General features: G+C 43.5%; 2 protein-coding genes across 2 annotated transcripts; both read right to left on the minus strand.

Moving 5' to 3' along the window:
• Nucleotides 1–6,164: 6,164 nt before the first annotated feature.
• mao (monoamine oxidase) lies at nt 6,165–84,492 on the minus strand. Its single transcript, XM_041868435.1, has 15 exons — nt 84,350–84,492; nt 38,884–38,978; nt 38,382–38,519; nt 23,993–24,097; nt 23,755–23,846; nt 23,368–23,509; nt 20,638–20,787; nt 19,743–19,902; nt 19,440–19,536; nt 19,287–19,340; nt 19,069–19,126; nt 18,254–18,351; nt 17,957–18,068; nt 7,644–7,706; nt 6,165–7,299 (listed from the first exon to the last, which is right to left on the minus strand). The coding sequence occupies exons 1-15, from the start codon at nt 84,399–84,401 to the stop codon at nt 7,144–7,146; spliced, it is 1,572 nt and encodes a 523-aa protein (XP_041724369.1). The 5' UTR covers nt 84,402–84,492; the 3' UTR covers nt 6,165–7,143.
• Nucleotides 84,493–109,115: 24,623 nt separating this feature from the next.
• On the minus strand, nt 109,116–115,276 carry LOC121555166 (norrin cystine knot growth factor NDP). Its single transcript, XM_041868987.2, has 2 exons — nt 115,073–115,276; nt 109,116–109,634 (listed from the first exon to the last, which is right to left on the minus strand). The coding sequence occupies exons 1-2, from the start codon at nt 115,274–115,276 to the stop codon at nt 109,410–109,412; spliced, it is 429 nt and encodes a 142-aa protein (XP_041724921.2). The 3' UTR covers nt 109,116–109,409.
• Between the last annotated feature and the right edge of the window lie 15,299 nt (nt 115,277–130,575).

Raw genomic sequence — 130,575 nt, forward strand, 5'->3', positions numbered from 1 at the left:
AAGAACCTTCCAGAAGGACAACCATCTCTGCAGCTGTCACATTCGTTGAGTAAAGGATCTGACCTTTAAGGTGCAGCGTGGTATGCGTACATGGTCGTTTATTATTATAAACACAGACAAAATAACAAAATCCAACAGAATGTGAAGTTCAAGAGGCTAAACATCCAACAAGCCAAACAGAAACAAGATCCCACACCTAAAGGTAGGCAAAATGGCTGCCTAAGAATGATCCCCAATCAGAGACAACGATCGACAGCTGCCTCTGATTGGGAACCACACCCGGCCAACATAGAAATATATAACATAGATATGTCAACATTTACACCCTGACCAAACTAACTAGAGAATAACAGGGTTCTCAAGGTCAGGGCGTGACAGTACCCCCCCCCCCCAAAAAAAAAACCTGACTTATTAGGGGAGGGTCCGGGTGGGCATCTAGCCTCGGTGGCGGCTCCGGCTTCGGACGCCGTAAACTCCTCTCCTTTCCTGCCTCCCCGTAGCACACCTGGTCTGGTCTGGACCCCGGCGCGATGCTTCCCCTCCCATGATGCACCAAGCCCTGTCTGGACCCTGGTGTGGGAGCCCTCGACCCTGGAGAGGCGTTGACGTCTGGTTCCGGCTCGGCAGTCCTCCCGTGATGCACCATCCTGTCTGGACCCTGGTGTGGGAGGCCCCAATCCTGGAGAAGGGTTGACGTCTGGTTCCGGCTCGGACCCCGGTGGAGCGGACTGCTCTGGCACTGGACTGGAGCCGCTGACCGGAGCTGAACTGGACCCTGGTGGAGCGGACTGCTCTGGCACTGGACTGGAGCAGCTGACCGGAGCTGGACTAGGCACCGGTGGAGCGGACTGCTCTGGCACTGGAGTGGAGCAGCTGACCAGAGCTGGACTGGGCACCGGTGGAGCGGACTGCTCAGGCACTGGAACGGGCCGATCCGGGCTGGGGACACGCACCACTGGTCTGGTGCGAGGAGCAGGCACGGGGCGCACTGGGCTGGGGACACGCACCATTTGTCTGGTGCGAGGAGCAGGCACGGGCCTTACCGGGCTGGGGACACGCACCACCGGTTTGGAGCGAGGAGCAGGTACGGGGCGTACCGGGCTGGCGACACGCACCACTGGTTTGGTGCGAGGAGCAGGTATGGGCCGTTCAGGACTGGAGACACGCACCACTGGTTTGGTGCGAGGAGCAGGTACGGGGCGCACCGGGCTGGCGACACGCACCACTGGTTTAGCGCGAGTGGAGGGAGGGACGGGCCGTACAGGACTGGAGACACGCACCACTGGTTTGGTGCGAGGAGCAGGTACGGGGCGTACCGGGCTGGCGACACGCACCACTGGTTTGGTGCAAGGAGCAGGTACGGGCCGTACAGGACTGGATACACGCACCACTGGTTTGGTGCGAGGAGCAGGCACGGGCCGTACCGGTCTGTGAAGGCGCACTGGCGTAGGGTTAACTCCTCTCTCAGCTCCTCCTGTTGTCTGGCCAGCTCCTCTCTCCGTGCATCCACTGACTCCTTCTCCTTGTGGGCCTCCTGCAGCGCCTCCCTCTGAAGGGAGCTCTCCTGCTCTCTCTTAGCTAACAGCCCCCGTAAGTAGTTATCTCCTCTCTCAGAGTGCTGAGCTGTATGTCTTGGAGGGCCTCTATAATAGCGGCCTCCTCTTCCTCCACAGTCAGCCCTTTCAGGGCCTCCTTCTGCTCCTTGTGCCCCCCCAAACATTTTTATTGGGGCTGCCTCTCATGCTTCCTTCGCGGTCGGCACCGTCTGCGTCGCCGTTGATCCTCTCTTGCCTGGGCTTCTTCCTTCGCCCAGGGTCCTTTACCGGCTAATATCTCCTCCCATGTCCAAAATGTCTTCCCCACCTGTGTCCAGGGTGTCTGCTCCTCCTGGCCATGCTGCTTGGTCCGTTGGTGGTGGGATCTTCTGTCACGTTCGTTGAGTAAAGGATCGGACCAAGGTGCAGCGTGGTATGCATACATAGTCGTTTATTATTATAAACACTGACAAAATAACAAAATCCAACAGAACGTGAAGTTCAAGAGGCTAAACATCCAACAAGCCAAACAGAAACAGAAAAAATATCCCACACCTGAAGGTAGGCAAAATGGCTGCCTAAGTATGATCCCCAATCAGAGACAACGATCGACAGCTGCCTCTGATTGGGAGCCACACCCGGCCAACATAGAAATATATAACATAGATATGTCACCATTCACACCCTGACCAAACTAACTAGAGAATAACAGGGTTCTCAAAGTCAGGGCGTGACTGCAGCACTCCACCAATCAGGCCTTTATGGTAGAGTGGCAAGACTGAAGCCACTCCTCAGTAAAAGGCATATGACAGTCCTCTTGGAGTTTGCCAAAAGGCATCTAAAGGACTCAGACCATGAGAAACAAGATTCTCTGGTCTGATGAAACCAAGCTTGAATGCCAAGCATCACGTCTAGAGGAAACCTGGCGCCATCCCTACGGTGAAGCATGGTGGGGGCAGCATCATGCTGTGGGGATGTTTTTCAGCAGCAGGGACTGGGCGACTACTCAGGATCGAGGGAAAGATGAACGGAGCAAAGTACAGTGAGATCCTTGATGAAAACCTGCTCCAGAGCGCTCAGGACCTCAGACATGGACGAAGCTTCACCTTCCAACAGGACAACGACCCTAAGCACACAGCCAAGATAACGCAGGAGTGGCTTCGGGACAAGTCTCTGAATGTCCTTGAGTGGTCCAGCCAGAGCCCGGACTTGAACCCGATCTAACATCTCTGGAGAGACCTGAAAATAGCTGTGCAGCGACGCTCCCCATCCAACCTGACAGAGCTTGAGAGGATATGCAGAGAAGAATGGGAGAAACTCCCCAAATACAGGTGTGCCATACTTGTAGCGTCATACCCAAGAAGAATCAAGGCTGTAATCGCTGCCAAAGGTGCTTCAACAAAGTACTGATTAAAGGGTCTGAATACTTATGTAAATGTGATATTTCCGTTTTTTATATTTAATACATTTTGAAGAATTTCTAAAACCTGTTTATGCTTTGTCATTATGGGGTATTGTGTGTAGATTGATGAGGGGAAAAAACGATTGAATCAATTTTAGAATAAGGTTGTAATGTAGCAAAATGTGGAAAAAGTCAAGGTGTCTGAATACTTTCCGAATGCACTGTATCTCACTCATTCACTCACTCGCATGCGTTGATCTGGCTAGTTCACAATCCTGCCCTGCAGTCTTACACGCACACAAGAGATAAATAACTCAGAGAGACCAGTAGGAGGTACATTTCACATTTTTTATCACCAGCTTTGTAGAGAAAGACATCAAAGAATGCAATTACACGACTAGAAAGTTGGACAGTTCATACACACAGCCAGTGGGAGAGGGATAGAATAGAATAGAACAATCTCAGGGCTAGAACCAGACACAGAGAGGAATAGATGTGATAAAGAGGTCAATGGAACTCCATGGAAATGTGTGGGGGAAAGATCCTGAATCTCCTCATTGCACCCCAGCAAAATTAGGCTACATTTAGGCTATTGTTTATATGTGTATTTCACACTACTGTATGTTTAGTATAATGCTTATATGGATGTCAACCCCAATACATGTTCATGTCATCGTCACTAACGAACTGCATTGCAGTTAAAAACGAATTTGACTAGCACCACCGATTTCTGTATGCTAGCTATGCTACCAGCTTATACGAACGGGAGTTTGGTTAGCAGTAACTTCTTCTAAACCTGAAAACAACTTCTAAATTTTATGCAGCAAAAACAGCCAAATATATACAAATCTGAGTTTAGTAACCACATGACAGATGACAGATTTGACGAATTTCCATTTTGTTAGATCAGATTGTTGAATGTATGCCAATCCGGCATCCTTCTTCTATCCCCCACGGTCTGCGTTCCGTGGACCTCTTTACTGCATCTATAGGACACTGATGATGTCATACAGGGAATCAGGGGAGCAGCTGGGAGCTGTAGTTCTAAAGGTTCCAGTTGTTCCTGTAGTTCCATTCACTAGTTTTCAGTCAGAACCATTATATACTTTAGCAATAAGGCCAGAGGGGGTGTGGTATATGGCCAATATACCACGGCTAAGGGCTGTTCTTATGCACGACGTGACGTGGAGTGCCTGGATACAGTCCTTAGCCGTGGTATATTGGCCATATACCACAAACCCCCGAAGTGCCTTATTGCTATTATAAACTGGTTACAAATGTAATTAGAACAGTAACATACCCGTGGTATACGGTCTCATATATCAGGGCTTTCAGCCAATCAGCATTCAGGGCTCGAACCACCCATTTTATAATGTAGATTATATACAGACTATACTTCAACTATACTTCTTTGAGAATTTTGAGATCATTATCCAATCCCTCCAAGTTACATTGAGGCGAATCAGGTGCAAAAAGATGAAATGCTTGGGGCCTGGGGGTAGCGGTTAAAGTTTAGTGCCAAGACAGGATGTAAGCTAAGCTAAGACAAGGGATAGATAGCTTATCAGAGGAGTACATCAATAACAACATTACAGAACACCTAAATAGCTTCACTGGAGACGGATGGGCGGATTTACACAGTTCACAGTCAGCCATTTTAAGACTCACACATACACACATGGTGGTAGAAAGCTAACTGTAGCATCATGTAGCATCAAGTTAGCTTGATTGTTAGGAGGGTGACACTCAATCCAAGAATGGCCAATGAGGTTGCAGCTCTAGTTAATGCCAAATTAACTTGCATACAAACAAGACAGGGGGGACAGTGGGAGGAGGAGACGGGAAAAGAGTGTCATAGTCACACAGGCACTTGAGAAATGACAAAACACCACCACGACTTGTAATAAGGCACGACAGACTACACTCACGACGTACGCACACGTCTTCGGGACGACACCACGTTAATCCACCACTCAATGTACGAATGTACAGTACGCTTCAGAACAGATGGGTTTACAGGTTCATACTCTTATCTACTTAGAGTAATAATTTGGTTGATCTACAGATCTATTTCTTTATCTTTTAATTCACTCACATTTTCTGAGGAGCAGTATCTTTGTCTTCCACTGTTGTTTTGTAAAAACGAACTAACTCAATAGAGGGATATATCTTATTGGATAGAAATCTTTTCAATACATATTTTTTGGGGGATGAAAAGCTCTATATCTGCTGAAAATACTGTGAAACTGTATTTATTCAGTATCATGGTCAAATTTGCTATAGCTAGAAGGAAACTCAATGCTCTGGCCTCAGCAGACATACATGGGAGAACCAATACCATAAGGTTAAATATCGGCAGTGTTTATTTAACTGGCTAATGGTTAGCCAGCTCCATACATATTTCTGTGATAAATCTAATACAGCATCTCAACATGTAGCAACGAGAGCATTAAAATAGAATGGTTACAAATAAGGTATTTCCATAATTACACACACAAGAATGCATGCAGGGACAGACACACAAGAAGTGTACTCACGCACAAACACACAGGGTTAGGCTGTGTGAAATAATGGATGGAGCTCTACCCTTTGATATCATTTTATTATTTGTTTTGGCTTTTTACCCCTTTTTCTCCCTAATTGGTAGTTACAGTCTTGTCCCATAGCTGCAACTCCCGTACGGACTCAGTAGAGGCGAAGGTCAAGAGCCATGCGTCTGCCGAAACACAACCCTGCCAAGCCGCACTGCTCGCTTAACCCACCCTACACCATACAATCGCACCATATAACTGCGGACCGTGTCAGTGTGCATGCGCCCGGCCCACCACAGGAGTCGCTAGAGCGCGATGTGACAAGCACATCCCGGCCAACCAAACCCTCCCCTAACCCAGACGACGCTAGGATCGAACCCGGGTCTGTAGTGACGCCTCAAGCACTGCGATGCAGTGCCTTAGACCACTGCGCCACTCGGGAGGCCAGATATCATATTTTTGTAGTACTGTAGTAATATTCTTAGTATTTTGTTTAGTTCGGTATTCTTAAAAATGGTTAAGACCCAGACAATAAAAGGATAGTCTCTAAAATGACTTCAAAGTATAATGGGCATCTTCAACATACAGTTTATGATTATCATCGAGGATCGAGCCTCATTGTAAACTATGGCAAATATAAAATGAAATGCATGATATTTCAAATATACTCATAAGAGATAAGAATGGAAACAACAATGACAGAAATCATGTAATGTGGAGGAAATACATTCAAATACTTCCATTCTCTATACAAGGCATACCATGACTATTAAGAGCAGCTTGGTGGAGACACAACATCTCTAGATGCAGGATTCTGGTTACATTAATAACACAGGTATTCTGACACTATTATGAGGTTACTAAACTGTTATTATAACGTTACTAAATGTCATCTTAGAGCTGGTTACAGCTTCTATGCCATCAGAGATCAGATCAGTCAGCACCTAAAATCAGCAGCGGTAATTAACACACACACACAGAGAAATTAGTTTTGACTATTCTCAAACAGTCAACGCAGATTTATGAATTTATTGGCAATTTCTGGAAAGATAACGGTCATTGGGAAAGCTACTGTTTTCTTTTTCAATAACTCTGATTTAGTTGTCATCCTTCATTGGTTTGAGAGTCTGAATCTCAGACTTATTTTGGTTTATTTTGCTCTATCTCTCTCTCGCTCGCTCTCTCCCCCTCTCTCTTCCTCTCACTCTATCCACTCATATCTTCCATCAATAATTTTTTTTCATACTGGCCCCCCGTGGGAAACGAACCCACAACCCTGGCGTTGCAAGCGCCATGCTCTACCAACTGAGCTACACAGGGCCACAATTCTAAGGTGTCAAAGACACAAATCTTAGCAGAACAGACAACATTAGCGTGAGTTGGTCTTGAGAGATGGTCTGTTGGGAGACTGTTTACACTCGTTTTAGAACAATGGATGGGGGCGATGGTACAGTAGCGAATGACAGAGTTGAACAGTCTTTACCAAGGCCTATGACACACACCCTGTTCCCTATATAGTGCATTACTTTAGACCAGAGCCATATGTGGTCAAAAGTAGTGCACTACTCTAGCTCTGGTCAAAAGAAGTGCACTGTAAAGGGAATAGGGTGCCATTGGAGAATTGCTCTGTAGAGATGCAGGAGAGAAGGATGAGGGAGTTGGGAGGGGTTTAGGTTTAGCTCCGGGTGAGAAGCCCCTTCTTATAGGCCAAAAGTCCTGCTGCCGTGGCAACAGACAGGACAGAGGCTATGCCCAGGAAGTTGATGAACCCACCCACCGACGGAAGGTTCCGCTCCCAGAAGGTGGTAACGAATGGGAGTGCTGGGACTTCCTGTGTGAGAGAGAGACAGAGAGTGAGTGAGTGAGTGAGTGAGTGAGTGAGTGAGTGAGTGAGTGAGTGAGTGAGTGAGTGAGAGAGAGAGAGAGAGAGAGACAGAGAGAGAGAGAGAGAGAGAGAGAGAGAGAGAGAGAGAGAGAGAGAGAGAGCGAGAGAGCGAGAGAGAGAGAGAGAGAGAGAGAGAGAGAGGGTTCATCAGTTAGTTTGAGTTAGAGTTATAGGGGCACTTAGGTAGGTCTACATTCACTAATGTCCTTTAGATACTTTACATTTAGATTTAACTGAGTTTTGTATGTGACATAAAATATCCAATGTTTTGGGTTGCATTCAATCCTTACCACTGACTCAGGCTCTGTTTGCCAGATCTGACTCTGAGGAATCCTGCCCATCACACACATGACCTGGAACAACAATTCATTCCTTTACAATACAAAAACAATACACAAGACCATGTGTACCACAATTTCTTTGTCATTTATTTACATTTTTATTTTTATTTGGGTATATGTAATAATTATTTATTTATTTATTTGGACAGTGATGCTAAACCTTTTAATATCGCTATATACACCAGCATTTGGGATTTGAGATAAAGTAGTAAGATGGCGCCGGCAGACATGGAAGCTCTGCTTCTAGCTCCTAAGCAACTTTGCAGTATATCATTTTTTTGTGTGTTATTTCTTACATTATTAGCCCAGAACGTTTTTTGTGTTATTACATACAGCCGGAAATAACTTTTGGATATCAGAGCGGCAGTAACTCACCAGCATTATGACCAGGAATACGACTTTCCCGAATTGGATCCTTTGTTCGTACCCCCTAGGGCAATTGAACTTATCCCAGAGGCTGCTCCAAGGTATTCGGAGTGGACTTCTAGTCCGACTCAGGAGGCATGCACACCATCCACTGCTTCCGAGTATATTACTCGCTAATGTTCAGTCTCTGGACAATAAAGTAGACGAGCTCAGGGCAAGGATCTCCTGTAACTTACTCTGTTTCATCGAATCATGGCTCTCTCGGGATATACTGTCCCCGTCCATACAGCCAGCTTGGTTCTCAGTACATTGCGCAGACAGGAATAAAGAATTCTCCGGGAAGAAGAAGGGCAGTGGTGTATGTTTCATGATTAACTACTCATGGTGTGATAGTGATAACATACAGAAACTCAAGTCCTTTTGTTCACCCGACCTAGAATACCTCACAATCAAATGCCAACCGTATTACCTCCCAAGATAATTCTTTTCGGTTATAGTGACAGCCGTGTATATTCCCCCTCAAGCCGATACCACGACAGCCCTCAAGGAACTACACTGGACTTTATGCAAACTGGAAACCACATATCCTGAGGCTGCATTTATTGTAGCTGGGGATTTTAACAAAGCAAATTTGAGGAAAACGCTACCAAAGTTCTATCAACACATTGACTATAGTACACGCGCTGGTAAAACACCGACCACTGCTACTCCCCCTTTCGAAATGCCTACAAGGCCCTCTCCCGCCCTCCCTTTGGCAAATCAGATCACGACTCCATTTTGCTCCTCCCTTCCTATAGGCAGAAACTCAATCAGGAAGTACCCGTGCTAAGGTATATTCAATGCTGGTCTGACCAATCGGAATCCATGCTTCAAGATTGTTTTGATCACGCGGACTGGGATATGTTCCGGGTAGCCTCTGAGAATAACATTGACGTATACACGGACACAGTGACAGAGTTAATCAGGAAGTGTATAGGGGATGTTGTTCCCACTGTGACTATTAAAACCTACACAAACCAGAAACCGTGGATAGATGGCAGCATTCGAGCAAAACTGAAAGCGCGAACCACCGCATTTAACCATGGCAAGGTGACTGGGAATATGGTTGAATACAAACAGTGTAGTTATTCCCTCCGTAAGGCAATCAAACAGGCAAAATGTCAGTACAGAGACAAAGTGGAGTCACAATTCAACGGCTCAGACACAAGACGTATGTGGCAGGGTTTACAGACAATCACGGATTACAAAGGGAACACCAGCCACGTCACGGACACCGACGTCTTGCTCCCGGACAAGCTAAACACCTTCTTCGCCCGCTTTGAGGATAACATTTAAGCATGTTAACCCTCGCAAGGCTGCCGGTCCAGACGGCATCCCTAGCCGCGTCCTCGGAGCATGCGCAGACCAGCTGGCTGGAGTGTTTACGGACGTATTCAATCTCTCCCTATCTGTATTCGGCTTGGCCCCTAAGACCCTCACAAACTTTTACAGATGCACAATTGAGAGCATCCTGTCGGGCTGTATCACCGCCTGGTATGGCAACTGCACCGCCCGCAACTGCAGGGCTCTCCAGAGGGTGGTGCGGTCTGCCCAACGCGTCACCGGGGGCACACTGCTTGCCCTCCAGGACACCTACAGCACCCGATGTCACAGGAAGGCCAAAAAGATCATCAAGGACATCAACCACCTGAGCCACGGCCTGTTCACCATGCTATCATCCAGAAGGCGAGGTCAGTACAGGTGCATCAAAGCTGGGACCGAGAGACTGAAAAACAGCTTCTATCTCAAGGCCATCACTGTTAAATAGCTATCACTAGCCGGCTACCACCCGGTTACTCAACCCTGCACCTTAGAGGCTGCTGCCCTATATACAGTGGGGAGAACAAGTATTTGATACACTGCCGATTTTGCAGGTTTTCCTACTTACAAAGCATGTAGAGGTCTGTAATTTTATCATAGGTACACTTCAACTGTGAGAGACGGAATCTAAAACAAAAATCCAGAAAATCACATTGTATGATTTTTAAGTAATTAATTTGCATTTTATTGCATGACATAAGTATTTGATACATCAGAAAAGCAGAACTTAATATTTGGTACAGAAACCTTTGTTTGCAATTACAGAGATCATACGTTTCCTGTAGGTCTTGACCAGGTTTGCACACACTGCAGCAGGGATTTTGACCCACTCCTCCATACAAACCTTCTCCAGATCCTGCAGGATTTTAATCCATGACGGCGTAGTGTGTTACTAATGGTTTTCTTTGAGACTGTGGTCCCAGCTCTCTTCAGGTCATTGACCAGGTCCTGCTGTGTAGTTCTGGCCTGATCCCTCACCTTCCTCATGATCATTGATGCCCCACAAGGTGAGATCTTGCATGGAGCCGCAGACCGAGGGTGATTGACCGTCATCTTGAACTTCTTCCATTTTCTAATAATTGTGCCAACAGTTGTTGCCTTCTCACCAAGCTGCTTGCCTATTGTCCTGTAGCCCATCCCAGCCTTGTGCAGGTCTACAATTGTATCCCTGATGTCCTTACACAGCTCTCTGGTCTTGGCCATTGTGGAGAGGTTGGAGTCTGTTTGATTGAGTGTGTGGACAGGTGTCTTTTATACAGGTAACGAGTTCAAACAGGTGCAGTTAATACAGGTAATGAGTGGAGAACAGGAGGGCTTCTTAAAGAAAAAACGAACAGGTCTGTGAGAGCCAGAATTCTTACTGGTTGGTAGGTGATCAAATACTTATGTCATGCAATAAAATGCAAATTAATTACTTAAAAATCATACAATGTGATTTTCTGGATTTTGTTTTAGATTCCGTCTCTCACAGTTGAAGTGTACCTATGATAAAAATTACAGACCTCTACATGCTTTGTAAGTAGGAAAACCTGCAAAATCGGTAGTGTATCAAATACTTGTTCTCCCCACTGTACAGACATGGAATCACTGGCCACTTTAATAATGGAACACTAGTCACTTTAATAATGTTTACATACTGCTTTACTCATCTCATATGTATATACTGTACTCTATTCTACTGTACTTTAGTCAATGTCACTCCTAATATTTATATACTTCTTAATTCTATTATTTTACATTTAGATTGTGTGTATTGTTGATACTACTGCACTGTTGGAGCTAGGAACACAATCATTTCGCTACAATTGCAATCACATCTGCTAAAAAATGTGTATGTGACCAATACAATTGGATTTGATTTGAAATGTTTTATATGAGGCTAATGTACAGAATGTCACCTTTTATTTGAGGTTAGTATTCAGACCCCTTGACTATTCCCACATTTTGTTACGTTACAGCCTTATTCAAAAATTGATTAAATAAATAAAAAATCTCAGCAATCTACACACAATACCCCATAATGACAAAGCAAAAACTGGTTTTTATAAATGTTTGTAAAAACAGAAATACCTTATTTACATAAGTATTCAGACACTTTGCTATGAGACTCAAAATTGAACTCAGGTGCATCCTGTTTCCATTGATCATCCTTGAAATGTTTCTACAACTTGATTGGAGTCCACCTGTGGTAAATTCAATTGATTGGATATGATTTGGAAAGGCACACATAAGGTCCCACAGTTGACAGTGCATGTCAGAGCAAAACCCAAGCCATGAGGTTGAAGGAATTGTCCGTAGAGCTCCGAGACAGCATTGTGTCGAGGCACAGATCTGGGGAAGGGTACCAAAAAATGTCTGCAGCATTGAAGGTCCCCAAGAACACAGTGGCCTCCATCATTCTTCAATGGAAGAAGTTTGGAACCACCAAGACTCTTCCTAGAGCTGGCCGCCCGGCCAAACTGAGCAATCGGGGGAGAAGGGCCTTGGTCAGGGAGGTGACCAAGAACCAGATGCTCACTGACAGATCTCTAAAGTTCCTCTGCAGCACTCCACCAATCAGGCCTTTATGGTAGAGTGGCCAGACAGAAGCCAGTCCTCAGTAAAAGGCACATGACAGCCCGCTTGGAGTTTGCCAAAATGCACCTAAAGACTCTCAGACCATGAGAAACAAGATTCTCTGGTCTGATGAAACCCAGATTGAACTCTTTGGCCTGAATTCCAAGCGTCACGTCTGGACGCATCATGCTGTGGGGATGTTTTTCAGCAGCAGGGACTGGGAGCCTGGTCAGGATCGAGGGAAAGATGAACGAAGCAAAGTACAGAGAGATCCTTGATGAAAACCTGCTCCAGAGTGCTCAGGACCTCAGACTGGGGCGAAGGTTCACCTTCCAACAGGACAACAACCCTAAGCACACAGCCAAGACAACGCAGGAGTGGCTTCGGGACTTGAACCCGATCGAACATCTCTAGAGAGACCTGAAAATAGCTGTGCAGAAACGCTCCCCATCCAACCTGACAGAGCTTGAGAGGATCTGCATAGAAGAATGGGAGAAACTCCCCAAATACAGGTATTCCAAGCTTATAGTGTCATACCCAAGAAGACGATGCTGTAACCGCTGCCAAAGGTGCTTCAACAAAGTACTGAGTAAAGGGTCTGAATACTTATGTAAATGTTATATTTCAGTTTTGTATTTTTTATAAATCAGCACACACAAAAAAAGTTTTGTCATTATGGAGTATTGTGTGTAGATTCATGAGGGGAAAAAACAATTTGATACATTTTCGAATAAGGCTGTAAGGGGTCTGAATACTTTCCGAAGGCACTGTATCTGTTTTACCATTTAGAAATGAAAGCACTTTATATATCTATGACATTTAGTCAAAAGTTTAGTATTTGGTCCCATATTCCTAGCACGCAATGACTACATCAAGCTTGTGACTCTACAAAGTTGTTGGATGCATTTGCAGTTTGTTTTGGTTGGGTTTCAGATTATTTTGTGCCCAATAGAAATGAATGATGAATAATGTATTGTGCCATTTTGGAGTAAGTTTTATTGTAGATAAGAATATGTTTCGGAACACTTCTACATTAATGTGGATGCTACCATGATTACGTATAATCATGAATGAATCGTGAATAATGATGAGTGAGAACGTTTGATAAAGAAATGTGTGAGTAAGATATGACTAAAATGTCACACCCTCAGTTAAACTAATTATTAATGACTAATTATTACACGCTGAAACTGTGTGAAATTTGTTAGAATGTGTGAGTGTAGGACCAGTAAAGATTATGACATTGTGTTACTATTTAGCAATGCGAGTAGGAGTTAGACCAGACAACAAAGGACAAGGAGAACTGTCTACAGACAACTGAGAAACCAAGATAAAGAGGCCTCCCAATTTAGGGAGGAGAGAAACCGTTAGGCTTGGAAGAGAGTATGAAATATGTTGCAGGATATTGAGAGGACGGCGATAACTAAGGAATGCAGCCTGCCCGAGCAAGGAGTAGACTATGATAAGAACATGTGTGTGTGTGTGTGTGTGTGTGTGTGTTTGTATGTGTGTATGTATGTGTGTGTGTGTGACCTGATGGTCAGGAGAGCAGTTTTCCAGTGGAAAAATACAGCCCACCTAAAGCGGGGTGGGATTTTTGTATGACATGTGTGTATAAAAGATGGACTCTGAAATTGTGATAACAGAATTCTCCAGGCAGAGTTCTCTGAATAAAGACCACCTGGCTATTGCAGACTGGGATCTCTGTCCGTTTCTTGATCTAAAAGCCTTACAACCTTTTGGGAGGCGCACAGAGACACTGAAATAGTTAGTTAATAAATTATCTTAACAACGTTACAGAGGCATCACCTTCAGCGGAGTCGGCCACAACTGGATGCATCTGGTTTTCAGGGGAAATGGAAGAGAGCCTGTGACGGACTTTTGCTTTTGGACGTTTACCAGTATTTCTGCATTAATAAGGCGACACTCCATCTTAACTCCTCCTCCACATTTACTGGATTGGTTGAACAGTGCAGAAGAGAACCTCCCCCGACAGTTTTCTCTTGTCAGGACCAGAATAAAAAAACGCTGCTCAGGCATTTATTTTACGCCTGCTACGTTAGGTTACAGAGGCATAAATATCATACCCCCCCCCCCCCCAAAATTGAAGGGGGAATACACATTTAACTCAATCAGAGAGGTGCAGAGGGCTGCCTTATCATGTCTTCAGCGCCCAGGGAACAGTGGGTTAACTGCCTTGCTCAGGGGCAGGACAACATATTTTTACCTTGGAAGCTCTGGGATTTGATTCAGCAACCTTTCGGTTACCGGCCCAACGCTCCTACCCACCAGCCTACCTACTAACCTCCCCTGTTATTAGTAATGGTGAGAGATTAGCATGTTTTGGGGGCATGATCTTTGTGCGTCTGTAACTTTCTCACTCATCATTATTCACGATTCATTCATGACTATCCGGAATCATGGTAGCATTCACATTAATGCAGAAGTGTTCAGAAACATATTATTTTCTTATTTACAATAAAAGTGACTTCAAAATGACACAATACATTATGTACCATTCATTTCTATTGGGCACAACATAATACAAAAACACAACCAAAACAAACTGCAAATACATCCAACAAGTTTGGGATGCAAAAATCCTAGCAAAATGTATAGCGCATAGAATTAAAAAGGTATTGCCGGATATTATTCATTCTAATCAGACAGGTTTTTTACATGGAAGATACATTGGAGATAATATAAGGCAAGTATTGGAAACATTAGAACACTATGGAAAATATGGGAAACCAGGCCTGCTATTCATAGCAGACTTCGAAAAAGCATTTGATAAAGTTCGACTGGGGTTTATATATAAATGCCTGGAGCATTTCAATTTTGGAGAATCTCTTATAAAATGGGTCAAAATCATGTATAGTAACCCTAGGTGTAAAATAGTAAATAATGGCTATTTCTCAGAAAGTTTTAAACTGTCAAGAGGAGTGAAACAAGGTTGTCCACTATCGGCATATCTATTTATTGTAGCCATCGAGATGTTAGCGATTAAAATCAGATCTAATAATAATATCAGAGGATTAGATATAAAGACCTTAAAAACAAAGGTGGCATTGTACGCTGATGATTCATGTTTTTTTTAAATCCACAACTAGAATCCCTCCACAGCCTCATAGAGGATCTAGATACATTTTCTAACCTCTCTGGATTACAACCAAATTATGACAAATGTACTATATTACGTATTGGATCACTAAAAAATACAATTTTTACATTACCATGTAGTTTACCAATAAAATGGTCTGATGGTGATGTGGATATACTGGAATACATATCCCAAAGGAAATAAATGATCTCACTTCAATAAATTTTAATAGAAAATTAGCAAAAATAGATAAGATCTTACTACCATGGAAAGGAAAATACCTGTCAATTTGTGGAAAAATCACCCTGATTAACTCATTAGTATTATCACAGTTTACCTATTTGCTTATGGTCTTGCCTACGCCTAGCGAACAGTTTTTTAAATTATATGAGAAAAAAATATTCAATTTTATTTGGAACGGCAAGCCAGACAAAATTAAAAGAGCATATTTATATAATGAATATGAATTCGGAGGACAGAAATTATTAAATATTAAAGCATTAGACCTATCACTAAAAGCTTCAGTCTTACAAAAGTTATACTTAAATCCGAACTGGTTCTCAAGCAAATTAGTAAGATTGTCTCACCCAATGTTCAAGAAAGGCCTTTTTCCCTTAATTCAGAAAACAACCTCACACTTTCAGTTATTTGAAAAGGAAATAATCTCCCAAATGTCACTATTTCTAAAACAAGCCATAGAAAGTTGGTTGCAATTTCAATTTAATCCTCCAGAAACGACAGAACAAATAATGCAACAAATATTGTGGTTAAATTCAAATATACTAATTGACAAAAAACCTTTATTTTTTGACAGAATGTTTAAAAAAGGTATAATCTTTGTAAATGATATCATCGGTAGGACTGGTGGAGTTATGACGCACATGCAGCTAACAAAAACATATGGAAATGTCTGCTCTACCCAAAATTACAACCAAATAATGGCAGCATTACCGCAAAAATGGAAGAGGAAAGTGGAAGGGGGAGAAAGTAAGGAACTTGTCTGTCGGCCTTGCATTAAAGAACATAATTGGTTAAGGAAAACTGTGATAAATAAAAAAATATATCAGTTTCACTTAAGGACCAAAGGATTGACAGCCGTCCCATATAGATTGCAAAATAGTTGGGAAGAGATCTTTGATGTACCGATCCCATGGCATAGTGTTTATGAACTGACACGCAAAAACGACACCGGATTCAAAAATTAGAATCTTTCAATTTAAATTACTATATAAAATCCTTGCTACCAATAGAATGTTATTTATATGGGGGATACAATCTTCCCAGCTCTGCAGATTTTGCTGTGAAGAGACGGAATCATTGGACCATTTGTTTTGGTTCTGTCCATTTGTAGCTTGTTTTTGGACACTGGTCCAGGAATGGCTAAAGGATTGCAATATTTACCTGGAACTAACCTTGCAGATAGCATTACTGGGTGATCTGAAAAGTCATAGTCAATCAATCAATAATATAATAATACTTTTAGCAAAGCTGTTTATTTTTAACTCTCAATCTGTAGAAGCAATGAGAATAGAAAGGTTCAGAATTATTGTAAAACATCACAGCACGGTTGAAATATATATGGCAAATAGAAATCCGATATGGATGGTGTTAAGAGATAGATGGGAGGTATTGAATAGAGTTGAAGGATGGGACTAATAACAAATAACAACAAATAATAACAAAGATAGCTAATAATGTAAAGCATACTGTGTCCATAATAAGTATATAGGCTGTATGTTGGGAGCTTTTGGGAAAGAGCACAGTTAGAAAGATATGGCATATAGAAGCAAACCGGATGGACATCATGAAAACGATCGGAGAGGTTGAGAGTAGAAGTAGTTCAGGAGCAAAAAATTAATAAATAATAATAATAATAATAATGATATATATGTATGTATGTATATGTATATATATATGTATATATATAATAGAATTATTGTAAAATTAACTGTGTCCATAAGGTGTAGATAGTAAGTATAGACCGGAAGTAGAGACCTGGGCATTGTTGTTCACTAATTTACTCCAAGTAGGGAAAGGATGGTGGGGTTGAAAAGTAATAAAGGGGAGTATATATATAAAAAAATAAAAAAAATAAAAAAATAAAAAATGGGGGATTGGAAGTGATGCAGACAATTACATTGATAGAAGATACAATCTATCTGCAATATTAAGCTGATCCATTTCCCCAATAAATAAAAAAAAAAAAAAATATATAAAAAAAAAAAAAAAAAAAAAAAAAATACATCCAACAAGTTTGTAGAGTCACAGGCTTGTGTGCTAGAAATGTATAGTCTACTATATTTAGTCAAAAGTTTAGTATTTGGTCCCATATCTTTTTAAATATGGGACCAAATACTAAACTTTTGACTAAATATAGTAGACTATAAGTGAATTTGTCCAAATACTTATGACATCTTAAAATGGGGGGACTAGATACAAATTGCATTCATTTCTAAACGGTAAAACAGATATGTACTGTATGAAAGTACCCTGAAATAAAAGGTGACATTCTATACTGTTACCTCATATAAAACATTTGATCTCAAATCCAAAATGTTAAGTGTATAGAGTCAAATTAAAAGTTGTAGCTTCACTGTCCAAATAAATATGTACACTTAGAAGAAAATGAGCTATCTAGAACCTAAAAGGGTTATTCAGCTGTCCCCATAGAAGAACCCTTTGAAGAACCCTTTTTGGTTCCAGGTAAAACCCGTTTGGGTTCCATGTAGGACCCTTTCCACAGAGGGTTCAACATGGAACCCAAAAGGGTTCTCCCTGGAACCAAAAAGGGTTCTCCTAAGGGGACAGCCGAAGAACCCTTCTGGAACCCTTCTTTCTAAGAGTGTTGGGGAGTGTATTATTGTATTGTGAAGGCTCTCACCTCTCTTGCGGCCCTCTCCCCTGCCTGTACAGCCCCCTCCATGTAGCCACTCCATTCAGTAGCTGTCTCTGTGCCTGCAAAGTACAGTCTGCCTACTGGCTCCCTGAGAACCCTAAAGAGAGAAGGAGGGAGGAGAAGTGGGAGAGGAAGGAGAGAAGGAGGAGGGGAGGTATAAAGGTTATATAAAGGTTAGATAACATCACAGTGTGTGTGTGTGTGTGTGTGTGTGTGTGTGTATGTGTGTGTGTGTGTGTGTGTGTGTCTGTATGCCTGTGTGTGTGCGTGTCTGTTACTTACTTGCCGTACTGGGTGAGTATACCAGGGGGGAAGTAAGCAGTGTAGCAGCCTCCAGAATACTCCTCCTCACACCAGTTCTTCTCCTCATAGTGCACAGGCTGGGAGAGAGAGGATTGGGGGTTAGTACTCATATCAAACTTAAAGCTACAATCCTTAGTTGGTACATCCATTTTTGGACTTATAAATTAATGATGAATACCCATTGATTTTTTAAGAATAAATGTATAAATGCCTCATGAGCTGTGTCACAGTGTGTGTGTGTGCTAATTACCTGTGCTGATTTTAGGTGCTGACTGATCTTATCTCTAATGGCATAGTCATGTTTTAATGTTGTACCCCATCAGAACCCAAAATATGAGCTTTGTTTTACGCCACTGTTTGTAAACAAAGTAAATATAAACAAACACTGTATAGCCTCAAAACATGGTTAAAACTATAATTGATGGTCAGTGCTTGCATCCATAGCTGTCTATAAATTTGAGAGTGGTTATATTTCTCCAGCCCCATCCCTTAGCTTTTTAGCAAAACAGTGGCGGGGTGTTCAATTTGTTATTGTTTCTAGGTTTAATCTGCAGTAATGGATCAAACATGTCTGCTCCCTCAGAGCAGTGAAGGCCAAATTCTAAATTGAGATGGAGCCTTCTCTGAGCCCAGCAGTCTAGAGTAGATCTCACAGGCACATTCCAATTCACAATTCTACTTCTAACTACAGTATGGTGCTATGTTTTCATAGAATAGTAGTACTACTAGCTTGTAGTAGTAGTAGTAGTAGTAGTAGTAGTAGTAGTAGTAGTAGTAGTAATGGTTCCACTCACATGCAGAGCTTCCTCTGAGCCCAGCACTCTGGAGTAGATCTCACAGATCCTCTTCTTCCTACAGGGGACAAAAACAATTTTTAAGGGTTAAGAAAGGGATAGCGTTAAACTCTTAATGCTAGTACACATGAGCATTCCTGCTAGCAAAGTATACACATGAGAAAGTGAAGTAAAACACACTGTAGGTACTGAACATGATAAACAGTCAGACAGTTTACCTCTCCTCTCTGGTCAGTCCACATAGCTTCCTACACTTGCGGGCCAGGATGAAGCTGTTGCAGAGGAACAGGAGAAATACAGTTATTACCACACTTTCTCGTTCTCTATGGGTAATCATATTGGGATGCAGGAAACTAAAGCTCTGTGTTTACCCCATAATGGCGGGCACAGTCCCATCAGGCTTTGTGTCGTCCAGAGTAAGGCTGATGGGGGCCTCTTCCTCCTCGATCACCATAGTGCCACAGTACCCTGTGAGAGGGGGAGGCAAGAGATACAAGAGAGAAGGAGGACAGGAAGAGAGGAGAGAGAAGGGATCAATAGACAGGGATAAGGAGGAAAGGAAGAGAGGAGATCTATCACTTAGTCCTTCATTTATTTCTCCAAGTTATCTCTGTAGTAGACCATACACTTGATGACAGAGCCCATGGACCCTCCCTCCCTCCCTCCCTCCTTACCTTTCTTCCTCCAGAAGTTATCTCTGTAGTAGACCATACACTTGATGACAGAGCCCATGGGGACCCTGTGGATCAGCTGGTTTCTGAGGGGGGGCAGCTCGGGGTTAAAGTGCATCTTCAGGTTCAGACCAGGGGGGGTCGCCACAATCACATACTTGGCCTGGGAGAAACAAAACACACCAGAGAAGAGTTGAGGCCTATGTGGTGTGTAGTGTGTAGTATGTAGTGTGTAGTGTATACCTCCCCGGGTGGCTAAGCAGCTCTAGGGCACTGCTGCTTAATGGGTTTTAACAGGGAAAGAGGATGTGGCCTGGACAGAGCGATGAAGACCAGCTTACTGACAACAATGTCCTCTGGCTTACACACACACAGCACACACACACACACACATGAACTCCCGCCCGCCCGCACACACACAAACGCACACAAACACACGCATGCAGGCATGCACAGCACAAAGGCACGCACGCACACACACACAAACTAAGGGGCCCTGTAAGTACAGAGTTGTATGGATGAATGAAGGATTCCTAGAATGTTCCAGGAATTCACAACATGGGCCTTATGAGGTATCATGTATTATGGACATTCAAGCTCTAGATGGCAGCAGTAGGCTACAACACAGTGGAATGTGCACTTTATAAACCGTAACTTGTTTTTATGCTAACTTACAGCAACTAGTTACCTGTAAGTTACTGAAGAAAAAAAAAGGTTAAACCAATGTTTCTTGGGAATTTACAGTAACATACTGGTACCTTTTTTCTTTACAGGAACTTAAAGGTAACTAACTGGGTGCCAGTAAGTTACCGTAAAAACAAGTTACGTTTTTTTACAGTGTGGGCTGATGACATCATCCATAGGTTGATGGATTGGTGATGGTTGCTCTCTCAGTCACCTTGTATGTTTCCTTGTTGAGAGTCTCGACCTCGACCATGTCCCCTGTCTGGTCGATCCTGTAGATGGGAGACTCCATCTTGACTCGCTCACCCAGCTCCTTGGCCATACACTCACTGATCTGGCTGGAACCGCCCACAAACTTCCTCTCCTGAAATGCAAATACAGTATAATCAGTCATATTAATCAAATACATGCAACGCTAATAAGGCCAAACCTGCTCCAAGAGGGCGCTGCTCTGTAGATGACCCTGTGCTGCTTGCAGCCTCTCATGTGTGTGTTTGTGTAATGTCCAGAGGGTTGGGGAAAAACATAAGACAGGAAAAGACAAATGTAATTTACAGTGCACTATTACTGAAGTGCACTACTTTTGACAAGATTTACAAAGTAAGATTTTGTATTCTCTATAGGCTGAATCCTAACGTCAGAATAAATGCAGAAAGTGTGAAACTTTTTGCACAACTATCCTAATGACATCAGTGCCAGATTTACACCCTATGAGACATGAAACAGCTATTCTGTTCCTTCTTCTGCCTCCCCAAATATACCTAGACCTCATTCTAAGACACTCAGACCCCCTGGGACAGTTGACTGATGTTTCCGTAGTGAACTGTTATACATTTGGGTGGTGGCCCTCTGATCTAGGCTGGCCTTAGAAGACAGTACAACAACATGCATTTAAACTGTAGTGAACTGAAATCAGTCAGGCAGGAGGGTGTATTGGAAAGTGAGAGTGGGTCTTGGCAAGGCCACATTACAATGTACACAACGCTGAGTAACCTTTGACCCTCTCCATATGGTTAGTGTAAACTTCCCTCAGCTTTCTCTGATAGGAAACACATTGTGTGCCTTCCACTGTGACATTGGGCCAGCTATAACTACAGGGTCTCACGGCAGGTCAAAAACTGATGATGGCAGAGGGAAATTCTTGCATGATTGTAAGTGATGTTATACTTTCCCCTGCAGCTAAGAAAAGTTGTTTGTTTCAAAACACATGTGCACATATAGTTGTTTTGAGTTGAACAGATGGAGAAGGATTTGGGACAGTGACCTACAGTATAGTGGATCTTTATCGTGCATCTCCATACCATAGCAGTACTCTACTGAGGACAATTTATCTGCAGAGAATATGCAACTATGCTATGCATGGCATGCATGGCAATTGACCTCAAAAGAGGAGCAAATGCAATTGACCTCAAAAGGAGAGCAAATGCTATATCAACTCATGACAAACTTTAGCATCCACAGGTTTCTCTATTGCTCTACCTGGAAAAGAAACACACTGAATGAAAACATTCAGAGCCAGAGAGCAGGGGGCGGACCAAACAGGAAATGAAAGTGGATGACCTCACAACAACATCCTCTAATTACCCCAAGACGTCCCCTTCAACCGTCACCTAGGCAATGGAGCCACTCAACGTTTCAAAGTAAACCAGGATAATGGGTTCTCCCTGGGCTCTGAGGAACAGCCATTGTTCCTGTAAATTAGGGAGCAGGGAATGAACAAGGCTAATTGGGGGGGTTGAAGGATGGCTCTATAGGGCTAGGGAATGGTAAGATTTAGAATGGCTCATTTTGGCACCAGAGGTTTCATGTTAGTGACAATCTAAGTAGAATCCAAATGAGAACGTTATTGTTGTGGAATGTTTTGTGCCAACATGGAGGATAGTTTGCTGAGCTCAGTTCAAAGGCTCCTGTGTGAGAGAGGCTCAGCTCAGCAAACCTAGAACCCAAGCCAAAAATGTCATAGGGAAAACTTCTCCTCATTCTATGTAGGGTTCTTCATAGAACCCCTGTATATGGTTGTACCTAAAACCCTCTATGAAGGGTTCTGCCTAGAACCCTCTATGAAGGGTTTTACCAATAACCATTTTAACATCTAAATGTTCTTCCTAGAACCCTCTATGAAAGGTTCTACCGAGAACAATTTTATCTTTGGAGGGTTCTGCCTAGAACCGTCTATGGATGGTTCCACCAGCCTTATTAGCCTTTAAAATTAAATCTTTATGACAATAATTACATTTATCATAAGACCTTTCTTTGAAGTTCTACCCTAACTCAGTGGTGTTAGGAAACTCCTGGTTTACAGGCCACATCAGGCCTGCACGTCACATTATATTGGCATTGGCATCCAGCCAGAGTTAGGATATCCAACAAGTGGAGTTTTTAATCACCTGCATTCAGAATGACTGCCAGGGTAGGGGAAGATTGACTACTGAGACTAACTACCTCATCATCTAAACTGGAACAACCATCCCAGTAACGGGTGCAATAAGTCCAACTACTAACAGATTGGATTAGTTTAGAAAACAAACAATTCGTAAAATCACCCTGCAATAGAGCATGCTGGGAAATATAATACATGGTTCTATGTAGAACCCTTCTTGCCTTCCAAAGAACCCTTATTGCCATCTAAATAATCCTTCTTGCCTTCCAAAGAATCATCAAATAACCCTTTCTTCCAAAAATGGTTCTTAGGATGTTAAAGGTTCTAGGTAGAACCCTTTGCCTTACAAAGAACACTTGTCTTCCAAAAAGGGTTATTCAGATCAAAGCGTGTAGGACCCTGTATGGATATGGAAGAGCCAGTCCACAGGGTCAGAGAGACAGACAGACAAACAGACAAGCAGGCAGGAAGGAAGCCAGGCAGCCAGCCATCCAGGCAACCAGCCAGACTGTCAGACCGTCAGACCGCCAGACAGACAGGTAGACAGCCAGGTGTGTAGAGTACCTGTCCTCCGTTGGTGGTGGAGAAAATCCTCATGGTCCCTCCACACTGCTTGACGTACCAGAGGAACCATAGGGCTGACACCTCGTGGGGTTCAGAGGTCACGTTCACGTTCACAAACAGCGTGGCAAACCGCCTCGCAGAACTGTGAGGAGAGGGAGGAGCATGCACATGCGTACACACACAGACACACAGACACACATAGACAGACACGCACGCACACACACACACACACACACACACACACACACACACACACACAACACATAACACACACACACACATAATCACTCAATCACAATGACTATAAAAAGTGTAATATTATTGAATAATGCTGCATTAGGTTGAATGGTCCTGTGTGTATTGTGAAAAAATGGTGTAGTGCAGTACCTGGTCCAGCAGATATTGTCAAAGAGCTGCTTCATGGTCATCTTGTCCCACTCCTCAGCATGGGGAGCCCTCCATGGAGCCTCTCTGGGGATCTAGAACACACAAACACACCATGAGGGTGGGACCATCAAGAAGTATCAATGACTAGAGACTAGGGAGTAGAGGTTGGTTTGGGATTGTTCCTGAGATGTGGAGGGGATGGCTGCTCTAGAAAGAGAAGGATTCTGTGTGTGTTTACCTCGCTGCCCATCTCATCCATCTTCCTCCACAGGTTGTTGTAGTCCATAAGGGCAAACGGGTTCCACATGGGGGGGAAGGAGCCTCTGAATGGGTATGACTTTCCCTGTAGGACACAACATGCGTGGGAGGGTTAGTTATCGTCATCATCGCCATCATCTTCATCATCATCATCATCCTCCTCCTCCCCCTCATCGTAATATTCATCTTCATCATCATCTTAGTCTTCATATTCATCATCATCACCCTCCTCCTCATCATCATCAGCAGTAACAGCATCATATTCATCAGCATCTTCATCAGCATCATCATCATCATCATCACTATAGACTAATAGTGATCTGAAAAAGCAATATTTTGCAAATGTTTCGGTTCTACTGACATTCTGGTCAAGTACCTTTGAACTGAACTACACATGTGTATTTATATTTGTATTTGTATTTATTATGGATCCCCATTAGCTGCTGCTAAGGCAGTAGCTACTCTTCCTGGGGTCCAGCAAAAATTACGGCAGTAATGACATTATATATATAAAAATAAAAAAACATTTTACAACAGATTTCACAACACATTAAGTGTGTGCCCTCAGGCCACTACTCTACTACAACACACAATCCAGGTGTACGTGTGTGTATAGTGTGTATGTTATATGTGTTTGTATGCGTGTGTTTGTACCTGTGTGTGTGACTCTTCACAGTCCTCGCTGTTCCATAAGGTGTATTTTTATCTGTTTTTTAAATCTGATTTTACTGTTTGCATGAGTTACTTGATGTGGAATAGAGTTCGATGTAGCCATGGCTCTATGTAGTACTGTGCGCCTCCCATAGTCTGTTCTGGACTTGGCGGCATGTCTTGTGGGGTATGCATGGGTTTCTGAGCTGTGTGCTAGTAGTTTCAACAGACAGCTCTACGTGTACATTTAAGGGCCAGCCGTGCTACCCTGTTCTGGACCAATTGTAATTTTCCTAAGTCCCTTGTTGTGGCACCTGACCACATGACTGGGCAGTAGTCCAAAACTAGGGCCTGTAGGACTGGCCTTGTTGATATTGTTGTTAAGAAGGCAGAGCAGCACTTTATTATGGATAGACCTCTCCCCATCTTAGCTACTGTTGCATCAATATGTTTTGACCATAACAGTTTACAATCCAGGGTTACTCCAAGCAGTTCAATCTCCTCAACTTCCACATTATTCATTACAAGATTTAGTTGAGGTTTAGGGTTTAGTGAGTTTTTGAAATATTTAGGACTAATTTATTTCTTGCCACCCATTCTGAAACTGACTGCAGCTCTTTGTTAAGTGTTGCAGTGATTTCACTCGCTGTAGTAGCTGACATGAATAGTGGTGAGTCATCCTCATACATAGACACACTGGCTTTACTCAGAGCCAGTGGCAGGTCATTAGCAAAGATTGAAAAAAGTAAGGGGCCTAGACAGCTGCCCTGGGGAATGCCTGATTCTACCTGGATTATGTTGGAGAGGTTACCATTAAAGAACACCCCCTCTGTGTTCTGTTAGACAGGTAACTCTCAATCCACAATATAGCAGGGGGTGTAAAGCCATAAGATATAATGTACGTTTTTCCAGCAGCATACTATGATCATTAAAGTCAAAAGCCGCATTGAAGTCTAACAAAACAGCTCCCACAATCTTTTTATTATCAATTTCTCTCAGCCAATCATCAGTCATTTGTGTAAGTGCTATGCATGTTGAATGCCCTTCCCTATAAGCATTGATCTTCTGCCTTTTCCCTGACAGAGGGAGCTGTTAGGCAATCCCTACCCGCAGCTAGCTCCCATGGAGGCGGATTACGATATGCCAGCTTGCTTCATATTTCACTACAGATCAAAGATAGCAGCTGATTGCACATTCAGCAAGGCAGATAAGATTATCTCAATCTCATGCTCAAATTATTTCTCAACCCATACAGGTTTGTAAATGCAGTCAGGAGTAGTGGAGGGTTCATTTATTTGTGATTTCTAGCCATTTCCAATGGACGTGTGGCTTTAGCAAATAGGCTAGGAAAGCCATATCAGTTCATTCAACTGCAAGTGCTCACAGGGACAGTGTGTGTTTGTGTGTCTCTGTGTGTGTTACTCGTACATAACTGGCATAAAGCACTTAGGTTGACAGTTAAATGGGTCTACCTGAAGGCCCATTAAGCATATACAGTAACTACTAGAGAGAGAGAGAGAGAAAGAGAGAGAAGGAGGGAAGGAGAGACAGTGTCTGAAATACAGTACATAGACAATGGTGATGAAGCTCTGGACCTATAGTCCTTATACTGTACTGTAGTCCTTACACTGTACTATAGTCATATAGTCATTATACTGTCATATAGTCCTTACACTGTACTATAGTCCTATAGTCCTTATACTGTACTATAGTCCTTATACTGTACTATAGTCCTTATACTGTCCTATAGTCCTTATACTGTCCTATAGTCCTTATACTGTCCTGTAGTCCTTATACTGTCCTGTAGTCCTTATACTGTCCTGTAGTCCTTATACTGTCCTATAGTCCTTATACTGTCCTGTAGTCCTTATACTGTCCTGTAGTCCTTATACTGTCCTGTAGTCCTTATACTGTCCTATAGTCCTTATACTGTCCTATAGTCCTTATACTGTCCTGTAGTCCTTATACTGTCCTGTAGTCCTTATACTGTCCTGTACATTTTACATTTTAAATTTTAGTCATTTAGCAGACGCTCTTATCCAGAGCGACTTACAGTTAGTGCATACATTATCATACCCCCTGTGGGAATTGAACCCACAACACTGGCGTTGCAAACGCCATGCTCTATCAACTGAGCTACATACTGTAGTCCTTATACTGTCCTGTAGGTAGTCTTTATACTGTCCTATAGTCCTTATACTGTCCTATAGTCCTTATACTGTCATATAGTCATATACTGCACTATAGTCCTTATTCCTGAAGTGTTTGATTTAGGACCTTAGAAAATATAACTTTCCTTGAAAGAGTAAATTAATGTCTTTAAAATCAAAGACTCTTTCAAAGACTCTCTCAAAGAGTATTTCATGAAACTCAGACTATAATGCATTTAATGTATAATTCATATAATTTTGTAACAGTCAAAAGACTTGACCTTGGCTATTCAAGTTCAAGTTTTATGAAAGACATTCTTTGTACATGCTTTTCTAGAACTGCACTTGTCTTACAAAGTTGTTTCACAGTTCCTCTTGGCACGCTAAACCCAATCTCAGCCTAATTTATTTTAATTACATTTTGTTCACAACATCTACAGTCTACTTATCCAAAGCTTCTTAGGGCCCACACTCAGGACATACAATAATAGGGCCGAAGAACTCAGCATAAGAACATGTATAACAAGCAGAAAAATATATCAAACTTTCTGTAGATTGCTCTTAGTTCTCTGTTGGACTCACAGGCAGCATAATCAAAGGCTATCATCAATGCTGTGTTAGCGCAGGCAATTCTCTGCTGCTTCTGAGCCTGCCTCAATTGTTGTTGGCAGACAGGGTGTTTGTGTCTTCTCTCTCTCTCTCTCTCTCTCTCTCTCTCTCTCTCTCTCTCTCTCTCTCTCTCTCTCTCTCTCTCTCTCTTTCTCTCTTTCTCTCAGGCAAAACTCTTTCCCTATCTCTTTCAAAAATCCAGAAAATCACATTGTATGATTTTTAAGCTATTAATTTGCATTTTATTGCATTCCATAAGTATTTGATACATCAGAAAAGCAGAACTTAATATTTGGTACAGAAACCTTTGTTTGCAATTACAGAGATCATACGTTTCCTGTAGGTCTTGACCAAGTTTGCACACACTGCAGCAGGGATTTTGGCCCACTCCTCCATACAGACCTTCTCCAGATCCTTCAGGTTTCGGGGCTGTCGCTGGGCAATACAGACTTTCAGCTCCCTCCAAAGATGTTCTATTGGGTTCAGGTCTGGAAACTGGCTAGGCCACTCCAGGACCTTGAGATGCTTCTTACGGAGCCACTCCTTAGTTGCCCTGGCTGTGTGTTTCGGGTCGTTGTCATGCTGGAAGACCCAGCCACGACCCATCTTCAATGCTCTTACTGAGGGATTGAGGTTGTTGGCCAAGATCTCGCGATACATGGCCCCATCCATCCTCCCCTCAATACGGTGCAGTCGTCCTGTCCCCTTTGCAGAAAAGCATCCCCAAAGTATGATGTTTCCACCTCCATGCTTCACGGTTGGCATCCTTCTTCTTCCTCCAAACACGGCGAGTGGAGTTTAGACCAAAAAGCTTTATTTTTGTCTCATCAGACCACATGACCTTCTCCCATTCCTCCTCTGGATCATCCAGATGGTCATTGGCAAACTTCAGACGGGCCTGGACATGCGCTGGCTTGAGCAGGGGGACCTTGCGTGCGCTGCAGGATTTTAATCCATGACAGCGTAGTGTGTTACTAATGGTTCTCTTTAGGTCATTGACCAGGTCCTGCCGTGTAGTTCTGGGCTGATCCCTCACCTTCCTCATGATCATTGATGCCCCACGAGGTGAGATCTTGCATGGAGCCCCAGACCGAGGGTGATTGACCGTCATCTTGAACTTCTTCCATTTTCTAATAATTGCGCCAACAGTTGTTGCCTTCTCACCAAGCTGCTTGCCTATTGTCCTGTAGCCCATCCCAGCCTTGTGCAGGTCTACAATTTTATCCCTGATGTCCTTACACAGCTCTCTGGTCTTGGCCATTGTGGAGAGGTTGGAGTCTGTTTGATTGAGTGTGTGGACAGGTGTCTTTTATACAGGTAACGAGTTCAAACAGGTGCAGTTAATACAGGTAATGAGTGGAGAACAGGAGGGCTTCTTAAAGAAAAATGAACAGGTCTGTGAGAGCCGGAATTCTTACTGGTTGGTAGGTGATCAAATACTTATGTCATGCAATAAAATGCAAATTAATTACTTAAAAATCATACAATGTGATTTTCTGGATTTTTGTTATAGATTCCGTCTCTCACAGTTGAAGTGTACCTATGATAAAAAATTACAGACCTCTACATGCTTTGTAAGTAGGAAAACCTGCAAAATCGGCAGTGTATCAAATACTTGTTCTCCCCACTGTATATCTCACCTGAGTTATCCACAAGACATTAGCTAGTACAGTACAGTACTGAGATAATTCACTATCTGGGGGGTGTTGCATTTTCGTGGTGGAAGGGATGGAAATACACACAAACAAACACACACACGCACTCGGTGATACAGGGTGAGTGCCTTTTGATGAGGTGCACTACCATGGCTACCAGCCAAGAAGGTACCAGAGTGAGTGTACATGCAGATCTCAGACAGAGAGATAGTAGCTAAGGAAACACAGTCACACAGGGGTTCCAGTGAGCTGCTGGTAATGTCAGAACTCAGAGTCTAGCTGCATTACAACATCTTAAATGAGGAACAAACATCCTTTCCAGAAAGGAAACCTTTCCATGCAGAAAATCAGCTGAAAACATGTGATTTCACACACACAGACACACACAGACACACTGTATTTAGAGCCCATAAGGCAGTGGAGTCTCTTGCCAAATTGGATGTGTGACCAGCAGCACACATTCGTAACTGCTATCTACGTCATTCCACATGCTTGTGGCATGTCAGGCATGCTGTGGCAGGCTGAAATAGGTCATGTCAATAATACTACAGTGTGACTAGAGTGACTAGACAGAAGGGCTGAACTAACACTCACATTGATTAATGTCTACACTACCATTCAAATGTTTGGGGTCACTTAGAAATGTCCTTGTTTTTGAAAGAAAAGCAATTTTTTTTCTATTAAAATAACATCAAATTGATCTGAAATACAGTGTAGACATTGTTAATGTTGTAAATGGCTATTGTAGCTGGAAACGGCTGATTTTTAATGGAATATCTACATAGGCGTACAGAGGCCCATTATTAGCAACCATCAGTCCTGTGTTCCAATGGCACGTTGTGTTTGCTAATCCAAGTTTATCATTTTAAAAGGCTAATTGATCATTAGAAAACCCTTTTGCAATTATGTTAGCACAGCTGAAAACTGTTGTGCTGATTAAATAAGCAATAAAACTGTCCTTCTTGAGACTTGTTTAGTATCTGGAGCATCAGCAATTGTGGGTTCAATTACAGGCTCAAAATGGCCAGAAACAAATAACTTTCTTCTGAAACTCGTCAGTCTATTCTTGTTCTGAGAAATGAAGGCTATTCCATGCGAGAAATTGCCAAGAAACTGAAGATCTCGAACAACGCTGTGTACTACTCCCTTCACAGAACAGTGAAAACTGGCTCTAACCAGAATAGAAAGAGCAGTCGGAGGCCCCGGTGCACAACTGAGTAAGAGGACAAATACATTAGAGTGTCTAGTTTGAGAAACAGACGCCTCACAGGTCCTCAACTGGCAGCTTTATTAAATAGTACCCGCAAAACACCAGTCTCAACATCAACAGTGAAGAGGCGACTCTGGGATGCTGACATTCTGGGCAGAGTTGCAAAGAAAAAGCCATATCTCAGACTGGACAATAAAAAGAAAAGATTAAGATGGGCAAAAGAACACAGACACTGGACAGAAGAAGACTGGAAAAAAGTGTTATGGACAGACGAATTGAAGTCTAAGGTGTTCGGATCACAAAGAAGAACATTTGTGAGACGCAGACCAAATGAAAAGATGCTGGAGGAGTGCTTGATGCCATCTGTCAAGCATGGTGGAGGCAATGTGATGGTCTGGGGTTGCTTTGGTGGTGGTAAAGTGGGAGATTTGTACAGGGTAAAAGGGATCTTGAAGAAGGAAGGCTATCACTCCATTTTGCAAGGCCATGCCATACCCTGTGGACGGCGCTTGATTGGAGCCAATTTCCTCCTACAACAGGACAATGACCCAAAGCACAGCACCAAACTATGCAATAACTACGTATTTAGGGAAGAAGCAGTCAGCTGTTATTCTGTCTATAATGGAGTGGCCAGCACAGTCACCGGATCTCAACCCTATTGAGCTGTTGTGGGAGCAGCTTGACCGTATGGTACTTAAGAAGTGCCCATCAAGCCAATCCAACTTGTGGGAGGTGCTTCAGGAAGCATGGGGTGAAATCTCTTCAGATTACCTCAACAAATTGACAACTAGAACGCCAAAGGTCTGCAAGGCTGTAATTGCTGCAAATGGCAGGACACAATTATTATTTCTATTAAAAATCATTATTTCTAACCTTGTCAATGACTACATTTCTTATGCATTTTGCTATATTTCCTATTCATACTCATTTCTTGTATGTTTTCATGGAAAACAAGGACATTTCTAAGTTACCCCAAACTTTTGAACGGTAGTGTACTTCCCTGTAGCCAATCAGAGCATTTGGTTACTCTACGAATGAGAGCTCCTCAGAAGCATGTGGACTATAGTGACGCAAAAAGACCACGTCCAGTTCTTAGTGTTCTGTGTCTACAGAAGCTAGACAGGCTAGGGTTAGGGTTGAACCGGGATATGGACATGAAGCTAGGGTTAGGGTTGAATCGGGATATGGACATGAAGCTAGGGTTAGGGTTGAACCGGGATATGGACATGACGCTAGGGTTAGGGTTGAACCGGGATATGGACATGAAGCTAGGGTTAGGGTTGAACCGGGATATGGACATGAAGCTAGGGTTAGGGTTGAACCGGGATATGGACATGAAGCTAGGGTTAGTGTTGTGGTTAAGACTAGGGTTAGGGTTGAACTGGGATGTGGACATGAAGCTAGGGTTAGGGTTGTGGTTAAGGGTTAGGGTTGAACCGGGATATGGACATGAAGCTAGGGTTAGGATTGTGGTTAAGACTAGGGTTAGGGTTGAACTGGGATGTGGACATGAAACTAGGGTTAGGGTTGTGGTTGAGGCTAGGGTTGAATCGGGATATGGACACGAAGCTAGGGTTAGGGTTGTGGTTAAGGGTTAGGGTTAGGGTTGTGGTTAAGGATTGAACCGGGAAGTGGACATGAAGCTAGGATTAGGGTTGTGGTTAAGGGTTAGGGTTGAACCGGGATATGGACATGAAGCTAGGGTTAGGGTTGTGGTTAAGACTAGGGTTAGGGTTGAACTGGGATGTGGACATGAAACTAGGGTTAGGGTTGTGGTTGCGGCTAGGGTTGAACCGGGATGTGGACATTAAGCTAGGGTTAGGGTTGTGGTTGAGGGTTAGGGTTGAACCGGGATGTGGACATGAAGCTAGGGTTAGGGTTGTGGTTAAGGGTTAGGGTTGAACCGGGATATGGACATGAAGCTAGGGTTAGTGTTGTGGTTAAGGTTTAGGGTTGAAACGGGATATGGACATGAAGCTAGGGTTAGGATTGTGGTTAAGACTAGGGTTAGGGTTGAACTGGGATGTGGACATGAAACTAGGGTTAGGGTTGTGGTTGAGGCTAGGGTTGAACCGGGATATGGACATGAAGCTAGGGTTAGGGTTGTGGTTAAGGGTTAGGGTTACGGTTGTGGTTAAGGGTTGAACCGGGATGTGGACATGACGCTAGGGTTAGGGTTGTGGTTAAGGGTTAGGGTTGAACCGGGATGTGGACATGAAGCTAGGGTTAGGGTTGTGGTTGAGGGTTAGGGTTGAACCAGGATATGGACATGAAGCTAGGGTTAGGATTGTGGTTAAGACTAGGGTCAGGGTTGAACTGGGATGTGGACATGAAACTAGGGTTAGGGTTGTGGTTGAGGCTAGGGTTGAACCGGGATATGGACATGAAGCTAGGGTTAGGGTTGTGTTTAAGGGTTGAACCGGGATGTGGACATGAAGCTACGGTTAGGGTTGTGGTTGAGGGTTAGGGTTGAACCGGGATGTGGACATGAAGCTAGGGTTAGGGTTGTGGTTGAGGTTAGGGTTGAACCGGGATATGGACATGAAGCTAGGGTTAGGGTTGTGGTTGAGGGTTGAGCTCTGTGTCTACTGAAGCTAGACAGACTTTTGTTGCTGTTCTTTAACAGCAGTAGATATGCCATAGTCTGGTCCCAGATCTGTGTAGCCACCTCCTATGGTCATTGTGTAATTTCTTTGTTATGCACAAGTAGATCAGGGACCAGGCTACTGTCCCTAAAAACTACCGCAATGTTTGCATACCCGTACTTGTGTTCTAGATAGTAGTCATTTTGGGTATGCGAAAATATCATGTTTTAAAGTAGTGCAGGTAGCTAGTGCCAACGACAAGCAGTATTTCTGTTACAGGTATTTGATATAGGTATTTCAATACTTTTAATACATATTTTGTGCTTTGTATTTCACTGGTCTGAACTACAATTCATGTGGCCTATTTTGTAACAGTTTAATTCAAATTTTTCTAATACAAATATATACTTGCAAGTAGCTCACTTAACTACAACAGAAAGGAGATGAGGAAGGAAGCAACCTTAGACTATTGATATAAAAGCACGGACACACCGGTAGTGTTTGCCGAGAGTACTTAGCACCTCTGAACGGAGTGCCGGCCGTAATTTGCAAACCGAGCGCAAACCAATTCTACATGTACAAATGGCTGACAATGCCGGCAGTCAGACGCCCAGCGGCAGGTGGTCCCTAAAACACACCATGCCAAATGAACGGTGAATGAACAACAGACAAATGGCAGACCGTCACTCGGTGCAATGTTTTCTCCCTATGTTAAGGGGACGTGAAGAGGAAGCCACTTTAGACTATTGAGATGTAGGGAAGGAGATGTGAAGAGGAAGGCACCTTAGACTATTGAGGTGTAGGAAAGGAGATGTAAAAAGTAAGGCATGTTTGACTATTGAGATGTTGGGAAGGAGATGTGAAGAGGAAGGCACCTTAGATTATTCAGATGTAGGGGTGGTTCTGGGCATGCCCAGTAGAGAAGGGTTGAGTGATGTCATGTGCCAGAAGGCTCTTCCGCTATAGGTCAGAGAGCCACTGAACCCTGTGATATCATCCACATGACCACTATGCTGCATTCTAAACATGTCTCATCTCATTCTCTGCTGTGTGTGTGTGTGTGTGTGTGTGGGTGGGTGGGTGGAGGGCTTACCAATGTGTGTGTGTGTGTGTGTTGCATGTGTAAGGGGGAGGGGGGGGGCTTACTATTGTGTGTGTGTGTGTGTGTGTGTGTGTGTGTGTGTGTGTGTGTGTGTGTGTGTGTGTGCGTGTGTGTGCATGTCTGCTCATCTGTGTGAATGACTCCATGTTTCAGCATATGACTCCATTCACAGGAAGGGTATGGAGACAGTGGTGGAAAAAGTACCCCATTTTCATACTTCAGTAAAAGTAAAGATAACTTAACAGAAAGAGACTGAAGTTTAAGTGAAAGTCACCCAGTAAAATACTACTTGAGTAAAAGTCTGAAAATATTTGGTTTTAAATATACTTAAGTATCAAAAGTAAATGTAATTGCTAAAATATACTTAAGTATCAAAAGTAAAAGTATAAGTATAAATAATTTCAAATTCCTTATATTAAGCAAACCAGATGGCACCATTTTCTTGTTTAAAATTTTACAAAAATGGATAGCCAGAGGCACACTCCAACACTCAGACATAATTTACAAACAAAGCATTTGTGTTTAGTGAGTCCGCCAGATCAGAGGCAGTAGGGATGACCAAGGATGTTCTCTTGATAAGTGCGTGAATTGGACCATTTTCCTGTCCTGCTAAACATTCAAAATGTAACAAGTACTTTTGGGTGTCAGGGAAAAGTACAATCATTTCTTTATGAATGTAGTGAAGTAAAAGTAAAAGGTGTCAAAAATAGAAATAGTAAAGTACAGATACCCCAAAATACTACTTAAGTAGAACTTTAAAGTGTTTTTACTTAAATACTTTACACCACTGCATGAAGATGAGGCCCATACAGTAGAAACAGAAAGAGAAGTGCCACCCTAACCAGTTCAGAGAGCCCATTGATTTACAGTGGCGAGAGTAGGTTAGCCTGGGTATATGGCTGGAACCAGAAGGACCAATCTAATTAGGAGGTAGAGCATGCTGTGTGTTAAGGACAGTGGTGTGGCTACTATAATAAGATATGGAGGGATATCTTGGAGAGAGAAAGAGAGAGAGAGGGAAAGAGAAATGGGGTGTGGCTGCAGCTCTCTCTCTCTTTCTCTCTCTCTCTCTCTCTCTCTCTCTCTCTCTCTCTCTCTCTCTCTCTCTCTCTCTCTCTCTCTCTCTCTCTCTCTCTCTCTCTCTCTCTCTCTCTCTCTCTCTCTCTCTCTCTCTCTCTCTCTCTCTCTCTTTCTCCTTCCTCCCTCTCTCCTGGGCCACTCAGAGGAGGAGAAACTATATTAGAAAAGTCCTTCAGGCAGAGATTAGCATCTCCAGTCGCTAGCGCTCACCGCTAATGCTGGACAGAGGCTGGGCGCACTGAGGGTCATGTGGTTGATACACAGGGAGAGAGGGGTAGGTAGTCACTAGATGGCCATGCTGGAAAGGATGATATTGTCATCAGAACTATGTGAAATAGGGGTTAGAGTTAGGGTTGTGGTTGTGGCTTTCTCCTATAGAGCTCCATTTTATGGAATGGTCTGCCTATCCATGTGAAAGACACAGACTCGGTTTCGACCTTTACATCTTTACTGAAGACTCATCTCTTCAGTAGGTCCTATGATTGAGTGTAGTCTGGCCCAGGGGCGAAGGTGAAGGGCAAGGCACTGGATTGACGATCCACCCTTGCTGTCTCTGCCTGGCCGGCTACCCTCTCTCCACTGGGATTCTCTGCTTCTGACCCTACTACGGGGTCTGAGTCACTGGCTTACTAGTGCTCTTCCATGCCGTACATAGGAGGGGTGCGTCACGTATCTATGCTGCAATAGTCTATGTGCCGGGGGGATAGGGTCAGTCTGTCCTATCTGGTGTCCTGTGTGACTTAAGTATGCTCCCTCTAATTCTCCCATCTCTCTCTCTCCCTCTCCACTCCCGGAGGACCTGAACCCTAGGACCATGCCTCAGTACTACCTGGCCTGATGACTCCTGGCTGTCACCGTCCCCAGTCCACCTGGTCGTGCTGCTGATCCAGTTTCTGCTGTTTTTCCTGCGGCTATGGAACCCTGACATGTTCACCAGACGTACTACCTTGTCCCGGACCTGATGTTTTCGACCCTCTCTCTCCCTCTACCTCTCTCGCTCTCCCTGTCCCTCTCTACCGCACCTGCTGTCTCAACCTCTGAATGCTCGGCTATAAAAAAACTACTGACATTTACTCCTGAGGTACTGACCTGTTGCACCCTCTACATCCACTGTGATTATTATTTGACCCTGCTGGTCATCTATGAACGTTTGAACATCTTGAAGAACGATCTGGCCTTAATGGCCATGTACTCTTATAATCTCCACCCGGCACAGCCAGAAGAGGACTGGCCACCCCCTCAGAGCCTGATTCCTCTCTAGGTTTCTTCCTAGGTTCCTGCCTTTCTAGGGAGTTTTTCCTAGCCATCGTGCTTGTACATCTGCATTGCTTGCTGTTTGGGGTTTTAGGCTGGGTTTCTGTATAAGCACTTTGTAACATCTGCTGATGTAAAAAGGGCTTTATAAATACATTTGATTTGATTTTGATTTGATGAAGCTGGGGTTACAAGGAAACCAGACCGGCCACGTTGCGTACGTGAGCATTTAAAAATGTTATTCAATCATTTTATCCACACTGATCACGCACGTAAGCATGCGTCTGCAATGCCAAACGCTAAAATAGAACTTAGTTCTATTTGAGATGCTCGACGCGCTGCAAGTCCCGCATTTCCCATCTCCTTATTGGTTTTCACGAAGATACAACCTCACATGGTTGTTTGAAAGACAACGAGGAGATATTAATCAAAGATAATTAACTAAAAACTAACTAGGTTTACCTTTTTATCTGTGGATTAATCGTCGGAGTAGAGAAACATACCATTTTTGTATGATTGGGGTCAAAATTCTACAACGATCCAGCTAAAAAGGGGACCAATGTTCATCTCCCAGGACAAACTGCTAGCAACAGCTATCTAGCTAAATGTCCATGGATGTTTCATGTTTTTTTATACCTGTCCCCAAATTAATATAGTTGGTTCACAGTTGCGTGTCATGATAGACAAAATGGAGCACGTGGACGCGGATGCGGTGTAGCCATAGTGTTAGGATTAAGGGTAGTGTTGAGGCTAGGGTTAGAGTTGAACTGGGATGTGGATATGAAGCTAGGGTTAGGGTTAGTGTTGTGGTTGAACCAGGATGTGGACATGAAGCTAGGGTTAGGGTTGTGGTTGAGGGTTAGGGTTGAACCGGAATGTGGACATGAGTGCTAGGGTTAGTGTTGTGGTTGAGGGTTAGGGTTAGGGTTGAACCGGAATGTGGACATGAGTGCTAGGTTTAGGGTTAGGGTTAAGGGTTGAGTGATGTCATGTCTTCTCTAGCATGGCCAGATAGTGTTCCATCCTTTCAAGCACGGCCAGATAGTCATGACTGGAAGAGGGACATGCATTTCCTGTGCGTTAGAATGTGAGAAGGCCTGAGCAGGAAGTTATCTGTTATCTAAAGCGGGGTGTACACTACACGATTTTGGCCCCGATTTAGCTGTCCCAGACAAGTTTTTGAGATCAGAGATCAATCCCCATGTCATTGCCTACCTGGGGCGTGCAGCCGTCACCGACGCTCATTTAATATGAGCAGGTCAGAGACACAATCTGAGGGCTATCGATCTCGACTTTGAGCAGTCACAGACGTCCTGATATTTTCAAACATGTTTATCGGCACAAAATCAGCTATGCTCTTGTAGTGTGAGATGTGCAACGACAAGTTTTGAGAACGGTGATCAGCAATAGCCAATAAGAGCTCAGCAGAGAAGAAGCCAGTGAGATGATGACGTTATTTTGCATCACCCATGTGTAGACTCTCGAGCAGCAGCAATGACTACTAGTAGTATGCATTTGTACTTGCCTTTAACCAAAACCAAAGTGTCAAATCGTTACAGCTCTGAAGTTCACAAGCTATGTTATTCAATTAAAAACGTCAACTTTGTATGGCAAGCGTGAATGTCTGACTGAAAAACGTTTATGAGGCTGCTTTGAGCGTTAAATCTAATCACATCATCACATCATTGTTTTTCGCGAGACAGCATGGTATCCAGAATCCTCACGACCAAGTGAATCATCTTGTAGTGTATGACCCTCTGTCTGTGCCATATCATTTAGTGTGCGCACCACTACGTTGGCAAGACAAATAAAACTACAGGAAAGACGGTCTTTTAATGTGAGAGGCTCAGCGATGTTAGGATTTTGAAAGTCGTGTAGTGTACACCCGGCTTATGGAAGTGGTCAATACTGACTGAAGCAAAGCCCTGCGAACAGTGTTTCAGAGAAACCCATGGATTTATCATGGATCTGTCCTTTGTGTGTTCTGTTCAATTACATAAGTAGGACAGGGACAGACGTGGCCTATGTGGTCCCACACTGGGTTTCAGCATGTGAACATAGGCGTGCACACACCTTTACATAATGCACCAGCCTCTCCTCCTCGTTGACTTTGTAGGTCTCGACTCCGTACTCTTTAGCCAATCGGAGGATCCGATTCTGTGTAGGCCCGATGTAGGCCCCACCCAGGTCAACATACTTAGTCTGCTCATTCTGGAGAGAGAAAGAGAGAGAGGGGGAGAGAGGGAGGGATGGCGAGAGAGAGAGAGAGAGAGAGAGAGAGAGAGAGAGAGAGAGAGAGAGAGAGAGAGAGAGAGAGAGAGAGAGAGAGAGAGAGAGAGGGTTCATCAGACAAGCAGTGGGCAATCCTAATCCCAGAGATCAATTTTGTTTAAATCAGTTGCATAAAAATGCTTACGTTATTAAAAAATGTGTAGCTGTTAAACAGCATCTAGAGAGGTACCTGGCTCAAATAAATAGTACTGTCATCAGGTTTTCTGACATAGAGAGAAAACTGGATTCTTATAGGGATTACACTTTGACTGGCACTTTGCCTTTGGTCTGACAGAGGTTTTACCTGTATGGTGAAGGTCCGTCCACCAACCCGATCTCTAGCTTCCAGAACCACAGGACACAGCCCTTTCTCCTTCAACAGCTTAGCTGCAGTCAGCCCTGAAAGAGACAAAGAGTGGACAGAGAGAGAGGGAGAGGTTAGTGTAAACATGCCAGCTGAACATCTAATGTTGATGAAATGAAGAAACACTTTGTGTAAACAATCCAAGTTTGAACGTAAATTATTTTGATATGTCCATCCTCTCCATTTCCCCTCTTTTCATATCTGTCCTCCTCCCCTCTCTCGTCCTCCCCCTGTGTTTTGTCCTGTTGTGTAGAACAGGAGAGAATAGCCCAGTTATATAGCAGGCTGTGATACAGTATGAGTCTGTGAGAAAGCAGAAGGCCAGAGGTGGAATAATCTCCAGAAATCTCTCTAAAAATGTTATGTTTTGGTGCTGCTAGGGCAATTCAAGTGGCTAATTGCTGACCTTTTTACTGAAGAATGTGTTTGTTTTTTATGATTGTGTTTTGTAGGTTTTGTAAGAACATTTTGTATTTTGTGTTTATAAATGTTGTAAATTTGTATTGATTGTGTAAATCAAATCAAATCAAAGTTTATTGATCGCATACACAGTTTAGCAGATGTCATAGCGGGTGCAGTGAAATGCTTATGTTACTAGCTCCTAACAATGCAGTAAAATGTCTAACAAGTACACAAATAATCAACAATTTAAAAATGTTCAGAGAAAGAGACAAACACACTAACTGATCCCCTGCTCATCTCAATATCACGTGAGTGTAGAGAGCAGAAAATAGCGGAAGACTTTCACAATACCAACACACACACACACACACACACACACACACACACACACACACACACACACACACACACACACACACACACACACACACACACACACACACACACACACACACACAGAGGGAAGTCCCCATCTGTAGTCAAGTGACTTACATCTGCAATTGACCTACTAGCCTCTACCCCTAACCACTTCTCCATGCCTCATCAATCTGAGGAAAAATTCATAAATCACACCCTATGAGTGTTACCTCATTACATGGGTTATAGGGTGTAATTTGAGACACAACCTAACACAGTAGTTTATATCAGTCCAAGGTAAACACATTTTGTCTCCACAGATAAGAATGGGCTGTTTTCCCCTACACTCTTAGAAAAAAAGGGTTACAAAATGATTCTACGGCTGTCCCCATAGGATAACCTTTTTTGGTTCCAGGTAGAACCCTCTTTGGTTCCAGGTAGAACCCTTTTGGGTTCAATGTAGAATCCTCTGTGGAAAGGATTCTACATGTAACCAAAAGGGTTATATCTGGAACCAAAAAGGGTTCTTCAAAGGGTTCTACTATGGGGACAGCTGAAAAACCAGTTCAGGTTCTAGATAGTATCTTTTTTTCTAAGAGCGTACCACGCAACAGTCAGCCCACTCCCAGTCCAAACCATAAAGAACAAGCTCATATCAGTCATTTTGGCTTGTTTTGTTTCTTGCTTTTCAATAGTGTTTTCAATAGTGTTTTCAATAGCGTTTTCAATAGGGTTTCAAAAGTGTTTTCAATAGTGTACTAGGGTCAAAAGCATGGGTGTCCACTGTCCAACACTATTCCTGGAGAGCTACCCTCCAGCAGGCTCATTTAGCCAATGGCTGCTTGTTTGCTATTGTAGTGTGACTGAATAATATTTAGCTACAGAGGTAGTATGGGCCTTTCTCATCACCATAGTGACCCCAAGGCCATCTCAGTCTAGAGCTTGATTCACCTTGCCCTATATTCTCAATCATGCACGCACACAAGCACACATACACACTTGAAGGATTAGGCACAATGGAGCCTCTGGCCTTTGTCAGTAGAGCAGGCATTCAGACAGAACACACAGGCAGCAGTGTCCCAGTGCCAATGATCCATTCAGAATGCTTCAGTACACACACATCGGACGGAAAGAAGGATTCCTGGAAAAGTGTGCTTTGCAACAGGTTGTAAAACACAGCACAAACATCCTAATCAGAAACTGTGTGTGTGTGTGTGTGTGTGTGTGTGCACAACGAATCACATCCAAAGGGGGACTTTATAATGCACTTTATAATGCTCTGATACAATGGAGGTTTTAGTTTGTCCAGTGAATCCAGAGTTTATTACATTATCTCCTACTGGGAGAAGTATGGATATTCACCCCAAGACACTGCTCTACATACTGCATGGAAAAGCTAACAAGAGCTTATGCTAACATGAGGTAACTAGAGGAGAGGGAGAGAGAGTGTGAGGGTAAAGGAGAGGGAGGTAAAGAAAGACGTACTATTTTCATCTCCATGGTCCGCGTGTTGCAATCTCTCAACAGGAGCTCCAATCTGTCTAAATGTTTTCATGGCCTCCGTCCCTCTCCATCCCTCCATCCCTCCCTTCGTTTATCCCTTCATCTCTCCAGAGCTCTCTAAGCCTGGAAAGCTACCAGGGTTTATATTGGTTTAAGCATACTTATTTATTACCAAACTTCTCTATTGCCCTTATGCACACATGCACGCACGCATCCCCCCCCCCCACACACACACGCACGTATGCACGCACACACACACAGCTCTCTGGGGAGTACTACTTATTTTAAGTAAATTGATGCTATCAGGTGTTCTCTATCCAAAGGTCAGACAAGCGCAATTGTCCAAAACAAAAACAAGCTCTGACTGTTTAACCTAAATTGTTTATGCTGACAGCACTCTTGAAAAATAAGATAACTTTACCCCTGGGGTTTTGCTCTGATCAAAAACCCATTTGGGGGTATATTATTTTTCTCAGAATAAAATTATGAATATAAAATAACTCCTTCCTAACTTCCAAGGATCCAGTCAGAGGATTTCTTTGTTGCTCAGTTCCATTTGGAGAGAGGTCATTTGTCTGGCTGGGACGAGACAACAATGAGTGTGTGATAAAACACATTAAATGAAATGAGCAGCTGAGCATCTAAGAATATGGACAAATGCAGTTTGCCTGATGCCTTATTTCTAGCTGAAAAGAGAGAATAGAGAGAGAGAGAGAGAGAGAGAAGGCTGAGAGAGGCAGATTCTCTGAAAGATTAAGGGAAGGGTTGAAGAAATAACTTTGTGAGAAATGGTATATAAAAATGTGTATACAGTGAATTGCCCTGTAATATGGCCAATGGGTGTTTCCCTTTTTACTTGGAAGTAGAGACATTGATTCCATACATCAAAAAAACTAAACAATGCAGTGATTAATGCTGGTATAGCTTAATTCCCAGTTCAACTATCGAGAACAGAAAGGTACAAGAGAGACTATTTTGAAGTCCTAAGATAGGATTGGTGTATAGACCTGGTGTTGGAGTAGAATGTGGAGTGGTGCTGGGTTGTTCAGTCTCCAGTCTCCACTGAGAATATAGGGCAAGGTAACCCATGGAGAATGGCCCTAAAGGGATTACCATTGAGGTCAGCAAGTCTTTTGAAGGAAACTAGAAAATCAAAGGACTGCTGTGGGAGAATGAAGGTCTCTGCTTCTGTCTCTCTCTCTCTCTCTCACTCTCTCTGCTCTCTCTCACTCTCTCTGCTTCTCTCTCTCTCAATTCATATGTTTCTCAATTCAATTCAAAGGTGCTTTATTGGCATGTGAAATATATGTTTACATTGCCAAAGCAAGTAAAATAAACAATAAACAAAAGTGAGAAGACACCAAACAATATAAACAAAAAACGATTAGAAATTAACAGTAAACATTGCACTCACAAAAGTTTGAAAACGACATTTCAGGTGTTATATTATCAGCTACAGTGGGGGTAAAAAGTATTTAGTCATCCACCAATTGTGCAAGTTCTCCCACTTAAAAAGATGAGAGAGGCCTGTAATTTTCATCATAGGTACACGTCAACTATGACAGACAAATTGAGAAAAATGTTTCCAGAAAATCACATTGTAGGATTTTTAATGAATTTATTTGCAAATTATGGTGGAAAATAAGTATTTGGTCAATAACAAAAGTTTCTCAATACTTTGTTATATACCCTTTGTTGGCAATGACACAGGTCAAACGTTTTCTGTAAGTCTTCACAAGGTTTTCACACACTGTTGCTGGTATTTTGGCCCATTCCTCCATGCAGAGCATTGGGGGCTGTCGCTGGGCTACACGGACTTTCAACTCCCTCCAAAGATTTTCTATGGGGTTGAGATCTGGAGACTGGCTAGGCCACTCCAGGACCTTGAAATGCTTCTTACGAAGCCACTCCTTCGTTGCCCGGGCGGTGTGTTTGGGATCATTGTCATGCTGAAAGACCCAGCCACGTTTCATCTTCAATGCCCTTGCTGATGGAAGGAGGTTTTCACTCAAAATCTCACGATACATGGCCCCATTCATTCTTTCCTTTACACGGATCAGTCGTCCTGGTCCCTTTGCAGAAAAACAGCCCCAAAGCATGATGTTTCCACCCCCATGCTTCACAGTAGGTATGGTGTTCTTTGGATGCAACTCAGCATTCTTTGTCCTCCAAACACGACGAGTTGAGTTTTTACCAAAAAGTTCTATTTTGGTTTCATCTGACCATATGACATTCTCCCAATCCTCTTCTGGATCATCCAAATGCAAAACACTCTAGCAAACTTCAGACGGGCCTGGACATGTACTGGCTTAAGCTGGGGGACACATCTGTCACTGCAGGATTTGAGTCCCTGGCGGCGTAGTGTGTTACTGATGGTAGGCTTTGTTACTTTGGTCCCAGCTCTCTGCAGGTCATTCACTAGGTCCCCCCGTGTGGTTCTGGGATTTTTGCTCACCGTTCTTGTGATCATTTTGACCCCACGGGGTGAGATCTTGTGTGGAGCCCCAGATCGAGGGAGATTATCAGTGGTCTTGTATGTCTTCCATTTCCTAATAATTGCTCCCACAGTTGATTTCTTCAAACCAAGCTGCTTACCTATTGCAGATTCAGTCTTCCCAGCCTGGTGCAGGTCTACAATTTTGTTTCTGGTGTCCTTTGACAGCTCTTTGGTCTTGGCCATAGTGGAGTTTGGAGTGTGACTGTTTGAGGTTGTGGACAGGTGTCTTTTATACTGATAACAAGTTCAAACAGGTGCCATTAATACAGGTAACGAGTGGAGGACAGAGGAGCCTCTTAAAGAAGTAGTTACAGGTCTGTGAGAGCCAGAAATCTTGCTTGTTTGTAGGTGACCAAATACTTATTTTCCACCATAATTTGCAAAAAAAATCATAAAAAATCCTACAATGTGATTTTTTTGAATATTTTTTCTCAATTTGTCTGTCATAGTTGACGTGTACCTATGATGAAAATTACAGGCCTCTCTCATCTTTTTAAGTGGGAGAACTTGCACAATTGGTGGCTGACTAAATACTTTTTTTCCCCACTGTAATGGGGAATTGATATACACTAACAATCAAACGCAAACAATTCACATAATTAAGTTATGAAACAATGAATGTGCACAAATTGGCGGGAGAGAGCACATTCTGGAGAGAGAAGTGCATTGTGCATCTGGGCGCATGGTCAATCCGACCTCTGCATTGGCCATGCAGCATTTACGGTGATACGGCCTCAGCAGAAGTCAGGGCATTCATATTTCTTGCCCTTTGCGGAGCAGTGCAGAGCCATTGTCAAGGAAGTGAGTTAGTTTTTTCTACAGGATGTACCGCCCCCACCTACCGTCAACTAGGGCTGTGGCGGTCACAAAATTTCGTCAGCCGGTGATTGTCAAGCAAATACAGTACCAGTCAAAAGTTTGGACATACCTACTCATTCAAGGGTTTTTCATAATTTTTACTATTTTCTACACGAGCAATGGACATTAGACTGGTGGAAATCTGTCCTTTGGTCTGATGAGTCCAAATTTGAGATTTTTGGTTTCGACAGCGGTGTCTTTGTGAGACGCAGAGTAGGTGAACGGATGATCTCCACACGTGTGGTTCCCACCGTGAAGCATGGAGGAGGAGGTGTGATGGTGTGGAGGTGCTTTGCTGGTGATACTGTCAGTGATGTATTTAGAATTCAAGGCACACTTAACCAGCATGGCTACCACAGCATTCTGCAGCAATACGCCATCCCATCTGGTTTGCGCTTAGTGGGACTATCATTTGTTTTTCAACAGGACAATGACCCAACACACCTCCAGGCTGTGTAAGGGCTATTTGACCAAGAAGGAGCGTGATGGAGTGCTGCATCAGATGACTTGGCCTCCACAATCACCCGACCTCAAACCAATTGAAATGGTTTGGGATGAGTTGGACCACAGAGTGATGGAAAAGCAGCCAACAAATGCTCAGCATATGTGGGAACTCCTTCAAGACTGTTGGAAAATCATTCGAGGTAAAGCTGGTTGATAGAATGCCAAGAGTGTGCAAAGCTGTCATCAAGGCAAATATATTTTGATTTTAACAAGGCACACCTGTTAATTGAAATGCATTCCAGGTTACCTCATGAAGCTGGTTGAGAGAATGCCAAGAGTGTGCAAAGCTGTCATCAAGGCAAACGGTGGCTATTTTGAAGAATCTCAAATATAAAATATATTTTGATTTGTTTAACACTTTTTTACTACATGATTCCATTTGTGTTATTTCATAGTTTTGATGTCTTAACTATTATTCTACAATGTAGAAAATAGTAAAAATAAAGAAAAACCCTTGAATGAGTAGGTGTGTCCAAACTTTTGACTGGTCCTGTAACTGTTGGTCTCACCATAATTGACCGTTAATTAACATAAACACATTTAGCATCTCCTGGCTTCCACACATAGCCTACAAGCCACTGATGCGGACCTTTGGAACATCTACATTTGAAAAAGTCTAATAAATCCATGTAATATAGCCTACACCTTCACTATAAATCCATTCTTTATTTTAGACAGGTCTAAAGAAGCATGATATGAAGAAAATGTAGTCTATTTCAGAAGAACAGAATAGCATACTCTGAGTTGTCCATATGTTAGGTCCAGATCTGGCTATGCCAAATGGCTGTGGGCTATACTAGTTAATTTAGCAGACAAGATTTGCTTAGAATTCCGTGGCATTATTTTATAGTTTGAAGAATACAATTGAACAAAGCTGAATATAATAGAAAGGACATTTTCTCCAAACGATTTGAAGGAGTGCGCACATGCGGCTATTCTGTGTTGAGCAGTTAACAAAGAAATAGGTATTCCTATATGCTTAATTTAGAGTTATTAATGTAACTTTAGTGGTTCTACAAACATTGGGCAAATGTTTTGATTTTTTATATATTGTAAGGCTGCATGATCCGACTCTAATGATGATTTGAAAAAAGTTGCTTGAAAGGCATCAGCTCTGCTTTGTTTTTTGCGCAGGCTGTACACACTACATCAGTAACTCATTCACAATTTGACAAGCACTTGATAATGCCTAGAATTTCACGGCGGCATTCCCTTTGTGTGGCTGTAATGCACCCTAAAAAAGCCATGCCTTTTGCAGCCAGTGGCTGCGCACTCCATCACGTGATCGGGTCTTTCTCACAGGCTACAAGTGAAGACAGACACATCGGGTACGCAACTGTGCGCGTCCTTATCCAATTCCAAGGTGCATATTGAAGATATTGGAAGAACTGTCCACATTTACTTTTTGTCAGCCAACAAGATGAGTATGCCTAACGAACAGGAAAAGCACTAGCCTATGTCAATCTACTATCCCCCATTGTACAAAGGTCGACCTATTCTATTCTGTGCGAGAAATACATATTCCAAACATAGTCCGGGACAGTTGTGGGATGCGATAGATCACAAATTAATACAACCACTAGCATTAAAAAAGCTTTTTTAGGCAATGTGGCTGACGCAACAGATCAGAACGTTTATCTTAAAACGTCACATTATAAGCGCAGTAATGCGCACATGGAGTAAGCTATAAGCACGAATGTTCCATTAGCGGAAAACACCATTATCAAAAGTGACCGCAAATGCAATTATGCATGTCATGTTTTTATTATAAAGGTGCATTTTTATGGTGAAAATTATCTTCCCCAAACTTAAAACTCACATGCTGCTTATGTATGCCAGTTAGACTCTACACCCCTTGTAAAGCGGATTTAATGTGCTTAATTTTAAGAAGTTATTTGGCCACTTTAGTTGTGATACAAACCTTATTAAAAGATATAGGCCTATGAGCTAGGCTACATGAGGTGTGTGACTATGATTAGAAAAAGTTGCCAAAAAAAGGCATTGTTTCTTATGCTGGGCATCATTCACAAGTGATAATATATAATGATAAAGTGATAGGCTAACATTGTCACCCATCAGACTATTCTTGATTTAATCTTGTCTTTACATATACTAAATAATATATGTGTGAAAGTTGTTTTGATTTAGAATGGACCATTATCATGCACCTGTATCGAAACAGGGTCAGCAGGAAAAAAAAAATGAAAAGTCATCTATGCACTTAAATAGCGAATGGAGGACGCTTTTCCCTGTGGTTTATTTTCATGCCAGCCAGTTAGGCTATACTCCTGTTGTAAATATTAGCAATGTGCTTAATATTAGGAAAATGTAAAAATAAATATAGTAGGCCTAGCCTATAGAAAGCTGATTCTCCTCTTTTTAGTAGAGGCCATCACTCTGTTTTCTTGCGCAATTGCCTAGTCTATTGAAATGTTGCGCAACATGAGATCATGGGCTCTCATGAAGTGTTTGATTTGATTTTCAAACACATTTGCATTGATGTCAGAGTGATTAGAGGGACAATAGAGTGCTGAGTATCAGGCAGTTAGCAAGTTTGGTAGGCTACTAATGACCATCAGCAGCATCAGAGCTTGGAGAAGCCTAATTACCGTGACTAAACGGTCACGTGGAATTTCACTGCCTTCATGACTTGTGACCGCCGGTGTGGCGGTAATACGGTCCCCGCAACAGCCCTACCGTCAACCAATCATGTCAATGTGGAGCTATACAGAGTCCTCCGCATTGTTACAAAATTTGGGAGGCGCATGGCGATGCGGTACAGAGCTCGATTTGGCCTCTGCATGCCTCTGGAGGCTCCGCAATTGCGTCACACCCTCCATATGGAGCCTCCGACCAAATTTCGGAACAAGCATAAATTGGCTTTTAGTCTAGGCATCAGCAATGGATTCCTTCACGGAGATGGGTGCAAATATACAGTACTAGTCAAAAGTTTGGACACACCCACTCATTCAAGGGTTTTTCTTTATTTTTACTATTTTCTACATTGTAGAATAATAGTGAAGACATCAACACTATGAAATAACACATATGGAATCATGTAGTAACCAAAAAAGTGTTAAACAAATCAAAATATATTTTATATTTGAGAATCTTCAAAAAGCCACCCTTTGCCTTGATGACAGCATTGCACCCTCTTGACATTCTCTCAACAAGCTTCACCTGGAATGCTTTTCCAACAGTCTTGAAGGAGTTCCCACATATGCTGAGCACTTATTGGCTGCTTTTCCTTCACCCTGCGTCCGACTCATCCCAAACCATCTCAATTGGGTTGAGGTCGGGGGATTGTGGAGCCCAGTTCATCTGATGCAGCATTCCATCACTCTCCTTCTTTGTAAAATAGCCCTTACACAGCCTGGAGGTGTGTTGGGTCATTGTCCTGCTGAAAAACAAATGATAGTCCCACTAAGCGCAAACCAGATGGGATGGTGTATCGCTGCAGACTGCTGGAGTAGCCATGCTGGTTAAGTGTGCCTTGAATTCTAAATAAATCACAGACAGTGTCACCAGCAAAGCACCCCCACACCATAACACCTCCTCCTCCATGCTTTACGGTGGGAAATACACATGCGGAGATTATCCGTTCACCCACACCACGTCTCACAAAGACACGGCGGTTGGAACCAAAAATCTCCAATTTGGACTCCAGACCAAAGGACACATTTCCACCGGTCTAATGTTCATTGCTCGTTTTTCTTGGACCAAGGAGGTCTCTTCTTCTTATTGGTGTCCTTTAGTAGTGGTTTCTTTGCATCAATTCGACCATGAAGGCCTGATTCACACAGTCCCCTCTGAACAGTTGATGTTGAGATGTGTCTGTTACTTGAACTCTACGAAGCATTTATTTGGGCTGCAATTTCTGAGGCTGGTAACTCTCCTGAACTTATTCTCCGCGGCAGAGGTAACTCCCCCCACCTTGTCACAACACAACTGATTGGCTCAAACGCATTAAGAAGGAAAGAAATTCCACAAATTAACTTTTAAGAAGGCACACCTGTTAATTGAAATGCATTCCAGGTGACTATCTCATGAAGCTGGTTGAGAGAATGCCAAGAGTTTGCAAAGCTGTCATCAAGGCAAAGGGTGGCTATTTGAAGAATCTCAAATGTAAAATATATTTTTGATTTGTTTGACACAATTTTGGTTACTACATGATTCCATATGTGTTATTTCATAGTTTTGATGTCTTCACTATTATTGCACAATGTAAAAAATAGTAAATATAAAGAAAAACCCTTGAATGAGTAGGTGTGTCCAAAGGTTTGACTTGTAGTGTATATATATTTGTTACTGCTCGACTTAAACAATCTCAGTCGACCAACAGCCTAACGACCAAACAATCGACCAGTAGACTAATTGGGGTCAGCCCTACTAAGCACACACCCCTGAGGGTCCCATGTTGAGGATCAGCGTGGCAGAGGTGTTGTTGTCTACCCTCATCACCTGGGGCCGAACCGTCAGGAAGTCCAGGATCCAGTTGCAGAGGGAGGGGTTCAGTCCCAGGGTCCCTAGCTTGGTGATGAGCTTTGAGGGGACTATGGTGTTGAACGCTGAGCTGCAGTCTATGAACAGCATTCTCACATAGTTATTTCCCCTTTTGTCCAGGTGGGAGAGGGCAGTGAAGTACAATTGAGATTGCGTCATCTGTGGATCTGTTGAGGCAGTATGCGAATTGGAGTGGGTTTAGGGTGTCTGGGATGATGGTGTTGATGTGTGCCATGATCAGCCTTTCAAAGCATTTCATAATTACAGATGTGAGTGCTACAGGGCGATAGTCATTTAGGCAGGTTACCTTGGAGCTCTTGGGCACAGGGACAACGGTGGTCAACTCATCCAACCACGTTTCAGTAAGACATTTAATATTGCAGCGTTCCATGTCTCTCTGATAGGAGACTCAAACGAATCTCATCTACAGTATCTTATTCTCGAGTGACTGGACATTTTCCAATAGAACGCAGGGGAGCGCCGTTCAGTTTCTCTTCGCCTCAATTTCACTAGGACTCCACCTCGTCTCCCACGTTTACGCCTGCAGTGTTTTGGTAACCCATGGAACAAAGGAATAGGGTCCGATATGAACAGTGGAACAGCTGAGTTGGAGTTGAAGTCGTATTTAAAGTCGAAATCAAGGTTAGTAACTCGATCTGATGTCCAGAAGTGCTTGGTGGTCATATGTGATAAAGGAAAGATAAACACAATAAAAGTCACTAAATAGCAAAGTTGGGTTGGAACTCGTAAGATGTCGCCCTTCTCCGTCGGCACCATCTTGTCATCTTGTTGTTTGTGCTGCACTGGTTGCCCTTTTCCAGAGGTGTGGACTCGAGTCATGTGACTTGGACTCGAGTCAGACTCGAGTCATGAATTTGATGACTTCAGACTCGACTCGACAAAATGTACAAAGACTTGCAACTCGACTTGGACTTTAACATCAATGACTCGTGACTTGACTTGGACTTGCGTCTTATGACTCGAGAAGACTTGCTATGAGGACTTGTAATGACTTGCAAAGGCTTGCTAAGAGGACTTGAAATGACTCGAAACTAAAATGTAGGACTTTGGACTCGACTTGAGACTTGATGGCTTTGACTTTTGACTCGACTTGGGACTTGCCTCATCTTTGACTCGACTTGACTCGGGACTCGAGGGCAAAGACTTGAGACTTACTTGTGACTTGCATAACAATGACTTTGTCCCACCTCTGCCCTTTTCTCATGGCAATGGGCCACAAATCTTGCTACTGTGATTGCACACTGCGGTATTTTGCCTAGCAGATATGGGAGTTTATCAATGTTTGATTTGTTTACAAATTCTTTGTGGGTCCATATGATCTGTGGGAAATATGTACTGTACATCTAAGGTGGTTTAAACATTTGGCAGGCGGTTAGGAAGTGCAGCTCAGTTTCCACCTCATTTTGGGGGCAGTGTGCACATAGCCTGTCTTCTCTCTCTCCCCATTTCTATCCCTGTTTATTCTCATCTTAATCATTCTCTATCTGTCTTTATCTCTCTCCTTATCTTCTTCCCTGTCTATCCTCATCCAGCCTCTCCTCTCCTCTCTCAGCCCAGCACCTTGAGGCAGTAGCTGACCTAATTGTGTGGTAGTTTCTCTCTAATGTTAGTGAAGGGAGAAATCCAGACAGCTCTTTCTACTCTCACTGTCTGCATCCGCATAGCTACTGTTTGACAGCCTTTTAAAATCCCAGCCTCCACAACTTTCTGCTACCGAGATACAACAACCAATGAGGACTACAGTGGATTACAGAGTTTGTATAATAAATACACACACACACGCAAATACACACCAACACTGACGCACACACATGCACGTGCGCACCTAAGGACACCAACACAGGAGTGCACAGTCCAACACAGAAGTGCATATGACAGATCTTGGGTTACAAAATGTCCACCCCACACACAAACATTTGCTTGTCTCATCTGGCTTCTGCCAGTGTCAATACACAAAGAGCTTTTCACTGGGAAACAAGATTGAGAGGACAGCCTTGTTACTGTGACAACACAGTAAAGGGTAGAGGTGTGTGTGTGTGCGTGTGAGTGCGTGCGTGCGTTGGCAGGGGTAAATGTGTCCATTGTTGTCCGAATGCCTTACCTCTATTCAGAAGCCAAAAATCATCTTACAGCCTGTCCTTAGTCAGGGTGATATAAGCAGCTTATCTTACAACAGAGGAACAATGATATAGGACTAATATACAACACAAAACAAACACAAACTATGAGTCTGGGAGACTATTTGTTCAATCGCTTACTCAGTATCCTTCCAAAGAAGTTATGAAACACCAGCTATGCAAAAGGCTATGCAAAAGACAAATGCAAGCTGTCATGACAGTCCCAAGTTTAATGTTGTTGATTGCAAACACTTTCAGGTACCATGGCCATCTCAGGGGTCAGACAAAGGCCACAGAGCTGGTATTCACAAAGTCTCAGAGTGCTGATATAGGATTAGTTTGGTCTTTCAGATCATAACGAATAAGATTTTATTGACAGGGTAAACTGATCCTAGATCAACAATTTTACTCTGAGATGCTTTATGAATAGGAGTCCAACTATGATTACATAACCCTAATCAAATTTCCACTGTAATAGATGAGACTCTAAACTGTTGTAATCTATATGACACTGTTAATAGCTCTAATCACCATTTTACCCAGGCCCAATCAGACCAGACATGTAATCAGTCAGCTAATATATCCCTCCTTATCCAACTTTGATCCCTCTTTTTGCCCTCCCGTCTCTCTCTTCCACCCCTCTCTTCCCCAATCTCCCTCGTCTTTGCCTAACCCTCCCTCCATCCATCCCTCCCTCTCTCAATTCAATTAAATTCAGTTTACTTTATTAACATGGAAAGTAAACACTTACATTGTCAAAGTAAACATATAGCGACGATGGTCAAATACAAGAATATACTAGACTGCTTGTAATTAAGCAACAATAATGATAGTGACTCATATTAACAGCAATTACAACAAATAATAATAAAGAATAGGCAAATATGAATAATCACACTTCTCACTGTCTCTCACTCTCTCTCTCTCTTTCTCAACCTCCCTCCTTCCCTCTCCCTCACGCTCCCGCCCTCCGTCCCTCTCCCTCCCGCCCTCCTTCCCTCTCCCTCCCGCCCTCCCTCCCTCCCTCCCCGTCCCGCTCTTCTAATGGCAAAATCACATTATCACTTCGCATTATCACCGGCAGCGCTGCAGATGGGAGGTGACATGACATCCACCTTTAACTCAGAGCCTATCCTTTTCACCGCCTCAGGAATCTCTCAGCCTGAGACAGCCAACAGACTAGCCTGGTCCCAGATCTGTAAGTGCTGTATGGCCAACAATCACCATAGCCCTTACGGAAAAAACACATGATTTCACTTGTGGAAAATCACATGTTTTGCACATGTGAAATCATGTGAAACCATATGTTTTTGGAACACTTCATATGTGATGATACAGTATTTCACATGAAGTTTCACATGTGGATTTTCCACATGTGAAATCATGTGAAACCATGTGTTTTTGGAAAACTTTACATGTGATGATATTTCTCATGAAGTTTCACATACCGATTTTGGTAATATAACACTGAGTGTTAAATTGCGTGAATTATCACGTGAAGTGTTCCAACAACATGTTTTCACATGTGAAATGTCACGTGAAGTGTTCCAAAAATCATGTGATTTTCCACATGTGAAATCAAGTAGTTCAACATTTGATAACATGAAACTACACTGTTAGCCATTGCTGTTAATTTTGTGGTAAATTGTACAGTCATTATACAGTACATTTCTACAGTAATAGGATACTGTATTAGTGTTTTGCTATAGACACTACATGACCAAAAGTATGTGGACACCTGCTCGTCGAACATCTCATTCCAAAATCATGGGCATTAATATGGAGTTGGTCCCCCCTTTGCTGCTTCTGGGAAGGCTTTCCACTAGATGTTGGAACATTGCTGCGCGGACTTGCTTCCATTCAGCCACAAGAGCATTAGTGAGGTCAGACACTGATGTTGGGCGATTAGGCCTGGCTCGCAGTCGGCTTTCCAATTCATCCCAATGGTGTTCAACAGGGTTGAGGCCTCGCTTTGTGCACGGGGGCATTGTCATGCTGAAACAGGAAAGGGCCTTCCTCAAACTGTTGCCACAAAGTTGGAAGCACAGAATCGTCTAGAATGTCATTGTATGCTGTAGCGTTAAAATGTCCCTTCACTGGAACTAAGGGGCCTAGCCCGAACCATGAAAAACAGCCCCAAACCATTATTCCTCCTCCAACAAACCACAACAGTTGGCACTATGCATTGGGGCAGGTAGCGTTCTCCTGGCATCCGCCAAACCCAGATTCATCCGTTGGATAGCCAGACGGTGAAGCGTGATTCATCACTCCAGAGAACGTGTTTCCACTGCTCCAGAGTCCAATGGCCGTGAGCTATACACCACTCCAGCCGACGCTTGGCATTGCGCATGGTGATCTTAGGCTTGTCTGCGGATGCTCGGCCATAGAAACCCATTTAATGGAAAGTAAACACTTACATTGTCAAAGTAAACATATAGCGACGATGGTCAAATACAAGAATATACTAGACTGCTTGTAATTAAGCAACAATAATGATAGTGACTCATATTAACAGCAATTACAACAAATAATAATAAAGAATAGGCAAATATGAAAAATCACACTTCTCACTGTCTCTCACTCTCTCTCTCTCTTTCTCAACCTCCCTCCTTCCCTCTCCCTCACGCTCCCGCCCTCCGTCCCTCTCCCTCCCGCCCTCCTTCCCTCTCCCTCCCGCCCTCGACTGTAAGTCGCTTTGGATAAAAGCGTCTGCTAAATGGCATATTATTATTATTATTATAATGAAGCTCCCGACTAACAGTTATTGTGCTGACGTTGCTTCCAGGGGCAGTTTGGAACTCGATAGTGAGTGTTGCAACCGAGGACAGACGATTTTTACGCGCTACTTGCTTCAGCACTCGGAAGTCCCGTTCTGTGAGCTTGTGTGGCCTACCACTTTGCGGCTGAACAGTTGTCACTCCTAGACGTTTCCACTTTACAATAACAGCACTTACAGTTGACCGGGGCAGCTCTAGCAGGGCAGAAATTTGACGAACTGACTTGTTGGAAAGGGGACATCCTATGACGGTGCCACGTTGAAAGTCACTGAGCTCTTCAGTAAGGCCATTCTACTGCCAATGTTTGTCTATGGAGATTGAATGGCTGTGTGCTTGATTTTTTACAACTGTCAACAACGGGCGTGGCTGAAATAGCTGAATCCAGTCATTTGAAGGGGTGTCCACATACTTTTTTATATATAGTGTATTTACTGTCAATTGCAATGCACTTGGGTACTTTTTGGCCCGTCCTGCAAAGTAACTTGGCATGCCTCACTTGCAATTGCATTTAAACCTATAGGATACTTTAGATACGCTTATGGCACAAACTGTAAAAAAAAAAAAATGCTCCTGTAATTTTATAGCAAGTTACCGGCTACTGAGTTGTGGTGAAAATAATGGAAACAACTTTTAATACACTGAACAAAAATATAAACGCAACATGTAAAGTGTTGGTCCCATGTTTCATAAGCTGAAATAAAATATCCCAGAAATGTTCCATACGCACATAATGTTGTGAACAAATTTGTTTACACCCCTGTTAGTGAGAATGTATTCTTTGCCAAGATTATCCATCCACCTGACAGGTGTGGCATATCAAGAAGCTGATAAAACAGCATGATCATTACACAGGTACACCTTGTGCTGGGGACAATAAAAGGTCACTCTAAAATGTGCCATTTTGTCACACAACACAATGCCACAGATGTCTCAAGTTTTGAGAGAGCGTGCAATTGGCATGCTGCCTGCAGGAATGTCCACCAGAGCTGTTAACAGAGAATTAACGTTCATTTCTCTACCATGTGCTGCCTCTAATGTCGTTTTAGAGAATTTGGCAGTATGTCCAACCAGCCTTACAACCGCAGACCACCTGTATGGCATAGTGTGGGCGAGCGGTTTGCTGATGTAAGCGTTGTGAACAGAGTGCCCGATGGTGGCGGTGGGGTTATGGTATGGGCAGGCACAAGCTACGGACAACGATTAGGGCCTAATTAATTTATTTCAATTGAGTGAAATTGTTGCATGTTGCGTTTACATTTGTGTTCAGTATATATACAGTGGGGGAAAAAAGTATTTAGTCAGCCACCAATTGTGCAAGTTCTCCCACTTAAAAAGATGAGAGAGGCCTGTAATTTTCATCATAGGTACACGTCAACTATGACAGACAAAATGAGAGAAAAAAATCCAGAAAATCACATTGTAGGATTTTTAATGAATTTATTTGCAAATTATGGTGGAAAATAAGTATTTGGTCAATAACAAAAGTTTCTCAATACTTTGTTATATACCCTTTGTTGGCAATGACACAGGTCAAACGTTTTCTGTAAGTCTTCACAAGGTTTTCACACACTGTTGCTGGTATTTTGGCCCATTCCTCCATGCAGATCTCCTCTAGAGCAGTGATGTTTTGGGGCTGTCGCTGGGCAACACAGACTTTCAACTCCCTCCAAAGATTTTCAATGGGGTTGAGATCTGGAGACTGGCTAGGCCACTCCAGGACCTTGAAATGCTTCTTACGAAGCCACTCCTTCGTTGCCCGGGCGGTGTGTTTGGGATCATTGTCATGCTGATAGACCCAGCCACGTTTCATCTTCAATGCCCTTGCTGATGGAAGGAGGTTTTCACTCAAAATTTCACGATACATGGCCCCATTCATTCTTTCCTTTACACGGATCAGTCGTCCTGGTCCCTTGGCAGAAAAACAGCCCCAAAGCATGATGTTTCCACCCCCATGCTTCACAGTAGGTATGGTGTTCTTTGGATGCAACTCAGCATTCTTTGTCCTCCAAACACGACGAGTTGAGTTTTTACCAAAAAGTTATATTTTGGTTTCATCTGACCATATGACATTCTCCTAATCCTCTTCTGGATCATCCAAATGCACTCTAGCAAACTTCAGACGGGCCTGGACATGTACTGGCGTTAAGCAGGGGGACACGTCTGGCACTGCAGGATTTGAGTCCCTGGCGGCGTAGTGTGTTACTGATGGTAGGCTTTGTTACTTTGGTCCCAGCTCTCTGCAGGTCATTCACTAGGTCCCCCGTGTGGTTCTGGGATTTTTGCTCACCGTTCTTGTGATCATTTTGACCCCACGGGGTGAGATCTTGCGTGGAGCCCCAGATCGAGGGAGATTATCAGTGGTCTTGTATGTCTTCCATTTCCTAATAATTGCTCCCACAGTTGATTTCTTCAAACCAAGCTGCTTACCTATTGCAGATTCAGTCTTCCCAGCCTGGTGCAGGTCTACAATTTTGTTTCTGGTGTCCTTTGACAGCTCTTTGGTCTTGGCCATAGTGGAGTTTGGAGTGTGACTGTTTGAGGTTGTGGACAGGTGTTTTTTATACTGATAACAAGTTCAAACGGTGCCATTAATACAGGTAACGAGTGGAGGACAGAGGAGCCTCTTAAAGAAGAAGTTACAGGTCTGTGAGAGCCAGAAATCTTGCTTGTTTGTAGGTGACCAAATACTTATTTTCCACCATAATTTGCAAATAAATTCATTAAAAATCCTACAATGTGATTTTCTGGATTTTCTTTTCTCAATTTGTCTGTCATAGTTGACGTGTACCTATGATGAAAATTACAGGCCTCTCTCATCTTTTTAAGTGGGAGAACTTGCACAATTGGTGGCTGACTAAATACTTTTTTTCCCCACTGTATATTTATATATATTCTACAACTGAACAATATTTTGTCACTAAATATACAACAACGAACTGTATTCAGGAAGTACACAGAAATTCCAATTCTAAATAAATTATTTTCAATATTGGAAAACTTGGTTTACTTTCTATTACAATTGCATCGTGACTAGCTATAAATTAAAGCTCTTATGGTTCTTGGTATCACATGCCCTTATGTCAGCCTTTAACAAACCTGCAGAACTGACAGTGTCAAACCATAATGTTTATGAACAGAGCAAATTAACTGGGATGATATACAGTGGCTTGTGAAAGTATTCACCCCCTTGGCATTTTTCCTATTTTGTTGCCTTACAACCTGGAAATAAAATTGATTTTTTGGGGGGGTTAGTATCATTTGATTTACACAACATACCTACCACTTTGAAGATGCAAAATATTTTTTATTGTGAAACAAACAAGAAATAAGACAAAAAAACACAGAACTTGAGCGTGAATAACTATTCAGCTTTTTTCTGGCCTCTCTTCCGTAAAGCCCAGCTCTGTGGAGTGTACGGCTTAAAGTGGTCCTATGGACAGATACTCCAATCTCCGCTGTGGAGCTTTGCAGCTCCTTTAGGGTTATCTTTGGTCTCTTTGTTGCCTCTCTGATTAATGCTCTACTTGCCTGGTCCGTGAGTTTTGGTGGGCGGCCCTCTCTTGGCAGGTTTGTTGTGGTGCCATATTCTTTCCATATTTTAATAATGGATTTAATGGTGCTCCGTGGGATGTTGAAAGTTTCAGATATTTTTTTATAACCCAACCCTGACCTGTACTTCTCCACAACTTTGTCCCTGACCTGTTTGGAGAGCTCCTTGGTCTTCATGGTGCCGCTTGCTTAGTGGTGTTGCAGACTCTGGGGCCTTTCAGAACAGGTGTATATATACTGAGATCATGTGACAGATCATGTGACACTTAGATTGCACACAGGTGGACTTTATTTAACTAATTATGTGACTTCTGAAGGTAATTGGTTGCACCAGATCTTATTTAGGGGCTTCATAGCAAAGAGGGTGAATACAGTGAGGGAAAAAAGTATTTGATCCCCTGCTTATTTTGTACGTTTACCCACTGACAAAGAAATGATCAGTCTATAATTTTAATGGTAGGTTTATTTGAACAGTGAGAGACAGAATAACAACAAAAAAATCTAGAAAAACGCATGTCAAAAATGTTATAAATTGATTTGCATTTTAATGAGGGAAATAAGTATTTGACCCCCTCTCAATCAGAAAGATTTCTGGCTACCAGGTGTCTTTTATACAGGTAACGAGCTGAGATTAGGAGCACACTCTTAAAGGGAGTGCTCCTAATCTCAGTTTGTTACCTGTATAAAAGACACCTGTCCACAGAAGCAATCAATCAATCAGATTCCAAACTCTCCACCATGGCCAAGACCAAAGAGCTCTCCAAGGATGTCAGGGACAAGAATGTAGACCTACACAAGGCTGGAATGGGCTACAAGACCATCGCCAAGCAGCTTGGTGAGAAGGTGACAACAGTTGGTGCGATTATTCGCAAATGGAAGAAACACAAAATAACTGTCAATCTCCCTCGGCCTGGGGCTCCATGCAAGATCTCACCTCGTGGAGTTGCAATGATCATGAGAACGGTGAGGAATCAGCCCAGAACTACCCGGGAGGATCTTGTCAATGATCTCAAGGCAGCTGGGACCATATTCACCAAGAAACAATTGGTAACACACTACACCGTGAAGGACTGAAATCCTGCAGCGCCCGCAAGGTCCCCCTGCTCAAGAAAGCACATATACATGCCCATCTGAAGTTTGCCAATGAACATCTGAATGATTCAGAGGAGAACTGGGTGAAAGTGTTGTGGTCAGATGAGACCAAAATGGAGCTCTTTGGCATCAACTCAACTCGCCGTGTTTGGAGGAGGAGGAATGCTGCCTATGACCCCAAGAACACCATCCCCAACGTCAAACATGGAGGTGGAAACATTATGCTTTGGGGGTGTTTTTCTGCTAAGGGGACAGGACAACTTCACCGCATCAAAGGTCATGTACCGTCAAATCTTGTGTGAGAACCTCCTTCCCTCAGCCAGGGCATTGAAAATGGGTCGTGGATGGGTATTCCAGCATGACAATGACCCAAAACACATGACCAAAGCAACAAAGGATCCTCAAGAAGAAGCACATTAAGGTCCTGGTGTGGCCTAGCCAGTCTCCAGACCTTAATCCCATAGGAAATCTGTGGCGGGAGCTGAAGGTTCGAGTTGCCAAACGTCAGCCTCGAAACCTTAATGACTTGGAGAAGATCTGCAAAGAGGAGTGGGACAAAATCCCTCCTGAGATGTGTGAAAACCTGGTGGCCAACTACAAGAAACGTCTGACCTCTGTGATTGCCAAAAAGGGTTTTGCCACCAAGTACTAAGTCATGTTTTGCAGAGGGGTCAAATACTTATTTCCCTCATTAAAATGCAAATCAATGTATACAATTTTTGACATGCGTTTTTCTGGATTTTTTTGTTGTTATTCTGTCTCTCACTGTTCAAATAAACCTACCATTAAAATTATAGACTGATCATTTCTTTGTCAGTGGGCAAACGTACAAAATCAGCAGGGGATCAAATACTTTTTTCCCTCACTGTACATATGCACACAACACTTTTACGTTATGAAATTTTTTTGAAATTTTTTAAACAAGTTATTTTTTTCATTTCACTTCACCAATTTGGACTATTTTGTGTATGTCCATTACATGAAATCCAAATAAAAATCCATTTAAATTACAGGTTGTAATGCAGCAAAATAGGAAAAACACCAAGGGGGATGAATGCTTTTGCAAGGCACTGTAAGCCAAGCCTGTATGCAGTACGCTGCCAATCAGCAAGTGATGTGCATGTTGTCAACAGAAGAGTCAGTGAAGGCACAGTAGGTTGCTGGTAAGATTGCTAGTGGCAGCAGGGTTGCCATGTTCGCAGTTTTCCCGCACATTGGGCTACTTTGAAAACGATGTTCGCGGGTGAAAATGTATTGGTAACGGGTTGTGGGTTTTTGGGGTACTTCTAAATTGCACTGCGGCCGCCATGGCGTTTTGTCTTAAAAAATAAAAAAGATAATGTGGTGAGACAGGCTGTTACTGAGTGAGTGGTGGGGAGGGCCTGAGGGGTGTGTGTGTGTTGAGAGAGCATTGCAGCTTAGTCCACTATTGGCTGAGTCAAGTGAGTGAGAGGAGACAGAGCAGCACACTCGCACGATGTGACAACTTTTTACCAGTTGTAGGTAGGCTATTTAACTTTATGCACGAGTGGAAATTTGAAATGGAAATTATGGAACTCCCTTGTGTGCTTCTGTTATGGGGAAAAGTACTCAATGAAACTGACATTAAATGTGGAGAATGTACATTTACATTTGTTGGCCATCAAGTAGCCTTTTAATTTATATGCCATTGTAGGTGTCACACCCTGGCTCTGGGACTCATTATGTTGGGCCAGGGTGTGTTCATTCTATGTGTTCTGTTTCTATGTTTGACTGAGTGACTCCCAATCAGAGGCAACGAGTGTCAGCTGTTTGCTGGTTGTCTCTGATTGGGAGCCATATTTAACTGTCTGTGTTTCACTTTGGGTTTGGGGGTTTTTGTTCCGTGTTCGGTCATTGATACCGTGGACGTCACGAGTCGTTTCTTGTTTTGTTTCGTGCTTTAACTAATGAAAGTCATGTTTGTTCATCACGCTGCGCCTTGGTCTACTCCTTACCCTGACGATCGTGACAGAAAAACCCACCATGCAACGACCAAGCAGCGTGTCCAGGGGCAGCCCTTGGGGTGGACATGGGAGGAAGCGCCGGGAAAGGCCCTGGCGAAAGAGGAGCAGCGTGTCCAGGAGCAGGCAGCCTGGACATGGGAGGAGATATTGGACGGTAAAGGGTCCTGGACTTGGGGAAATCCTGGCCGGGATGGATCGCCGGCCATGGAGTGAGACAGTGGAGAGGCGACGGAGAGAGGAGCAACGGCGTGATCAGGGTCGTCGTCGGACGGTCGTGAGGCAACCCCAGAAATTTTTTAGGGGGGGGCACACGGCATGGACGACGGGGCTGACGGAGGAGAAAAGGGGCGGATCCAGAAGGCCACCAGGCCAGGGGTTCACCGCCCTGTACGTCCTGTGCGGATGCCTCACACAGAGTGTGTGAGGGTAGGCATTCAGCCAGGACGGGTGGTGGCCGCTCTTCACTCCAGGCCTCCTATCCGTCTCCACAGCCCGGTTCGGCCTGTCCCTGCTCCACGCACCAAGCCTACGGTGTGCGTCGCCAGCCCAGCCCAGTCCGGCCTGTCCCTGCTCCACGCACCAAGCCTACGGTGTGCGTCGCCAGCCCAGTCCGGCCTGTCCCTGCTCCACGCACCAAGCCTACGGTGTGCGTCGCCAGCCCAGTCCCGGCCTGTCCCTGCTCCACGCACCAAGCCTACGGTGTGCGTCGACAGCCCAGCCCGGCCTGTTCCTGCTCCACGCACCAAGCCTACGGTGTGCGTCGCCAGCCCGGTCCGGCCTGTTCCTGCTCCACGCACCAAGCCTACGGTGTGCGTCGACAGCCCAGCCCGGCCTGTCCCTGTCCACCCGCACCAAGCCTACGGTGTGCGTCGAACAGCCCGGCCTGTCCCTGCTCCACGCACTAAACCTACGGTGCGCGTCGCCAGCCCGGTCCGGCCTGTTCCTGCCACCCGCACCAAGTCTACGGTGCGCGTCGCCAGCCCGGTCCGGCCTGTTCCTGCCACCCGCACCAAGTCTACGGTGCGCGTCGCCAGCCCGACCCGGCCTGTTCCTGCCACCCGCACCAAGTCTACGGTGCGCGTCGCCAGCCCGGCCCGGCCTGTTCCTGCCACTCGCACCAAACCTACGGTGCGCGTCGCCAGCCCGGTCCGGCCTGTTCCTGCCACTCGCACTAAGCCAGGGGTGCGAGAAGTCAGCCTGGTAAGGCCCGTTCCTCCTCCACGCACCAAGCCAGGGGTGCAAGTCGACAGACTGGACCAGGGGCACTATGGGGGGGGTGTATTGGAGGGTGGTGGTCAAGGCCGGAGCCAGAACCGCCGCCGAGGAGGTATGCCCGCCCAGCCCTCCCCTGTTTTGTTTAGTTGAGGCGCGGTCGCAGTCCGCGCCTTTAGGGGGGGGTACTGTCACACCCTGGCTCTGGGACTCATTATGTTGGGCCAGGGTGTGTTCATTCTATGTGTTCTGTTTCTATGTTTGACTGAGTGACTCCCAATCAGAGGCAACGAGTGTCAGCTGTTTGCTGGTTGTCTCTGATTGGGAGCCATATTTAACTGTCTGTGTTTCACTTTGGGTTTGGGGGTTTTTGTTCCGTGTTCGGTCATTGATACCGTGGACGTCACGAGTCGTTTCTTGTTTTGTTTCGTGCTTTAACTAATTAAAGTCATGTTTGTTCATCACGCTGCGCCTTGGTCTACTCCTTACCCTGACGATCGTGACAGTAGGCTACTGTAGACTACCATTTGATACAATAAATATGTTGAAATGACTAAATCACTGGAGTCATTGCAAATCAATTTGTACCACTTGTGTAGCCTACCTGGAGCTGGCAAACTGATTTAAAAAATAGTCTATAACGTCAGTGTATTGTTGTTGTAGCCTTGAGTTATTATGCAATTATTAATGGCCATGTTTATTTAATTAAATTGGAAGTTATCAAAGCTCTATCGCAATTGCCAATCAGTTGTTAGAACGCATTAGACTGATGGTAACAGTCAGTCAGATTAGGCTACAGGTTAAAAAAAACACTAAAAAAAACACTGTCTGTTGTTGACAAGCATACATCAAATCAAATTGTATTTGTCACATGCACCAAATACAACAGGTGTAGACCTTACATTTTACATTTTAGTCATTTAGCAGACGCTCTTATCCAGAGCGACTTAATGTTAGTGCATACATATTTTTTTTTTCTTCATACCTTAGCGTGAAATGCTAACTTACAAGCCCTTAACCACCAATGCAGTTCAAGAAATAGAGTTAAGAAAATATTTACTAAATAAACTAAAGTAAAAAACTAAACAAAAAGTAACACAATAAAATAACAATAACGAGGCTATATACAGGGGGTTCCGGTACCGAGTCAATGTGCGGGGGTACAGGTTAGTCGAGGTAATTTGTACATGTAGGTAGGGGTAAAGTGACTATGCATAGATAATAAACAGTGAGTAGCAGCAGTGTAAAAAAAAAGGGGGGGGTCAATGTAAATAGTCCGGGTGGCCATTTCATTAATTGTTCAGCAGTCTTATGGCTTGGTGGTAGAAGCTGTTAAGGAGCCTTAATGTTCATGTACATATTGTTAATATTTAATTCAGTGATTGAAATTACGACCCCATCCTCAGTAGCCTATTTCAGCAAGCTATTGGGAAACACTTCTTAATCGCCAAACTATTAATGTTTAATAAATTGAACTAAGCAATCTGCTAAATCGTTCAGTTTACATCTTGCCTACATTTTGCCTAGGCTACAGTAGACTATCTGAAATAAGATGTAGGCCTAGCAGGGGCTATAAGCTACCTGCATCTATCTAAGCAAACCATGGCTAAATTGAATTACAATCATAAACCCAGATTTTAGTCTGTAGCCTACGCCTATTGAAATTACAAATCAATCTCGCAAATGTGGCATTTCTAACTGTTTTTAGTCAACATCTGGCACATAATAACAGCACAATTGCCATAAAATAGCCTAACATTGGTTTTTTAAAGTTTTTTAATGTTTCTTCCTCAGAGATTTCGAGATCCTCTGTCCAACTTTCATCACTGAAACTCTTCTGTCGGATTTAACAATAGTTATGCACATGCGCAAACAGGATTTATTTACAATTATAAACAGGGTTCGAGCCCTGAATGCTGATTGGCTGAAAGCCGTGGTATATCAGACCGAATACCATGGGTATGACAAAAAATTAGCAATAAGGCACGCTGGGGGTTTGTGGTATATGGCCAATATACCACGGCTAACGGCTGTATCCAGGCACTCCATGCTTAAGAACAGCCCATAGTGGGGCCTCCCGAGTGGCGCAGCCGTCTAAGGCACTGCATCGCATTGCTTGAGACGTCACTACAGACCCGGGTTCGAACCCAGGCTGTGTTACAACTGGCCGTGATTGGGAGTCCCATAGGGTGTCTCACAAAGACACAGCAGTTGGAACCAAAAATCTAAAATGTTCATCATAGCGCTTGATGGTTTTTGCGACGGCACTTGAAGAAACTTTCAAAGTTCTTGAAATGGTCCGTATTGACTGACCTTCATGTCTTAAAGTAATGATGGACTGTCGTTTCTCTTTGCTTATTTGAGCTGGACTTTGTCTTTTACCAAATAGGGCTATCTTCTGTATACCCCCCCCTACCTTGTCACAACACAACTGATTGACTCAAACACATTTAGAAGGAAAGAAATTCCACAAATTAACTTTTAAGAAGGCACACCTGTTAATTGAAATGAATTCCAGGTGACTACCTAATTAGGCTGGTTGAGAGAATGCCAAGAGTGTGCAAAGCTGTCATCAAGGCAAAGGGTGGCTATATGAAGAATCTCAAATATATTTTGATTTGTTTACTACATGATTCCATATGTGTTATTTCATAGTTTTGATGTCTTCACTTTTATTCTGCAATGTAAAAAATAGTAAAAATAAAGAAAAAGCCTTGAATGAGCAGGTGTGTCCAAACTTTTGACTGGTATTGTATTCAAATTAGTTTATAAAGTCATGTCATAGTTCACAATAATTATTATTTGATGAAAACCTAATTTTGCTTCTAACATACATAGAAGTTACGTTGATATTCCTTCTTAATTGGCTCGATAACATTATGGAAAATGTGTTTATTGTATAAATATGGCAACTCCTCTCTTGCTGTGGGAAAATAAAATAGGGCTCGTTTTCAGGCCTTTTGGCCAGGTTTTGAGTGGTCAATGGGCTGTAAATTTTTGCTATATCTGGCAACCCTGAGTGGCAGCAAGAGTTCTGTAGGTTACTGGAAACATTTTGCCAGTGAGTTACTGTGACTCTTACAATAACTTACTGACAAGAACTTTCCAGTAAAGAAATGACACATTCACAGCAATAACTTGCCATTAAGTTAATGGAAAATGCACAATAACCTATACACAGACCAGCTCATCACTGACACACTCCCTTACAAAGTCTGCAGAACAGCCAGTGTCAAAGGAAGTGCTCTACTTTCATCATCATAACCTGCTTACAGTTTGACATTTGTTTTCTTTTAACCTGGCAGGATTACTAAAGACAGCCAGCTGTGTGTGTTTGCGTGAACATCAAAACATGTCAAAAGAGTGAGATGAGACTATTCTATTTGCCTCTGACAGACAATGTGGAATGTTCTTTCCATGGGCTCTGCCAACACAGAACAGCGACACAAAAAGAGGACATTCTGTCACTGTCCCTAGGCCCTAAAATGCTGTGTATCGATCCAGCAGAGGGGAGACATTTAAAGGACGTACAGCAATCACATTTCCCTTGTCTCATGTTCTCAGGGCTCAGACAGTGATTGCCTTTTCAGATCTACCAAACAAAGCAGCTGTATCGAAAAGCAATTACAAGGAGGAGAGATGTGTGAAGTAGCATGTTAAACAGGTCATTTCTGCAGGGTGGAGAGAGAGCGATTGAGAGAGAAAGAGAGAGAAAGAGAGAGAGAGAGAGCGAGAGAGAGAGAGGAGGAGGAAGATGGGAAGAGACAAGAAAGGGAGGGAGTGTGTGAGAGAAAGCGGGAGGGAGGGGAGAGAAAGGGAGAGTCAGAGAGAGAGACAGATGGAGAGACAGCAAGAGAGAGAGAGAGCGAGAGAGAGAGGGGTATAGAGAGAGAGATGAGCCTCTTTTCCCTACAATCCAAAAGGGTTCTTTGCGGAGGGATAAGGTTCTACCAAGAACCGTATTCATCTGAACAAAGGTTATTCATAAGGCAAAGGGTTCTACTTAGAACCTTTAACATCCTAAGAACCGTTTTTGGGTTCTTCAATTATTATTTGGAAGGAAATAATGATTATTTGGAAGGCAAGAAGTGTTGATTCAGAAGTAAAATCCCCCTGTTACTGAGATGGTTGTTCCAGTTTAGATGATTTAGGTAGTCTAAGTATCAGCCTTCCCTACCCTGGCAGTCATTCTGAATGAAAACGGTTGCGGGTGATTAAGAGTTCCAATTGTTGGATATCCTTACTCTGGCTGGATCCCAATAGGATATACACATCACTTTGCAAGCATAATGTGACTTGCAGGCTTGATGTGGCCAGGAGTTTCCTAACACCACTGTGTTAGAGTTTAACTAGGCCGTCAAAGAATGGCCTTATGATATACAGTTGAAGTCGGAAGTTTACATACACCTTAGCAAAAATACATTTAAACTCAGTTTTTCACAATTCTTGACATTTAATCCTAGTAAAAATTCCCTGTTTTAGGTCAGTTAGGATCACCACTTTATTTTAAGAATGTGAAATGTCAGAATAATAGTAGAGAGAATGATTTATTTCAGCTTTTATTTCTTTCATCACATTCCCAGTGGGTCAGAAGTTGGAAGTTGACATACACTGTCACGAGTGTCAGTGTAATGCGGTGGATCGAAGTCAGGCGCAGGACACAGAACTCGAAGAAACGTACTTTACTGAAAATGAGTAAAGAATACAATACAGAAAATACCTCCACACAGGGAGGAACTAACCCGCTCACCAACGACACACGAAACGAAAAAACAACCACGCACAAAACACATTGGGAGCCACTGGGTTAAATAGGGAAGGTGTGATTACAATAATGGGCAACAGGTGTGTGACAATAGACAACAGGTGCAACATAGAAACATAGAACATAGATCGGCAGCAGCTAGTATTCCGGTGACGACGAACGCCGAAGCCTGCCCGAGCAAGGAGGAGGGGCAGCCTCGGCAGAATCCGTGACAGTACCCCCGACGCGCGGCTCCAGCCGTGCGTCGACACCAGCCTTCGGGGACAGCCAGGAGGACGCGGCACGGGGCGAGTCGGATGACTACGGTGGAAATACCTCAACATGGAGGGATCGAGGATGTCCCTCCTAGGGACCCAGCACCGCTCCTCCGGACCGTACCCCTCCCACTCCACGAGATACTGCAGGCCTCCCACCCGAAGACTCGAATCTAAGATGGAACGGACCGAGTACGCCGGTGCCCCCTCGATGTCCAGTGGGGGCGGAGGAACCTCCCGTATCTCACTCCTGGAGTAGACCAGCTACCACCGGCCTGAGGAGAGACACATGGAACGAGGGGATAAAAACGATACTCAGGAGGAAGCTGTAACCTATAACATACCTCGTTCCGGCAGGGCAGGCGAAGGGGCAGGTTTTGGGTCGAGAGCCAGACCCGGTGCCCCGGTGCATACACCGGAGCCTCACTGCGGTGGCGGTCGGCGCTCGCCTTCTGCCGCCCGATGGCCCGCTGCAGGCGCACATGGGCAGCATTCCAGGTCTCCTGCGAGCGCCAAAACCATTCATCTACCACAGGTGCCTCGATCTGGCTCTGATGCCAAGGTGCCAGAACCGGCTGATAACCTAATACACACTGGAATGGAGTAAGGTTAGTGGAGGAGTGGTGGATTGAGTTTTGGGCCATCTCTGCCCAGGGGAGGAAAACCGACCATTCCCCCCGCCGGTCCTGGCAATACGACCTCAGAAACCTACCCACCTCCTGGTTGACTCTCTCCACCTGCCTCTCTCACCGTGGTTGGAGTCAGCCAATTACGCACGGCCGAACACCCCAGACGCGGACATGTGGTACCCTAGGAAGGAGATGGACTCCTGAAAGAACAGGCATTTCTCCGCCTTGGCATACAGGTCATGCTTCAACAGTCGTCCGAGTACCTTACGCACCAGGGACACATGCTCGGCCCGTGTAGCGGAGTATATGAGAATGTCATCAATATACACCACTACACCCTGGCCGTGCAGATCCCTGAAAATCTCATCGACAAAGGCTTGGAAGACTGATGGAGCATTCATCAACCCGTATGGCGTGACGAGGTACTCATAGTGTCCTGAGGTAGTGCTGAAAGCCGTCTTCCACTCATCTCCCTCCCGAATACGCACCAGATTATACGCGCTCCTGAGATCCAATTTCGTGAAGAAGTGCGCCCTGTGCAGTGATTCCGTCATACATGCTATCAGAGGTAAGGGATAGCTGTACTTGACAGTGATCTGATTTAGCCCACGGTAATCAATGTACGGGCGTAACCCACCATCCTGCTTCTTAACGAAAAAGGAACTTGAGGAAACAGGTGAAGTGGAAGGCTGAATGTATCCCTGTCTCAGAGATTCTGAGACATATGTTTCCATTGCCGCCTTCTCCACCTGTGACAGAGGATACACATGACTCCGGGGAAGTGCAGCGCCTACCTGGAGATTTATCGCACAATCCCCCGGACGATGGGGTGGTAATTCAGTCGCCCTCTTCTTACTGAACGCGAGAGCCAAATCGGCATACTCAAAAGGAATGTGCACTGTGGAGACCTGGTTTGGACTCTCCACCGTAGTAGCCCCCAAGGAAACCCCTACACACCTCCCTGAGCACTGACTGGACCATCCCTTGAGAGCCCTCTGTTGCCATGAAATAGTGGGATCATGAGTGGTTAACCAGGGAAGTCCCAACACCACAGGATACGCAGGAGAATCAATCAGATAGAGACTAATCCTCTCCTCATGACCCCCCTGCGTCCTCATTAAGAGTGGTGCGGTAACCTCCCTGATTAGACCTGACCCTAGCGGGCGACTATCTAATGCGTGGACAGGGAAGGGCACATCAACACGAACAGTAGGAATCCCTAACCTATGAGAATATTAACGATCAATAAAATTCCCAGCTGCGCCTGAATCTACTAGTGCCTTATGCTGGGAATGAGGAGAAAACTCCGGAAACACAACCTCTATACACAACTGACCAACAGGGAGCTCTGGGTGAGTCAGGTGCCTACTCACCTGAGATGGGCGACCAGTGCTCTGCTTACTGCCTCGACTACCTGGGGACCCTCCCCAGCACTGGCCCGCAGTGTGTCCTCTGCGGCCACAGTTGGTCCAGGGGACGGCCCCTCTCCTGGTCTCCCTAAGCGCAGTACCTCCGAGCTCCAGGGGTAGAGTCGGAGGTGCTGGGGGATGGAATGAATGGGCCCCGATCAGAACGTCCGCGGGTCTCCAACAGGTTATCCAGCCTGATGGACATCTCCACCAGTTGGTCCAGGTTGAGATTGGTATCCCTGCAGGCCAGTTCCCGCCGAACGTCCTCCCTTAGGCTGCACCGATAGTGGTCGATCAGGGCCCTCTCATTCCATCCGGCGCTGGCTGCCAACGTCCTGAACTCCAGCGCAAAATCCTGGGCGCTCCTCCTCTCTTTCGTAGGTGGAACAGACGCTCGCCCGCCACTCTCCCCTCCGGTGGATGATCGAATACCGCCCGGAAGCGGCGCGTGAAATCCTCGTAGCGGACCGATGCAGCGTCAATTCCTCCCCACTCGGCGTTGGCCCACTCAAGCGCCTTCCCTGACAGACAGGAGATGAGGGTGGACACGCTCTCGTATCCCGAGGGCGCCGGGTGAATGGTTGCCAGGTAAAGCTCTACCTGGAGAAGGAAATCCTAACACCCGGCTGGTGTACCGTCATATGCCCTCGGGAGCGAGAGCCGAATCCCACTGGGTCCAGGTGGCGAAGGGGTGGACTGTGGTATGGGTGCTAGAGTGGTTGGAGGAGGTGTGGGAAGGCCACCTCTCTCCCAACAGTCCATAGTATTCATCACCCTCTCCATTGCGGTGCTGAGAGCCTGGATAATACTATCCTGTTGTTGAAATCGTTCCTCCATTGATTCGGACTGACTGGCTGTACCTGCTGACTCCATAAATGGTGCGTGGTTCTGTCACGAGTGTCAGTGTAATGCGGTGGATCGAAGTCGGGCGCAGGACACAGAACTCGAAGAAACTTACTTTACTGAAAATGAGTAAAGAATACAATACAGAAAATACCTCCACACAGGGAGGAACTAACCCGCTCACCAACGACACACGAAACGAAAAAACAACCACGCACAAAACACATTGGGAGCCACTGGGTTAAATAGGGAAGGTGTGATTACAATAATGGGTAACAGGTGTGTGACAATAGACAACAGGTGCAACATAGAAACATAGAACATAGATCGGCAGCAGCTAGTATTCCGGTGACGACGAACGCCGAAGCCGGCCCGAGCAAGGAGGAGGGGCAGCCTCGGCAGAATCCGTGACATACACTCAATTAGTATTTGGTAGCATTGCCTTTAAGTTGTTTAACTTGGGTCAAAGGTTTCGGGTAGCCTTCCACAAGCTTCCCACAATAAGTTGGGTGAATTTTGGCCCATTCCTCCTGACAGAGCTGGTGTAACTGAGTCAGGTTTGTAGGCCTCCTTGCTCGCAAACGCTTTTTCAGTTCTGCCCACAAATGTTCTATAGGATTGAGGTCAGGGCTTTGTGATGGCCACTCCAATACCTTGACGTTGTTGTCCTTAAGCCATTTTGCCACAACTTTGGAAGTATGCTTGGGGTCATTGTCCATTTGGAAGACCCATTTGCGACCAAGCTTTAACTCAATATATCCACATAATTTTCCTTCCTCATGATGCCATCTATTTTGTGAAGTGCACCAGTCCCTCCTGCAGCAAAGCACCCCCACAGCATGATGCTGCCACCCCCATGCTTCATGGTTGGGATGGTGTTCTTTGGCTTGCAAGCCACCCCCTTTTTCCTCCAAACATAACGATGGTCATTATGGCCAAACAATTATATTTTTGTTTCATCAGACCAGAGGACATTTCTCCAAAAAGTACGATCTTTGTCCCCATGTGCACTTGCAAACCGTAGTCTGGCTTTTTTATGGTGGTTTTGGAGCAGTGGCTTCTTCCTTGCTGAGCGGCCTTTCAGGTTATGTCAATATAGGACTTGTTTTACTGTGGATATAGATACTTTTGTACCTGTTTCCTCCAGCATCTTCACAAGGTCCTTTGCTGTTGTTCTGGGATTGATTTTCACTTTTCGCACCAAAGTACGTTCATCTCTAGGAGACAGAACGCGTCTCCTTCCTGAGCGGTATGACGGCTGCGTGGACCCATGGTGTTTATACTTGCGTACTATTGTTTGTACAGTTGAACGTGGTACCTTCAGGAGTTTGGAAATTGCTCCCAAGGATGAACCAGACATGTGGAGGTCTACAATTTTTTTTCTGAGGTCTTGGCTAATTTCTTTAGATTTTCCTATTATGTCAAGCAAAGAGGCACAGAGTTTGAAGGTAGGCCTTGAAATACATCCAGAGGTACACCTCCAATTGACTCAAATGATGTCAATTAGCCTATCAGAAGCTTCTAAAGCCATGACATCATTTTCTGGAATTTTCCAAGCTGTTTAAAGGCACAGTCAACTTAGTGTATGTAAACTTCTGACCCACTGGAATTGTGATATAGTGAATTATAAGTGAAATAATCTGTCTGTAAACAATTGTTGGAAAGATTACTTGTGTCATGCACAAAGTAGATGTCCTAACCGACTTGCCAAAACTATAGTTTGTTAACAAGAAATTTGTGGAGTGGTTGAAAAACTAGTTTTAATGACTCCAACCTAAGTGTATGTAAACTTCCGACTTCAACTGTATGTAATGTATACTGTCCTACAAAGGCAAAACGCAGTAACTACACTTTTAGTAAAAATTTGTTAAGACTTAAATCAGGCTTTGTAGTATCTGTTTCATCTTGTGACAAAGTGTACTGGTTCAATTATGTTCAGTTTCAGAGAAAATGGAGTGTGAAATTTGCAGTATCTACAAAATCCAAGTAAAAACCAAGGCAAACAGCAATAACAGCACTTTGGCTTTGTTACATCTTATTTTGACTGCAGTTAACCGCTATGCCATACAAAGGCAAACAGCAGTAACTATGCAAACAGTGAATCTGAGAAAAATGGCTTTAAAGTTTATTTGCTGTCCATCCAAATATGTTGTAGGTAGACACGTGATAATGAAGTAATTTTCTATGCATATCAACCATTACCACTGATTTGACCCTAAGTAAAAATAATGACCATACAAAGTCAAACAGAAAAAACACAAGAAAGTTGGATAAAGACATTTACATTGTAGATACTGCACATATTCAAATATTTGTTTTAAGTATAAACATTCTGCTTGATGAAATAGTCCTTACCTTACGGTCGAAAAAAATGCTTGAGGGTTACTACAATGCAACATTAAAAACATGAAAACATAACTACATAAAACCATTAAATACAGTTGGAAGATAGTTAGAACTCTCACATCAAACAGAAAACCAACAAGAAAGCTGGATAAACACGTTTAGATTGAAGATACTGCACTTTGCCTTTGCAATACCCATATTGTTGTTTAAGGTCATACAAAGGCAGAGTGCCAAATCAGTGGCCATGGTTGATATGCACAAAAATTACTTCATAATAAGATGATACATCAATGCATTATCACTTATCTACCTACAACATATTTGGCTGGTTAGCATTTTGCCTTTGTAGGGCAGTATAGTAATAAACAGTTTAATTTTAAAGGATAATAAGGCTGGTGGAACTGTTCATAGAGAGTTTTAGGAAGAATTCTTCAAAGATAAAAGGGTTCTTAGTAGAACCTTTCATGAATATGTACTGTATATGCTGTATGAATAGTGTGTAAATTGTATTTTTGTTGACTCTTGGTGTCTTACGAAAGTATTCACCCCCCTTGGTATTTTACCTATTTTGTTGCCTTACAACCTGGAATTAAAATGGATTTTTGGGGGGTTTGTATCATTTGATTTACACAACACGCCTACCACTTTGAAGATGCAAAATATTTGTTTATTGTGAAACAAACAAGAAATAAGACAAAAAAACAGAAAACTTGAGCGTGCATAACTATCCCCCCCCCCAAAGTCAATACTTTGTAGAGCCACCTTTTGCAGCAATTACAGCTGCAAGTCTCTTTGGGTATGTATGTATAAGCTTGGCACATCTAGCCACTGGGATTTTTGCCCATTCATCAAGGCAAAACTGCTTCAGCTCCTTCAAGTTGGATGGGTTCCGCTGGTGTACAGCAATCTTTAAGTCATACCACAGATTCTCAATTGGATTGAGGTCTGGGCTTTGACTAGGCCATTCCAAGACATTTAAATGTTTCCCCTTAAACCACTCGAGTGTTGCTTTAGCAGTATGCTTAGGGTCATTGTCCTGCTGGAAGGTGAACCTCTGTCCCAGTCTCAAATCTCTGGAAGACTGAAACAGGTTTCCCTCAAGAATTTCCCTGTATTTAGCGCCATCCATCATTCCTTCAATTCTGACCAGTTTCCCAGTCCCTGCCGTTGAAAAACATCCCCACAGCATGATGCTGCCACCACCATGCTTCACTGTGGGGATGGTGTTCTCGGGGTGATGAGAGGTGTTGGGTTTGCGCTAGACATAACGTTTTCCTTGATGGCCAAAAAGCTAAATTTTAGTCTCATCTGACCAGAGAACCTTCTTCCATATGTTTGGGGAGTCTCCCACATGCCTTTTGGAGAACCCCAAACGTGTTTGCTTATTACGTTTTAGTAATTTAGCAGACACTCTTATCCAGAGCGACTTACAGTTAGTGCATACCTTATTTTTTTATTTTTCATACTGGCCCCCCGTGGGAATTGAACCCACAACCCTGGCATTGCAAATGCCATGCTCTACCAACTGAGCTACATCCCTGCCGGCCATTCCCTCCCCTACCCTGGACGACGCAGGGCCAATTATGCGCTGCCCCATGGGTCTCCCGGTCGCGGCTGGCTACGACAGAGCCTGGATTCGAACCAGGATCTCTAGTGGCACAGCTAGCACTGCGATGCAGTGCCTTAGACCACTGCGCCACTCGGGAGTTATTCTTTTCTTTAAGCAATGGCTTTTTTCTGGCCACTCTTCCGTAAAGCCCAGCTCTGTGAAGTGTACGGCTTAAAGTGGTCCTATGGACAGATACTCCAATCTCTGCTGTGGAGCTTTGCAGCTCCTTCAGGGTTATCTTTGGTCTCTTAGTTGCCTCTCTGATTAATGCCCTCCTTGCCTGGTCCGTGAGTTTTGGTGGGCGGCCCTCTCTTGGCAGGTTTGTTGTGGTGCCATATTCTTTCCATTTTTTAATAATGGATTTAATGGTGCTCTGTGGGATTTTCAAAGTGTCTCATATTTTTTTATAACCTAACCATGATCTGTACTTCTCCACAACTTTGTCCCTGACCTGTTTGGAGAGCTCCTTGGTCTTCATGGTGCCGCTTGCTTGGTGGTGCCCTTGCTTAGTGGTGTTGCAGACTCTGGGGCCTTTCAGAACAGGTGTATATATACTGAGATCATGTGACACTTAGATTGCACTCGTGGACTTTTTTAAACTAATTATGTGACTTCTGAAGGTAATTGGTTGCACCAGATCTTATTTAGGGGCTTCATAGCAAAGGGGGTGAATACATATGCACGCACCACTTTTCCATTATTTATTTTGTTGAATTTATTTGAAACAAGTTATTTTTTTCATTTCACTTCACCAATTTGGACTATTTTGTGTATGTCCATTACATGAAATCCAAATAAAAATCAATTTAAATTACAGGTTCTAATGCAACAAAATAGGAAAAACGCCAAGGGGGATGAATACTTTTGCAAGGCACTGTTTGGGCTGTTGGGCTTCTTGCAGTCAATTTGCAGTCTACAAATTATTTGTAATTATGTTGTCCCGCTGCTGAATCTAGTTGATGATCCCTGCTTTAGACCCTGAAGTCCCTGAACATTTTCTGTAAAATCCTTTTTATAAACAGTACTGCAGCTACAATATTGTAGATAATCCTAACCCACACCCATTTTATCTTATGTTCCACAACACATTGACTCCAGAGCTCTCTGCCTCCACTAACACCAATACAAAAGGCAAGCTGGAGTTGGTTGGCAGAAGGCCTTTAGAAACATCTACTGAGTCTTGACCCAGAATTTCTATTGAGCGTGATGCAATTACATAGCCACTTAACTTTTACACCAACATTCCAGGGAAAAGGTTCAGGAGAAGTGAAATCAAGCTGCTTTCTATAAACATCTGTTCCTCAGTCAACAGCCCAGTCAAACCAAGCCTGAGTCCAAATTGCTAAGCAGTGTACGTCAAAGCAGTGTGCCGATGCCTGTATCACTTTATCAGAAGCATGTGATCAATGACGTCCGAAGCTTCATTTTGTCAAACAACCACCTTTTTGGTTTGGTATTGGTTTCGGTAGAAGACAAAAAGGCTACGCTGTGCACGCGCTACGGCGTGTGGGACATCATCTACAATAATTTTCACCAGCAGGTGCCACTAGTGTACACTGTGTTGATCAAATCCTCGAGTAATGAACCTATTTTTGACACAATTGGCTAGAAAGCCCCAATGCTTCAGAAAGCTCTGTTTCTCCATCACTAGTAAATAATGGACAGAACACACAGGTTATTTTTGACCCAGCCTGTTGGGTCACTTAGTTGGGTTATTGACCTATGATCCACCTGTTTAGATCAGACGACTGGAGGCGTGGTTTAGTAGTGGCTTGGCTTTCAGATAGTTATTTTTGGCCATCCGTGAGAGTAAACGTCGTTCCGGTTAATCTGTTCTGTTGTATTGTCAACACATGTTAAGGTTGAGCACTGACACTTTTGTAGCTTAATGAGGCGTACATAAAGTTGAGTTCCTCAAGTGCCTATGTGTATCCCAATGTTTGGATAGTTACCACTTTGTTATGATATTTAAATAATAATGTTATTAATTGTATATTAAAATATGTAATGTGCCAAAAGATTGAACTGTAAATCAGAAACAATTCTAAAAATCAACCTGCAATTAAGCATGCTGGGATATATGATAATGATAGTTGTAGTTTTGGTTTAACACTGGTTATTAACACCAACACTGGGGTTCTTTTACACCAATTGGTGTTAATTTAACACTTACAGAGTTAATTTAACACCTGAATCAACACTAGAAATGTTACACTGAAAAATCAACACTAGGTAACGCTGGCCAATTTTCTGTTCTCTCTCTCTCTCTCTCTCTCTCTCTCTCTCTCTCTCTCTCTCTCTCTCTCTCTCTCTCTCTCTCTCTCTCTCTCTCTCTCTCTCTCTCTCTCTCTCTCTCTCTCTCTCTCTCTCTCTCTCTCTCTCTCTCTCTCTCTCTCTCTCTCTCTCTCTCTCTCTCTCTCTCTCTCTCAAGGAACCCTGGAGATCCTCAAGGAACCCCTGGAGTTCCTCAGGGAACCATTGCTAGTCAATGGTTCATATTTGCACATTCGATTAGTTGAGGGGTTCTTGGAGGAACCTTTAATGGTTCAATGTAGCAACAGGTTCGTGGAGTGGAGGCGTGGCTTAGTAGGGGCTTTAAGCTCAATCTTTTTTTGGCCACCTGTTAGAGTAAATGTCATTCCTGTTCATCTGTTCTGTTGTATTGTCATCGCACATTGAGGTTGAACACTGACAGTTTTGTAGCTACAATGAGGCTAACAGATGTGTCTGAGCTCTTCAAGAGCCTATGCATATCCCAAAGTTGGAGTAGTTACTACTTTATTACTATTATATACTCAGTAATGTTATTAATGAATGATCAATTATTCCTCTTGCTGCTCTGTAATTATTAGAATAATAAAACAATTTGCAGTGTACGAACTTAACATGATAAACAGGAATTACATTTACGCTAACGTGTGGCCAAAAAGAACTATCTGAAAGCCATGCCTCCAGTCTGATAGGCTGCCCCCTCTACAATATATGATCAAAAAGGTTAAAAAAATGGAATCCCTCAAATCACAAGGCGTTCCTCAAAGGCCATTTTCAGAGGGGTTCCTTGATGAACCCTTTTGAACTGGAAAGATTCTGCCTGTGTGGCAACCCAAAAGGTTTTTCCAGGCGGCAGGTAGCCTAGCGGTTAGAGTATTGGGCCAGAAAACGAAATGTTGCTTGTTCAAATACCTGAGATGACAAGGTGCAAATATGTTGATGTGCCCTTGAGCAAGGCACTAATTTGTTCCAGGTGCGCCGTACTACTATGGCTGACCCTGTAAAACAACACATTTCATTGCACATGTGACAATAAAACAGTTGGGAAAGTGCTGCTGCTAGAGCCCCTGGGGGCCAAGGGGCTGCATGGTGAATGGCAGAGGACAATTTTCAGCCAGAAGAGAACACAGCTCTCCACCTCTCCACTGCTCGGTACATAAGGAGAGAGAGAGAGAGAGAGAGAGCGAGCGCATTTCCCCCTTGCCCTCTCTCACACCCTCCCTCCATCTCTCTTTCTTCCCTTCCTTCCTTCATCCCTCTCTCCTTTGATTAGAGACAGTGATCGTAATAAGTGGGCCTCATTGTCACCTTCTAAAGGGCAACAGCACAGACAAATAGAGAGAGAGAGAGAGAGAGAGAGAGAGAGAGAGAGAGAGAGAGAGAGAGAGAGAGAGAGAGAGAGAGAGAGAGAGAGAGAGAGAGAGAGAGAGAGAGAGAGAGAGAGAGAGAGAGAGAGAGAGAGAGAGAGAGAGAGAGAGAGAGAGAGAGAGAGAGAGAGAGAAAGAAAGAGAGAGAGAAAGAGAGAGGAGCAGAATGTGACACTATGATTCATATGTAAATCTGCAGTGACATGCTTTTATAAATACAAAGGAGTAATTAAGAAATATGTATTTCTCTATTGCAGAAGAATTTTCTCTATTATTCTGTCTATTGTTGAATTTATATTGCAGAAGTGGTGGATATGCTGAAGACGATGCTGAGTGTACCTATAGGGTTCGGCTTTGCATGCAATATCTTAATGCTATGTATGTTTCAACATAAAGTGATGAAAACTCTATTCTACTTCAATTCAACCCTGAGATAACCCTCTCTATGGAACTCTCTATGGATTTCTCATTCATTAATCATAGTCATTCACAGACAGGCCAAAATACATCTCTGAAACAACATTTAACAGCTGTAACTCTACTCCTGAGTGGCGCAGTGGTCTAAGGCACTGCATCGCAGTGCTAACTGTGCCACTAGAGATCCTGGTTCGAATCCAGGCTCTGTCGCAGCCGGCTGCGACCGGGAGACTCATGGGCAGCGCACAATTGGCCCAGTGTCGTCCAGGGTAGGGGAGGGAATGGCCGGCAGGGATGTAGCTCAGTTGATAGAGCATGGTGTTTGCAACGCCAGGGTTGTGGGTTCGTTTCCCACGGGGGGCCAGTATAAAAAAAAATATTCACTAACTGTAAGTCGCTCTGGATAAGAGCGTCTGCTAAATGACTAAAATGTAACTGATCAATTAGGCTGTAGTATGGCAATATGATTATACTGGATTTGAAACGACAGTATGTTTTGGTTTTTGCCCTAGCACTACATAGCTGATTCAAATAATCAAAGCTTGATGATGAGTTGGTTATTTGAATCAGCTGTGTAGTGCTAGGGCAAAAACCAAAACGTTCACCCAAGGGGGGTGTACCCCAGGACCGAGTTTGGGAAACCCTGGCCTAAATGACAAGCATTCAGACAGACATGCAGTTAGACAGGCAGGATTTGGGTGCAGAGTTCAACACAGGTTCCGCTTGTCGAAAGCTGTAATAGCCCTGTGTGACACTTCCTCAACCAAAACATTTGACACCTCTTGTTTTCTCTTCAGGAAAGGAAAGAGTTTACTTACTATTTATTACTCACCACTCAGCTTCTAAAACTGTAGAAATAGAATGGGTTCAACCTAGCCAAGTCTGGAGTTCAGACTTAGAAGGCACCAGTGGCGGTCAGTGCCATTTAAGATGAGAGAGGACGCAATTTTATTTTCATGAGCATGGCCTTATTTCTATTACAGCATATTGGATGACTGTCATTCATATTCCATTCACCCAGTTCAGTGATTGGTTTAGGCTACTATATGATACTCTAATTTTCCCTATACCCATCATGAGGTTGCTACAACCTAGCCTATGAATGAAAGTTTACAACGTAGGTGCACACAGGTCGAGAGAAAGATTTGTGACAGACAGTGACACATGGACAGACAGTGACACATTCAATACCTGATATAGGGTGTAATCATTAGTCCAACAGTTGCAAACGAGAGTTTCTATTGACAAATTCAGGTATGTTTATCCCCGTTTTGTTCTGTTTGCTTTTTTCCCCCAACAGAATCGGCTGAATGAATACACAACTGATCACACGTAAACACAATTCCCTTTCATAGCAGCCACATTGTATTCCTTCTCGCATCTATGCACTCTCCTCTCACCTTTTCCCTTCGCTTGTGGACTTCAAAGCACAACACATCAGCTGTATGTGACCAGGCGAAAAAAACTTTCCAAGCCAAACTATATCATAACAGCTACACACAGCCTACATCGTTGTCACCATATTAGCTAAAGAAACGTCATAGTCAACATAGTTAATAGAACTAACGTGTTAGTAAACCCGCTACAATCATGCAGTAACGTTACAGTGTACGATCAGTAAGCAGTTTAGCACTTACAACGGCGGGCCCTGGTGGCAATACATTTGTAAAACTAAAAGCTTACCTTGACTTGGAAGAGTTCCAGTGTTGTGTTGGATAGTAATAGCCAGCTAGCTAACATAGCATCCCTCTGTTTGAGCAGGGTGTTTGAGTAGGCTAAACTAGCTAGCTGCATTTGCTGGCCAAGTAATTATATCTCTCTCTTGCTTCTCCTTTATTTTGGAAGAAATTAATTTGTTCAAAACTGTTCAACTATTGTCTTTCTCTCTATTTGAGTCACCTACTCACCACATTTTATACACTGCAGTGCTAGCTAGCTGTAGCTTATGCTTTCAGTACTAGATTCATTCTCTGATCCTTTGATTGGGTGAACAATATTTAAGTTCATGCTGCAAGAGCTCTGATAGGTTGGAGGACGTCCTCCGGAAGTTGTAATAATGACTGTGTAAGTCTATGGAAGGGGTTGAGAACCTCCTAGGTTTTGTATTGAACTCAATGTACCGAGAGGAGGACGGAAGCTAGTTGTCCTCTGGCTACACCATGGTGCTACCCTACAGAGTAGGGTACTGTAGACCTTAATTGCAAAATAGTGTGTTTTAATCAATTATTTGGTGACGTGATTATATTTAGTATAGTTTTATCTAAAAAGGATAACTTTTTTAATGTTTTACAATTTAAATGTTTATGAAATTCACTGAGGAGGATGGTCATCCCCTTCCTCCTATGAGGAGCCTCCACTGGAAGGCACATGATTACAGACATTGATTCAGCCATAGCATACAGTAAGCATTATTTTCCACAATGTTTTCATTGGCAACAATATTTGAATGCTCCAATCCAACATATTCCATGTGGGAGGAGATACACTCTCTCCAGCTGCATAGAGAATGGGAAAAATCGGTTGATGTGCCCTTGAGCAAGGCGCTTAACCATAATTTGCTCCAGGCGTGCCATACTACTATGGCTGACCCTGTAAAACGAAACATTTCATTGCACCTAGGTGACAATAAAAAAAATATATATTTTCATATGTCACGGGCAGGACCTGAACACTTGTTTCCCACAGGAGAAAACAACTTCTTAACCATTTAACCAAGAGACAAATCCCTGTTGTGCTGAAGGTGACAGTGATATTAAAGTCGCAGGCAGGGCTACTGCATCATGAAACCGTGAGCCTGACTCACGTCCGCTATATACAGTGGGGAAAAAAAGTATTTAGTCAGCCACCAATTGTGCAAGTTCTCCCACTTAAAAAGATGAGAGAGGCCTGTAATTTTCATCATAGGTACACGTCAACTATGACAGACAAAATGAGAAAAAAAAATCCAGAAAATCACATTGTAGGATTTTTAATGAATTTATTTGCAAATTATGGTGGAAAATAAGTATTTGGTAAATCACAAAAGTTTCTCAATACTTTGTTATATACCCTTTGTTGGCAATGACACAGGTCAAACGTTTTCTGTAAGTCTTCACAAGGTTTTCACACACTGTTGCTGGTATTTTGGCCCATTCCTCCATGCAGATCTCCTCTAGAGCAGTGATGTTTTGGGGCTGTCGCTGGGCAACACGGACTTTCAACTCCAAAGATTTTCTATGGGGTTGAGATCTGGAGACTGGCTAGGCCACTCCAGGACCTTGAAATGCTTCTTACGAAGCCACTCCTTCGTTGCCCGGGCGGTGTGTTTGGGATCATTGTCATGCTGAAAGACCCAGCCATGTTTCATCTTCAATGCCCTTGCTGATGGAAGGAGGTTTTCACTCAAAATCTCACGATACATGGCCACATTCATTCTTTCCTTTACACGGATCAGTCGTCCTGGTCCCTTTGCAGAAAAACAGCCCCAAAGCATGATGTTTCCACCCCCATGCTTCACAGTAGGTATGGTGTTCTTTGGATGCAACTCAGCATTCTTTGTCCTCCAAACACGACAAGTTGAGTTTTTACCAAAAAGTTATATTTTGGTTTCATCTGACCATATGACATTCTCCCAATCCTCTTCTGGATCATCCAAATGCACTCTAGCAAACTTCAGATGGGCCTGGACATGTACTGACTTAAGCAGGGGGACACGTCTGGCACTGCAGGATTTGAGTCCCTGGCGGCGTAGTGTGTTACTGATGGTAGGCTTTGTTACTTTGGTCCCAGCTCTCTGCAGGTCATTCACTAGGTCCCCCCGCGTGGTTCTGGGATTTTTGCTCACCGTTCTTGTGATCCTTTTGACCCCACGGGTTGAGATCTTGCGTGGAGCCCCAGATCGAGGGAGATTATCAGTGGTCTTGTATGTCTTCCATTTCCTAATAATTGCTCCCACAGTTGATTTCTTCAAACCAAGCTGCTTACCTATTGCAGATTCAGTCTTCCCAGCCTGGTGCAGGTCTACAATTTTGTTTCTGGTGTCCTTTGACAGCTCTTTGGTCTTGGCCATAGTGGAATTTGGAGTGTGACTGTTTGAGGTTGTGGACAGGTGTCTTTTATACTGATAACAAGTTCAAACAGGTGCCATTAATACAGGTAACGAGTGGAGGACAGAGGAGCCTCTTAAAGAAGAAGTTACAGGTCTGTGAGAGCCAGAAATCTTGCTTGTTTGTAGGTGACCAAATACTTATTTTCCACCATAATTTTCAAATAAATTCATAAAAAATCCTACAATGTGATTTTTTGGATTTTTTTTTTTTCCTCAATTTGTCTGTCATAGTTGACGTGTACCTATGATGAAAATTACAGGCCTCTCTCATCTTTTTAAGTGGGAGAACTTGCACAATTGGTGGCTGACTAAATACTTTTTTTCCCCCACTGTATACTATAGCTAATATTGATGTTACAGTATTCTACATGCTATCACTATTTAACTAGATGCTTACTCATAGCCTTGATGCTTATAAGGGAGCCTTGATTTTTATTGGGACTGTACAGCCCTCTATGAGGCTACACCCATACAGCTATTTACACACTGACAGCAAATGCCACACCACCATCTAGCTGTATGCAGCATGTGGGGTTAGAGGCATCACACAGTCAGACTTTCAAATCAGGACACAGCTTTATGTGTGAGATGAGATTAAATCATGATCAGCAACTCAAATGACATCTCAGGCTTAATTTGACCAGTTTCTCACAGCAGGAAATGTGAAATATTGTATGGATTATAAATCATGGCATTTTTTATAGGGGTTGATGCATTTTTTGTTAGGGGAAATCAAGTCTGACATTTTAAACCTTGCATAAACTAAACATTTGGATTTCCTACTGTACAACACATTTCCTGTAACAACAGGGTGATGAAATTAAGATCCTACACCTGTGACAAAGCTATTCTCCTCCTGCCTCAAGTACAAGATAGACAATTGCTTGGGGTGAGATAGGTAGAATAAGCAAAGATGGGGAGTAACTGCTTACATGTCATCTGATTACAAAAAAACAAAACCAGTTACATTACCAGCAAAAATATTGTAATGAGATTACAGATACTTAAGTAAAAAAAACTAGATGACACTTCTTGGATTCCTTTTAAATTCAGAAAGGATGTTTGCGAGAAGAAAAAAAAATATATATATTCCACCTTTCATATATATTCCTCAATGTCATTCAATTCAGCATTGAAAAAAGGGGCACGTTTAAATTTGCTCCACCTGAGCCAGTCTGACCACAAATCAGAGACCACTATGACACACCAAATGCGTTTGATGGATCCTTTTCGTGTTCTTCTATGTCTATTAAGGGGAAAGTAATCCAAAATGTATTGAAAGTAATCAGATTATGTTACTGAGTTTGGGGGTAATCCAAAAGTGATGTTACTTATTACAATTTTGGACAAGTAATACGTAAGTGTAACGGATTACATTTAGAAAGTAAACTACCCAACCCTGTATAAGGTAAGGTAAGATAAGGCCTTTAAAGTTTGTGACTGATGTGGAGAATTAGGCTACAGCAACCCTAGTCGGCAAGACGAATGTCATATAGCCTAGACTGCATGTTCATCATAACAAGTACATGACAGCAAAGAATACCACGAACAAATATTTCCAGCTGTTATATTGTAACCACTGTAGTTACAATATTAAAGCAATATGGTACAATATGTTGCATTTGGACACTCCTACTATAAAGCGACATGTTATCAGGCGATGCAGCTTCACGGAAGAGACTGTCTACATGCAAAGCAAACGCAGATGAACTGAAACTGCACAGTAAGTCCATAATAATTATGCATAACGCGTATTCAATCATTGATCAAAAACAGATCATGGCCATTGTAGGATATATTACCTCTACAATAACAACCCACATTTATTGTCTGACGTGTAGGCTACAATGTTGCACATTTGTGCTGCAACAGTTGGTTACTTACATAAAGCGAGGTGGCTGCTATTCGTACAATATCATATCACCCCGAGTTCCTATCAATTCCCTACATCACATTATATTATAATATTCTCACTAGTCTATTTACTAACTGCAGTAAGTTCTTTGGAAGCTTCCCTTTAAATTGCAAGTACCTGATATTCCTCCTCCGATCACTATAACGTCGTACGTGTTCGGTGCTGTCATGGTGTTGTTTTGCAGCTCTCTCTACCACTCTCTCTCTCGTTCTCTTTACGTCTGCTGACTGCCGTTCGCTCGCCTCGCTCGGTGCTGAACGCCAGGCGGACAGAGGATCGCATCTGTATTAAAAGCGGGGGAGACAGGCCCACTTGAGCCGACTCCGCCTACGGGTTGTAGCCTAGCCTACTCTACATGATATTCTTCTGATATGAGGGGTGAGAGAGAGACCATACATGCTCCTTGTCCTAGAACGACACCTGCTCCTTGCCTACTATAAAACAATAGGCCTACTGTATTATATGATTTGGACATTATACACTGAGATAGGCTAGTGTGATTGCATGCTTAGTAGCAATGTGTTGTTTTGCAATCCTGCACATGTAGACACTAATCCTGTAAAACAAGATTACAGTTACAGTATGCATGATACAGTATGAGGTGTTGATGTATTGCAGTATCAAGTATGCTAGGTTATGGAGGGTCGGTTTAAAGTCTTTCACCAGTGACCAGACATTGGTCAATGGTCACTATAGAAAGGCTAACATTATAGATTAGTTCTTATGCATGGAGAAGTAATGGCTGAACATTAGTCTTCATGACTGAACATGAGATAGCAATTAGATAGCAAAACATGAGCTAAGTGACACCATTATGTTATTTGTGATACATGTATAAGTTGTTATTCATACTGTAAATCATAGGCTATATAGGCCTACAGCTGTCCATAGAAATCTATTTACAATTGGGATATAGTCATTTCTGTTGCCCCCTTGTGGAAATATTTGGTCATTAGAACACTGTGAATATATGGCCTTTTTACTCTCTGATTATGAACATTTTACACTGCCATGGGGTCCAAAACAACCTCCAGCTAACTGAGCCCCTTCCTCTAGCCCTGGCCCCTCAGCGACTGTAGATCTCTGGGGTAACTAGTGGAGGTGTCTGGGGACCTTGCCCTACCGCCATACTAGCCTTTCATGGGGGATAACAATGAGCATTTTGCGCAGTATAGAGCAGTGTAGTGTAGAAATAGAGAGTGCGTAGGCAGAGATCTGTGTCCCTAGCGAGTGTCCAGTACAGTGTATTATATGATCCATAATGGGTATATTGTGGTTAATCATATAATCTGTGTTAGATCCCATATGGTTTAAGCTAGTAATAGTAAAGCTCCTCGCTACACAGCAAATCCTCCAGTGTTAGAATCAACATTGAAAGAGTGGGACCATATACACACTGGAACCAGTGTTAACACTTTGTATTCAGGATAAAAAGTTAATTGCTTTACCACATTTTTTGCAATATTACTTTAGTGCCTCGTTGAAAACAGGATGCATGTTTTGGAATGTTTTCACTGTCAATTAGGTTAGTATTGTGGAGTAACTACAATGTTGTTGATCCATCCTCAGTTTTCTCTTATCACAGCCATTAACCTCTGTAACTGTTTTAAAGTCACCATTGGCCTCATTGTTAAATCCCTGAGCAGTTTCCTTCCTCTCCGGCATCTGAGTTAGGAAGGACGCCTGTATCTTTGTAGTGACTTGGTGTATTGATACACCATCCAAAGTGTAATTAATAACTTCATGCTCAAAGGGATGCTTTTTTATATTTTCTTTTTTACCCATCTACCAGTTGGTGCCTTTCTTTGCGAGGCATTGGAAAACCTCCCTGGTCTTTGTGGCTGCATCTGTCTTTGAAATTCACTGCTCGACTGGGGGATCTTACCTTACAGTATGTGTGGGGTACAGAGATGAGGTAGTCATTCAAAAATCATGTTAAACACTATTATTGCACACAGAGTGAGTCCATGACACTTATTATGTGACCTGGTAAGCACATATTTAATCCTGAACTTATTTAGGGTTGCCATAAAAAAGGGGTTATACTTATTGACTCAATACATTTTATTTTTTATTTTTTAATATATATATATTTTTTAATTAAAGTTGTATTTATGTTCTACTTGTTTTTCCACAAACAAACAAGCAAAAAAACTTTGTACAGCATAAAAACAGTGAGCATGAATGACATCAAGACATATCCAACATAGCACACATACACAGTCAAATAGTATCTCACAAGCTACAATACAGAACTAAATGGATTCACAAGCATAAGTAATCACCTCCCAGTCTTAGAAACATGACAAATTGTAATTTCTACCAGTGATCCTAGCAAGCATTTGTTCATAACATGCTACCTCCAACATTGATTCTATCCACTGTTTCAGAGTAGGAGTGGCATGACCCTTCCAAATTCTAAGGATTACTCTAGCTGCTGTAACAATACAAACAGTGATCAGTGCAAATTCCTCATTTGTTACATTAGGTAATTCTGTTCTATCGCCCAAGATACATATTCTTGGTGAAATTGGAATTGTTAACCCCAACCATTCCTCCAGATATTTCAAAACATCCTTGCAGAAAGGTAGCACTAATGTACATTCCCATATTGCGTGTAAAAATGTCCCAGTGTCTTTTTGGCATTTCCAACACAGAGAATCGTTGGTCAGCCCCATCTTATGAAGCCTTGTTGGTGTCCAATAAAACCTATGTAGTATCTTATATTGAGTAAGTTTCCCCCTGGCTTCCCTTATCTTCCTCCCTGAGCTGGACAAGATCTTAAACCAGGTATCATCCTCAATGTCACACTTAAGATCAATTTGCCATATTGTTCTGAGTGTTTTACAGTTTTTACTCTGCAGATACCTAAATATTGAGTTAAAAATGGCTGCTTTATGTTTGGGTAATTCCAAATACTCAGCTATTGGGTCCTTTCCTGGATTTTGTTGATAGCCGGTTAACAAACATTCTCTCAATTGTAAATATTTCCAGAAATCTCCCTTGTCTCAAACATCATATTTTTGTACCAAATCTGAGTATGATATTAAAACATATTCATTGTACAGATCACCTATAGTATGAATTCCTTTCATTAGCCACTGTTTCCAGTACACAGACTTCTTTCCTATCCGTAGCCTAGGATTGTGCCACAATGATGAGAATCCTTGTTTTAGATGTGAAACTCCACACCTACTGGTTGGTAGGTGATCAAATACTTATGTCATGCAATAAAATGCAAATTAATTACTTAAAAATCATACAATGTGATTTTCTGGATTTTTGTTTTAGATTCCGTCTCTCACAGTTGAAGTGTACCTATGATAAAAATGACAGACCTCTACATGCTTTGTAAGTAGGAAAACCTGCAAAATCGGCAGTGTATCAAATACTTGTTCTCCCCACTGTATATCGACATTACCTGAAAGGCCGCTCAGCAAGGAAGAAGCCACTGCTCCAAAACTGCCATAAAAAAGCCAGACTACGGTTTGCAACTGCACATGGGGACAAAGATCGTACCTTTTGGAGAAATGTCCTCTCGTCTGATGAAACAAAAATAGAACTGTTTGGCCATAATGACCATCGTTATGTTTGGAGGAAAAGGGGGGCTGCTTGCAAGCCGAAGAACACCATCCCAACCGTGAAGCACAGGGGTGGCATCATCATGCTGTGGGGGTGCTTTGCTGCAGGAGGGACTGATGCACTTCACAAAATAGATGGCATCATGAGGAAGGAACATTATGTGGATATATTGAAGCAACATCTCAAGACATCAGTCAGGAAGTTAAAGCTTGGTTGCAAATAGACAATGACCCCAAGCATACAAAATGGCTTAAGGACAACAAAGTCAAGGTATTGGAGTGGCCATCACAAAGCCATCACCTCAATCCTATAGAACATTTGTGGGCAGAACTGAAAAAGCGTGTGCGAGCAAGGAGGCCTACAAACCTGACTCAGTTACACCAGCTCTGTCAGGAGGAATGGGCCAAAATTCACCCAACTTATTGTGGGAAGCTTGTGGAAGGCTACCCGAAACGTTTGACCCAAGTGAAATAATTTAAAGGCAATGCTACCTAATACTAATTGAGTTTATGTAAACTTCTGACCCACTGGGAATGTGATGAAATAAATAAAAGCTGAAATAAATAATTATCTCTACTATTATTTTGACATTTCACATTTTTTAAATAAAGTGGTGATACTAACTGACCTAAGACAGGGAATTTTTACTAGGATTAAATGTCAGGAATTGTGAAAAACTGAGTTTAAATGTATTTGGCTAAGGTGTATGTAAATATTCGACTTCAACTATATAAATTTATGTATGTATATATGGGGGATTGGAAGTGATGCAGACAATTACATTGATGGAAGATACAATCTATCTGCAATATTAAAGCTGATCTACCCCCCAAAAAATGTATAATAATAATAATAATAATAATAATAATAATAAAGTTACATATATATATATATATATATATATAGGTAAGTGCATGGAAATCATTTGGTTTCTCCCGTTTGTGAGGTGTTTTCTTTGTTTATTAGAATGCAAATTATAAATTTGTTATTAGCCATTATTATGTAAAAATAGCAATACTATTGCCTTTCAAGTGAGCTATCACTGTTTTATTGAGAATGTGTAGAGGTGCTAATAGTTTATACCATAAACGGCTTGGTTGGCTGTAGTTAGACAGTGTGTAGAAGCCTTTAGGTTCGGTTGATGTAGAAATACAATATGAGTGTAATAAACCAATGTGACATGCAGAGACGGAGTTGGGGATCAATTCCAGTGAGACCATAGTAAGGTTAGAAAATTATCCAGAAATATTGTATGAGGATTTTGATTTAGTTAATTACCTGTAATATAACTGGAATTGGAATGGACAGAGTTGCCCCAAACTGCAGGCAATTATTGAGAGTGGAGTTTATTCAACAGGTGTGTGTATTCCAATGGTCCAACAGAGGGCGATGATGTCACACAATAACCTTTTACTCTGGATGACAGGATTCAATTCAAGTACCCAGTCCAAAAATAACCCATATCCCTATACAGCTTTGGTGTCACCAGCTCTGAAAAGACCAGATAGGTGTAAGCAATATATTTGGTGATGGCTACTCTAAGCCTTCCAATGAACTTAGGGGAGCATTGTCATATCGCTTACACCTCTAACATCTCCTTCAGGGCTACAAAAACCGAAGAGAAAGGGGCGAAGGGTTGTTTCTGGACTGGGCTATAGAGGGCAGTTTGTAATACATTTTTATTGTTGACAGTATACTGGAAATACAATTTAAGATGGTTGTATATTTTCAGTAACTACAGATGATGGTGATGGATGGATTGATGCTTTACTGTAATGAAGAGATTTGTTCCGTATCTTCTGTAACTTGAGAAATTAAAATGAGAAATAATATAAATGCAGGTTATTTTGCTCAAGTTTAATAACATTAACACACGATCCATTTTCTCTCTCACGTTCAGGATTCCATCTGTTATCTTCCTATTGATCCACAGTATATCAAATCAAATCAAATGTTATTCATCCCATGCTTCGTAAACAACAGGTGTAGACTAACAATGAAATGCTTACCTACGGGCCGTTCTCAACAATACAGAGAGAGAAAATAACACGTAATAATAAAAGTAATAATACATACACAATGACCCCCTTGTGTTGAGGGTCAGCGTGGCGGATGTGTTGTTACCTACTCTCACCACCTGGGGCCAGGAAGTCCAGGATTCAGTTGCAGAGGGAGATGTTCAGTCCCAGGGTCCTAACCTTAGTGATGAGCTTGGAGGGCACTATGGTGTTGAACGGTGAGCTGTAGTCAATTAACAGCATTCTCACATACGTGTTCCTCTTGTCCAGGTGGGAGAGGGCAGTGTGGAGTGCAATAGTGTCATCTGTGGATCTGTTGGGGTGGTATGCAAATTGCAGTGGGTCCAGGGTGTCTGGGATGATGGTGTTGATGTGAGCCATGACCAACCTTTCAAAGCATTTCATGGCTACAGATGTGAGTGCTATGGGACGATCCTCAAAAAATTATACAGCTGCACCATCGAGAGCATCCTGACTGGTTGCATCACCGCCTGGTATGGCAACTGCTCGGCCTCCGACCGCAAGGCACTACAGAGGGTAGTGCGTACGGCCCAGTACATCACTGGGGCCAAGCTTCCTGCCATCCAGGACCTCTATACCAGGCGGTGTCAGATGAAAGCCCTCAAAATTGTCAAAGACTCCAGCCACCCTAGTCATAGACTGTTCTCTCTGCTACCGCACGGCAAGCGGTACCGGAGTGCCAAGTCTAGGTCCAAAAGACTTCTCAACAGCTTCTACCCCCAAGCCATAAGACTCCTGAACAGCTAATCATGGCTACCCAGACTATTTGCACTGCCCCCCACCCCATCCTTTTACGCTGCTGCTACTCTGTTAATTATTTATGCATAGTCACTTTAACTCTGCCCACATGTACATATTACTTCAACTACCTCAACTAGCCGGTGCCCCCGCACATTGACTCTGCACCGGTACCCCCCTGTATATATAGCCTCCCTACTGTTATTTTATTTTACTTCTGCTCTTTTTTTCTCAACACTTTTTTTGTTGTTGTTTTATTTTTACTTTTTTGTTAAAAATAAATGCACTGTTGGTTAAGGGCTGTAAGTAAGTATTTCACTGTAATGTCTGCACCTGTTGTATTCGGTGCATGTGGCCAATACAATTTGATTTGATTTGATTTGATTAGACAGGTTAACTTGGCATTCTTGGGCACAGGGACTATGGTGGTCTGCTTGAAACATGTAGGTATTACAGACTGGGTCAGGGAGAGGTTGAAAATGTCAGTGAAGACACTTGCCAGCTGGTCAGCGCATTCTCTGAGAAATCCGTCTGGCCCTGCGACCCTGTGAATGTTAACCTTTTTAAAGTTCTGGTAGCCATTTTCTGTAGCCTGTCAACTATGCGTCTGTCTATCCCTGTTCTCTCCTCTCCGCACAGGCTATACAAACGCCTCACACCGCGTGGCTGCTGCCACTCTAACCTGGTGGTCCCTGCACGCACGACCCACGTGGAGTTCCAGGTCTCCGGCAGCCTCTGGAACTGCCGTTCTGCGGCCAACAAGGCAGAGTTCATCTCAGCCTATGCTACCCTCCAGTCCCTCAACTTCTTGGCGCTGACGGAAACATGGATTACCACAGAAAACACTGCTACTCCTACTGCTCTCCCCTCATCTGACCATGTGTTCTCGCATACCCCGAGAGCATCTGGTCAGCGGGGTGGTGGCACAGGAATCCTCATCTCTCCCAAGTGGACATTCTCTCTTTCTCCCCTGACCCATCTGTCTATCTCCTCATTTGAATTCCATGCTGTCACAGTCACTAGCCCATTCAAGCTTAACATCCTTATCATTTATCGCCCTCCAGGTTCCTTTGGAGAGTTCATCAATGAGCTTGACGCCTTGATAAGTTCCTTTCCTGAGGATGGCTCACCCCTCACAGTTCTGGGTGACTTTAACCTCTCTACGTCTACCTTTGACTCATTTCTCTCTGCTTCCTTCTTTCCACTCCTCTCCTCTTTTGACCTCACCCTCTCACCGTCCCCCCCTATTCACAAGGCAGGCAATATGCTTGACCTCATCTTTACTAGATGCTGTTCTTCTACTAATCTCACTGCAACTCCCCTCCAAGTCTCCGACCACTACTTTGTATCCTTTTCTCTCTCGCTCTCCTCCAACACTACTCACTCTGCCCCTACTCAGATGGTAATGCGTCGTCGCAACCTTCGCTCTCTCTCTCCCGCTACTCTCTCCTCTTCCATCCTATCATCTCTTCCCTCTGCTCAATCCTTCTCCCTCCAATCTCTGGATTCTGCCTCCTCAACCCTCCCCTCCTCCCTTTCTGCATCCTTTGACTCTCTATGTCCCCTATCCTCCCGGCCGGCTCGGTCCTCCCCTCCTGCTCCGTGGCTTGACGACTCATTGCGAGCTCACAGAACAGGGCTCCGGGCAGCCGAGCGGAAATGGAGGAAAACTAGACTCCCTGCGAATCTGGTATCTTTTCACTCCCTCCTCTCTACATTTTCTTCCTCTGTTTCTGCTGCTAAAGCCACTTTCGACCACTCTAAATTCCAAGAATCTGCCTCTAACCCTAGGAAGCTCTTTGCCACCTTCTCCTCCCTGCTGAATCCTCCTCCCCCTCCCACCCCCTCCTCCCTCTCTGTGGATGACTTCGTCAACCATTTTGAAAAGAAGGTTGACGACATCCAATCCTCGTTTGTTAAGTCAAATGACACCGCTGGTCCTGCTCACACTGCCCTACCCTATGCTTTGACTTCTTTCTCCTCTCTCTCCAGATGAAATCTTGCGACTTGTGACGGCCGGCCGCCCAACAACCTGCCCGCTTGACCCTATCCCCTCCTCTCTTCTCCAGACCATTTCCGGAGACCTTCTCCCTTACCTCACCTCACTCATCAACTCATCCTTGACCGCTGGCTATGTCCCTTCCGTCTTCAAGAGAGCGAGAGTTGCACCCCTTCTCAAAAAACCTACACTCGATCACTCCGATGTCAACAACTACAGACCAGTATTCCTTCTTTCTTTTCTCTCCAAAACTCTTGAGCGTGCCGTCTTTAGCCAACTCTCTTGCTATCTCTCTCAGAATGATCTTCTTGATCCAAACCAGTGAGGTTTCAAGACTGGTCATTCAACTGAGACTGCTCTTCTATGTGTCACGGAGGCTCTCCGCACTGCTAAAGCTAACTCTCTCTCCTCTGATCTCGTCCTTCTAGACCTATCTGCTGCCTTTGATACTGTGAACCATCAGATCCTCCTATCCACCCTCTCCGAGTTGGGCCTCTCCAGGGCGGCTCACTCTTGGATTGCGTCCTACCTGACAGGTCGCTCCTACCAGGTGGCGTGGCGAGAATCTGTCCATGTGCTCTCACCACTGGTGTCCCCCAGGGCTCAGTTCTATGGCCCTCTCCTATTCTCGCTATACACCAAGTCACTTGGCTCTGTCATATCCTCACATGGCCTCTCCTATCATTGCTACGCAGACGACACACAATTAATCTTCTCCTTTCCCCCTTCTGATAACCAGGTGGCGAATCGCATCTCTGCATGTCTGGCAGACATATCAGTGTGGATGACGGATCACCACCTCAAGCTGAACCTCGGCAAGACGGAGCTGCTCTTCCTCCCGGGGAAGGACTGCCCGTTCCATGATCTCGCCATCACGATTGACACCTCCGTTGTGTCCTCCTCCCAGAGTGCAAAGAGCCTTGGCGTGACCCTGGACAACACCCTGTCGTTCTCCGCTAACATCAAGGCGGTGACCCGATCCTGTAGGTTCATGCTCTACAACATTCGCAGAGTACGACCCTGCCTTACACAGGAAGCGGCACAGGTCCTAATCCAGGCACTTGTCATCTCCCGTCTGGATTACTGCAACTCGCTGTTGGCTGGGCTCCCTGCCTGTGCCATTAAACCCCTACAACTCATCCAGAACGCCGCAGCCTGTCTGGTGTTCAACCTTCCCAAGTTCTCTCACGTCACCCCGCTCCTCTGCACACTCCACTGGCTTCCAGTTGAAGCTCGCATCGGCTACAAGACCATGGTGCTTGCCTACGGAGCTGTGAGGGGAACGGCACCTCCGTACCTTCAGGCTCTGATCAGTCCCTACACCCAAACGAGGGCATTGCGTTCATCCACCTCTGCGGAAGCACAGTTCCCGCTCAGCCCAGTCAAAACTGTTCGCTACTCTGGCACCCCAATGGTCACTCACCACCTTCCGGAGACACTTGAAACCCCACCTCTTTAAGGAATACCTGGGATAGGATAAAGTAATCCTTCTACCCCCCCTTACCCCACCCCAAAAAAAATAAAAAATAAAATAATAATTGTTTATTGTAAAGTGGTTGTCCCACTGGCTATCGTAAGGTGATTGCAACAATTTGTAAGTCGCTCTGGATAAGAGCGTCTGCTAAATGCTGAAAATGTAAATGTAAATTGTAAAGGCCTTACTGACATCGGATACGGAGAGCGTGATCACACCGTCGTCTGGAACAGCTGGTGCTCTCATGGATGGTTCAGTTTTGCTTGCCTTGAAGCGAGCACAGAAGACATTTAGATCAAATCAAATTGCATTTGTCACATGCGCCGAATACAACAGGTGTATACCTTACAGTGAAATCCTTACTTACAAGCCCTTAACCAACAATGCAGTTTTAAGAAAGAATACCAACAAAAAATACAATATAAAATAATATAAAATAAAAGTAACACATAATTAAAGAGCAGCAGTAAAAATAACAATAGCGAGGCTATACAGGGGGTACCGGTACCGAGTCAATGTGCGAGGGCACCGTTTAGTCGAGGTAATTGAGGTAATATGTACATGTAGGTAGAGTTATTAAAGTGACTATGCATGGATAATAAACAGAGAGTAGCTGCAGTGTAAAAGAGGGGGGGGGCAATGCAAATAGTCTGGGTAGCCATTTGATTAGATGTTCAGGAGTCTTATGTCTTGGGGTTAGAAGCTGTTTAGAAGCCTCTTGTACCTAGACTTGGCGCTCCAGTACCGCTTGCCGTGCAGTAGCAGAGAGAACAGTCTATGTCTTGGGTGGCTGGAGTCTTTGACCATTTTTAGGGCCTTCCTCTGACACCGCCTGGTATAGAGGTCCTGGATGGCAGGAAGCTTGGCCCAAGTGATGTACTGGGTCGTACGCACTACCCTCTGTAGTGCCTTGCAGTCAGAGGCCGAGCAGTTGCCATACCAGGCAGTGATGCAACCAGTCAGGATGCGCTCGATGGTGCAGCTGTAGAACCTTTTGAGTATCTGAGGAACAATGCCAAATCTTTTCAGTCTCCTTAGGGGGAATAGGTTTCATCGTGCCCTCTTCACGACTGTCTTGGTGTGCTTGGACCATGTAAGTTTGTTGGTGATGTGGACACTCTCAACCTGCTCCACTACAGCCCTGTCGATGAGAATGGGGGCGTGCTCGGTCCTCTTCTTTTTCCTGTAGTCCACGATCATCTCCTTTGTCTTGATCACGATGAGGGAGAGGTTGTTGTCCTGGCACCACACGGCCAGGTCTTTGACCTCCTCCCTATAGGAGGTTGTGTCATCGGCAAACTTAATGATGGTGTTGGAGTCGTGCCTGGCCATGCAGTCATGAGTGAACAGGGAGTACAGGAGGGGACTGAGCATGCACCCCTGAGGGGACCCAGTGTTGAGGATCAGCATGGCAGATGTGTTGTTACCTACCCTTACCACCTGGGGGCGGCCCGTCAGGAAGTCCAGGATCCAGGTGCAGAGGGAGGTGTTTAGTCCCAGGGTCCTTAGCTTAGTGATGAGCTTAACACTGAGCTGTAGTCAATGAATAGCATTCTCACATAGGTGTTCCTTTTGTCCAGGTGTGAAAGGGCAGTGTGGAGCGCAATAGAGATTGCATCATCTGTGGATATGTTGGGGCGGTATGCAAATTGGAGTGGGTCTAGTGTTTCTGGGATAATGGTGTTGATGTGAGCCATGACCAGCCTTTCAAAGCACTCCATGGCTACAGATGTGAGTGCTACGGGTCGGTAGTCAATTAGGCAGGTTACCTTAGTGTTCTTGGGCACAGGGACTATGGTGGTCTGCTTGAAACATGTTTGTATTACAGACTCAGACAGGGAGAGGTTGAAAATGTCAGTGAAGACACTATAGAAAATTTGTGGGCAGAACTGAAAAAGCGTGTGCGATCAAGGAGGCCTACAAACCTGACTCAGTTACACCAACTCTGTCAGGAGGAATGGGCCAAAATTCACCCAACTTATTGTGGGAAGCTTGTGGATGGCTACCCGAAACGTTTGACCCAAGTTAAACAATTGAAATGCAATGCTACCAAATACTAATTGAGTGTATGTAAACTTCTGACACACTGGGAATGTGATGAAAGAAATAAAAGCTGAAATAAATAATTACTCTACTATTATTCTGACATTTCACATTCTTAAAATAAATCCCTGACCTAAGACAGGGAATTCTTACTAGGATTAAATGTCAGGAATTGTGAAAAACTGAGTTTAAATGTATTTGGCTAAGTTGTATGTACATTTCCGACTTCAACTGTATATATGTATGTATGTATATATGGGGGATTGGAAGTGATGCAGACAATTACATTGATGGAAGTTACAATCTATCTGCAATATTAAAGCTGATATACCCCCCCAAAAAATAAAAAATAAAATAATAATAATAATAATAATAATAATAATAATAATAATAATAATAATAATAAAGTTACTATGCATGGAAATCATTTGGTTTGTCCTGTTTGTGAGGTGTTTTCATTGTTTATTAGAATGCAAATTATGAATTTGTTTTGATTAAAAAAAGTATTAGCCATTATTATGTAAAAAGAGCAATACTATTGCCTTTTTATTTATTTTAATTCACCTTTATTTAACCAGGTAAGCCAGTTGAGAACAAGTTCTCATTTACAACTGCGACCTGGCCAAGATAAAGCAAAGCAGTGCGATAAAAACAACAACACAGAGTTACATATGGGGTAAAACAAAACATAAAGTCAAAAATACAACAGAAAATATTGTGATGTCACGAGAGGCTGTGTCCTGGAGGGACGTTACATCCCCCTGAGGTGGCTGCAAACCCAGACAGCTATGGCTCCATCTGCTGGTATGGTCGGGAACTCCACCCCTCTATGGCCAATCTTCCCACGCAGCTGAAACAAATGAGGAGCTGATGAGCTGAAGGTTTGGGGAAGGGAAGAGACACAGTCTCCAACCTGGGCTCTCTGGAGGACAAGAGTGCTGCATGTCCACTTCCATGAGGAATATAAGGATTTGGAGATACTTACCTTTGGGAAATACTCACCTTTGGATATATGCACCTGTGGAAATACGTGAGAGACATTTGGAAGGACTTTTTGCTGGGTTGGCCACTAGCTGCAACGTGGACTACAGTAAGGCTGGGGAAAAGTTATCTGAGCGAGTGAGAATTATGATTTTGGATGTGGAAGAGACATCCCTGAACTGTTAACCCTTAAAGAGCCACACGAGAACAGAATTTTGTTATATTTTCGTTAATTTCCCAAGACCTATAATAAAATCCTTGTTTTGTTTGAACCTTGTCTCCTTGCACTACTTGAGCAATCCCGCTGAAAGCTGTGTAGCCTCTCGTGACGTCACAATATATATACAGTGTGTGCAAATGTAGGAAGTTATGGAGGTAAGGCAATAAATAGGCCATAGTGCAAAATAATTACAATTAGTATTAACACTGGAATGATAGATGTGCAAGAGATGATGTGCAAATAGAGATACTGGGGTGCAAATGAGCAAAATAAATAACAATATGGAGATGAGGTAGTTGGGTGGGCTAATTTCAGATGGGCTGTGTACAGGTGCAGTGATCGGTAAGGTGCTTTGAAAACTGATGCTTAAAGTTAGTGAGGTAGATAACAGTCTCCAGCTTCAGAGATTTTTGCAGTTCGTTCCAGTCATTGGCAGCAGAGAACTGGAAGGAATGGCGGCCAAAGGAGGTGTTGGCTTTGGGGATGACCAGTGAGATATACCTGCTGGAGCGCATACTACGGGGTGGGTGTTGCTATGGTGACCAATGAGCTAAGATAAGGCGGGGATTTGCCTAGCAGTGATTTATAGATGGCCTGGAGCCAGTGGGTTTGGTGACGAATATGTAGTGAGGACCAGCCAACAAGAGCGTACAGGTCACAGTGGTGGGTATTATATGGGGCTTTGGAGACAAAATGGATGGCACTGTGATAGACTACATCCAATTTGCTGAGTAGAGTGTTGGAGGCTATTTTGTAAATGACATCGCCGAAGTCAAGGATCGGTAGGATAGTCCGTTTTACGAGGGCATGTTTGACAGCATGTGTGAAGGAGGCTTTGTTTGCGAAATAGGAAGCAGATTCTGGATTTAACTTTGGATTGGAGATGCTTAATGTGAGTCTGGAAGGAGAGTTTACAGTCTAACCAGACACCTAGGTATTTGTAGTTGTCCACATACTCTAGGTCAGACCCGTCGAGAGTAGTGATTCTAGTCGGGTGCGCGGGTGCCAGCAGCGTTCGATTGAAGAGCATGCATTTAGTTTTACTTGTGTTTAAGAGCAGTTGGAGGCTACGGAAGGAGTGTTGTATGGCATTGAAGCTCGTTTGGAGGTTTGTTAACAGTGTCCAATGAAGGGCCAGATGTATACAAAATGGTGTCGTCTGCGTAGAGGTGGATCTGAGAATCACCAGCAGCAAGAGCGACATCATTGATGTACACAGAGAAAAGAGTCAGCCCAAGAATTGAACCCTGTGGCACCCCCATAGAGACTGCCATAGGTCCAGACAACAGGCCCTCCGATTTGACACAATGAACTCTATCTGAGAAGTAGTTGGTGAACCAGGCGAGGCAGTCATTTGAGAAACCAAGGCTATTTAGTCTGCCAATAAGAATGCGGTGGTTGACAGAGTCGAAAGCCTTGGCCAGGTCGATGAAGACGGCTGCACAGTACTGTCTATTATCGATCGCGGTTATAATATCGTTTAGGACATTGAGCGTGGCTGAGGTGCACCCATGACCAGCTTGGAAACCGGATTGCATAGCGGAGAAGGTACGGTGTGATTCGAAATGGTCGGTGATCTGTTTGTTAACTTGGCTTTCAAAAACTTTCGAAAGGCAGGGCAGGATGGATATAGGTCTGTAACAGTTTGGATCTAGAGTTTCACCCCCTTTGAAGAGGGGGATGACCGCGGCAGCTTTCCAATCTCTGGGGATCTCAGACATTACGAAAGAGAGGTTGAACAGGCTAGTAATAGGGGTTGCGACAATTTCGGCGGCTAATTTTAGAAAGAAATGGTCCAGATTTTCTAGCCCAGATGATTTGTAGGGGTCCAGATTTTGCAGCTCTTTCAGAACATCAGCTGTCTGAATGTGTGTGAAGGAGAAGCGGGGCAAGTTGCAGTGGAGGGTGCAGAGCTGGTGACCGGGGTAGTGGTAGCCAGGTGGAAAGCATGGCCAGCCGTAGCAAAATGCTTGTTGAAATTCTCGACTATTGTAGATTTATCGGTGGTGATAGTGTTTCCTAGCCTCAGTGCAGTGGGCAGCTGGAAGGAAGTGCTCTTATTCTCTATATGGACTTTACAGTGTCCCAAAACTTTTTGGAGTTAGTGCTTCAGGATGCACATTTCTGTTTGAAAAAGCTAGCCTTTGCTTTCCTAACTGCTTGTGTATATTGGTTCCTAACTTCCCTGAAAAGTTGCATATCGCGGGGGCTATATGATGCTAATGCAGTACGCCACAGGATGTTTTTGTGCTGGTCATGGGCAGTCAAGTCTGAGGAGAACCAGGGGCTATATCTGTTCTTAGTTCTGAATTTTTTGAATGGGTCATGCTTATTTTAGATTGAGAGGAAAGCACTTTTAAAGAACAACCAGGCATCCTCTACTGACGGAATGAGATCGATATCCATCCAGGATACCTGGGCCAGGTCAAGTGAGCTATCACTGTTTTATTGAGAATGTGTAGAGGTGCTAATAGTTTATACCATAAACGGCTGGGTTGGCTGTAGTTAGACAGTGTGTAGAAGCCTTTAGGTTCGGTTGATGTAGAAATACAATATGAGTGTAATAAACCAATGTGACATGCAAAGACGGAGTTGGGGATCAATTCCAGTGAGACCATAGTAAGGTTAGAAAATTATCCAGAAATATTGTATGAGGATTTTGATTTAGTTAATTACCTGTAATATAACTGGAATTGGAATGGACAGAGTTGCCCCAAACTGCAGGCAATTATTGAGAGTGGAGTTTATTCAACAGGTGTGTGTATTCCAATGGTCCAACAGAGGGCGATGATGTCACACAATAACCTTTTACTCTGGACGACAGGATTCAATTAAAGTACCCAGTCCAAAAATAACCCATATCCCTATACAGCTTTGGTGTCACCAGCTCTGAAAAGACCAGATAGGTGTAAGCAATATATTTGGTGATGGCTACTCTAAGCCTTCCAATGAACTTAGGGGAGCATTGTCATATCGCTTACACCTCTAACATCTCCTTCAGGGCTACAAAAACCGAAGAGAAAGGGGCGAAGGGTTGTTTCTGGACTGGGCTATAGAGGGCAGTTTGTAATACATTTTTATTGTTGACAGTATACTGGAAATACAATTTAAGATGGTTGTATATTTTCAGTAACTACAGATGATGGTGATGGATGGATTGATGCTTTATTGTAATGAAGAGAATTGTACCGTATCTTCTGTAACTTGAGAAATTAAAATGAGAAATAATATAAATGCAGGTTATGTTGCTCAAGTTTAATAACATTAAGATCAATTTTCTCTCTCACGTTCAGGATTCCATCTGTTATCTTCCTATTGATCCACAGTATATCAAATCAAATCAAATGTTATTCATCACATGCTTCGTAAACTACAGGTGTAGACTAACAATGAAATGCTTACCTACGGGCCGTTCTCAACAATGCAGAGAGAGAAAATAACACATAATAATAAAAGTAATAATACATACACAATGACCCCCTTGTGTTGAGGGTCAGCGTGGCGGATGTGTTGTTGCCTACTCTCACCACCTGGGGCCAGGAAGTCCAGGATTCAGTTGCAGAGGGAGATGTTCAGTCCCAGGGTCCTAACCTTAGTGATGAGCTTGGAGGGCACTATGGTGTTGAACGGTGAGCTGTAGTCAATGAACAGCATTCTCACATACGTGTTCCTCTTGTCCAGGTGGGAGAGGGCAGTGTGGAGTGCAATAGAGATTGTGTCATCTGTGGATCTGTTGGGGTGGTATGCAAATTGCAGTGGGTCCAGGGTGTATGGGATGATGGTGTTGATGTGAGCCATGACCAGCCTTTCAAAGCATTTCATGGCTACAGATGTGAGTGCTATGGGACGATTGTCATTTAGACAGGTTAACTTGGCATTCTTGGGCACAGGGACTATGGTGGTCTGCTTGAAACATGTTGGTATTACAGACTCAGACAGGGAGAGGTTGAAAATGTCAGTGAAGACACTTGCCAGTTGGTCAGCGCATGCTCGGAGTACACATCCTGGTAATCCGTCTGGCCTTGCGGCCTTGTGAATGTTGACATGTTTAAAGGTCTTACTCACATCGGCTACGGAGAGCGTGATCACATAGTCGTTCGGAATAGCTGATGCTCTCATGCATGTTTCAGTGTTACTTGCCTCGAAGCGAGCATAGAAGTCATTTAGCTCATCTGGTAGGCTCATGTCACTGGGCAGCACGCGGCTGTGCTTCCCTTTGTAGTCTGTAATAGTTTGCCTGTTTGATGGTTCGTCGGAGGGCATAGCGGGATTTCTTCTCCTTGAAAACGGAAGCTCTACCCTTTACCTCAGTGCGGATGTTGCCTGTAATCCATGGCTTCTGGTTGGGGTATGTACGTACAGTCACTGTGGGGACGACGTCATCAATGCACTTATTGATGAAGCCAGTAACTGATGTGGTGTACTCCTCAATGCCATCGGAAGAATCCCAGAACATATTCCGGTCTGTGCTAGCAAAACAGTCCTGTAGCTTAGTATCTGCTTCATCTGACCACTTTTTTATTGACCAAGTCACTGATGCTTCCTGCTTTAGTTTTTGCTTATAATCAGGAATCATGAGGATAGAATTATGGTCAGATGTGCTAAATGGAGGGCGAGGGAGAGCTTTGTCCGCTTCTCTGTGTGTGGAGTAAAGGTGGTCTAGAGTTTTTTTCCCTCTGGTTGCACATTTAACATGCTGGTAGAAATTAGGTAAAATTGATTTAAGTTTCCCTGCATTAAAGTCCCCGGCCACTAGGAGCGCCGTCTCTGGATGAGCGTTTTCCTGTTTGCTTATGGCCGTATACAGTTCATTGAGTGCGGTCTTATTGCCAGCATCGGTTTGTGGCGGTAAATAGACAGCTACGAAGAATATAGATGAAAACTCTCTTGGTAGATAGTGTGGTCTACAGTGTATCATGAGATACTCTACCTCAGGCGAGCAAAACCTTGAGACTTACTTAGATATCGTGCACCAGCTGTTGTTTACAAATATACATAGACCGCCACCCCTTCTCTTACCAGAAGCTGCTGTTCTATCCTGCCGATACAGTGTATAACCTGCCAGCTGTATGTTATTCATGTCTTTGTTCAGCCATGACTCGGTGAAACATAAGATATTACAGTTTTGAATGTCCCGTTGGTAGGATATTCGTGCCTGTAGTTCTTCCACTTTATAATCAAGCAATTGTAAATTGGCCAATAGTATTGATGGCAAAGGCAAATTAGCCACTCGTCGCCGGCTCCTTACCTAGCACCCCGTTCTCCTTCCGCGATATCTCCTTTTCTTTCTACTGCGAATGACGGGGATGAGGGCCCTGTCGGGTGTCTGGAGCAAATCCCTCTTGTCCAACTCAATAAAGAAAAAGTCTTCGTCCAGTTCAAGGTGAGTAATCGCTGTTCTGATGTCTAGAAGCTCTTTTCAGTCATAAGAGATGGTAGCAGCAACATTATGTGCATTAAAATCCCCTGGATGAGTTTTTTTTTGGTTGTGCATGGCCCTATACAGTGCGTTGAGTGCGGTCTTAGTGACAGCGTCAGTTTGTGGTGTTAAATAGACAGCTACGAAAAATGAAGATTAAAACACTCTTGGTAAATAGGATGGTCTACTGCTTATCATGAGGTATTCTAAGTCAGGCTAGCAGAACCTTGAGAATTCCTTATTATCATAGATTGCCCACCAGCTGTTGTTAACAAAGAGACACACTCTTACTGTTTGTGTGTGTGTTTATTTTCTTTCCCAGCACATAATGTAGTTCTACAATAACAGTAAGTGCCTATATAGTATAGCCTACCTATACCACAGGAGGCAGCTGAGGGGAGGACAGCTCATAATAATAGCCAGAACAAAGCAAATGGAATGGCATCAATCACGTGTTTGGTGCATTCGATACCATTCAATTTATTACGCTCCGTCCTCCACAATTAAGGTGCCACCAACCTCCTGTGACCTATACCTACAGAGCATTTGGAAAGTATTCAGATCCCTTGACTTTTTCCACATTTTGTTACATTACAGGCTTATTCTGGCATTTATTAAACGTTTTTTCCCCCCATTCAATCTAAACACAATACCCCATAATGACAAAGCAAATACAGGTCTGCAAAAAAATAATAAAATAACTGAAATATCACCTTTACATAAGTATTCAGATCCTTTACTCAGTACAGTTGAATCACCTTTGGCAGCGATTACAGCCTCAAGTCTTCTTGGGTATGACGCTACAAGCTTGGCACACCTGTATTTGGGGAGTTTCTCCCATTCTTCTCTGCAGATCCTCTCAAGCTCTGTCAGGTTGGATGGGGAGCATCGCTGCACAGCTATTTTCAGGTCTCTCCAGAGATGTTAAATTGGGTTCAAGTCCGGGCTCTGGCTGGGCCACTCAAGGACATTCAGAGACTTGTCCTGAAGCCACTCCTGAGTTGTCTTGTCTGTGTGCTTAGGTTCGTTGTCCTGTTGGAAGGTGAACCTTCGCCCCAGTCTGAGGTCCTGAGCGCTCTGGAGCAGGTTTTCATCAAGGATCTCTCTGTACCTTGCTCCATTCATCTTTCCCTCGATCCTGACTAGTCTCCCAGTCCCTGCCACTGAAAAACATCCCCACAGCATGATGCTGCCACCACCATGCTTCACCGTAGGGATGGTGCCAGGTTTCTTCCAGACATTCAGGTCAAAAAGTTCAATCTTGGTTTCATCAGACCAGAGAATCTTGTTTCTCATGGTCTGAGAGTCCTTTAGGTGCCTTTTGGCAAACTCCAAGCGGGCTGTCATGTGCCTTTTACTGAGGAGTGGCTTCCATCTGCAGAGATGGTTGTCCTTCTGGAAGGTTCTCCCATCTCCACAGAGGAATTCTGGAGCTCTGTCAGAGTGACTATCGGGTTCTTAGTCACCTCCCTGACCAAGGCCCTTCTCCCCCGATTGCTCAGTTTGGTCGGGCGGCCAGCTCTAGGAAGAGTCTTGGTGGTTCCAAACTTCTTCCATTTAAGAATGATGGAGGCAACTGTGTTCTTGGGGACCTTCAATGCTGCAGACATTTTTTGATACCCTTCCCCAGATCTGTGCCTCGACACAATCCTGTCTCGGAGCTCTACGGACAATTAAGGCTTTAACGTAACAAAATGTGGAAAATGGGAAGGGGTCTGAATACTTTCCAAATGCACTGTATACCCAACACATCCACTTTTTACCTGGCATGGTTAACCACTATAGTCCCTTTGATCTTCATGTCTAATATAAAGACCTTTGGTTGTGTTGAAATGCGTTATATGATTCAAACTAAAATGTCGGATCCAACAACCCTACCTGACCCTGCAGCGACAGGCCAAACGGATCCTGTTGTGTCTTGGACCATCTAAAAAGCATCACAGTGAACAGAATGATGTGAAGTCATCATCCTGTTAGAAACATATGGCAATGCATGATAATTTCCTTTGTATGATTTTTATTGAACGTTGAATGGTTATGATTATCACCGTTGTGAGAAAAAATGACAGACTGTAATATAAATAGATGATTTGAGTGGTTCTGAAAATACCACATGTGCCTTATTGTCTCGCACCTGGAAACATTCCAACACAGGAATTCCTGGAGTGACTAAAATGAATTCTATATTTGATGATGACATTTGAGCGTGTTGTTTCTGTTATTAGAACTGCAGTACTGTGTGTGAATGTGTGTGTGTATGTGTGTGTATGCGAGCATGTGTGTGTATGTGTGTGTGATCATGGCTGCTTGCATTGCCAAATAGCTTATTCATATGCCACGTTTAGGGCAGCCATAAGAACATTGTTAGCGTCAGTGTGACAAGCATTATGTTGCTCCTCTGTCTTGCTGTCAAATCAGTCCCCACATAATTATACCCCCAGGTTCAGGGCATGGAACTGTGTATGTGTGTGCTGATGAAGGAGACACACAGAGAGGAGACAGCCAGTGAGGGACAGATCAATCTCCAGAAACAAAGGAATAGTGTTTATTATGTTCACGTGTGAAGCAGCCAGTCGCGCTGTCAGTGGTGAGCTGCATTAAAAAGTCCTCAGACCAGCAAATTGTATGATTTCACATGGGAGGGTACAGTTTGAGGCCATAGCAAAGAACAAAGGCATTTCAGAGGAGTGAGTGAGTGTGTGTGTGTGCCTGTGTGTTTGTGTCCATTCCATTCTATTCCAAAATGGAACCCTCCCCCCATACCTTAACCTGGAAGATACAGTAGTTGACTCCTGATAAATTCAATGGTTTGGGACTGTCTTAAATGCACTCAAGAGTAAATAAAAATAGGGTTTTTGAATTGTGACCGTACCAATTTCTTTTCTCAAAGTATCTAACCCATAGTATTGAAATTACATCATTAGTAAAGTAGTAATACTTAATGATAACAAAACGTGTCAGTAATCATACACTCTAGCATGATAATAATATTAATAGTTTCAACATCAACAACAACCATATTGTCAGTTGCACAGAGTATTTAACATAAGCATTAACAGACCATTTCCCTTTAGAGTGCATATACAACTCCACAAAATGGCTTCCCATCAACAGAATGTTTCTCCGGATACCCCTCTTTTGCTCTCTGCTGCCCTTTGCGTTATAGTCCTCCGGCTGGGGACAAAGCAGTCATTTTGTAAGAGTCTGTCCTCTGAGAGTACATCAGCTGGTTGTATGGTTTGTCATGCTTAAAACAGATAGATGAAAGGCTGGGGCTGAGTGTGGTAAATGTTTATGATCTGGCTAGGAGACAGGGCTCCGGTGCAGTTAAAAACAGTTAATACACATACAGCATACAGTGAGGGAAAAAAGTATTTGATCCCCTGCTGATTTTGTAAGTTTTCCCACTGACAAAGAAATGATCAGTCTATAATTTTAATGGTAGGTTTATTTCAACAGTGAGAGACAGAATAACAACAAAACAATCCAGAAAAACGCATGTCAAAAATGTTATAAATTTATTTGCATTTTAATGAGGGAAATAAGTATTTGACCCCCTCTCAATCAGAAAGATTTCTGGCTCCCAGGTGTCTTTTTTACAGGTAACGAGCTGATATTAGGAGCACACTCTTAAAGGGAGTGCTCCTAATCTCAGCTTGTTACCTGTATAAAAGACACCTGTCCACAGAAGCAATCAATCAATCAGATTCCAAACTCTCCACCATGGCCAAGACCAAAGTGCTCTCCAAGGATGTCAGGGACAAGATTGTAGACCTACACAAGGCTGGAATGGGCTACAAGACCATCGCCAAGCAGCTTGGTGAGAAGGTGACAACAGTTGGTGCGATTATTCGCAAAATGGAACACAAAATAACTGTCAATCTCCCTCGGCCTGGGGCTCCATGCAAGATCTCACCTCGTGGAGTTGCAATGATCATGAGAACGGTGAGGAATCAGCCCAGAACTACACAGGAGGATCTTGTCAATGATCTCAAAGCAGCTGGGACCATAGTCACCAAGAAAACAATTGGTAACACACTACGCCGTGAAGGACTGAAATCCTGCAGCGCCCGCAAGGTCCCCCTGCTCAAGAAAGCACATATACAGGGCTGTCTGAAGTTTGCCAATGAACATCTGAATGATTCAGAGGAGAACTGGGTGAAAGTGTTGTGGTCAAATGAGACCAAAATCAAGCTCTTTGGCATCAACTCAACTCGCCGTGTTTGGAGGAGGAGGAATGCTGCCTATGACCCCAAGAACACCATCCCCACCGTCAAACATGGAGGTGGAAACATTATGCTTTGGCTGTGTTTTTCTGCTAAGGGGACAGGACAACTTCACCGCATCAAAGGGACGATGGACGTGGCCATGTACCGTCAAATCTTGGGTGAGAACCTCCTTCCCTCAGCCAGGGCATTGAAAATAGATCGGTATTCCAGCATGACAAAACACACGGCCAAGGCAACAAATGAGTGGCTCAAGAAGAAGCACATTAAGGTCCTGGAGTGGCCTAGCCAGTCTCCAGACCTTAATCTCATAGAAAATCTGTGGAGGGAGCTGAAGGTTTGAGTTGCCAAACGTCAGGCTTGAAACCTTAATGACTTGGAGAAGATCTGCAAAGAGGAGTGGGACAAAATCCCTCCTGAGATGTGTGCAAACCTGGTGGCCAACTACAAGAAACGTCTGACCTCTGTGATTGCCAACAAGGGTTTTGCCACCAAATACTAAGTAATGTTTTGCAGAGGGGTCAAATACTTATTTCCCTCATTAAAATGCAAATCAATTTATAACATTTTTGACATCATCATGTCTTTGTCAGTGGGCAAATGTACAAAATCAGCAGGGGATCAAATACTTTTTTCCCTCACTGTATCTATTCTGTCCCATGCTGCTTTTAAAGGCCCAGTGCAGTCAAAATTCTGTTTTTCCTGTGTTTCATATCATATTGTACAACAGCTGATGAAGCTAACACTGTAGAAGTGTGATTTTCTTTTCCTGATAGTTGCTGGTTGAAAAAATATTTTTGGGTAAAAAAATATTGTACACCTTTTTCTCCCCAATTGGTAGTTACAGTCTTGTCCCATCGCTACAACTCCCGTACAGACTTGGGAGAGGCGAAGGTCGAGAGCCATGCGTCCTCCGAAACATGACCCTGCCAAGCCGCACTGCTCGCTTAACCCAGAAGCCAGCCGCACCAATGTGTCGGACGAAACACCGTACAACTGGTGACCGTGTCAGCGTGCATGCGCCCGGCCTGCCACAGGAGTCACTAGAGCACGATGGGACAAGGACATCCCTGTCAGCCAAACCCTCACCTAACCGAGACTGGGCCAATTGTGCGTCGCCTCATGGGTCTCCCGGTCATGGCCGGCTGCGACACAGTCCGGGATCGAACCCGGATCTGTAGTGACGCCTCAAGCATTGCAGTGCCTTAGACCGCTGCGCCACTCGGGATGCTACACAGAACTTTCTTATCAGAAGGTTTGCATGGGTAGGAGTTTGGGCTTTCCATGGTGACATCACCATGCGGTAAATTGGTTAATAGACCAATAACAAAGAGAGTTCCAAACCTCTCTGCCAATAACAGCTCGTTTTCAGTTTCCCCCCTCCACACTCAGACCACTCTCAGACAATCCTAGCAAAATTATTGCTTGAGAAATAGTTTTTTGTTAAAAAGCAATTTTTGCCCATTTTAATGTAAATCTTTTTACCCAGAAATTATTTGATATTGATATAAAAATGGCTGCATTGGGCCTTTAATGATGTTTGTTGTTGTGTTGTTGGGCACTGGTGGGCTTTTATGATGTTGGCACCATATCGTTATTGATGCCTGTAATGAGTGGTGACTGGTGAGAGAGTGTGTGTTGTAAGATAAGGGATGTGTGCGTGAATGTGTGTGTGTGCATATGTGTTGTTATTGCCTGTAATGAGTGGTGAGAGGTTGGCTGAAACCCAAAAAGCAGTTAGTTGTTTGGGGTCTAAACAAATGGGAGGGAATGGAGGGTTGTATGGGATCCGGGGGAATCACATCTACCCTGGATGGATTATCAGAAATTACTCCTTTAGGGAACCTTGAGGAACCGAATGTTCTGCTCATTCTAGACACACATAATTGGGGATCAGGGTTCCTAATGGGTCTCAGGATGGGGACTGAGCCACTGGAAGAGGAATAGGAGCTCAGGTCTCAGAGTCTTGCAGTTGGGTCCAGACTGATAGGTAGTGAATTTAGGATTTAAAAAACAGTTTGACAAAGAGTCACGAGAATTAAGGTTCTCATGACAGACTTCTCGGTCAGGTCTAGTAAAACAAGTAGAACCATGGGTTAGTACATGGGGTTCCTCGATGGTTCTTAACTCCCCCTCCCCTCCCCTCCCCTCCCCTCCCCAATATGCCGGTTCTAAAAGCCCAGGGCGCTGGAGTCATTATCGCCAACAGGCATGATGGTTCTAGATGTGTCCATGGGTTGGGCCTAGACTCTTTGGCTTTAGAGTTCTATAGGGTACCAAGGGTTCCACTACTTGCAGATGAAGGCCAGCGGAGAAGTTAGGGCACTTGAATCATCATACAGGTTCTACAAAGGTGCGGGTTCTTCAAATTCTCGAGTTCTAGGATTCCACTCCTCACAGCTGCAGACTCACAGGGGTAGAAACTCTCAAAGGTTCTAAAAGGTTATTTTCTCTGCTCAGCTGCACTCCTCACAGTTGCAGGCAAGTATGTAGCGGTAGGTGGCGGTGATGCGCGTTCCTCCGGCGCAGCGGAGCCTCACAGCCTTCAGCTTGGAGGTGTGGGGCCTGCAGCAGAAACAGGTGCTCTTAAAGGGCTGCTTCAACACCGAACTGAAGGAGATGAGAGGGTCGGAGCGGGACGTGTGGCTGCAGTGGCCCTCGCACCGAGCCAGCAACACCATCTGGATAGGAGGAGAGGAGAGGGCAAGAGAGGAGGGTCGAGGGGAGAAAACATACATGACCACTTACATTTTAGTCATTTAGCAGACTATCTTATCCAGAGCGACTTACAGTTAGTGAGTGCATACATTATTATTTATTTTTTATACTCCCTGTGGGAATCAAACCCACAACCCTGGTGTTGCAAACACCATGCTCTACCAACTGAGCTACATCCCCTGCCGGCCATTCCCTAGACAACGCTGGGCCAATTGTGCGCCGCCCCATGGGTCTCCTGGTCGCGGCCGGCTACGACAGAGCCTGGATTCGAACCAGGATCTCTAGTGGCACAGACCACTGCGCCACTCGGGAGGCCACTTAAAGGGAGTTCAGAAAACAATAAAGTTATGTTATCCTGTTCAAGGAGCTGATGTCTATATACTGTAGTTCACAGTCAGGCTTTGTATTCTACTGTAATCTAAAGCCTGAAGTCTAACTCCCTGTCTGTGGCCTTGCACCTGCAGTGATAGGAGTCAGGCTGGTCACTCACACTGTTAGCACTGAAAGCTCAGGGTTAGTCACACACACGCGCATGCACGCACACAAACACACACACACACACACACACACACCACACACACACGTAAATCACATGAGTAACCTAGCCTGAGACATGAAGACTTGTGTTAGCTCCCTGAGCGCTCAGTAGGCTAACAGCAGTGACACAAACATACAGTATCATAGCCCTAATGAGTGATGTTGTTAAGTACTAATGACTCAGGGCTCCATCCCTTCCGTGTGTTTGTCTGTCAGAAGAACACCATGCTACATAACATGTCTGACCATTTTCATTGTGTACTACTGATCCTCATCTAGAGGTGATGGCCTGCCTTTCCATTGCACAGACACACACCCTCTGATGCCTCAACAGTGAATCATCACACAAACACACTTACCGGTACACACACACAAACACACACACATTGCTGTCGTGTCCGTAAGTGGACTCCTGTGTCATGTTCCCTGTCAGCTGCCTCGTGTCGCCACCGATGTCACCCTCTCTTACAATAGCTCATCTGGGGCCAGGGGATATGGATATCACACAAACGTTCTCTCTCTCTCTCTCTCTCTCTCTCTCTCTCTCTCTCTCTCTCTCTCTCTCTCTCTCTCTCTCTCTCTCTCTCCATCTCTCTCTTTCTGTCTCTCGTTCTCTCTCTCTCTGTTTCTCTCTCTCGTCTTTCTCTCCCTCTGGCTATAGCCTGTCTGGGGCTAGGGGTTATGACACAAACACACTTGCCGGCGACGACAGCAAGGGAGTTAGCAGCCACTTTATGAACATGTGTCCTCGTTAAAATAGCTGAGGACTAGACAATGAGCTATCAGCTAGGAAGAGTCTCAGGTATTTTGTTTTACGTTACAGCCTTATTCTAAAATGGATTAACTGACATTTTCCCCTCGTCAAGCTACAGACAATACCCTATAATGACAAAGCAAAAACAGGTTTTTAGAAAGTTTTGAAAATAAAAAACAGAAATACCTTATTTACATAAGTATTCAGACCCTTTGCTATGAGACTCGAAATTGAGCTCAGGTGCATCCAGTTTCCATTGATCATCCTTGAGATGTTTCTACAACTTGATTGGAGTCCACCTGTGGTAAATTCAATTGATTGGACATGATTTGGAAAGGTACACACCTGTCTATATAAGGTCCCACAGTTAACAGTGCATGTCAGAGCAAAAACAAAGCCATGAGGTCGAAGGAATTGTCCGTAGAGCTCCGAGACAGGATTGTGTCGAGGCACATATCTTGGGAAGGGTACAAACACATTTATGCAGCATTGAAGGTCCCCAAGAACACAGTGGCCTCCATCATTCTTAAATGGAAGAAATTTGGAACCACCTAGACTCTTCCTAGAGCTGGCCGCCCGGCCAAACTGAGCAATCAGGGGAGAAGAGCCTTGGTCAGGGAGGTGACCAAGAACCCGATGGTCACTGTGACAGAGCTCCATAGTTCCTCTGTGGAGATGGGAGAACCTTCCAGAAGGACAACTATCTCTGCAGCACTCCACCAGTCAGGCCTTTATGGTAGAGTGGCCAGACAGAAGCCACTCCTCAGTAAAAGGCACATGACAGTCCGCTTGGAGTTTGCCAAAAGACACCTAAAGGACTCTCAGGTCATGAGAAACAAGATTCTCTAATCTGATGAAACCAAGATTGAACTCTTTGGCCTGAATGCCAAGCGTCACGTCTGGAGGAAACTTGGCACCATCCTTACGGTGAAGCATGGTGGTGGCAGCATCATGCTGTGGGGATGTTTTTCAGCGGCAGGGACTGGGAGACTCGTCAGGATCGAGGGAAAGATGAACGGAGCAAAGTACAGAGAGATCCTTGATGAAAACCTGCTTCAGAGTGCTCAAGACCTCAGACTGGGGCAACGCAGGAGTGCTTCTTGACAAGTCTCTGAATGTCCTTGATTGGCACAGCCAGAGCCCGGACTTGAACCTGATCGAGCATCTCTGGAGAGACCTGAAAATAGCAGTGCAGCGAGGCTACCCATCCAACCTGACAGAGATTGAGAGGATCTGCAGAGAAGAATGGGAGAAACACCCCAAATACAGGTGTGCCAAGCTTTTGTTTAGCAAAAATTTCTAAAAACCTGATTTTGCTTTGTCATTATGGGGTATTGTGTGTAGATTGATGAAAAAAAACAAAAAACAATTTAATCAATTTTAGAATAAGGCTGTATTGTAACAATGTGGAAAAAGTCAAGGGGTCTGAATACTTTCCAAATGCAATGTATAGTGTGTGTTGAAGAGGGTGGGACTCAAGCTGCATCCCTTTTTTACCCCATGACCCCGAGGAAAGACATCTGTTTGTCTTTTTGCCAATTTTAACAGCACACTTGTTGTTTGTGTACATGGATTTTATAATGTCGTATGTTTTTCCCCGAACACTGCTTTCCATCAATTTATATAGCAGACCCTCATGCCAAATTGAGTCAGAATCTTTTTTGATACAACAAAGCATGAGAGTTTGTTTGTCAATTAGGGGGTGCAGGGTAAATACGTGGTCTGTCGTACGATAATTCAGTAAAAAGGCAATTTGACATTTGCTCAAGACATTGTTTTTACTGAGGAAATGTAGCAGTCTGCTGTTAATGCAGAGGATTTTCCCATGGTAGTTATTGGGGTAACATTTGTCTTCACTTTTGTGGATTGGGGTGATCAGTCCTTGGTTCCAAATATTGGGGAAGATCCCAGAGCTGAGGATGATGTTAAAGAGTTTAAGTATAGCCAATTGGAATTTGTGGTCTGTATGTTTTATCATTTCATTTAGGATACCATCAACACCACAGGCCTTTTTGGGTTGGAGGGTTTGTATTTTGTCCTGTAGTTTATTCAATGTAATTGGAGAATCCAGTGGGTTCTGGTAATCTTTAATAGCTGATTCTAAGATTTGTAATTGATCATGTATATGTATTTGCTGTTTGTTATTTTTTATAGAGACGAAACTATTTGAGTAGTGGTTTATCCATACATCTCCATTTTGGATAGACAGTTCTTCGTGTTGTTGTTTGTTAAGTGTGTTCCAATTTTCCCAGAAGTGGTTAAATTCTATGGATTCTTCGATTACATTGAGCTGATTTCTGACGTGCTGTTCCTTCTTTTTTATTTTTTCTTTGTGTATTTCTGTATTGTTTTTTAGTGTTTCACCATAAAGGCGTAGGCTCAGGTTTTCTGGGTCTCTGTGTTTTTGATTGGATATGTTTCTCAATTTCTTTGTTAGAGTTTTGCATTCTTCATCAAACCATTTAACATTTTTGTTAACTTTCTTAGGTTGTTTTCTTGAAATTTTGGGGTTTGATAGGGAAGCTGAAAGGTCAAATATACAGTTTCTACTGCCAAGTTTACACCTTCTCTATTGCAGTGAAACGTTTTGTCCAGGAATTTGTCTAAAAAGGATTGGATTTGTTGTTGCCCAAATGTTTTTTTGGTAGGTTTCTACACTACTTTCCTTCCATCTATAGCATTTCTTAATAGTATGCAGTTTGTTGGGCTTTGATGCCTCTTGGTTGAGTGTTGCTCTGTTCAAGTAGACTGATTTTGCTGTGATCTGATAGGGGTGTCAGTGGGCTGATTGTCAAAGCTCTGAGAGACTCTGGGTTGAGGTTGGTTGAGGTCTACAGTACCACTGCCAAGGGATGAGTTGTAGGTGTACCTACCATAGGAGTCCCCTCGAAGCCTACAATTGACAATGTACAGACCCAGTGTGTGACAGAGCTGCAATAGTTGTGATCCATTTTTGTTGGCTGTTTTGTCATAGTTTTGTCTAGGGGGGCATATTTGGGAGGGAATGCTGTCACCTCCAGGTAGATGCTTGTCCCCCTCTGAGAATGTCTGGTTCTTGTCCAGTTCTGGCGTTTAGGTCACCCCAGACTAGTACGTGTCCCTGGAATTGAAATTGATTGACCTTTCCCTCTAGGATGGAGAAGCTGTCTTCAATAAAGTTTGGGGATTCTAGTGGGGGTTTATAGGTAGCACACTGGATAACATTTTTCTCTGTTGAGATTATTTCCTTTAAAATTTCTAGCCAAATGTGGGGGTTGGGCCAGTTGCTCTGCTCACCTCCTGGATTTATGTGTGATTGTCTTGTTGAGGTCCTCGTTGTGGGGGTTGGGGGCATGGGAGGGGCAGGAGGGGCGCAGGCCTGATCTGGGGATGATCAATATGGGTTGTGGCCATGGTTGGTTTGGGAGGGTGTTAACTGGTTGAGGTGGGGGTGGGTGGATGTGCCTGGTGGTGCTGTGCTCTGGATGTAGGGCTGTTGCTCCTGTGTGAGGTGCTGGGACTGCGGTTGAGGGCAATATCTTTCAGGGTCCTTTCAAAAGTAGGGACTGCTGCTTTGTAGAGGTGGACCTGGTCATAAAGGCTGTTCAAGTCCAGGGTGGATTTGTGGGCCAGGTAAGCATTTGGTTTGCCACTGTAAGGAAGCAGGGTGAAAGTATTTTCTAGGTGAGTCATGCTCCTGGTGTGTGTGAGGTGTTAGATGTGGGCCACACTGCAGACATTTGCTGCTCTCTCTGTGGGGGCTCATTTTAATTTTGGCCTAGGTGAGGAACTCACACAGAAAGAGAGAGACTGCACTTATTGAACAGACTGCACTTATCTACCTCTGCCAGGGGTTTGGTTTGGATGTTTGGAGCAGATTTCTGTTCTGATATTTATCATGTAAAACCTCCTGCTCCTTTGTCAGCTGGACTGGCACTGTTATCTAAAACAGCTTGTTAGTAGGAGCACTGGGGGTGGACGACTGGATTATCTTACTGTGTGCGTGTGTATGACTTACAGGGAGGTCTGACCTCCTTTATCATTATGTATCTGCTAGTGTATCCTTGTCTGTGTGTGAGAGAGCGTGTGTGCACATGCTATTGTGTTTCTGTGCACATTCTGCCGGCTTACCTTGGAGTTACATTTGTAGATGGGGTGTGTGATGGTCTCTACGAAGTGATGCCTCATACAGCGGTCTGGGTCTGTGTCTCCCAGGTGTGTGTTGTGTCCGCTCTCTGCCTTACTGCTGCTGGCTTGCACTACCACCAATAGGGGGCAGAAAACCAGCAACAGCACCAGCCCTGAGGAGGGAGAGAGGGGGGCTGGGGGCCACATACTGGGGCCAGGGAGGGCTGGGGTGGGTGGGACAGGGGGTAGGGGGGTAAAGTCTAAGAGGCACGGAGGAACTTTAGAGGTGACACAAAGAGGGCGAAAGAGGGACTCTCTGTCCACTTCTTTTTTTATTTCTCTCTGTTTGTCTGTTTGTCTCTCTTCTCACTGGGAGTGACTTTTCTTTCTTTTTTTCTGTCTCTTTTTTGTTCTCTTTACTGACGTGAAGGAGTGAGGTGTTCCTTTGTCCTCTCTCTAATGGTATTGGTGTGGAGCTCCTAGCCCTGGCCCAGTGTGCTGCTGGGTGGTACAGAGTCTGGTCTGTGCGTCCTCACACCGGACCTCTCCATATCTCCTGTCTGTATGTCTCGATCTGGGGATAGAGGGAAATAATAAAGGGTGGGTAGATGGGTAAACTCTATTCTTTAAAGCACCTTTTCTCAAACTAAAGAGATTGACATCAAAAGTACTGCTGGTTTACATCTTTCACCTCTAATCATGGACTGATTTAGACCTGGGATACCAGGTGAGTGGAATCCCTGACCAATCAGTGGTATGAATTAATCTATTAACAGAGGAGAGAGAAAATCAGAAGAGCTCTGGACCTTGAAGTATTTTATAAAGATGCCCACTTTGCGCTTTTCTTTGGCTCCTCATAGACTACACAGGGGATGCATTGTTTCCAAACATTTGTGATTTGATTTATACAATTGTTACAGTAGCTATTTAAGTTTTGTGGCAGGATATGGTTGGATCTAAATTGATTTCACAGCTATTTGTGTTTTCAAATCCTTTCTAGTCCTTGAAGAAATTCCGCTCCCACAGACCTCGCCTGGTCCAACTCATATTGCTTATTATTTAGTATTTTTTATATTGCCTCACTAAGCATTTGACATCAGGCGACGTCTTTTGGACGCCTTTTTTTGGTCCTCTGTCTTTTTTTGGTCCTCCGTCTTTTTTTGGTCTTCCGTCTTTTTTCCCCGCTATTTGGGGTGTGTGGTCCGGCACGGACCGTACCAAATCTGAACCAATCATAGATGTCCACAGACGTCCGGTCTGGACCGGCCTATATTTGGCCCAAACATAGATGCTCAGATTTGGTCCGGTCTGGACCATCCTTGATTTAGCTCAAACATAGACGTCTATAAATGGTTCAGATTTGGACAGCACAGTACACAGAGATAGGCAGTATTTCTGTTACATGTATTTGAAATATGTATTTGAATTACTTTGGAGTATTTTGCAATTTTAATTACATTGGGCTGAACTACACTTCAATTTATTTTGTATGTTCAAAATACTGTTATTTGTATTTTCAAAATACTTCTCTATACCATTTTTTATAGCATTCATATTTTGTGGCCCCTCTTTCACCCTGCATTGGTATCAGACGTTTGATAGCACTATGGTTTGATAAAAGTGTCCGCTAAATTAACTAAATATAAATGAATATGTAAAAATGAACAATTGCAAAGCATGCTGAGTATTATTCTAATGAGCTCTGCCCCGAAACACTACACAGTGTGCTTTGCAGTTCATTTTGGTATTTTCATTTTCACATATTCATTAAAGATTTTGTCATTTAGCAGACGCGTATCCAGAGTGACTTGCTCAACCAAGGTAGTTAAACAACAACATATCACAGTCATAAGAAGTTAAATGTTTTCGTTACTGAGAATGTTCAGGCCGGCTACTTGCAAACGTATTTTAATTGTAGTTTATTTTGCTACATTGATCTTTATGGTATTTTCTATCTGTATTTTGTAATTGTATTTTGCCATTTTTGCCCATCCCTGTCAGTACAGCACAGTACAGAACAGTACAGTCGAGCACAGCAGAATACAGTACATTACAGTACACAATACAGTAAAGAAAAGGAGAGTATAGTACAGTAGAGTACAATACAGTACAATACAGTAGAGCACACTAGAGTAAAGTTAAGAAAAGTTAAGTATAGTGTACTGTATTGTACCCTACTTAACTCTAATGTACTCCAGTCTACTGAACTAAACTGTACTGTACTCTACTCTACTGAATTAAACTATACTGTACTCTACTGTACTCTACTTTACTGAATTAAACTCTACTGTATTGTACTGTACTCTACTGAAAACAACTATACTGTACTCTACTGTACTCTACTAATCAATCAATCAATCAAATGTATTTATAAAGCCCTTTTTACATCAGCAGATGTCACAAAGTGCTGTACAGAAACCCAGCCTAAAACCCCAAACAGCAAGCAATGCAGTTGTAGAAGCACGGTGTCTAGGAAAAGAAAGGCAGAAATCTAGGAAGAAACCTAGAGAGGAACCAGGCTCTGAGGGGTGGCCAGTCCCCTTCTGGTTGTGCCGGGTGGAGATTATAACAGTACATGGCCATTAAGGCCAGATTTTTCTCTAAGATGTTCAAACCTTCATAGATGACCAGCAGGGTCAAATAATAATCACAGTGGTTGTAGAGGTTGCAACAGGTCAGTACATCAGGAGTAAATGTCACTTGGCTTTTCTTAGCCGGGCATTTAGCGGTTGAAATAGCAGGTGCGGTAGAGAGAGAGAGAGTTGAAAACAGCAGGTCTGGGACAAGGTAGCACATCCGGTGAACAGGTCAGGGTTCCATAGCCGCAGGCAGAAGAGTGGAAACTGTAGCAACAGCACGACCAGGTGGACTGGGGACAGCAAGGAGTCATCAGGCCAGGTAGTCCTGAGGCATGGTCGTAGGGCTCAGGTCCTCCGGGAGGGGAGGGAGAGAGGGAGAGAGAGAGAATTAGTGGGAGCATACTTTTTTGTAAATTTTCTGGTTCAAGGTTAGGCTTTTTCAAGAGAGGCTTTATTACTGCCACTTTTAGTGAGTTTGGTACACATCCCGTGGATAGGGAGCCATTTATTATGTTCAACATAGGAGGGCCAAGCACAGGAAGTAGCTCTTTCAGTAGTTTAGTTGGAATAGGGTGCAGTATGCATCTTGACGGTTTAGAGGCCATGACTATATTCATGAATGTGTCAAGACATATAGGATTAAAAAACATGAGCGTCTCCATTGATCCTAGGTCCTGGCAGTTTTGTGCAGACTCAGGACAGCTGAGCTTTGGAGAAATACGCAGATTCTAAGAGGAGTCCGTAATTTGCTTTCTAATGATCATGATCTTTTTGTCAAAGAAGTTCATGAATTCATCACTGCTGAAGTGAAAGGCATCCTCTCTTGTGGAATGCTGCTTTTTAGTTAGCTTTGCGACAGTATCGAATATACATTTTGGATTGTTCTTATTCTCCTCAATTAGGTTGGAAAAATAGGATGATCGAGCAGCAGTGAGAGCTCTTCGATATTGCACTGTACTTTCTTTCCAAGCTAGTAGGAAGACTTCCAGTTTGGTGGAGTGCAATTTCTGTTCCAATTTTCTGGATGCTTGTTTCAGGGCTCTGGTATTTTCTGTATACCAGGGAGCTAGTTTCTTGTGACAAATGTTTTTTGTTTTTAGGGGTGCGACTGCCTCTAGGGTATTATGCAAGGTTAAATTTAGATCCTTGGTTAGGTTATTAACAGATTTTTGTACTCCAACGGCCTTGAGTAGGTGGAGGGAGTCTGGGAGGGCCTCTAGGAATCTTTGGGTTGTCCGAGAATTTATAGCACAGCTTTTGATGGCCCTTGGTTGGGATCAGATTATTTGTTGCGATTGCAAACGTAATAAAATGGTGGTCCGATAGTCCAGGGTTATGAGGAAAAACATTTTAGATCCACAATATTCCACGGGACAAAACTAGATCCAGGGTATTACTGTGGCAATGAGTAGGTCCGGAGACATGTTGGACAAAACCCAATGAGTCGATGTCTCCGAAAGCCGTTTGGAGTGGGTCTGTGGACTTTTCCATGTGAATATTAAAGTCACCAAAAATTAGAATATTATCTGCCATGACTACAAGGTCCGATAGGAATTCAGGGAACTCAGTGAGGAACTCTGTATACGGCCCAGTTTAGTTTACTGAATTAAACTATACTGTACTGGAATGTGCTCTACTGAATAAAACGTTATTGTCCTGTACCATACCATACCGTACTGTATTGTACTATACTGTACTCTTCTGTGTTCTACTTTGCTCTACTGTACTAAACTGTACTGTGACGTTCAAACTTGTCAAACAAAGCCTAGACGTCTATAATTACTTCAGGTTTGGATCTGGTCAGCAAAAAAAAATAATACCCAGCATGCTTTGCTAGTGTTTGTTTTTACATTTACATTTTGCTCATTCAGCAGACGCTCTATCCAGAGTGACTTACAGTCAGTGCATTCAACTAAGGTAAATAAACAGCAATATATCACAGTCATAGCAAGATACAATATTATGTAACCATTACTCAGAATGTTATTGTAGTTGAAGTGGTCTGTTGGTTTATTCTGGTTGTAAGACTATTTTAAACATTATTGATGTTAGTAGTAAAGAATTTAAGCAAGTGCGTGTGCGTGTGCGTGATGGCAATACTACGTATTTTGTTACGCTCTTCCATTGACTCCTCTTTCATGTTCAGAGGTGTGAAAATTCATTATTGTGATATTATGCTTACTTACTTGAGAATGTATGGTTGTAGAAATCTGGACATAGAATCAATGACAAAAAAATTGTTTTCATTGTCTCTAAATGACATCTTTTCAACGTCTGAAAAATATGTATTTTTACCTTCTATACAGCACTTAAAATGCATCTGATTTCATTGTCCAGAAAGTAAGTATTTTCAACCTCCGGAAAATACGTATTTTTTACGTCCGTATAAGATATCTTTTAAATTTTTGATGTCCGGAAAAGGTCTTCTAACCTTCATTCAGCACCTAAAATGCATGTGATGTCAATGTCTGGTCCACATCTAGCTCAGACAGAGGCTAGTCAGAGGTAGTCTGCCAACACTGAACACACACAGACTGCTCAAAACAAATCACCATACATCATACACTAGATATTGATGATGATTAAGATATTTTTAAGAAAGGTCAACAGAGAATGTATTTCCTAACTGCACCTATTTTTAATGTTGACCATACCATCCTGGTTCTCTTTTACAAGTAATTCATTGAGGGCATTCTGTCCTACTACATGACCTGCTGGTTTGGGAATGCCAAGGTGGCACAGAAAAATCGTCTGAGCAAGATAGTCAGGTCTTGCGGAACAATCATAGGGCAGCAAGAGCTGTCATCTCCCTAGGCAGAGTCCTCCAGAAGGCAAACAAAAAATAATTTGACACTTCCCACCAGGGTTGGGGTCAATTCCACAAATTCAGTTCCAATGCAATTCCCTCTTCCTATAAATTCCATAATAATAATATGCCATTTAGCAGACGCTTTTATCCAAAGTGACTTACAGTCATGTGTGCATACATTTTTACGTACGGGTGGTCCCGGGGATCGAACCCACTACCCTGGCATTACAAGCGCCATGCTCTACCAATTGAGCTACAGAGGACCACCCATCAATTCAATTCAAATTCCATAGCAGTTCTTCAATTCAGAGCCAATTCAAAACTACAATTCCCAATTCAATATTCTGCCACAACAATTCACTCAATTCAATTAATCATAAATTCCAATTCTAAGTCAATTCAAAAATACAATTCCTAATTCATTATTTTGCCAGAACAATTCACTCAATTCAATTAATCTCAAATACTAATTCTAAGTCAATTCAAAACTACAATTCTTAATTAAATATTCTGCCACAACAATTTATATAATTAAATTCCCTCTCTAGACCAATTCCCTGAATTTAAATTCCTTCACTTCCTTTAAGTCAAGTCCAACTCAACCCAACTACCTCAACTCACGGCAGATTCCAAAGACAAACTTAACTTCTTAACGAACTAGGAGGGAATATTTCTTTAGTAAACCTAAAAAATAAATACAAAATAATAATAATTGTATTGATATTTTTTGCTGCAATCAATGTACATAAAAAAACTGAACTACAAACAAAGAATTTGAAAAATGGACACGTAAAAGCTGCATGCTGGGAAATATGTTAATCATCCCCATGACACATTTAAAATGTATTTAAAATGTGTAAGGCTAAAAGTAAGCAATACAACATGTTATAGTCCTCTGTAGCTCAGTTGGTAGAGTATGGATCTTGCAATGCCAGTATAGAGTGTTTGATTCCTGCGATCACCGTTATGTAAAAAATGTATGACTGTAAGTTGCTTTGGGTTATAGTGTGTCCTATGACATATGTTGTGGAATTTTAAAGAAATAATAGAGTAAACAATACTCAGTGGAATTCCATATAAAATGTGTCATATACAGTGCATTTGGAAAGTATTCAGACCCCTTGACTTTTTCCACATTTTGTTACGTTACAGCCTTATTCTAAAATGTATTAAATTGTTTTTTTCCCTCATCAATCTACACACAATACCCCATAATGAGCAAAAACAGGTTTTGAGAACTTTTTGCACATTTATAAAAAATTAAAATAAACTGAAATATCACATTTACATAAGTATTCAGACCCTTTACTCAGTACTTTGTTGATGCAGCTTTGGCAGCGATTACAGCCTCGAGTCTTCTTGGGTATGATGCTACAAGCTTGACACACCTGTATTTGGGGAGTTTCTCCCATTCTTCTCTGCAGGTCCTCTCAAGCTCTGTCAGGTTGGATGGGGAGTGTCACTGCACACCTATTTTCAGGTCTCTCCAGAGATGTTCGATCAGGTTCAAGACCGGGCTGGTTGGGCCACTGAAGGACATTCAGAGACTTGTACCGAAGCCACGTTGTCTTGGCTGTGTACATAGGGTCGTTGTCCTGTTGGAAGGAGAACCTTCGCCCCAGTCTGAGGTCCTGAGTTCTCTGAAGCAGGTTTTCATCAAGGATCTCTCTGTACTTTGCTCAGTTCATCTTTCCCTCGATCCAGACTAGTCTCCCAGTCCCTGCCACTGAAACACATCCCCACAGCATGATGCTGCCACCACCATGCTTCACCGTAGGGATGGTGCCAGGTTTCCTCCAGACGTGACGCTTGGCATTCAGGCCAAAGAGTTCAATCTTGGTTTCATCAGACCAGAGAATCTTGTTTCTCATGGTCTAAGAGTCAAATCAAATCAAATCAATTTTTATTTGTCACATGTGCCGAATACAACAGGTGTAGACCTTACAGTGAAATGCTTACTTACAAGCCCTTAAACAACAATGCAGTTTTAAGAAAGAGTACATAAAAAAAATGAAATCAAAGTAACAAATAATTAAAGAGCAGCAGTAAAATAACAATAGCGAGGCTATATACAGGGAGTACTGGATCTGAGTCAATGTGCGGGGCACCGGTTAGTCAAGGTAATTGAGGTAATATGTACATGTAGGTAGAGTTAATAAAGTGAATATGCATAGATAATAAAATAATAAACAGAGAGTAGCAGCAGCGTAAGAGGGGAGGGGGGCAATGCAAATAGTCTGGGTAGCCATTTGATTAGATGTTCAGGAGTCTTATGGATTGGGGGTAGAAACTGGGCCGTACGCACTACCCTCCGTAGTGCCTTGCGGTCGGAGGCCGAGCAGTTGCCATACCAGGCAGTGATGCAACCAGTCAGGATGCTCTCGATGGTGCGGCTATAGAACCTTTTGAGGATCTGAGGACCCATGCCAAATCTTTTCAGTCTCCTTAGGGGGAATAGGTTTTGTCGTGCCCTCTTCAAAACTGTCTTGGTGTGGTTGGACCTAGTTAGTTTGTTGGTAATGTAGACACCAAGGAACTTGAAGCTCTCAACCTGCTCCACTACAGCCCCGTCGATGAGAATGGGGGAGTGCTCGGTCCTCTTCTTTTTCCTATAGTCCACAATCATCTCCTTTGTCTTGATCACGTTGAGGGAGAGTTTGTTGTCCTGGCACAACACTGCCAGGTCTCTGACCTCCTCCCTATAGGCTCTCTCGTTGTTGTAGGTGATCAGACCTACCACTGTTGTGTCATCGGCAAACTTAATGATGGTGTTGGAGTCGTGCCTGGCCATGCAGTCATGAGTGAACAGGGAGTACAGGAGGGGACTGAGCATGCACCCCTGAGGGGCCCCCGTGTTGAGGATCAGCGTGGTGGATGTGTTGTTACCTACTCTTACCACCTGGGGGCGGCCCGTCAGGAAGTCCAGGATCCAGTTGCGGAGGGAGGTATTAGTCCCAGGGTCCTTAGCTTTGTGATGAGCTTTGAGGGCACTATGGTGTTGAACACTGAGCTGTAGTCAATGAATAGCATTCTCACATAGGTGTTCCTTTTGTCCAGGTTTGAAAGGGCAGTGTGGAGCGCAATAGAGATTGCATCATCTGTGGATCTGTTGGGGTGGTAGGCACATTGGAGTGGGTCTAGTGTTTCTGGGATAATGGTGTTGATATGAGCCATGACCAGCCTTTCAAAGCACTGCATGGCTACAGACGTGAGTGCTACGGGTCGGTAGTCATTTTGGCATTTTGTCATGTGCCTCTTTACTGAGGAGTGGCTTCCGTCTGGCCACCCTACCAAAAAGGCCTGATTGGCGGAGTGCTGCAGAGATGTTTGTCCTTCTGGAAGGTTCTCCCATCTCCACAGAGGAACTCTGGAGCTCTGTCAGAGTGACCATCGGATTCTTGGTCACCTCCCTGACCAAGGCCCTTCTCCCCTGATTGCTCAGTTTGGCCAGGTGGCCAGCTCTAGGAAGAGTCTTGGTGGTTCCAAACTTCTTCCATTTAAGAATGATGGAGGCCACTGTGTTCTTGGGGACCTTCAATGCTGCAGACATTTTTTTGTACCCTTCCCCAGATCAGTGCCTCGACACAATCCTGTCTCGGAACTCTATGGACAATTCCTTCGACCTCATGGCTATGTTTCTGCTCTGACATGCACTATCAACTGTGGGACCTTAAATAGACAGGTGTGTGCCTTTCCAAATCATGTCCAATCAGTTGTATATATCACAGGTGGACTCCAATCAAGTTGTAGAAACATCTCAAGGATGATCAATGGAAACAGGATGCACCTGAGCTCAATTTCGAGTCTCATAGCAAAGGGTCTGAATACTTATGTAAATAAGATATTTCTGTTTTTTCTAAAACCTGTTTTCACTTTGTCATTATGGGGTATTGTGTGTAGATAGATGAGGAAAAATATAAATGTTATCCATTTTAGAATAAGGCTGTAACATAACAAAATGTGGAAAAAGGGAAGGGGTCTGAATACTTTGCGAATGCACTGTATAAGGCATCCGTAAGAGATAGTTCACCAAAGAGACAATGTCATAGTTCATAGACTGCTTAAGGGCAAGGAAATCAATATGTACTTCACTTTAGTTGGACCATAATAACCTAACTGGAACTATTTTGAAAATAATGTATATGCAGTATGTATATCATTATAATTATTTGATTTAAAACAAAGTTTGCATTCAATTTCAATGCTAAATGCATTAACTCCAGTAACAGGAATTTGCACAATTATAATACAATAATACATCAATTCCAGAATTGAATTTGGAATTTGAAATTAAATTTGAATTGACCACAACCCTGCTTTCCACTTACTCCATCCTAAATTCCAGCCCCTCCCTTCTGGCCGCAGGTACAGACCACTAAATGTCAAAACAAACAGAGCCAGAAACTATTTTATTCCGAATGCAATATTGCAACTTAACTAAATGTTCAACTAATTGCACTTCAGCACTCACACTTTAACGTGTACAGGTAGCCTTATTCTGACATTGTTATTATGAAATTGCGCTGATCCATCCTACTTGCTTGTAAATATCCTTTGCTATTTATATATATACAGTGCATTTGGAAAGTATTCAGACCCCTTGACTTTTTCTAAAAGGGAAGGGGTCTAAATACTTTCTGAATACTTTCCTCACTGTATATATATACAGTGAGGGAAAAAATTATTTGATCCCCTGCTGATTTTGTACGGTTGCCCACTGACAAAGACATGATCAGTCTATAATTTTAATGGTAGGTTTATTTGAACAGTGAGAGATAGAATAACAACAAAAAAATCCAGAAAAACGCATGTCAAAAATGTTATAAATTGATTTCCATTTTAATGAGGAAAATAAGTATTTGACCCCTCTGCAAAAATGACTTAGTACTTGGTGGCAAAACGCTTGTTGGCAATCACAGAGGTCAGACGTTTCTTGTAGTTGGCCACCAGGTTTGCACACATCTCAGGAGGGATTCAGATCTTCTCCAAGTCATAAAGATGTTTGGCAACTCGAACCTTCAGCTCCCTCCACAGATTTTCTATGGGATTAAGGTCTGGAGACTGGCTAGGCCACTCCAGGACCTTAATGTGCTTCTTCTTGAGCCACTCCTTTGTTGCCTTGGCCGTGTGTTTTGGGTCATTGTCATGCTGGAATACCCATCCACGACCCATTTGCAATGCCCTGGCTGAGGGAAGGAGGTTCTCACCCAAGATTTGACTGTACATGGCCCCGTCCATCATCCCTTTGATGCGGTGAAGTTGTCCTGTCCCCTTAACAGAAAAACACCCCCAAAGCATAATGTTTCCACCTCCATGTTTGATGGTGGGGATGGTGTTATTGGGGTCATAGGCAGCATTCCTCCAAACACGGCGAGTTGAGTTGATGCCAGAGAGCTCGATTTTGGTCTCATCTGACCAGAACACTTTTATCCAGTTCTCCTCTGAATCATTCAGATGTTCACTGGCAAACTTCAGACGGGCCTGTATATGTGCTTTCTTGAGCAGGGGGACCTTGCGGGCGCTGCAGGATTTCAGTCCTTCACGGCGTAGTGTATTACCAATTGTTTTCTTGGTGACTATGGTCCCAGCTGCCTTGCGATCATTGACAAGATCCTCCCGTGTAATTCTGGGCTGATTCCTCACCGTTCTCATGATCATTGCAACTCCACGAGGTGAGATCTTGCATGGAGCCCCAGGCCGAGGGAGATTGACAGTTATTTTGTGTTTCTTCCATTTGCAAATAATCGCACCAACTGTTGTCACCTTCACACCAAGCTGCCTGGCGATGGTCTTGTAGCCCATTCCAGCCTTGTGTAGGTCTACAATCTTGTCCCTGATATCCTTGGAGAGCTCTTTGGTCTTGGCCATGGTGGAGAGTTTGGAATCTGATTGATTGATTGCTTCTGTGGACAGGTGTCTTTTATACAGGTAACAAACTGAGATTAGGAGCACTCCCTTTAAGAGTGTGCTCCTAATCTCAGGTCATTACCTGTATAAAAGACACCTGGGAGCCAGAAATCTTTCTGATTGAGAGGGGGTCAAATACTTATTTCCCTCATTAAAATGCAAATCAATTTATAACATTTTTTACATTCGTTTTTCTGGATTTTTTTGTTGTTATTCTGTCTCTCACTGTTGAAATAAACCTACCATTAAAATTATAGACTGATCATTTCTTTGTCAATGGGCAAATGTACAAAATCAGCAGGGGATCAAATACTTTTTTCCCTCACTGTATATATATATATATATATATATGTATGTATGTGTGGCCTTTTAATATGTGATTTCGTTTATGTGTATTGTGATTGCTGCAAAATGAATTGCCTCTTGAGGACGTTAAAGTTTTCAGAATCAGAATCTGATGATGATGATGATGACTACGATGATAGCTATGACAATAATGTTAACTATGATAACTATGACTATGATGATAACTATGACAACAATGAGAACGATAACACCAGTTGCTATGCCAGCCAGGTATGTGTGATATTAAAATAACTGTGATAAACAACTGTGAAGTCTGGCTGTCTGAGAGGTAGAGGTAGGCTGCCAGTGCTCTCCTCAGTAAGAACAGATTGTGATGTCTGCTGTGCTGTATAAACCATGTAGCAACACATGTTACTGGCCAGCTAAACATCTTAGGGAGTATTTATTTTAACAGGCCAACTGATACTTCTATTCCTAACAGGAGGAATTCTAAAGTTAAATGATTCCCCCTAGAAAGAAAAACACTGGGATGCAGGAATGGAGGGATGGAGGAAGGTTTTAAATTAACCTTATGCATTCTGTGATTTTGGTACAAATGAGGAAACCCTAGCAGAGTTGTTTAGAAACGAAGAAAAATGCTAAAGAGGGACTTTTGACATAATACAGGGTATTGTTTTTTTTATAAATTATAATTTCCACTGTTGGAGCATGCCAAACCCTGCTCTGGAGTTCTGTTACTGAGAGTCTCAGGGAAGTGAGCCACGGCCCACACACACACGCACGCACTCTCACACACACACACCCACCCACACACACACACACACACCACCTCAACATACACCACTCCCATCCCCACCCACACCTCCCCTGCCTCTCACCAAGCCTATTAGCAAAGCTTTGGAACTGGCCAACACTCTCAACACCAACGCCATTGTCAGGAGAACCATAAAAAGCAAAGCATCTCTGGGAAAGAAAAGAAAACATGAATACAGATGAAAATATGTAGTATCTCTGGCGGTGGCTTTGCGGTCATGAGAGAACTTGTTGGGAGAGTGATTTGTTTTAATGAAAAGTCATTCCTGGAGGAGAGGAAAGGGTCTGGCTAGAGGCTGTTTGTGCTTGTGTTGGGTTAATCCTCTGTGTAATAAAATAACGGAGTTCTCGGTGTGTGTGTGTTTGTGTGTGTGTGTGTGTGTGTGTGTGCGTCTGTGTAGGTAGTGTGGGAATAACATTGGAGTGGGCTGCCAGGTCAACCCATGCATCACACACCCACGTGCTCCTGGCTATAGGACCCCCTCTGTCACACACAGCAGACACACACCAACACACACACACACACATGCATGAACGCTCACACGCATACACACACACAGTCAGTGAAGCTGACACAGGATCTGGCAACAACACAGACGCCAACATCATATCCTCACTGACATTTTGGCACACACACGATAAAACACACACGGCCGGACAGACGGACGGACATTCGGATGGACGGACAGACAGACGGCCGGACAGACAGACAGACAGAGAGACAGAGAGACAGAGAGACAGAGAGACAGAGAGACAGACACCTGGACGGACAGACAGACAGACAGACGGATGGACAGACAGGCACTGTGGACAGACAGACACAGGCATTCCCGTGTCAGGAAGAGTCCCCACCCTGTACCTTGGTTCACCTGCCCCACGCTTCCTGCTGATCGGTTCACCAGCTCCTGGCCCACCACCGCTAATGGCTAATAGACAAAACATGACCTGATACTATAGCCTACACACACATACACACGCACGCACACACACACACACACACACACACACACACACACACACACACACACACACACACACACACACACACACACACACATACATACACACATACACACATACAGACACTAAGGGTCAACCCTTAGTACTTTTATGTCTGTATGTCTCTGCCTTCCTCTCTCTCTTTCTCTCTTTCCCCTGCATTCCTACTTTGTTATTCACTGCACTCTTTGACAGAAATGCAGCTAAACAAAACATTTTACCACTGCATCACTCATATAACGTTGGGTGTCAGTGCCTGTTAGCTGCCAATACTCCACTTCATAGACAAAACTAATTCACAAGCAATAAACAGGCAACCATGCACCATCATTTACATTGACAAGCCGCCTGCCAGCCAGCTAAGTCTGCTCTAATGTAACTGGATAGCTATGTTTGCTATGCTTCAGCTCCATAGCTATTAGAGTTGGGGACATCCGGTGACTACAGATCCCACTTAGTCTATCTCTGATTGCCACTCCTATGAGCTTAGTGATCTGGTGACATCAACACATTGTCTCGCAGGGCAGCTAGTGCAGCTAAGACTGGGGGCTTCCAGAACAATACGAGGAGAATGAAGGGCAGGTGTGTGTGTGTCTATGTGTGTGTCTGTGTGTGTGTGTGTCTATGTGTGTGTCTATGTGTGTGTGTGTCCACATGCACTTGCAAGGGGAACCCTCAATTCCTGAGAATAGGGGTTAGGACGAGGGACAAGTGTGTCTGAGTATGTGTGTCCGTGTGTGTGTGACTGCATGTGTATGTGGTCAGTCTGACTCCCCTTAATTGGAGGAGTTGTTTGAGGGCAGAGGGCCCGAGAGGGGTAAAGGGCAGACTGTGGTCCTCTCCCCCAGCTCTCCCACACCTGCCCTGGACTCAGATTTATATAACCCTGGGTGTACACAAACAACAAGCTGGAGCCTCTTTTCTTCTCTTCACTGCTTTCGATACTATGTAATGCCCAACAAGGTATCACGGTGTGACTTCAATACGTTTGTCCAAGAGGGGGGGGGGGGGGGGTACACGTCAGATTTCGACAGGGATTAACATCAAATTTATACGGTTAAGTTTAGGCATTAATTCCGAATGGTTAAGGTAAGGGTTAAGGATTGGGATAGGGTACTTTAAATTTTTTTTGAAAAAGGTGAGTGCTCAGCACTGGGATTGAACACGCAACTCTCTGGGCCAGAGCTCGGGGTTTACGCCCATCCGCCATCCCCGTCCACAACCCTACTTGATGGTAATAGCGCTCGCTCTCTCTCCGTTTTTCTCTCTCTCTGTCTCTCTGTCTCTGTCTCTGTCTCTGTCTCTCTCTCTCTCTCTCTCTCTCTCTCTCTCTCTCTCTCTCTCGCTCTCTCGCTCTCTCTCTCTCTCACAGACAAACACACACACACTAATTCCATCCAGCGCCCCGTCCCTCCCTCTCTTCCTTCATCACCCACATCTCCTCTGGGGGACATCAACTATGAACTTTTCTACCACTCCAGTTACCTGCGGAGGCCTGAAATCCATTGTAGGTTGGGGATTTGGGCCTTTTTATTTAGCTGTGTTAGGGTGGGCTGTTGGACTGTAACAGTGTGTGTCACCTCTCCTTTCACCTCTCATTACACCAAACATCTACATTGGCAGTCGAATCCCGTACGATACAATCGACTCATTCATTTTGAATTACACTTGCAATTTGAATTTTATTAAAGTAAACAACTCGGTTTTATTTCTATCGCAGAAAGTTGCTAAGCTTTGCCAGGCTTGATCCGTTGCCCTGCCTGCTGTCATTATTATTATTATTATTATGCTGGAACTTTCCGTTTAGAGAAACAGTTGATTTTGAGAAGCAGTCAGACATGTCTGCTGTTATAGCTGTGGGAAAGTACTGTACACCAAATACAGCTCTTAGTCTGTCTGTCTGTCTGTCTGTCTGTCTGTCTGTCTGTCTGTCTGTCTGAAACACTCCAGGTCTGTATGATCCAGCAGCTCCAGGGCTTGGCCCAGTCACCGACTGTCTCTAACCCAGCCACAGTGCCCTGTCTAGGGGGTAGAGTGGAGAGGGAGAGGGAGTGGGGTGGAGGGTTTAGGGGTAGATAGCAGACCTAGGTGAA

Source organism: Coregonus clupeaformis, chromosome 4 (genome assembly GCF_020615455.1).
Source record: "Coregonus clupeaformis isolate EN_2021a chromosome 4, ASM2061545v1, whole genome shotgun sequence".
Classification (NCBI taxonomy): Eukaryota; Metazoa; Chordata; class Actinopteri; order Salmoniformes; family Salmonidae; genus Coregonus; species Coregonus clupeaformis.

Excerpts from the sequence above, each read along its gene's own strand:
- mao (XM_041868435.1), bottom strand. The coding sequence starts at position 84,401 with ATGACAGCACCGAACACGTACGACGTTATAGTGATCGGAGGAGGAATA. Across the intron at positions 19,127-19,286 it reads GGACTGACCAGAGAGGAGAG|GAAGAAGAGGATCTGTGAGA; the intron begins GTAAACTGTCTG and ends TGTCCCCTGTAG. Across the intron at positions 18,069-18,253 it reads ATACTCACCCAGTACGGCAA|GGTTCTCAGGGAGCCAGTAG; the intron begins GTAAGTAACAGA and ends TTCTCTCTTTAG.
- LOC121555166 (XM_041868987.2), bottom strand. The coding sequence starts at position 115,276 with ATGTGGCCCCCAGCCCCCCTCTCTCCCTCCTCAGGGCTGGTGCTGTTG. Across the intron at positions 109,635-115,072 it reads TCTACAAATGTAACTCCAAG|ATGGTGTTGCTGGCTCGGTG; the intron begins GTAAGCCGGCAG and ends CCTCCTATCCAG.